Source organism: Indicator indicator, chromosome 6 (assembly GCF_027791375.1).
Source record: "Indicator indicator isolate 239-I01 chromosome 6, UM_Iind_1.1, whole genome shotgun sequence".
Lineage (NCBI taxonomy): Eukaryota > Metazoa > Chordata > Aves > Piciformes > Indicatoridae > Indicator > Indicator indicator.
The window spans coordinates 8,264,475-8,405,769 of NC_072015.1; the positions used below are offsets into that span (position 1 = coordinate 8,264,475).

Sequence of the window (141,295 nt, forward strand, 5' to 3'; positions counted from 1 at the left end):
GCCCAAGGAATGAAGTTAATTTGGATAAAAATCACTTGGGGGGGAAGGGAGGTCAAAACTTGGAATATATTTTCTGTAGTTACTAAATCTGATGCCAAAAGGATTTTGGCAATAATGCACTCAAGTTCAGTTTGGGTGTCAAGGTTATAACCTGATGGAGGCTGAGAAATAGCCAAGAAGTCTACTTTACTTGTATGTGCAAGACATTGCAATTAATATTGCTATTAATGCTAACATTTGCTTGCTAGTATTGGTGCACGCTGAAGTCTGGCATGCTGAAGTCTGGCATGCTGCAGTCCAAGTTGCTTTTCTGTGTGACCTTTTCATATTCTTTGTGCAGGGAGAGAGCTGTCATATCTTTGTGCAAAAAAAATTCAGCTCAAGAGATTTTTGTGTGAAGTATTAGATAAATTCAGTTGGTTTTGTTTGTGTGTATTTTCTTGTAACAGTACTATTTTTGTAAGTTCCAAGAAGTGTTTTTTTTTTTTTAACTTTTCCACAGTCTCTTTGTCCCACTTTTTGAATGGCAGGGTTACTTGAGCAGTGTCCAAGGTGGGTACCTATGCAGAACAATGCCCCTGATACCTGGGCTAGGTTAAGGATGTTCAGAAAGCTTTTTCCTTTCTGGAAAGAGGGGAAATCCTCACTCATTGAAACAATTTGTCTTCCAGATTGGACAAAAAACTTTTGGGTCTTTGTGGTGGGCTAAAATCCTGCAAAATTTCACCACTATATTTTTTTCCAGTAATCCCAAGATTGTTTGTTCAGCTGCTTTTATTCAGTGTAGCACTTAATGTCAGTGTTTGAAAAAAAGAGAAATGATTCAAGCATGGAACTAACTTACTTAAAGTTCTTTGATATATATGTCTTGATTTCAGCTCCATTCCTGTTCACATTGCTGATTTCATGTGCGTGAGGGACATCCCAGGCGGGATGTCAGCAATGTGTGCTCCTGAGTCAGCAGAAGTTGCTGGAAAATGGACAGGAGTGTGGTAACTACTGCACTGAATGCCGCGGTTCGCGTCGTGCTGTCTGATGCCGATTATGGCCTTTAAGCCCCTACTGACAGCCACAATCCCCTTGTTTAGGAATCTGTTTCTAAATGCTTTCTTTCGGAGAGTCACACAGCTATGACTGCACCCTGGTTGGTTTCAACATTCGCTCATTAACCTTAAAGGATTTTAAAACCTGCTACCCCACGCTGCTTCCATCGTCAGCAGGAAAGGGAACAGCTTAACAGAGCTGGGCAAGGATGGATTTGGGAGCAGACAGGACAGGTGCTCCATGGTGGTTGTAAAACCACTTCAGCAAATATTATAGAACCGTAGAACCATAGAATTAAGTTGGAAGAGACCTTTTAAAGGTTCAACACCTGCCCCCTCTTTACCCCACAGTAAAAAGGGATCAGGTTGCCCTTTCCAAAGTGACCTGGAATGTTTCCAGGAATGGGGCATCTACCACCTCTCCATCCAACCTGTGCCAGTGTTTCACCACCCTCCCTGTAAAAAAATTCATTCTTGTTGCAAGAGTGGTGAAAAGCTGGAACAGGTTGCCCAGAGAGGTGGTGGAAGCCCCATCCCTGCAATAGTATCAACATATTTATAATGTCTGACCCAACTATTAACTGGGCCAAGAACTGGGTTGAAATCATAGAGTGATCTTTGGGGATTTTATTTCTTCACTGGTCTTTCACTTTGGGCTATTTTGAACCAAAATTTTAAGAACTGAATAGAAATAATGTTGTTTAATTGACCATACTTTTTCTACTTGTGCTATGGTCTGGGCTAGAGGTTTTGGATTGGTCTTCTGTTTTTTGTTTGTTTGGGGGTTTTTTGGTGTTTGTTGTTGTTTTGTTGTTTTTTTTTAAGAAACTATCTGAATTCTGAATCCAGAAAATATTACACTAAGTAACCCTACAGTGCTTCTGTCCTTGAATGTGTGCTCTGCTGTGAAGGGATGACCAGCTGTAGAACTGACCCATGCTTCATCTTTCAAGGCCTACACATCAGTGACTACCTGATTTGTTGTTTAGCATGTTCTGTGATCAGTGCTAAAATCCGAGTTTGCAGAATTGCTGAGTAACTGCTGCTTCCCTCTTATTTTGTTTTAAATAATTCAAAAAGATGCTCATACAAAGCTGTGGGCGCCCTGCTGCATAATTAATGCTACAACAAAACCACAGCAGCGTTAAAATAATTAGTCATAAAGGAGCTCAACCCGTCTGCTACCTACAGAGAAAATTCCATCCTACCTTTTCATTGCTTTGGAATTGTAGATCCAGGTCTCCCCATGAGCATTAGAATTGGAGATTAGAATAGGTAGTTCTTCCTGAAGTCCCTCTGTTGAGATTTGAGGGGTAAAAACAGCAGGAGCAAAGAGGAGGAGACCACTCTGAAGGGACTAGTGGATGCGAGAGGAAATCAGGTCTTTGCTCTGAGGATGGTGGGATCTATATCTTGTAAGATTTAATGAAGGTGCAGTGGGGATTTAGCTGCACATGGATCAAGGTGTTGCTGTCACCACGGTGAGTTACAGAGCCCCCATCTTTTCTTGAATTGCTTGTAAAGAACCCAATGTGATCTCCTGATTGTGGCTGAATTGTGAACTTTTTTGATTGGTACACTAAGACCAGGTTGGATGAGGCCTTGTGCAACCCGGTCAAGGATGTGTCCCTGCCCAGGACAGGGGGGTTGGAATTAGATGGTCTTCAAGGTCCCTTCCAATCTAAACTATTCAATGATTCTATGAATACATTTGATGCAGAAGCTGGAAGTTAACAATGATTCCTTTGTGTAGCAGTCCTTTTTGAAGAGCCTTGTATCTACAAGAAAACATTATGCAGAGGGGTAAATTCTGCTTTTAAGTCTGTATTTTATGTATAAATGTCTTCTGAATCTTTTCAGCACAATATATGTTAACATAAATATTTACATATGAAAAGGAAATAGGAGTTTGAACTATTTACTTGAATATTTAAGTATCCCTGGCCTTGTTTGATGTAAATTCCACTCCCCCACCCCTCCCCCCAAAGAATCAACAGAGGACTTCAAGGATTTGGCATTTCACTCCCTTCTCACAGTAATTTCAGTCCTTGAGTGCAGATACTTGGTTCTGTCTTTGCTGTTTGACATTGAAGGTTCTCAGAAAGTTTTTACATCTGTAGCCACTGGTCAGACACTGTTTGGCTGCTTGTTTAAAGTCCTTGTTTTATTTTTTATCACAACGCTCATTAAACCATTTTACATCTTAGTTTTTGGGATAGAAGATGAGTGGTGTTTTCAGCTCTAGCTTGGTGCTGTAGCCAGCAGCCCCATGGCAGTGTTGTGACCTGGTGAGAAGCTCTTCCCCAAGCTGGTCTGAGGACAGCAGTAATGGTGATATTCCCTCACCTGAACCCAGCTTGGTACTGAGCACGAGGGAACCACCCAGGCCATGCAACCGCAGCCATCTCCAGCCCTTTGCGAGCTGTGTTGTCTCACGTCAGGCAACACTGTTGTTGGTTATTAAAGGCAATCTCTCATGTTGGCAGCCTGCTGGACTGTCTTCTGAGCCTCAAGGCTTATTCCGCCAAAGCTCTAGAGAGATGTGCCTGCCTTAGCTGTATGCTGATGCTGTCAGATAGGGGTGATGTGAAGTAACAGGCCACTCTTGATCACAGTGTTATGTTACTGATTTAAGGGTCCCAGCAGATCATAGTTCAGGAGAGCAATGCATTAGATGATGCGTTTGCAACCTTAGCCTGGTCACAGTGAGCAGAGGCACTGTTTTCTGGTTGCCCACAGTTGGACCTGCAACAGTGATACACCACAAACTTGTAATGAATCCTATGAATCATGTCATTACTTTCTAATGTATCAGTTTCCTATTAACTTCGTGCTCAGCAGGAGCCAAAACACAGCCTACAATCCTAGAATGGTTTAGGTTGGAAGGGACCTGAGAGATCATTTACTCCAACCTCCCTGCCATTTGCAGGGGCACCTCTCAACTAGACTCAGCTGCTTAAGGCCTCATCCAGCCTGGCCTTGAACACCCCCAGGGAGGAGGGGTCCACAACCTCCCTGGGCAGCCTTTTCCAGAGTCTCACCACCCTTGTACTGAAGAACTTCTTCCTAAGATCCAGTTTAACCCTGCTCTCCCTCAACTTCAAACCGTTCCCCCTTGGCCTGTGTCTAGACACCCTCATGAAGAGTCCCTCTGCAGCCTACCTGTAGAATCCCTTCAGGTATTGCAAGGCCACTCTGAGGTCTCTGTAGAGCCTTCTCCATGCTGAACAACCCCAGCTCCCTCAGCCTGTCCTTACAGCAGAGGTGCTCCAGCCATTGGATCATCTTTGTGGCCTCCTCTGGCCTCACTCCTACAGTCTCAGAAACTCCTCTCTTTTTCACTTTCACATATTAAGACCTGTGTGGCCTGGGCAGGCAGGGCACTTACTGCAGGAAAGAACTTGGAGTTGGTCCACCTAAGGAGCAGATGGTATAGAAACTCATCCTGCAGAACCAGCAGTAGTGCAGGGTGAACATCCGTCCTGTTGTCATCTTCCCTGGAGCATCTGGAAAGTTGTGCCATGAATACTCTTGTCTCTGATCGTCTCTTCAGGATATGCTGTGTGACAGACAGCTTTGCTTAGGGGTCTGTGTCTGAGGGATTGTGTTGAGTTCTACGCTTGATTATTTAAATGTAAATAACTGTTGATGCATGTTAAGATTTGGATGTCATTAGATGGAGGGTTTTAGACTTAGGCAAATGATTTTTTTTTTAATATATATAACACTGTAACATGCTTGCTAGCTTTGGCAGAGAGGGTTTTTTTTGCCCAAGACAGAGATAGCAGATGATAATAATAAGCAAACAGAGAAGATTATGGAACAGGGAGATATTTTAATCATCTTTGTTTTGGAGAAGTCAGGCAAGAGTGAGGTACCTCTTAGAAACAATCTACTTCACTGATACTTTTCTTCAACTGATTGACAGCATCTCAAAAAACCCAACAACAATGCTTGCTATTCCTGGTGGAGTCTTCTTTCAGTCACTGCAACAGATGTTCCAAGCATGTTGTTACTCTGTTAGGCTTCTTTTGTAGTAAAAATACTGCAGTCCAAATATAGTTTAAATTGGCTGAGGTAGGTACCTTGTTTGCTTCAAAATCGCATTATACCTGATTTACATTGTAGTGCAACAGGACAAAACCATTAGAAAGGCTGTTTAAGATTATTTTAAACCCAGGTAGGAATTTTTATTGAATAGTGTTTAAAGTGGTTCTAAAGAAGTGCTGTCTTTTTCTAACATATCATAGAATCACAGCATGGTGGGGGTTGGAGGTGACCTGTGGAGATCACCCAGAGCAGGTTGCCCAGGATCGTGTCCAGGCAGGTTTGGAATAACCCCAGAGAAGGAGACTCCACAACCTCTCTGGGCAGTCTGTTCCAGTGCTTTGTTATCCCTCATAGTAAAGAAGTTTTTCCTCATGTTGCAGTCTGAATTAGAAGGAACACTGTATAGCTTAGTGAACTCTTCTTTCCCTATTCATTATTTGGAATTATCTTTAGATAAAAATGAAAAAAAAAAAACAAAACTGAAATAGTTCTTTTTTCCTGTACCTGCAGTGTTGTCTCTTGTGACTGCTGTATATGGCACATCAGGAATACACAGATCTTGTTTTCCTTGTTTGTTTCAATTGAAAGAATTTAGCAAATGAAAACAGTTGAATTGGCTGAGATGAGAAAGGGAAAAGGCACAGTGCAGATACACAATATACATGTTTGTCCTTTGGAGAATTTAGGAGGTGACAAGGCTGTGACCCTTAGGACCCCCAATCCTTCTGCCAGTGAGTTCCACTTAAAAGTTCTTCTCTGTTATGTTTCCTGCTCACCTGCTCTTGGAGACAGTCACTGAGTGAGCTAGCAGGATGATGCAGGCGGAGCTCTGCTGAATGTGTTGGTAGCAAATAGCTCCTCCTTTTTATTCCCCCCTGCAATTTGTATCTAGATGTCTGGTTTCTGTTCATGAGACTCATTTTCAGAGAGCACCGAGTTGGGAGCACAGCTGCCTGCCTGGAGCCAGGTCACAGTGGTATGGCAAAGCCTTCACAGGAGAGATCTCAGTTCATGTACACTTTGTCTTGAAGTCTCACATGAGGAGACATTTTCTTCTAGATTTGTTTCACAGATTTTGTTGGGGTTATTCATACTGACATGATACTAGTGTGATGTTACTAGTGATGAGTAAGTTTCCAACTAAAAGTCTGAGAATGTTCACAGCCAGGTTAAATGAGGCTTGGAGCAACCTGTTCTAATGGAGGATGTCCTTGCCCATGATAGGAGGGTTGAAATTGGATGATTTTTAAGGTCCATTCCAACCCAAACCATTCTATGATTCTAAGACCCTGATTGCACTGGCATGCGTCCCATACGATTACAGTTGTGATTCTGGTGAGTCACGCTGATCAGAGGAGCCCTGTCTTTATCTTTAAATGCTGTCTGGCTGAAGCTTTCTGCACCCTTTTTTTGCTATCTGACATCAGCACATGTACACAGATGAAGCTGATAAATTGCAGTGTCTGGGACGAGGTGCTCTTTCATTTCCAAAAATGGTGAGTAGAGCAACCCTAGGACACAGTTCAAGGTTTATTTCGTCACTTGGACTTTCACTCCAGTAGAAGAAATTGTGATTTCAGCTTTAGAGAATCTCAGTTTTCACATCCCTCATTGCTTTGTAGTCTAGTTTTGTTTCATTACTAGTTAATTTTTTTAGTGGACTGTTAAAATGTCCTCCAAGAAAGCATTCTAGGGAAGTACAGGTGCTGTGATCTCCAGTCACTAATGACTGAAACCTGAAGTCACTAATGACCTCATTTTGTGTCCCATTCTGGAGGAGGGGACAGAAGCTCTTGTGGTATGCACACGCTGCCAGGTCATTGCTGTGAATCAGGTGGCAGTAGAAACAGCCTCTTGAAGGTCCTCCTTCTGCAGGAAGACTCACTGGTAGTTGACTTGAGCATCCAATGTTGAGCCTTCACAGGAGAGAACAGTTCACTTACGGCTTGCCTTGAAGCCGTTTGCACCCTGCTATGATCTCACGTAAGGAGACGTTTTCTTCTAGATTTGTCTCACAAATTTAGAGTTAGGATCATTCATGCTGATCTGTCTGTCTCTGTTTCAAGCTTTTCTGTGCAGCAGTGGTGATTGTTGTTATTTAATTATTCATGTCTTCATGTTAATTCAGTGCCCATAGGTATTTAAGCTGTGCAAACAGTGGGAGAGGCTTTGAACATCTAATTTCTCCCCCCTTTCTGCAGCACAAACAGAAGTCCTGTGGCATTCATCTCAGGAAGTGCTTTGTAAAGTTCATAGGTCATTTTACTATCTGTGGACAGCTAACTGCACTCTGATTTATGTGCAGCACGATTGTGGCCTTCTCTTAACCATTTTTATGAACTATACTTTTTTAAATGAAAGAAAATCATTAGCCTACTTCTTGAGTTTGCTTTCCTGTTTGAAGAGCTGTGCAGGGCACATCAGGACACTTATGACACTGAGGTTCATCTCTTTTGTCCAGTTCCCATGCCAAGATACAGGAGCATGGGGAGTCATTTATTTCCCGAAATGTAAATTGGTCATTTAGGGACAGACATCTGAGAGTCTTCTTTATAGCTTTGTCCCTACCCATTTATAACAACAAGGTTTCCAGGAAGTTGATGATGCTTTTAGCTCAGAATTTACCAGGGCAAATTACTGCAAGTGAGAAGAGGTAAAGTTTCTTGGAGATGATATAGTAGAGATACTCCTGCCTGTCCATAGCTTTGGATAGAGAATCACAGAATCGTTTTGCTTGGGAGACCTTTAACATTATCAAGTCCGAACATTAATCCAGCACTGTCATATGGTTAATAAGAATGGGAAACACCTTGACCTTAACATAGCCTTCTGCCCTGGTATTTTGCCATCTGTCTTAAGACCTGCAGTGAGAGGTTTAAATGCCTCTCACAAGCCCTTCTACCAAGACTGTCTCCCAAAAAGGAAAACAGAATAATTATGGAAAAGCGTTTTACTTCAAAACTGTATATTATAAAATTCAACCAAGATCTTGGTTTTAGCTTCAGCAGGAGTCTAAAACTGGCCCAAACCACTTTCCAAGGTTTATTTTTCTACATTTATAAAGCAAATGAACCAATACTTTCATGTGTGGGGCAGAATATTTCTAGAAGGCATCAAGGAGGAAGGTTTTGGGAAAGAGCCACAATCACCAGTTCAGTAGTTAGCAAGCTTTCTTCCTCCAATAAGGGATGCAACTTCTTTGTGAGAAATGGCCACTGGATTGCTCTGTGGAGAGGTGCTTGGGGTGCTGTGAAACAGTAGCCTGAAGCCACTGCAGACATGATAGCTCCCAGTAGCACATTAATGAACTGTAGCATTTATATGTGAGGCTTGTGGCTGGTTATGTATGCTTAGCTGGTCAAAAGTTTCTTGGAGCATTAAGGGCAGGCAGTGTCATTTGTGGAACAGGCAAAGCCCTCTGCCCATGGCTATAACAGTGACCTCATTTGAACTGATAAATAACTGTCTTAGCCATGACCTTTAACAGCTGAAATATGTTCACCATCTACAGTGTTGTAAGGTTTACTTCAAAAGAGATAGTGGAGAAAGCATATGTACATATGCGTTGCTCTGTGTGATTCTTTCTGCCTTTTAACAGCACTTCAAGGGAATTCCAGAGTTTAGGAGTAGTGGGGCAATCACTCTTCTGTGTGCTCACTTTCTTCCTCGTGAAAGGTGCACATCCAGAGGGAGGCACAGTATTGTGCAGCCTGTTAAAGAAAAAAGAAAACTGTGACAGAATGTGAAGTTGTTTTATCCTCTTAATGTATAATAATTTAATATAATTTTCTGTTTGCATTCTTTGGTTTCGTTTGAAATGTGACAGATGATATTAAAATATAACGAGGGCAATTAATTTTCTTGGTTCACAGTGGCTCAGATTTAGAAGGGGGGAAAAAACCCACCTTAATAAGCACAGTGCTTAAGGGCTCCTGTGTAAGAATGTTATTCTTAACCTTCAGCAAACGCTTATGGGCTGCCCTGAATAGTAATGGGTTTAAGCACATGCTTAAGTATTGTCCTGAAGGAAGACCTGAGTATCTTGGCAAGGGTTATGTTACAGCTTCGTTTACCTTTGTCATAAATCCCAGCACCAGGCACAAACTTTCCTTTCATCTCTGGGCAGATAGCTGGGTGTACAGATTTTTTTCCACCTCCGTTCGGGTTGCTTTCTATGCCTCTCTTGCTGCAATCTGATCAGCCAGGGCTGACCTTCAGTGGTGCTCCACATGGGCTGGAGGCCCAGCCAGCATGGATCCAATTGCATGATCAAAGTCCACACCTTGCCTTTCATCTGCCACTCCTCTGCCTTTCTAGGGTTATTAATTTGAAGAAGATGAAATGTACAACAGTTTGCTGCTGCAGCCGTTAACAGGCATTAGGAAAGGGAATTGTGTGTCGTCATTTTTCCATGATGGGAGATGGGATTGGAGCAGGTTAAATCTGCACCAGGCAGCTGTTGGTTGGCTGTGGGAAATGCAGGAAAAAAAGGAAAAATGCCATAAGCAAACAAACAAAGAAAAGCCCCAAACAAACAAAAAAACCCCAAATTTGCCCCAAACAAAAAAACCCTCAGCCTGCAGGCTTCCTCAAAGGGGCTTAAACTAGAACACAGGAGGTTCCATCTGAACATAAGCAAAAGCTTCTTTCCATTGATGGTGACAGAGCACTAGAACAGGCTGTCCAGAGAGGTCGTGGAGTCTCTTCTGGAGAGATTCCAAACCTGCCTGGACGTGATCCTAGGCACTGTGCACTGGGTGACCCTGCTTTAGCAGGGGGTTTGGACTAGATTATCTTCAGAGGTCTACCATTCTTTGATAAAGTCTGCCCTTAAGCCTTTTTTTCTCAAGGCTGAACAAACCCAATCCTCTCAGCTTTTTCTCATATGGCAATTTCCTGGTTAGATCATCTTTATGGCTCTTGCCTGAACCTCTTCAGGCTGTCTACATCTTTTTTTGTACAGCAGGGATCAAAACTGAATTCAGTATTCCAGGTATGGCCTGATCAGTACTGAATGAAGTGGGACAGTGCCTTCTTTATCTCTGCCCCTGTTGGTGCAGCCCAGCTTTCCTTACTTCAGCAGCACACTGTTCACTTCTATTGAGCGTTTTGTCTGTCCAGCAAGATCTTTGGGTCTCTTTCCACAGTGCTGCAATTCACTTAGAAAATAATACTGTATGGTTTTGAATATGAGGAAAACCTTCCTTCCTGTGAGGGTGCCAGAGCCCAGGAGCAGGCTGCCCACAGAGTTTGTGGAGTCTCGTTCTCTGGAGACATTCCAAACTCGTCTGGACAGGATCCTGGGCAACCTGCTCTGGGGGACCCTGCTTTAGCAGCAGCACTGGACTAGGTGATCTCCAGAGGTCCTTTCCAACCCCTACCGTGCTGGGATGTTGTGATTCTCAGAATGGGGGCTGCAGAGCAGTGCTGAAATGTGGTGAGATCCAGGGTGGGATCTGCAGGGGCCCCCAGCCCATTTGGCAGGTCTTGGCGCGCTCCTCTTGCGTAAGAGGCTGCCCGTGTTGCCCGTCGCTGCCGTTGCCATGGCGAGCTAGCGGGGGAGGATTCCTGGGATCCATTCGTAAGCCGGGCAGGGAGATTATTACGTCTTAAGCAGGCACTCCGCTGTGCCTAACATGATGTGGCAGGGTCGTGCAGGTGTCCCAGAGGGGGTGACCTGGGAGCCAGCCAGCAGCCCCGAACTGAACTGTTGCAGGCATCGTTTTGAATAAAATAAAGCTGTGCAGGGCTTGAGGGTGGCTCCTGGGGTAAGAGGATTTGGTGCGTTTGCATGGGGAGAAATGCTGAGAAAAATACCTGAGAAAAATAGTGTAGGACTTTAGGGGAGGTTGGCTTCAGGTACTGGGTGGTTTGAAGGGAAAGGGGAGGTGATCGTGGGTATTTCTGGTGTCTGCCGAGAAGAACTGGCTGTCACGTGCTAGAAGAAGATCCTTCTAATTGTTATCTGCATATTTTATTATCACAATTAGTTATTAGCATTTTAATCGTAAGCTGTGCATATAAACATATCCTGAAAATTTATAAGCAGTAAGCAAGCAGCAAGTCTAAATATTAGCCCAAAATATATTAGTTGCTAGCTAGCTTAGATCAAAGCATTGACAGATGTCTTTAACATGAATGGAAGGAATGACAGAAGGAGGCATCAGTGTCTGGTTTGGTAAGTGTTTCTCTCTGTTGTCTTTAATTATTAGTGTTTTAGTCCATTTCTTGGTGTCACAATGGGATCGGTTGCTACTGGTGGGGTCTCTGTGCACTTTTGACCTTTGTGCTACCCATTGCCTGCTTGAATTCCTAGAAGCAGGTGAGAATTTATGGCACCCTGTCACTGGCTCCCTTCTTTTTTGGTACCATTAGTGCAGGCAAAAACTTCATGAATTATGATGTTTGGTTTTAGTTTTTTAAGGTGATGAATTGCCCGGAAGAAAATATGAAAAATACTGTATTGTAAAAGTGTTTCTTAAGAGAACCAACCCTGTCTGGGTTAATAATAATATCAACTGCCAGAAAACAAATGCTGAGGGGGAAGAATCTGAGTAAACTTAATATTCTTGAACAGTTTTACAGCAATGGGGTAAGAAATGTGTTAGGGTATAAGAGTACAGTGCTGGGAAATGAGCTTGCATTACACCCACAGTGCATCTACTGTGCGTTAGTTATAACCCTGTTGTTTTTGTTGTCTGCAATTAATTGAGTAATTTCTTCCAGATCTGAAACTGCAGGTTAACCACGTTTGCTTTGAAAGCCAGTCCTCTGAATTGAGACAGCTTTTGCTCTTGCCCTATTAACAAGTACTCACAAAGTACATTCTGTGCACTATGGTTAGGAATCCCTGAAAGGTATCGGTGGGGGTTAATTCAGTGTTACATAAACAGCCAGTAACAGCATTTCACTATACTGGAATTGCTCTAAAATAGTTATTAGCTTCCAGGCTATTACCAGGGAAAAGGCTCTGTTTAGTCTCTGTCAACTTTTGCATGTTTTATTTGTATGAAAAAAGACAGATATTGACCACAAGAATATTTTTACTTTAATGCTTTAAAGTTATTGCACAAGTAGGCAAAGCCAACCTTGGGCTGTAGCTTTAGCATTGATTTTTTTTTTTTTTTTTTTTTAATAGCTGGGACAAGATCTTTATCTCTCAAGTTGTACTGGGCGTCAGGGGAGAGCCTAACAAAATCACAAGCAAACCAGTTTGCCAGAAGCTGAGGGTTTATTGCATGAAGATATTTGAGAAGAGCATTGCTGCTTTGTCAAGCAAAGCCTACCTGAGCAAAGCTGTGTGTGTGCAGATCTTCTAAAAATGAAGAAATGAGAGCTGACAACACGTGAAGCTGAAAGAATACAGCTATACCAAACCGTGTGAATGCAGGGAGCCAGAAGGTGGGATTTAGCGCAGCAGGGTTATGCAATAGTTCAGCACACTCCAGGAAGGGAGCTAAAGAGAAGTTTCTGAGCAACTGAGTGCAGAGGTGCCAGCCTGTCACTGGCGGGTGGCAGATGTGCCTGCAGCCATTATTAGTTGCTTCTGGTTTTGAAAGGGCCCATCAGGAGCTGGCTAGATGCTTTTGTTGTTGGAGTGTTTATTTAGTAAAGCAGGCCTGGTACCTGTTGAAGGAGCCTGGCAAAACTGGTACTGTCCTAAAGAGCAACTGTTGTTTGCTCAGAGAGCTTGGAAGTGTTTGGATATGAGAACTTTGCTTACATTTAGGCACCCTCAGCTGCCCCAGACTAGCTTATAGCTGTTCTCTTTGGGAAGTGGAAATATTGCTTCTGCTGCTTTTCTATAAGTAGAGAGTATGGTGAGGACTTTTCGTCTGTGTGCTATTCAGCTGTCTTTGCATATGCTTGATGTTCATTAATTATTGAAAACTAGTTTCCAAGAGATAAAGTAACTTATACTTTGATCGTTTCAGCTGTAGGGATTTGACTCTAATTTGATAATGCAGTGTTGTTCTGCATCACCAGCAGTTATTTGCTTAGGCTTGTAAGATACATGGCTTTGCAGCAGTGTTTCTTTCCCTCCAGTTTCCCTTGACCCTAAAGTAGTTCAGGCTGAAACTTGGTAAGTTAATTGCAGTTACCTTGGCAAAATTAAAAACAAAGGAATATGAATGAAGCTTGACCTTAACATGATTTTGGATAGGCTGCATCTGAAAGCATTAATTGCTGCTGTTTCAGCAGCTGCCTTTGACAGGGTAGGGTTTTAGTTGATGTTTCTCCCTTGAAGGAAGTGAGACATGCCCAGCTTTGCTTCTGGAGCCTTTCTGAAGCTCACTGGATTTATGAGTGGTCTTAATTGGTGCTGTGCTGATCTGCCTTTCAGACATTTTCGCTTCCCTGATGTGGAACTAATGTCAGCTTATCTCTGTATCTTTATTTTGCTGTATGTGTGCTTGTCATAGGGAATTAAATGTTTTTGTGCAGCTTAAAAATGGCAGACCTGTACTACAGTTAATATAATTACAATGGAATTAATGACAAATTAAGAAGAGTTTTTGCTCATTTGTCTGTTATGAACCATGATTTGATTATAAATCCCAGCAGATCCAGTGACCCTAGAGATGATAGATGACAGGATACACAGTACATACTGGAAGATCAGCTATTAGTTTTGATTAATCCAGTCCTGACTCATGTTGTGAAAAGGTATTGAGAAGGCACCTATAACTCAACTGTGCAATTTATTTAGGGGGAGACTCCAGAAGGAAAACCAAGCACAAAACTTCACGTTAATGTATTTGGAAATCCTTTTGTGCCTTTAAACCCTGTAAGTTTGTGTGACATGTTTTACCAAAAGTGATCTTAAACCTTTGCAGATTGTCTTTCATCTAGGAAGTGGGTGGTACAGGGAGAGTGAAAATCAGGGATAAGGCTTTTGAATCTTAAAGAACATTCTACCTGGCTAGCCAGAGGGGAAATGGCAAGTGGGAGGCTGAGCTGGTTTGAAAGTTAACACGAGTTACATTTGGTGTGATCTTAAGTGTCCATTTCACAGGATCACAGGATGTTAAGGACTGGAAGAGACCTCTGGAGATTTTCAGGTCCAGCCCCCCTACCAGAGAAGGACCATAGAATCTAGCACAAGTTGCACAGGAACACATCCAGATGGGTCATGAAAGTCTCCAGATGAGGAGACTCCACAACCTCTCTGGGGGTCCTGTTTCAGTGCTCCATGAGCCTTACAGTAAAGAGGTGGAACTTCCTGTGCTGTAGTTTACATCCATTGCCCCCTGTCCTATCACAGGGTACCAGTGAGAAGAGGTTGTCCCTTCCTTCTTGGCACCCAGCCATCATGTATTTATATATATTTATTAGATCCCCTCTCAGTCTTCTCTTATCCAGACTAAAACACCCCAGGTCTCTCAGCCTTTCCTCATAAGGCCCATGCTCCATTTGAGACACTGTACCATACTTTACTCTTTGGGGTTTGTGTGGAGCAAAGTGTATGGTCTCAAGCTAGTTCATACTGAGCATAGTAAGATTTTATTCTGGTTGAATATCTATGCTTTATTACAGGTCTTTATTCCCATTGCAAGATAAATATCAGGGGTTTATTGCTTAATAATAAGTTTTATCTTTAAAGATCATTTTCCAAAAGATTAGGATGGGTTGTTATTTCACCTAGGAGTTATGAATATGATTGTCAAGAGCACTTGGAAGTTGAATTAAATGAACACTGGTTTAATTGGCAGGAGTTTTGCCATCAGCTTCCGTGGGAAAATCAGAATCATAGAATCACAGAATGGTTTGGGTTAGAAGGGAACTTTAAAGGTCGTTTAGTCCAACCCCCTGCAAAAAAGTAGAGATCTTCAACTAGATCAGGTTCCTCACAGCCCGGTCCAGCCATACCTCCGTTCTGTGTAAGTGGTTGCAAGTAAACTGTCTAAGTATCTCTGTAAGACTTCATGTGTGCACCAGCTATGTTCCTTAGGAATATAAATTATCTTCCTAATAAATCCTTGGAGCATGGAAATACTGTTTTGCTGACTGGTTGCAAGGCAGGGAGGAAGGTTGTTCTGGGCACCAGTACTGAACTGGCATATCCCACAGCAAGCTTAACCCTGAAACCGAACTTTTCTGTCCTGTAACTAATTCCCTGTCACGTTTCACCCTCACCTATCCAGCATTATCCCACATATTCTCTTCTGCCTTTCCATCACTGAGCCATGCAGTTGAGAACAAATATCCCCTTTTCCCACTCACCATGGAAGAAGGAATTTTGTGCTGCTGGTAGGCATCTTATTACCTGCCTTTTTTTTTATTGCTCCATGCCTGGCTGCTTTCCAACACAGTCAGTCCTCACTTTCATCTACGCCCTGGGATTCCAGAGGAACGATGAAGAAGCAAACCTTTGTGTGAGATTTGGCTGGTTTGCAGAGTCCTTTGCCACAGGGGAGTGGAAGTCATAACAAGGGAGTTCCCACAGATAGGTGGATGTTGTGGGGTTGTGCCAGGAAGTTTTGAGTTCCTAGTAAATTGTAAGATGAAATTCTGGTTCTCTTAAAATCCTTGGGAGCTTCATAGTCAGCTGGAGCACAGCCTGAATTTTGATGAAGAAGTATGAGCTTTTCTGGGTTAACCACTTAAAAAAAAATACATATTTAGGCTTTCCAAACCTTTGCAGATGTTCAGTTCAGAGGTAGGACACTTTACCTGATGTCCTCTGTTGGTAGCATATTGATGGGGAGTCAAATTCTCATCCCAGTTTGGAGCATGGGGTTAGCAAAGGTATTTCAATTTTTGTCAAATTTATTCCATGCAACAGAGATTTGAGGGCTGGAGCACCTCTGCTATGAGCAAATGCTGAAAGTTGAGCTTGTTCAGCTTGGAGAATAGGAGTCTTAGTGCAGCCTCTCAATATTTAAAGGGCCTGGAAGAAAGATGGGGACAGACTTCATCAGGGCCTGTTGTGACAGAACAAGGAGTGATGGTTTTAAAGTAAGAGGGCAGATTTAGACTGGATAAATGAATAATTTGTTCATAGCAAGGGTGGTGAAACACTGACACAGGTTGCCCAGAGAGCTGGCAGGAGTCCCATCCTGGAGACATTTCAGATCAGGTTGGACCGAGCTCTGAGGAACCAGATCTAGTTGAAGATGTCCCTGCTCACAACAGGAGAGTTGAACTAAATGACCTTTAAAAGTCCCTTCTAGCCAAAACCATTCTATTATTCATCTGTGTGTGCCTGTGTAGCATTTTAAGGGACAAGTGTATATACAATAAAGAAAATGTCTAGCATTTTGAAGTCCATAATCATGTTTGTAGCCTTACCATGGATTCAGTATTGTTTGTGCAAAAAGCAAAACCTATCTCTTGAAATTACCTAAACCGGGAGTATTTTCAGAATGAGTCTTCTGAACAGCAATAAATTGGTTCAAAGCTTTGAGTGGATGCTAAATCCACACTTAATAAATGTGTGCCCAGCCATTCCTTGTGGGTAACTCAGATGATCTTCAGAGTAGATTTGCACTCTGTTCAAATATCTGCAATTAAAGCATATTGAAATTAGATTCATAGATCACTGCTGATAGTTATTTTTAGAAGTGTGCTTTTGTTTTCCTTTATAATTTGTATTTAATCTGGAAAAGGAATAAAACCTAAAATCAGGAAACTCAAAACTTGTAACATTTCTCTACATTTTCTAAAATGAAAATGTATGTTGAATCAGAGCTTTGTTGTTAGAAATTTTTAATACTTTGGTTTTAATTTGATTTTTCAAAGTCTGCAGGGCTTCTCTTTGTGTAAATTAATAATTAAAAAAAATTGAAACAAACCTTTGAGTAAAATGTTTTGGAGTACTTTTTGAGAAAAGATGAAACTGATCATTATGGAAAGCATTTTGCAATGTAAAACTTGGAATCATAGAACCAGTTTGATTGAAAAAGATCAATAGTCCAGCCATTATCTAACTCTACCACATCTGATGCTAAACCATGCTGCTCAGCATATCTCTGGGTCTTCTAAATATTTCCAGGAACAGTGATTCAACCACCTTCTTGGGGAGCCTGTTCCAGTGTTTGAGAAACTTTCTGGTGAAGAAGTTTCTTCTAATATCCAATTTAAACCTCCCCTGGTGCAACCTGAGGCCATTTCCTCTCATCCCAAACTTGATGAAACTCATCTTTTCCACAAATGCCTTAGATTTTGGTAATGAATTTCTGACAGAAAATTGTTTTTTTGGCAGATTTCCTCTGGCAGCATCCTCTTGTCACCAGCATGGGAGCCTACAAGTTTCCAGGAGAAGGGAGGCCCAACACAGGCTGTTTTAAGTTAAAAAAATGAATTGACTGCTACAGCCAAGCAATGCTCGCTGTGCTATTCGGTAACATTTGAATTGGGAAAACTGCCCAAAGATCATTACTGTTGTGTGCCCAGTGGGCCAGTAGGACCAATGACATCCTCACTTGTGTCAGGAACAGTGTGACCAGCAGGACAAGGGAAATGCTTGTTCCCCAGTACTGCAGACTGCACTGTGAGTATTCTGTTCAGTTTTGGGGCCCATACTACAAGAACGACATTTAGGTCCTGGAGCGTGTCCAGAGAAGGACAATGAAGCTGGTGAAGAGTCTGGAGAACAGGTCTTATGAAGAGTGGCTGAGGGAAATGGGGTTATTTAGTCTGGAGAAAAGAAAAGGAAGCTGAAGGGAGACCTTCTCACTCTCTACAACTACCTGAAAAGAGGTCATAGTGAGGTGGCAGTCAGCCTCTTCTCCCAAGTAATGAGTGATAGGACAAGAAAAAACGGCCTCACGATGTACCAGGAGACTTTTAAATGGGATATTCAAAGAAACTTTTACACTGAAAGGTTTCTCAAATACTGGAATGGGCTTCCCATGGAGGTGATTGAATCCCCATCTCTGGATGTGTTTGAAAAACACAGAGATGTGGTCCTAAGGTACATAGTTTAGTACCAGCCTTGGTAGAGTTAGATAGTGGTTGCATTTTGATGATCTTGAAGATCTTTTCCAACTAAAATGATTCTATGATTAAAGCAAAATTAATTTAGAGTTTCAAAACACCAAAATATCTTAGTGAGAGTCCCCTTATTAACACTGATGTTAGTAAGACTCTGTGTACCTTCACAGTACATATCCCAACTATGATGTGTTCATTTTGCTCTGATTCGATGGACATACGTTACTTGTTTTGGGGGTGTGAGGATGACATGCCATATAATGCGTTTTCCTGTCCAGTACTGACATATATCAACTCCATTTCTTAAGGCCTAGTGGAATTTTAAAGGCCACTATATGTTTTGATGTGCTTCATCCACTTCTTGTTATGCAGGATTTGCAGTGTGATGCTAAAGCCCTTTGATAATACAGCACAGAGATTCTTAATGGTCTGTACAAGATATTGTCAAAATGTGTTCACTGGCATGGCTTACTTCTGGTTTTCTTTGGCAGTATGCCTTAAGGAAGCTTTACTGTCTCACTCTTTGGTTTCACGTTTTACTTCTTAAATATAAAACAGATCTGATATATTTAGAAAGAAAGAAATTGTACATAAAAACACCCAGCCATTTTAATTCCCAACTAGAACTGAAATATTACAAATAGAATTTTGATTTGCTTTGCCTGAGCCTCATTGAATTGTGTGAGATGGGAGGTGTCACATCCTACTGCATATCGTCAGCAATCAGCAGTGTAACAACAGTCTGGTTGGTTATTTACTTTTTATTTTCTCTCCCATAGATCTTATGTCAACAGCATTAGGGCAGAGCGTAGCCTGCTTTTTTATATGTATCTTTCTTGGTTGTACAGCTCAAAACATAAAGAGTTTTATGAAGGTTGCATTTTAAATCCTGACAACATCATATTCATTCTTGTTCCTATTAAAATGTATAATATTCCACAGACAGCTTAACCTCTTTCTTCCACTTGCAATAATGATGAGGACAAATATTTGTCAACATCTCTTCAGCCTCAGCACAAGGAAGATGTGGACTTGTTAGAGGGGGTCCAGAGAAGGCCACAAAAATGATCATAGGACTGGAGCAACTCTACTATGAAGAAAGGATTAGAGAGTTGGGGTTCTTCAGCCCAGAGAAGGCTCTGGGGAAACCTTATTGCATCCATTCAGTACTTAAAGAAGGCCTAGAAGAAAGATGGGGAAAGACCTTTTAGGAGAACCTGCTGCAGCAGAACAAGGGTTGATAGTTTTAAACTAAAAGAGGGGAGATTCAGACTAATTACAAGGAAGAAATTTTTTACAATGAAGGTGATGAAACACTGGCACAGGTTGCTCAGGTGGTAGAATTCCCATCCTGAAAACCTTCCAAGTCAAGTTGGCTGGGACTGTGAGCAGCCTGATCTAGTTGAAGTTGTTCCTGCTGACAACCAGGGAGTTGGACTAGATGACCTTAAAAAGTCCTTCCAACCCAAACCATTCTGTGATTTGGTGGTTCTAATGGTTTCACTGTGCCTTCCATGTCTTTAAGGTTGAAGGAATTATTTCCACCTCTTCCTGCAGTGGTGAGGTAGCTAGGATTGGGAAAGTCTCTGTTTCCTCTTTCTCTGCAGCAGCCCCAGTGGTAATGTGCCACCGTGGAGGTGTCACGGCCAGCTTGGGGGGCCACCTTGAGAGCTTGCCAGACCCACTGCCACTTACCACTGTAAAATGAGTTGAAGTGTTTAGTTTAGGAAGAATACAGTCAAGTATTATGTGCTGTGAAACGGCAGAAAGGATATTTATTTTTGGTGGGGGGGCTTGCTGACCTGAGTAGCTGTCTTGTATGGGTCTGGGAGGTACTTGAGAAAAACACACAGGTTAAAATGGAGGAGGTTCTTATGAATGTTGAAGTCTCTTGTGTCTCTTGAGGTCTCTGAAGCTCAGCCTATGTTCTTATACATAAAGAGAGAGAGAGAGAGGCTCCCAAGAAATGAATGTCTGCTTTATTGGGATACTGATGGTCGTGGCACACCACATTCAGCTAATTTCTGTGGCTATGCTTACAGATCTTAGTCTGGGAGGGGAAAAAAAGTTCCAGCTGCAATAAACCTTATTTTTCTTAATAAAAAAAAAAGCTTGGAGTGCCTTGGGTGTGTTGAGTAATTGTGTACTCAAGAAATGAAGTTACATAAGTGAGGACACTCCTGTAACCCTAGCCTGCCAGGAAGACAGGCGCTGCAGAAAATCCACTCATTGCAGAAGAACTTCAGTAGGTGCAAAAGGGAAGAAGCTTTATCCGTTGCTCTGTATTTATTCACAAAAAGAAGTTGTCTTTGGCACATCTGTTTGGCACTGGAGGAGTCCCAGTATTTTATCCTGTGGAGCTGCTTTTTTCTCGTTGGTGTTGTAGGTAGAAGTTTCTTTTTCCATCGTGGAAGGGGAGAGGTTGGCATTTTTCATAGTTCATCCCAAGGATTCACCAGTGCCAGTTTGAAGAGTCCAGGTAAGCTCCTTCTGGAGGCAGGATGGGAGTGAGAAGCAAAGTCCTAGGCAGCAGCTCTGGTGGCTTCCATCTCAGCACTGTTTGATGAGAGAGAAGAAAGATGTAGAGGCAGAGGGAGCAGCAGAGCATGGCATGTAGGACATTGGGTTGGGTTTCCCAGTTCAGTAAGAAAGACCCAAGCAAATCCTGAACAGTGGAGAATGATGTCCGGATCTACCTTTCACACTTGCCACTGTAGTTTTAGGGGAGTTACAAAAGAAGGCCTCTTACTGGACAAAATTAGGCAATACTGCATTTACTAAGTGTGCACATTCTCAGTTAGCTTAGTTTATGGAATGTATGGACAGGCCTTGCTGTTTGCTTACATGTCCAATTTAAATGCATGCAAAACTTTATTTCACATACTCGTTTGAAATGTAATTTGATTTTACTGCACAAGTTAATTTGGGGCTGCGCAGCAGATCAGCAAAGATATTTTATACTTTGCTTAATTTAGAAAAATGACCTTTCAGAGCAAAATACTGTGCTTGTCAAAAACATACTGATGAATTAATTTCTTGTGATGCCAATGTGTTAGCAGACTTTTGAGAGCAACCTTGTAGTTAATGAGTTTTATTTTTATCTTAGATCTGTTTGATTGTAGTGTCTCTACACATCAAGTCACTTTACTAGCTTTTATGGTTATAAATATATAGCAAAATTTGGAAGGGGAAAAAAGAAAAGAAGAAGAAAGAAAAATAAATAAACCACACCAAAAAACCCCAACCCATAGCTGTGGGGTATCTGGAATTTTAAACAATAATTGTGGTTGTAAGATCAGTGCCCTCTTTAACCCCCTACTCCAGCCCTCAACCCCCCCAACCCACCCTTGCAAATACACCATCATTTTATTCTGATTTTAATACAAGCTCTGTTGCATGTGACAGCAAGGTTGTCTTGAATTAGAAAGTAATAACTTTATTTCCACAGGCTAAGTCAATGACTTTCAACTTGTCAGAATCAACAAGGATTTTGAATACAGCTTCAGTATTTCTTGTAGGCTCCTGACTGCTTAGAGTGATTTATGTTTAGAAGCTGTTCTTGCTCACTTTGACAAAGCTGGCAACTTCAGTGGGTTATTTGTGCTGATAGAGTGAGAAAGATCCAGCTTCTGATATAAATACTTTAGCTTTCTGCGTTCTGAGAACTATTTCTTCCAGTTATTTATGCATCCTTAAAAATGTGTACATTCATACACATATGTAGCAGGAGGGGTGGCAGTTTAGTTTGCAAACTACTGAGCTTCGTTTTGCCTGTCAGTGTTTTTAATTTTAATTTGAGTCAGAACAATCTCCAGAATGTTAAGAAAGAGTCAGTTCAAGAGACTTACAGTCAGGCCACATCCATTGTCACATGGAGCTTTATATACTGTGTCTAGGCAGCTGTTACTGGAACATCAGTATGTTTGAATCTATTGCTTTAGAAGTTATGGCTGCTTTGGGTCAAAGTGGTCCCTTGAGGTTCATCTGGGCAAGGAAAGATGCCAAAACAGGATATTTGTGTTCTTGTGAGCCATCAGCTGTTGAGACTCAGGGCAGATAATGGGGAGGGTGCTTGAGATGGCTCAGCCATGGATGGGCTTGGGAATGGGTCTATGGAAGCTAAAACGTTTCAAACCAAAAATCCCTTTCTCTATTTCTGATAGTTCAGATGGGTTTAGATGGAGTGGTGCCAACTTCAAAGCAAATAGCTTACAAACTGAGAAGTTTGTGCTGGCTAAAAGAAATGCTGAAGGGTCTGTTCCAGGTTTTCTTGTGACTCTCAGCAAATGAGACTGTGAGTCCAGCAGCCTAAAAGGTTGCAATTTGGGTGAAATGCAAGAGCAAAGCTAAAAGGCAGAACAAACCCACATGATTTTAGCTCCATCGTTAAATTTGAGCAGGGGTTTATTGTTCCTGTGATAGAAATGTCATCTTGATTTTGGGTTGAGTATTGCATTTGGTGAAAATACGGTTAGCTTCAAGTTGCTGTCAAAAGCAGAAGAGCCACTTTTGCTGTTTGGATTGCTGTGTTTTCTGTGGGGGTGGGCAGCTAGTTACTGTCATGTTTTGGTGGTTGTAGTCAGGTCACTCAGAACTAGGCTCAGCTGAGCCTTTTTGGTAATATCACAAGTATACTCAACTTCGCACTGGAAAACTTACTGTAAATCTGCGTTGATCTCTTTTTGGGTGGTGGTTTCTTAGAATAGCTTTAGTTATTGTTGGAATAGTGGCAAGTTTGAAGGGTATTGCATGCATGTAATGGTATTTCATCTCAACCAAAACAAAGGATGTCAGTTTCTAAAGCAACCAGAATTATTTTTAACTCTTTCCTCATTTCGTTAAAACAAACCCAGAGTGATTCATCAGTGTCCTGTCTCGAAGCAGCCCCCGCAAAGAGGGAGGATAGCAAGTGGTTCAGTGGGACGTTTTGCAAGAACCAGCTATGGAGTACAGTGTTTTGTTTTGTGGGATTTTTTTAAACTTCCATGCAATGCAATTAGTAGCTGGCTGATATTCTGAAAATCACGTTTGATCTCCATTGGGAACGTTACCTGTTTGCCCTTACCGCCAGGGTGTGTTCTAATTAATAATGTGGGTGTTGAATTTCCCTGGTACACATATTCAGTATTTCATGACAACAGCCCAAGAGCTAATATCTCATTGTGTTTCAGAGGGTTTCTCTTTAATATTTCCAAACAGGATTGATCAATGAATTCATTTGCAGTGGGAAAGCTGAGTCTCAAACACGTGTATTTTAAATAACTGCCTGCAAGCAGGGAGGAAATGAGAGCTGAGATAAACTGCTAAAACAAAACTGGTGAGAAGTTCATCTCCCAAGACTTACATCTTGATATTAGAAGTAAGAGTCACGAGGTTTCAGTTTGTTGGTTGTTTGGTTTTTTTCTTAGTAGTCCTCAGTTTGACCTTCCTTATAACATTTATTATTTAATATACCCCTATTATGTCAAATATTTTCCACCTCTTTGTCAATTACACGGCTCTAAACTTTTAGACTCTTCTCTGATTAAAACATTTGCAGACTCTTACGTATTTGTACTGCTCTTTGAACTCCCTGTTTCTGAAATATATTATGTATTATATATAATATATATGTAATATATTATAACATAATATAATGTATTATTATCAACCATATTTTTCCTGAAGCAACCCAACATTTTATCTGTAAATATCACCTCTTCCCACAAAGAATTAATAAAATAAATCAGCAAAGTGCCCAGGAATGAACCTTGGACAGCATGTGGTTATTTTCAGAGAAACATCAAGACCTGCAGGTCAATTTCTGGGCGCCACACACCAGCAGGTCATAAACTGGATGTATGAGTAGTTTAAATGGATGCAAGGATTTGATCTCTTTGTTTCTTTCTCTGTTTCCATGCTGTGATCATGACTTTTTGCCTAAGCAGTTTGTTGCAACACAGCATTCCAGGTACAAACACTTTTCCATAGTCCACAGTTCAGGCTACTAATATCTGGGTTGTCTTGCTCTAGCCATCCTATGAGGAGGTGATGCCTAAGGTGTCATAAGGTGGACTCCAGTTAAAACTGTGAATGAAACCAGGAACTTATAAACTATTTGCATGCTCAGAACTATATATCCTTGTAATAATTAAATAATGATACCTGGTTTTCCATACTTCAGTGCCAGTTTTACAAGGTTTCTCACTGAACGCCACTGGGTTTGTCTCAGCTTTTGTGCTAAATTTGGAGTTAGATTTTCCAAATCCTTTGTTTACTGTAGCATGTGAGGCAATGAAACTGCAGCCACTGAAATCTTTAAAATGATCTAGTGGGAGTGTGAATGTGTAAATTTTATCCATCTGATAATTGGTAATTAAGGTCAGATTATGTTGCCGAATCCTGGAGGGAGTTGTTGATGAATACCTGTTGAGTATTCTGTTTGAACGAAGCTTAATTTCTGAAAGTTTTTAATAAATAATCTGTCACAGTTTAATGCAGTCAGAATTACTAAATTACTAAATGGGATAAAACAAATTAAAGATATTTAAATTTTAAATTTTTGCCATTGGAATGGGACTTGAAATTTTTGCCATTGGGAGGTGGTGGAGTCACCATCCCTGGAGATGTTTGAGAGAAGACTGGATGAGGCACTTAGTGCCATGGTCTAGCTGATTGGATAGGGCTGGGTGATAGGTTGGGCTGGATAATCTTGGAGGTCTCTTCCAACCTGGTTGGTTCTATGATTCTATGAAATAATACAAAGCATAATCTTAACCTCAGTGGGAGTGTTGTTGACTTTTGGGGTGAAGTGTCTTTGGGGTTTTGTTTTGTTTTGATTTTTAATTTTTTTTAAAGTATTATATGCTTAAAATTTATTCTAAATTATGAAGGCAAAAGCCAAATACCTTACTGCCTATAAAAGAAATTGGTTAATGCTGCCTCAGGATGAACCTGAGGTTATTTGGTTTGTAATTATGAATTGTAATCACAGAAAATGAGAAGCTGGACAGAAAGTGCCAAAGATATGAAAGCATCAGGTCATCTTCTCTATGAGTATATCTTTTAATAAATTTAGTCAGCATTAAAAATTTGTCCAATGTTTATTTACAAGGGAGAAGAAATGGGAAATACTGTATTTACTATTTTCCTGCTTGCTGTGATTTTGCTACTCTTTGAATTGAGTCCTTAAAGTATAAACTGATCTATCATATTCTCAGGAAAGAGAAAGAAAAAGGAGGGGGGAAAAAAAATTCAGTTCATCATTTCTACAACATAGACACTTTATTTGCTTTGTATTTTACTACTTCTGTTTTCTTTTTTTCCCCCTCCATACAACTTTTATCTTGCTTTTGTTCTCCTGCCTTTTTCTTTTCCCTCACCTATTTCAACATTGAGCGAAATATTTGCCAATGTTTTTGAGAGCCATAATGAAAGAGAGAGAAATGCTATCTGAGCTCTGCCTTCCACAAGCTGGAGGCATTGCAAGCCTTTGGCCTGCTGCAATTCGTGTGGGAAATAGCAGATAAGTACCTTTGGTTGGTGGATGCCCGCCTTGTCCTACCACTCACAGCCTTAAAGATGAGCACTGGGTGAATCTGGTGACAGTGGAGATGAGCAGGGAGGCCTTGCTGGTGTGATTTTTTGAACAGGAGGGAATGGCAAGAGAGGAAACCTGAGAAGAGATTGAGGAGCAGTGAGCCCAGCCTTGCTCTCAGCCTGCATTGCAGGATGCCATCAGGAGAAGGTATCAGATTGACAGCTGTAGGTTTCTTTTTCCCTCCTCCACCTTTTCACTTCCCTCACGTGATGCCCCTTTGTATATATTAGGCATGGTTGGAACAGTCCCTGTGTTCGGTAGGGCTCTCATAAGCTTTAGTGAGAAGTTGGTGAAGCCTTTTCCTTCAGTACAGCTTCAGGTGCCTAGGTCATAGACATTCAGAGTGTGGACCTCCTCACAGAAGAGAAGTTAAAGAGCAGGAGAGGTTGTCCAGTCAGGCTTGTTCTTCCCTCATTCCCTTCTTTGTGCATGTAAAATTTCCCATGTTATTTTTCTTCTATTAACCATACACAGTTTTTGTCTCAGTTACTCTTTCTTTGGCTGGAAACGTGGAAACTTTGAGCAGGAATTCAGTTTAGCTGAGCTGTTGAAAAAATAATTGCGAAAAAATATTTCTGTAGATAGGTAAGGCACATTTAAACCAGAAATAAACAGATTAAAAATATATGGGGAAAATGCCATTTAAAGGCTGAAAAAGTTATAGAGATTTGGGGCTGATTCTGCAGTCATTAATTTTAGTGCTACTGAGAAAATGTCCAAGCAGACATGTTAAAAACAAACCCCCAAAAGTCTACTTGGTTTGCATTTTCATTGTTTTAGTTAAGTAGCACATTCTAATAATTTCTTCTCCCATTCACCATATTTTTGCAGAAGTCATTGTTCCAACAAACCAACCCCCCCAAATATCTTACTGTGAATGAGTTAATAAAGTTGGATGCAAGTCTTTCTATTCTGTTGTGGCACAGGGGTTAATTTGTGTAAAATCTTTTTGTTAAAGGCCAAAAAACCCAAACAAACAACACTCCCGTCTGAGGACAGAACCTGTCTGAGGACTTTAAGTCCCTGAATGCTCACTTTGCTTGGCACAGATACTGAAGCCGGCAAGCTCAGGGCTGAATTGTTCCCTTCGAGAGGCAGGATGGGAGGATGGTGTTTGCAGCAGCTTGCTGTGGCTTTCTCCCACACGTTCCTCACCACCTCCTCATCTTCAATCAGACAGTGCAAAATTGAGTGTGAACTCTCAATAAAAAAGGAAAAAACAGCTGGGTGATGTTCAGATTGCAGTGTGACGGCAGTTTGTAGGTGTATAAGAAGCAGTCACTTATCTTCCTAAGCTTGCAAGTAGAGAAAATCTCATTGGGAAAGCTAGAAAAAACGGGGAAGAAGGATAGATTTTGGGTTTGGTTTAGATTTAACTTTTGTGGTTGTTTTTGGCGTGGGTTTGGGGTTTTTTTTTTTTTCTTTTGGTTTGTGTTGTGTTGTGTTTTGTTTTTAAATAAATCACAACAGTTTGTTGTTCCATGGCAGCAGAAACTGTACTTGGGGGGTGAAACAAATTTGAGTGGATCTCACTGTTCAGCATATAATAATGTATTTGCCTGTTTGCTATCTTATTTGTTTTCCTATTCCTTATTTACTAAACACAACCACCTCAGCTTCTTGTAGTAACTCTGGGGTTTTGTATAAAAATTAATGAACTAAACTTACAGTATCAACATTCCAGAATTTTTTTCTCCAAATCTTACATGTTGTCCTAGGGTATCTTAGAGATAGTCAAAGAAGAGGAATGCCAATAAGATGCTTCAGCCTCCTTTCATTTCTTTATGAGGAATTCGTTATATTTCAAAGGGGAGGGGGAGAGAGAGCATTTGATTTTTTTCAGATTTGCAGCTGATTACCATTCAGGGGACACAGCAAATGTTTTAACAACACCCAGACAAAGAAAGAAAAAGAAACGGATTTTTTTTTACTCTCCTTTGGAGGAGTCATTGAATATTTCACTGTTTTATTCTAGTTCTTTATAAACTCAGCCCCACAGCAGACCTCCTGGGGCTCTATTGCAACATGGTTTTGTTTGTCAACAGTGGTTATAAATTATGCTGACTTCTTTGTCTCTGCTCCCTTTTACCAGATTGGTATAATTTGAGCAATTTTGACTTCTTGAACCAGTCAGAGACAGGGCAATGCTGTCCATAGCAGATGAGTTGGAGTGGGCAGGATGCCTGTCTTCTGTGGGACTGGGAGCAAGGTGGCCACAGAAGCGGTGTCCCCTGGGGCCAGTCTCTGTTCCTGGGACCAGCCAGAGCAGGCATGGAGGAGGAGAGGTACAAGATGTGATCTGGCTGCACAGGAGACAGGTTTTAACAAGTGCCTTGGGACCAGCCCAACCCCACTCTGAGTGGAAATCTTTCATTTAATGGGACCTGGGGACAAGAAGCAGGGGAGATGGAAAATGGCTTGTGTGGTTTGCAGGTTGACTCAGCTTAAAGCTGAGCACAACCTTAGCAGGCTGGTGTGTGATTGTGAGCAGAAAATAATCCATCATAATGTGGTCATTTGTGACTCAGCCTGCTATGACAGAATACTTCAAGTCTTTTTTTTTTTCCTGATGAAATAGGTACCTGTTCATATGAGAGGTTACTAGCTGATTCTGGGCCCCAGGATATTTTTCTCCTCTCCATCTCCTCTCCCTGGGGAAAAAAATAGCAGTTGTTTTGTACAGCTTTGTCTTACAAAGCTTACCTGCTAGTCAGCTCCTGAATAAGCAACTGAAGCAGTAGGACATTGAGGTTTTTACAATGCTGACAGGTTATGGTGTAGGGCCTGTTACTGGGTGCAGGGTCAGTTGGCAATTTCTTCTTTAATTAATGATTAGTGATGTAGTAGCTCCCTTCTAGTAGTTCTGTAAAGCAGTCAAATACCAAAGCTGCGGCATTGGAGACCTTATTGCAGCCTTTCAGTACTTAAAAGGGGGCCTAGAAGGAAGATGGGGACCTGTTGTGGCAGCATAAGGAGTGATGATTTAAAACTAAAAGAGAGGAGGTTAAGAGTAGATACAAGGAAGACATTATTTACAATGAGGGTGGTGTGGTGAAACACTGGCCCAGATTGCTCAGAGAGGAGGTAGATGCCTCATCCCTGAAAACGTTCCAGGTCAGGTTGGACAGGACTCTAAGCAGCCTGGTCTGGTTGTGATCTCCCTGCTCACTGCAAGGGGGTTGGGCTAGCTGACCCTTAAAGGGCCCTCCCAGTCCAAACCACTCTCTGCAATGTAGCTTCACCTCATCCCAATGTGCTGGGAGCACATTGGTGAATGGGTGATCCATTTTTCACAGAATCACAGAACGCCAGGCTGGAAGGGACCCAAGGATCATCAGGGCAAATCTTTCTAGGTAATAGTATAATTTAAATAGGATGGCCCAGCACCCTGTCAAATTGAGTCTTGAAACTGACCAGTGTAGGAGAATCCACTGCTTTTCTTGGGAGATGTTTCCAATGTCTACATGTTCTCGTGGTGAACAATTTTCTTCTGGAGTTCAGTCAGAAATCTCCCTAACAGTAATTTGTTATTCATCACCCCTTGTCTTTTCCATGTGACTCCTTATAAAAAGGGAGTCTCCATTCTCCTGGTAGCCACCCTTTCTATACTGGTACATGGTAATAAGGTCTTTCCTAAGCCTTCTTACCTTCTCAAACCCAGTTCTCTCAGTCTTTCCTCATGTGGCAGGTCTTCCAGTGCTCTGGTCATTCTCATGGCCCTTCTCTGGACACATTTTTTAATCTTCTTTTGGTACAGAACATCTCCCTTACATACCTGATTTCCTCTCACTGTGCTGTCAAATGCCCCTTTCCTTTCCAACACTGTTCCTTGAGAAGCGTCTGGCAAGTTGGGCTGATTTAGAGCAATCAGCCCAAAACTTCCTTGCTTTGCATAGGGTCCACCTAACCCTGTGTAGAGTGTGTGCACTCTCTGGAGAGGTAGTTTATCCTTGTTCCTCCAACCATCTTTGATGGGAATGGAACATGGATAACATCCAAGGGCTTAGTGTGATTAGGCTTAGTTCTTGATCTTGAGGTAGAGGAGACCAGCAACATAAATCACTGAAATGAAGCATTGGCTTAATACTTATATTTGCACCCTCACTTTGTGTTTGCCCTGAGATATATTTGTAAGCCCCTGAGTGGCTGAGCTCCAGTACATGGTTGGGGCATGCTGCTAACAAGGAAATATCATATCTTTGTGCCTTTGCTTAAGTTGTGTGTTTCAAGTAAACCTAGTCCTACATCAGCTTGTGTCAACTAGTTTCTCAAAGGCATTTTTCTTTTTGTCAGTTCAATTTCTGTTGTTGTTTTTCACTTTAAAGCTGAAGCTAGCAGCATTTCACTCAGCATATAACAACATTGAGGCAAAGAAAAAAAATAGAAGATTACTATGGAAAAATAAACTTGCAAAGTCCACAAAGCAAGGTTTAGCATAACAAGTTCATTTGGATTTTTTTAAGTTTTGGATTTTTAGTGCTAAGACCCAGTGATGTCATTATGACTTTTTGGTGCACTATATTGACAAATGTTGGGTTGTAATATTAAGACTTACGAAGTTCTTGGGGAAAAAAATGCAAGCAAAAAAAAGTGAAATTAATGAAAAGCATTAACTTTGCATTTAATGTTTAGTTTACAAAAGAAGGGTTTGAGTTTGAAGTACAGAATATTAGGAGCTGGAAAGGACCTTGAAAGATCAGCCAGTCCAACCCCCCTGCCCAAGCAGGTCACACAGAAATGCATCTAGGCAGGTCTTGAATCTCCAAAGAGGAAAACTCCACAGTCCCACTGGGCAGCCTGTTCCAGTGTTCTGTCACCCTCACAATGAAAATTGTTTTCCTCTTGTTTCCACTGAACTTCCCATGCCTCAACTTCCACCCATTGCCCCTTGTTCTGTCATTGGGCATCACTGTGCAGAGCCTGACTCCACCCTCTTGGCACTCACCCTTTACGTTATTCATAAACACAAATGAGGTCACCTCTCAGTCTCCACTTCTCCAAACTAAAGAGCCCCAGCTCCCTCAGTCTCTCCTCATAAGGAAGATGTTCCACTCCCTTAATCGTTTTTGTGGCTCTGCACTGGACTCTTTCAAGCAGTTCCCTGAGGTCCTTCTTGAACTGAGGGGCTCAGAACTGGACACGGTATTTCAGATGCAGTCTCACCAGGGCAGAGTAGAGGGGGAGGAGAACCTCTCTCGACCTACTGATGACACCCCTTCTAATCCACCACAGAATGGTGTTGGCCTTCTTGGCCACAAGAGCACATTGCTGCCTCATGGTCACCCTTCCATCCGCTAGGACCCCCAGGTCCTTTTCCCCTTCACTGCTCTCCAGCAGGTCAGTCCCCAACCTATGCTGATACATGAGGTTGTTCTTTCCCAGCTGCAAAATTCTACTCTTGCCCTTGTTGCACTTCATTAAGTTTCTCCCTGCCCAGCTCTCCAGCCTAAGTTTTGCTGAATGGCAGCACAACCTGAGGTGAGAGTGATTTTTGCAGCCCTGTTCAAAGTGGATTTGCCAAATAATGTGACATGGCAGTTGACCTTTGGTCTGGAATAAGTCCTAAGATGTGTGTTAGAGTATGTCCAGTTCTACAGATGATGCATAAAGATGCTTCAGCACTGGTAGGAGCTGGTGAGGAAGAAGTGGGCAGGGTGGCTGGAGGTACTCAGAGGCACATTCTGCTCTACACTGACAAAGGGACAATGCTGTTTAAGGAGGCTGTGTTTTAAAGACAGGTTGGAAATAAGGACAAGGTTTTAAAGGAGAAAGACAGGATATCAGGAGGACTTTCCCCAGCACACCTTAGAAGTCGTCTCTGGTGTGCAAGCTTTATTGAGAGGCTGATATTTACACATTTTGCAGACAATACCTTTCCTTAGCAGACAAACACTGCTGGCCGGTTTACAGTTAATAAAAATGTGCCTCTGTCAGTTTCCATTCTTTTGAGTAATCTGGGAAAGAGCCTGCATCGTGAAGTGGCAGTATAGCTGATTTGATGGAGTTAGCCACAGAGGTGAAGATGAAGATGCAAATGAAAATGCAGAGGATTTCAATGGCATTAGGTTGCTGTGCAAGCACATTATAAATGACAAATGAAATTCAGTGCATTTAAATGCAAAGTGATGTCCACAGGAAAAATACTCCAACTTTTCATTTAAATTGAGTTGCTTGTTAACACTTGGGCATGTGTTCTGAGGGTCATATATTTGTCTGAGAAGTCAACTGTATGCTCACTAGATGTCAAAAAGTAAACAAAACATTAGGATTGTTTATGGCAGCAGTAGAGAAAAACATCTCTGTCACAGAAGTGTCTGAGGTGTGTGTTTATCTTGAACAGCAGGCTCAATTCTGATGTCTTTCTCCCAATTCTCTTTCCTCCCTTCACTTCCACCTCCAAAGAGGATAAAACACTACTGCAAAAGCTGCAGAAGTCTCAAGACTGTGGAACAGTTTTTGTGTAAGGAATAAACCTAAAGTGGTTTGGAGCCCTGCAGTTTGAAGGAGAGACGTGTGCAGGTCAAAGCACACTTGGGGAAACTGGTGTAGGAATAATCCATAGGACCTGTGAGGCTCAAATACAGTTTTAGGGGGTTGCTTCAAGAGATGCATCATTGTACAATCTGGAACGTACCACGTATGCCACTCTTCCAGTTTCCCCTCAATTTCTAGTCTTGGTTGCTGCCTGGAAGCACAGTGTTGGGGTATACATTTGGGTTGACTTGTAGGCTTTTGGTTTCTTTTTTTTTTTTTCTTTTTTCCTTCTTAATTTTTTTTTTCTTACCCAGCACTGCTATTTATTGTTCATCTTTATATCAGGGTAATTAAAAGAACATCAGTATCTGAAGTCCTGCTAAGGATCTAATTATTTAAATAATTTCCATCATGATTTCTCAGTAGAGAGGTACTTGTGAAGGTGTGCTAAGCTTAAGAGAATTAAGCTGTGTTCCAGCAGGGTGGTTGTTACTTCAGGTTCCTTGCTGTTGAATTTATCTCATTACATGATTTGTGCCTTGTAAACTCTGTAGCATTTGAGAAACAGAGGAAGAAATTACATAGCAGCTTGACCCCTAGGAGAACTTTAAGAAAGCCTCCCCTGTTGTCTCAGATGATGAAACATCAACTCTTGATGTTGTTCTACCTGCTGAACCAGTTTTGTTCCTTTCTGTGTTGGGCAAGCCCTCCCTCAGCAGCTTCGAAGTTGAGGACAAGTGCTTTCAGAGTACCAGAAAGATGGCTGGAAATTTTTTCCCTTGTTTGGCTGGGGAGTGGCTGGCTCCACTGTTTGCTGCTTTGGTATGGGATCTCTGGTTGAGAGAATACAGACATTAAGGACACCTTTTTTTGAAGGGGGCATGTGTTGTTATTTTTACATATGTTTCTGGTGAGTGGAAAAGTTGTCTGATTCTGTTGTTTAATGGTTTGTTGGTTTTGGGTTTTTTTTAAATGCTTGCAGGTGTTTCACTGGCATTTATTTGGTATCTATGACAGTGTTTCAAAACAAATTGAATACATGAGAACCATACTTTTTTTCCAGTCTGGGGACATCTGATCAAAGGCCCCAGGGGAGGAAAGCTGTCTCAGTGTGGAAGGTATGAATAAGCCCTTAACAGCAGCTTGGAGAAGGTGGTGAACAAAAGCAACTTGTGGCTTTAATATTTTGTTATAAATTTAAACCCCAATATTGGGATCAGTGTAGAAAAAAAAAGCCTGAAAGCTGAATTTAACCCTGGACCAGTGAATACCTTAGAGGCTGTTAAGTAATTATTAAGCAGATTTCAGTGATAATAATCAACCTGTCCTAGGTATACAACTAGCATTTGGCAGCCAGTGCTGTAGCCATCAGCAAAGCAGTGGAGTAATTATTGTGCTAGGGGGCTGATTAGGAGCTATGCAAATGAGACTGCAATCAGTGCCTGTGTTTGTGCTTTGGTACAGGAGGGAGAGAAGGTGTGAATGAGTTATCTCTGGTGGCACAGCTTATGCCTCTCAGGAGGACACATAGGGTGTAGGACTGGGGCAGGTACAAAAGAGGGACAAGTTGTGAAAAGGGCCACCCTTGGATGGTGGATTACACAGGGGGAGAAGGTGCCAAGCAGAAGATACTTGTGAAGATACTTTACCTGCTCTTCTGAATTTTTGTTCTTCGCAGCTGCTGTGCCTGTCCCCACAGGTGCCTCACTGTTTGCTATATCCTTCTATAAGGGACAGCCGTCCACAAATCTTCTGCTGTGCCCTGTCCTGTTCTGTTTTGAATGAGTTTAAAAGCCTCACAATAAAAATTCAAATCATGTAAATATAAAACCAGTCAGAAGTCCCCTAGTCATAACTTGGTGACACAGGGCCTGAATTTGGGTTCCTATGCAGTGTGCTCATGTATTTTATGTGTATACACCTTGTCAGCTTCATTGGGAGCTCTTGCAGTGCTTGAATATTTCATGTGATGGCAAGGATAAAACTATTGTATGTTTAGTTTATGTACAGTCTCTCCACCAGCTGTTTTATTGTATATGCAGGATAGCTGTTCAGTTCATTGCTGATGCCAATTTAATCTGCAGATTACAGATTGCATTTCAAACACTCGAGACTCTTTTTTTCTTTTTTATTCTTTTTTTTGCCTTAGAATGAAGAATAATCAGAGGAGGATTTTTATCTTCTATTTTCAACAGGGTTATGTAAAGTATCTGTCATGGGTTCTTCAGCTTTAAATGCAAATAATTATATATGGCAGGGAGCATGATGAGCATTCAAAGTTGACAGTAAAATGAAAATGCATAAAATTTTCCTGAAAAACTTATCAAACAGGTCATTAGTCAAGGTTATAATGACTAGTAGAACATTTTAAGATGTTTTAAATCTCATTTAAGCTGCTTTAAAAAGTAGTTGATAGTTTTTAAAACGACAGCTGCTCCTGCATCATCCTACTAGTTGCTGAGAGTTTTGAATTCTCGTAATTTATGAGGGGTCTTCCCCGCCCCCCCCCCCACTCTGTATGAGCAATCTTCAAGCCTGGTAGCATCTGACAAGCTGAGAGTTAATCTGTTTTACCTTGCCTGTTTGGTAGACTGGGGGCATCCATGCTGTCAGTTATCAGGCTCAGTGTTTGGCAACCCACTAAGGTGTGGTGCTGTGATTTGCTGAGCCCCAAACTGGAAAGAAGAAACCACAACACGAACCATTTGTCAAAAAGAGTCACGTTCCCACACTGCAAAATTGCAGAGAAGATGCAGGGACTCTGCTTCCTCATCCAATCTCTTCATTTTAATATTCTGAGTTCCTCATTAAACTGGAAAAGGGAAATCTACAGGGACAGAATCGTGGAGTCATTTCAGTTGGAAAAGACCTTTAAGATCATTGAGTCCAACCATTATCTAGCTTTGCCAAGTCTGCTCCTAAACCCTATCCTGTACACCACATCTCTGCATCTTTCAAATACCTCCAGGGATGGAGATTACACCACCTCCCTAGGGAGCCTGTTCTGGCATTTGATGATAACACTTGCAGTGAAGAAGTTTATTTTAATATCCAGCCTAAACCTCCCTTAGTGCAACTTGAGGCGATTTCCTCTTGTCCTATCACTTGTTACTAGGGAGAAGAGACCAAGAAGAGTGGTTTCTAATTAAAAATAGATTTTAATTTGAGTGAGATTACTGCCTCATCCTATGGGTTTTGTGAAATGTGTTTTTCCTGCTGTTTGCCAACTTTGAAGGTGTTCATTTTGTGGCAGGAAAGCCGTGGTGGGAACTCTGGACCATCCAAGGCATAGAATCGTAGCATGGTCTGGATTGGAAGGAACCTCCAGAGGTCGTCTAGTCCAACTGCCTCAGCAGTAAGGAGGGACATCCTCAACTAGATTGGCTTGCCCAGAGCCCTGTCAAGCCTCACCTCAAATATCCTCAGGTCTTCTAGCCCTTGTACCTCCTGGCTGCAGGGTCCCCTTCTTCTGCAGTGGGCGGCAGTGCATTCAGCCTAGGTTGCAGCTGGGACCCACTGCCTGAGCTCTGCTGCCTGGATGTCAGGTTTGCAGGGCAGAGGATGCTTGCAGGCAGAGCATGCTTACATGCAGGGGCTTGCCAGGGGATGGGCAAGAGGCAGCAGCATCCTGCCAACTGCCCCCTCAAGCTGCACCATGCTCTCAAGTTCACCTAATGAGCTCCTGGTACAGACAAGACTTTATAGTTTGGGTTTTTTCTTTTTTTTTTCTTCTGGTGTTTTTTTTTTTGTTTGTTTGTTTGGTTTTTTTAATAGCTGTTTAAAGGAAGTCTTGGGATTCATCTCAGTTAACTGAAAGACATTAGGGCTATGGTGTTTGTGCTTTAGCAGGTTGTAAAGAGCCTTTCGTCCTAGCAAGAGGGGAAAGCCAAGCATTTCATCTTCCTCACCATGTGGCACAGGCATTTCTGCAGCCTATAAGACCAACAGCATCCTGGCATATATTAGAAACAGAGTCACCAGCAGGACTAGGAAAGTGTTTGTTCCCCTGTCCTTGGCACTGTTGAAGCCATGCATTGAATTTTGGGTTCAGTTTTGGGCCCCTCACTACAAGAAGAACGTTGGAGCATGTCCAAAGAAGGGCAACAAAACTGTTCTAGAGCACAAGACTTACAAGGAGCAGCTGAGGGAACTGGTGGTGTTTAGCCAGGAGAAAAGGAGTTTCAGGAGAAGTCTCACTCTCTTCAGGTAGAAGAAAGGAGGTTGTGGCAAGGTGGGGGGTGTCTCTTTGCACAAGTAACAAGTCATAAGACAAGAAGAAGTAACCAGAAGTTGCACCAAGGGAGATTTAGTTTGGACTTAGGAAAAATGTCTTCCCCAGAAGGGTTGTCAAGCCCCAGAACAGGCTGCCTAGGGCAGTGATGGATTCCCTATCCCTGGAAGTCTTTAAAAGGTGTGTAGGAGTGGTTCTGAGGGACATAGTTTAGTTGTGACCTGGCACTGTTGACCTAACGATTGGATGTGATGGTGTTAAGGATATCTTCCAACCAAATTGATTCTATGATTCTATTCAGCCACCCTAGGAAGTGCTCCAAGCTTGCACTGTCTGGCCACAGTGCCTTGGCTTCATGTGGCTGCTCTTCCTAGTATGGGCACCAATGCTCAAAATACGAGGCTTCTTCCCTCTGGAGAAGCTGTGAAATGGCTCTGGTGGGATGTGGGGGTGGGCTGTGGTCTCTCCATGTGAAATCTGAGCCCTTCTTTATATGTCCTGCCACTCTGTACCACCAGTCTTTTGCTCAGGGTATTTTTATTTATTTGTTTGTATTTTTATTTTTTATTTAATAAGTGCTTTCAGGCACACATCTCATCCAGTGGAATGCAAAGCACATTGTTACTGGCACCTTAGTCTGGTGGCTTTCAATAGAAGATAGAAATTTCCATTCAGGCTTTCAGCCTCCTCACTTAGTCTCTGAATTTAAGCAGCGATGGAAAATGGCAGTGTTTTGAAATTGCATCAATGTTTTTCTCAAGCTGTGCATCCCTCCCCACCCCCAAACAAGAAAATCCACCTACAATTCTGTTTTCAATAATACTACCCAATTTCAGTGGTCTGAAGGCATGAGTGCGTTTCAGCTGAGGAATATTGTTGCTGCAGTTCTCTGATCAGTGATCAATGCAAGAAAAAATAGAGTGATATCTGGTTTTGTGTCCAATGGGGAAAAAAAAAATCCCATGTGATTTTTAAGACTACTTTTCAAATGTCTTCTGATACACTGAGATAGGAAAGAGTGTTTTTTGAGAAAGCAGGAAGAAAAACTGTTCCATCTGAAGCTGTTTTGCAGTAGGTATTTTTAGAATGACTCAGGCCTGAGAGTTGTTCTTGTCTTTAATTGAAGGGGGAAAAAAAATGCTGACATTTTCCCTCCAGTTGTTTTGGTTAAATATTTGAACATGTAATCGTAGCCTTTTGGGCAAGATACAAGCTTGCATTTTTTGAAGTGTTGATGATGTAGCCTTTTCTTATCATCCAGCGTGGTTGAAATCTGCTAATTTTCTACTTATCCATAAACAGAGTATGTGAGATTTAAAAAAACCACCACCAAAAACCAAAACTAAACAAAAAAAATTTTTATTGTTTTAGAGCATAATTTTTTTTGTCTTCAACAAGAAGCCAAAACCTCTCCTTTTTTTACAGTGGTAGCACTTTTTACAGTGGTACAGACACATGGAAATTTACATCATGAAACATATTCCTGTTTGGGTGCTTTGCATAAGCTTAATGAACACTTCACATCTGCCACCCCTATGTCAGCTTTCCTAGTGGCTTAAAAGTCATCCTGCTCAGTGACTGCTCCTTCATTCCTGTGTGAGTTGTTGCTGGGCAGCATGGATCATTCAGCAGCACAAGTCATCCCATTCCACTGGCATCAGGAATCAGCTGAGTAAAAAAAAAAAAAAAAAATCCCAAACAGATGAGAAAACCAAAACAAAACCCACAAACAAACCCACAAATGGAAGATTCCTTTTGCTCCAGCTTAAACCACTGTCAGAAGTTACTGGTGTCATATTCTGCAAACCTCACACTTTCCAGCATTTCTGCTTTTCTTGCTGAAATTCCTAAATCTTGGTTTTTCTTCCTTAACTGGCTATATAAATAAAGACTTTCAGGGTTGTCTTGAAAATTGCCAATGCATTTCTAAGTTAATGGCTGGACTTGGAGATCTTGGAGGTGTTTTCCAATCATGGAATCATAGAACAGTTTGGGTTGGAAGGGACCTTAAGGATCATCCAGTTCCAACCCCCCTGCCATGGGCAGGGACACTCTCCACTAGACCAGGTTGCTCAAGGTCTTATCCAAGCTGGCCTTGAACACCTCCAGGGAGGGGGCATCCACAAACTCCCTCCGCAACCTCTTCCAGTGTCTCACCACTCTGTTACTTCCTAATATCCAGCTGAAATTTCCCCTCTTCCAGCTTAAAGCCATTTCCCTTCCTCTTATCATTACAAGCCCTTGTAAAAAAGTCTTCCCACAGCTTTCTTGTAGGCACCTTTCAGAAACTGGAATGCTCCTATAAGGTCTCCCCAGAGGCTTCTTTTCACCAGGCTGAACAGCCCCAGCTCTCTCAACCTGTCCTCATAGGTGAGGTGCTCCAGCCTTCTGATCATCTTTGTGGCCCTCTGGACCCACTCCCAACAGTTCGATGTCCTTCTTGTGCTGGGGGCCCCAGGACTGGACACAGCCCTCCAGGTGAGGTTTCACAAGAGCTGAGCAGAGGGGAAGAATCACCTCACTCATCCTGTTCATCACTTTATGATTCTATCTTCAAGTGTGTATACGTTGATATACTGATATCTTTAAAAAAAAACAAACATAAAGCTCTTTATAAACTACATTTTGTTGATGATGTAATTAAAATCTGTGAGGTTATAGCTCTCATTGAAGATCAAAAAGAATGTAAAGCTGTTGAAAAATTTGGCTTCTCTTTTCATTTATAAACCCCATCACAGCACCACCCTATCTAGCTCAGACTGTTGGTATCCATTTAATGATCTCTCACAGCAGGAGGTGTGTAAAACAAGAAGCATATTTTGCTGTGTGCCAATCTCCTTCCTTGCATTCCTGAAAAGCACAGTTACATTATATATTTAAAACCCCAAGGAATTTGATGATCTTTTCACACAGCAGATGCCTGCTGGGAGAGCTGTGTTGGACAACAACATGAAAGGGTTTAGTCTTGCTGTAAAAAAAGCCGTTGCACCCATATTGTTTCATTTTATTTTACACACCTGCACAAAATATATATTATAGTATTTATTATTAATTTATTGCATATAGTATCTACCTAAAAAACCTTGTTTGTGCAGTCAGTTAAGGAAGAAAAATAAAAGCTTAGGAACTTCAGCAAGGAAAGCAGAAATACTGAAGAGTGTGGTTTGCAAAATATGAAACTAGTAACTTCTAACAGCCATTTAAGAGGGAACAAGAGTGATCACAGACTGTCTTGGGCTGGAAGGGACCCTCAAAGGTCTTCTTGCCCATCCCCCCCTGCAGTCAGCAAGGACACCTCCAACTGCAGCAGGCTGCCCAGGACCACATCAAGTCTGATATTGAATATCCCTAGGGACAGGGCCTTAACCACATCCCTGGGCAACCCGTTCCAGTATTTTACCACTCTCACTGTAAAGAACTTCTTCCTTATGTCCAACTTACACCTACCCTGCTCCAGTTAAAAACCGTTGCCCTCATCCTGTCACTACAAGCCCTTTTAAACAGTCCTTCCCCAGCCTTCCTGTAGGTCCCATTCAGGTACTGAAATGTAGCTATGAGGTCTCCTTGGAGCCTTCTCCAGGCTGAACAGCCCCAATTCTTTCAGCCTGTCTTCATTTGTGGGTTTGGTTGTGGGGTTTGTTTTGTTCTTTTAGTTTTTTTGCTCACTGGAGTCCCCATGCCGGTGTCATGAGATGACTTTGTCCTGCTGAGCACATTGCCCTGTGTGCGTATTAAAAAAACCCCAAACCCCAAACACTACTGTATGATGTTTACCTGTACTTTGCTTTTGTTGAGCTATGCATCTGACTGGAGTGACCAAAAGCTGGCTCTGTGGCTTGTGACACTACTGTCATAGGGAATCTCCTCTCTATACAGCAGCACATATGGTAATTGTCACTTCTTCCCCTTTAGTAAGCACTTGGTGAGAAGCATCTCATCTTGAATGAGGGTGTGCTTGTCGCTGTCATCATTTGCTTCTAGATGTGTGTTACTCCACAAGGCTTTCTGCTGCAAGGCTGGAGATGTCAGAATAGGTCTTCCAGTAAAGTAATCAAGATATCACAGAATCACAGAGTGGTTTAGGTTGGAAGGGACCTTAAAAATCATCTAGTTTCAACCTCCGGCTCCCTGCAGTGCCCACCACAAAATGGCGGCCAAGCCCCTGCCAGCCCCTCACAAAATGTCTGCTCCTTTTTCATTTTATGTGTTAGAAGTTTCCGTTAGATAATGTTACTTTTTCTTACCCTACAGTAATATTACTAAGTTACTGCTTACTAATATAATAACTAAGTTTGTAACATTCCAGTGATAAAGAGTTGTTTCCTTTGTTAAGTTTCCAGATGAGGCAGTTATCTTTGGTATCACAGGTTTAAAACAGAAATGATGCTAAATCAGGTGAATATTTGGTCTGATAATATTGTTTGCAATTAACAGAGGACTCAGCATTTTTCAGTTCCTCCTGGGCTTTGCACATGGGTTTTGTGTCATGTGTTTTTGCTTATAAAGTTTTTGAGGGTGTGTACCGTTAGGGAATCTGTAACATAATTATGAAAGAATATGCTATAGAAAATAATATACCCCAAGTAATGAAATAATTTGCTTTAGAATGTTTCATACATGGATAATTTAATGGGACACAAGAGAAGGAAATGGCTGGATAATATAAATTTTATGTTAGTTGGAAATGATGGTTGGAGTACATGGGGGTTGTCAGAAGAGCCAGGGAGGCTGTGTTTTGGTTTCTCTGGGGTTAGCAGTTCACAACCTGTACTTCTCACCTGCTCCAGGCTGGTTCAGGATAACTAACACAGCTCTTCTTCCCAGCCTGAAACATGGTGATATAGCATAACCCAGCTCTTCCTTCCAGCCTGAAATGCAGCCGTCTGTAAGACAAGTTGTCCATATAGGATCTATATAGCTGTAAAACGCAGCAGGCTGGACATTTTGTACAATGATGTTGAACACGCTTTGGTGTGATAACGAGCAGGTAGCTGTGTCAAAGGGGTCATTACAAGGATGTAGACCTCATTGACACATTTAGCATGACATTTAGTACCCCTGCCTCATTTACAGTCGAAATTGGTACTCTTGGTTTCCAGAACCAACACTGTATTTTTTCAGTGTTCATGGTGCTTGAAACTGTTCTGCACGGAGACACATCCATAGGTATGAAGACAACAAATGTGGTGAAACATTGGACCAGGTCACCCAGAGAAGTAGTAGATGCCCCGTCCCTGGAAACGTTCCAGGTCAGGCTGGTTGGGAAGCTCTGAGCAACCTGATCTAGTTGGAGAAGCCCCTGCTCACTGCAGGGGGCTTGAACTAGATGATCTTTAAGGTCCCTTTCAACCCCAAGCATTCTGAAACTGTAACTCACCGGAGAAAACTTATCAGGAGATTCATGAGATGTAGGAAAGTTTCTGGCTGTGTACCAAGCATGAGTTTACCTAGTTATTATTTCTGTTATCTGTGGGTTTTGTTTGGGATTACAGTCTGACAAAGAAGTGGTTGGAAGTTTCTGATAGAGACTCATGACTTTTCTAATTAAGAGCGAGAGAATTCAGCTAAGGAGATCGAAGCATTTAATCTTTCTAGCAATTTAATGCAGCATACTTCCAAAATGCCTCAGTAATTTTTCTCTGTAAAATAGGATGATTGTGAAATCAAATGCATCCATTTCTTGTAGCATTTGTGTGAAGTATGCAGATAATTCTTTTAATAGTGAAAGCACAGTTGTCTGTCTGCTTAAGTATAAATTTTGGTGACAGATCTCTTATGTCCTCTCGAGATAAATACAATATGATGTGCATCAGATGTGTGGCTAAACAGAGAGGAAGTTAATTTGATAGCCAGCCTATGGTTTTGATTGCATGCTGGTAAATCTTTCAGCTCCATTTACAGGGTTAATTTGTTCCTGTTTATTTTTTTCCTGTAAGTTCATGTATTTCAAAACTGTCATGGAGCTTTGTGGTTGCTTATTCCATTGCCTTTCTGTAAAGACATAGTCTGTGGAAAACCAGTGTGAGGTTATTAGATCCGTTTTTCTATAATTGCATTAGTGGCACATGTGTGTAGAAGGTACTTTGTTTATGTTTCCTCTTATTTTTGTTAGAAATTGTTATTATAATTGTTATTATAGCCCTTTCTATACAAAAATTTATACATACAGACAATATTTCAATTGTAGCTGAAATCCAGGAAGATATTAGCTATCAAGTCTTAGGCCTGCATAACTGAGCTGATGAGGGGTTGATTGTTTTTTTGAGTTGTTTGTGTTTGTCTTTGGTAGTACTAAAGAAACCAGGTATAAGATGTCTCTTTAAATATGCCTGAAGGTCTCATTAACCTTAGAGGAAGAAGTTTCTTCATTTGCTTAGACACTTGGGGTCTGTCCAGTTAGCATCCTTATGGGGTGATTTTGATGCATTCTCTGGGACAATATGCCAGAGAGAAATTATTGTACTTTAGTGAACAAGGAAACCTGGTGCTAGTTTGGAAAGGCAGGAATGCAGAACTGGAGCAAGCTGAACAAAACTTGGTGTTAAAACCTGTGAAAAAGGCTTCTTTCAGTTACAATTTTTTGGTCCTGCTAAGACTTCAACTGTGAACAAATGGTTCCAACATATCTGAGTGGTTCAGCTCATAAATACTAGAGAAGTCATTTAAGCCCACCGATTTAGCAGTCTGTTGAAGAAAGGACCATTTCCTAGAAACCTTGTGTCGTATAGGATCAGTGAATAAAAGACTAAGTAACAGCCTTGACACTCCTGAAGAGATGAGAACTTTGCAGAACTATCCTCCTCTTTCTAGGTATGGTAGCCATGAAGTCTGGTATTTCGTGAGTTGGAGTAGTAGAACTGGAAAAGTTTAGGATGAATCCAGTTATGTTCTATTCTTTCAAAGTAATTTTAACTAAAACCTGACCCCTTCCCAAGAAGAAATGCTGCTTTCACAAGTAGTTTAGAAAATGGTAACTTATATCTGAAAACCATGTTCCAAGCTCAGATCTTGGTTGGTCAGGTCATAGTTTGATGTGGAGTTCAGCCTCTCCCGGTGCTCAATATTTTATTCATTCCAGTAGCCCCTTTTCTTCTTTTCATGCTTCTTGCTCTGCACATGCAGAAAAAGGTACCCCCTCTCCATCACAGAATGGCCTAGGTTGGAAGGGACCTTAGAGATCATAGAATCATGGAATTGTTTCAATTGGAAAAGATCTTGAAGATCAAGTCCAACCATTATCTAACTACCAAGGCTGGTGCTAAACCATGTCTGTCAGCACCACATCTATATCTTTTAAACACCTCCCGAGAAGGAGACTCAACCACCTCCCTGGGGAGCCTGTGCCAGTGTTTGAGAACCCTTTCAGTGAAGAAGTTTCTTCTAACATCCAACCTAAACCTCCCCTGGTGCAACCTGAGGCCGTTTCCTCTTGTCCTCTCACTTGTTACTAGGGAGAAGAGATCAACACCCACCTGGCTCCAACCTCCTTTCAGGGAGTTTTAGAGAGCAATGAGGTCTCACCTCAGCCTCCTTTTCTCCAACCTCCCAGCCATGGGCAGGGACACCTCCCAACTAGACTCAGCTGCTCAAGGCCTCATCCAGCCTGGCCTTGAACACCCCATGGGTGCAGCAGCAGCAGCGGCAGAAACAAGATTCCCTTCCTGACACTGATGTGTTAGGGGAGCAGCAGGTGGTGATCTCTGAAGAACAGGGTGAGAGTGATGACTCAAGGCCTCTTTTTTCTCCTGCTCTGTGTGTGTGTGAATCCCACTGTACTGTGGGATTAGCTGCTGGCTGCAGATCCAATGTCAGTGCTTTTGTTTCTGCGGTTCTGTGTAATTTAACATGTCAATAGCTTTGCTGGTAAAAAAAATGATAGCATTTTATGTGGCTGTTTTACTCATAATGTATCACATATTTATAGCTGAATGGTATCACTGCTAAATATAAACAAAGAGTTCAAAACTGATTTCAGGAAATTTCTTCCTAAAATCTTGCCTTTTTTTAATATATGAATTTTAATAATGACTTCTCCTTCTTGCAGACAAAATTGAAGAAGCACAAAAACAACTTAATGGAACAGAAGACCAACAGAGAGGTAATAAATAAACCCCAAAAAATGAATCACAGAATGATTTTGGTTAGAAGAGGTTTAAGATCATTGAGTCCACCCCCTATGCCAGCACTGCCAGGTTTAAGTCACCACTAAACCTTGTCCCTCAGCACCACACCTACACATCTTCTAAGTACCTCCAGGGATGGGGACTCCATCACTGCTCTGGGCTTGACAACCCTTTTGGAGAAGAGATTTTTTCCTAATGTCCAACCTAAACCTACCCTGGAACAACTTGAGGTCATTTTCTCTTGTCCTGTCACTTGTTACTTGGGAGAAGAGACGCAATCCCACTTTGCTCCAAGCTCCTTTCAGGTAGTTGTAGAGAGCAATGAGGTCTTCCCTGAGCTTCCTCTTCTTTAGGCTAAACAACCCCAGTTCCCTTAGCCAGTCCTCACAAGACATGTTCTCAAGACCCTTCACCAGCCTTGTGCCCTTCTTTGGACATGATGCAGTATCTCAATTTCCTTCTTGTAGTGAGGGGGCCCAAAACTGAACCCAGTATTCAAGGTGCACCTCTCCATTGCCAAGTACAGGGGTCACACCATTGTTGATCCAGGCTCCAGATGCTGTTGGCCTTTTTTGCCACCTGGGCACACTGGCTCATATTCAGCTGGCTGTCAACCAGCACCCCCAGGTCCTTTTTCACTGGGCAGCTTTCCAGCCACTCTGCCCCAGGCCTGTAGCATTGCATGGGGTTGCTGTGACCCAACAATCCTATGAAGTAGGAAAAAAACACATTAAGATTCTAGAGTCCTTCCTGCATCACTGAAAAGACTCTGCTGGGCTTGGCACTAGATGAGACCACAGATATATCTCTGTGCAAGATCAGAGCCTGTGTCTGTGACGCCCTGATTTTGCTGTGGCACAAAGGCTTTGTTTTAACTGCTTCTGTATTTGCCTTGACCTCGGTGAGACTGCTGAAGCTGTAGCATTAGGAATGTGCACAAGTTACTGACTACAGCCTCTGCTAACCATTGGTTTACTTAATCATTATTAACCATCACTGGTTCATGGCAAGCAATATGTGATGATTTCTACCAGGTGCTGAAGAGAGATTGATCATCACAGGTTATTTCAAGAAGCAGATGACCTGTGACAAACTAAATGTGTGTGTTGGAGCTTAGGAAGCTGATGGAAAGTTATTGCCTTTCAAGGTTGACTGACTGGCTGGCTGGCTGGCTGGAGTGGTACCTGTTTGGTTGTGTGCTAAAACTCATCTGCCCGCCCGTGGAGATGCCTGGAGAGACATTGTGGGATACTTTGCTGTACTATTACTAGACCTATCACAGGAGAGCTTTGAAAGATCGATCAGCACAAATCCAGAGGAGCACAGGGGAAAGTAGAAACCCAAAATAAGGACTCAAGCATAAAGGGGACCCTGTCCAGCCCCCTCCTATTGCTGTCGCCACAAAGCCTCAGTCCCAGTGTCCAGGTGTGAAAATCGTCATGAGTCATGGGCAGCAACTCTACAGGTCACTTTTTGGACTAACAGCATTGCTCCCTAGGAGTGTGGGACACATTGGGGGATTCAGGGGTAAAACCTTTGGGGATTGCATAGAACTTATTATGGAACGTCTAGGAGATGAACCAAAGGTGGAAAAATTAAGGGATTTAGGTAATACAGGAAGGAGCGAATGTGGGAAGTAGGGGGATAACTGAATACAAGGGTCTGTATGCATGTGAGCAGGGGTGGGCCAGGATGCTTGTCTTGCCATCTTCTGCTTCTGACCAGCACAGTCTGTCCTGTCTTCTCATTAAACTCCACCTTCAGTTGTTTTCCAGTAAGTGTAGAGAGAAGATCTGTGGTGTAGTGACTGTGGATGTGATTGCTAGGAAAGGTCAAGCCAGATGAGCCAGTGAGTAGATGGAGTAGGCTAAGGGTTGCATTTGAATGGGTTTGAAGGTCTCTGAGTCTGAGGGTAACTGTTGGCCTGTAGGTTTAAGAGCACCCAAGGATGGCTGTAGGGACCAGAGACCTGGGCAGAGACCAGGGACCCTGGGCAACCTGGTCTAATTGGGGATGTCCCTGCTGACTGCGGGGAGGTCAGACTACATGACCTTTGGAGGTCCCTTCTGGCCTGGACCATTCTGTGAAGTCCTGGACATCTCTGACTGCATGTGCAGTGGTCTGTACCAACAACTGGAGTGGGGCTGCAGCCTTGGGCAGTCATATGTCCAGGTACGGCAACTGGGGAGACTGGGATCCGTGAGTGGCTACTGGGCATACTGAGTTTCTAAGCCCAGCTGCTGCTGGGGTCCAGCTTGGACATGTTGATATATTCCCACTAATGGACCTCTGTCCTGCTCAGCTGCATCAGGGAGCAGGATGTGGTGGGTAGTGTTTGTGTGAAAGCTCAGAGTGTTTGTCTGGGATCTGTGTATCCAGCCATATGTGTGTGTACATACCTGTGTGTGTATGTGGTGTATATCATGTGTGTGGTCTGTCTGCATGTCCCTGTTGGAAAAATGTTTTCAGCCTTGCTAAGTAGTTGGACCTGGGAGCACAGAGCAGCTGCAGCCTCACTTCTCTTAGGTGACTGGAGTTGGCTTGAAATACTTTCTTCCACCAGTACTCTGTCAGTGCTTTGTCTTGTTCTGGGTAGACATTCACTTTTCATTGTAGTGAGCTTTCCTCCTGGGCTGTGACACATCTGGAAACAGTGTTGTAAATTGTCAATGTTCTGTCCTGGAATCAAAGTTTATTATCTTCTGGAGCAAGGAACATAAAAACTTTTTGAAGTTTAGAGGACAGAAGAAATACCCGAGCAGATCTCAGCAAGGTCCATTTGGCCCGACATTCAGCTTCCAACAGAGGCAGCAGGATGTACTGTTTAAGGAGAGCACATAAACCTGGCTACTTTCTTTAGTACATTCCCCTCATATTGTCCACAGACATTGGATTAGGGGTATCTACCTCATCCCTTTAGGTATTTATGGAGCTCTTATCCATGTATCCTTTTGATTAAATGCAGTCTCCATCCAGTATTCTCTGGCAGCAAACTGCAGAAGTTCACTACCAATCACATACAAAGTACATTATTTTAGCTTTTTTTCTCAACATCCCATTTTTCTTCAGTTCTCAGCAGGTGTTCCCTGCTTCAAGCATTGGGTGATTTAAGTAGCACATCTGCAGTCACCTTATCCACTGCCTGCATGATGTTATAATTCTCAGCTGTATCTTGCTCAGCTTTCTTTTCTGCAAGCTCATGCCTGGTTTAGTTTGTCAGGGGAAGGTTTGATAGAAATTGTCTCTTACACACACCAGGACTGTGATGTTGCCTTACATATTTCTATAAGGTGGAAGATATTTAAATAGGTGTCTAGATGGTAATGGCAGTCCTTCAGACATTTTCAGAGACTTTGCAATAAAGTAGGCCTTCTACTTCATGGTTTTGACATATTTTTGTTTAGTTGATCATAGATGAGTGGTGTGTCTTCCAAACATAAAAAACTGGGCATGTGAAGTACACCTGTCTGCTCTTGTTTCCATTGGTCTTTCAGAGTCACAGAATGGTAGGGGTTGGAAGGGGATCATCTAGTCCAATCACCCTGCTAAAGCAGCCGTCTGGATCACATTCCACATGGGTTTTGAACTTCTCCAAATAAAGAGACTCCACTCTCTCTGGGCAGCCTGTCATCCTTTCAGGAAAGAATATTCTCCTCGTGTTTGGATGGAACTTAGTGTGTTCTAGTTTGTGCCTGTTGCCCTTTGTCCTATCACTGGGCACCACTGAAAAGAGTCTGGCCCCATCTTCTTGACTCCTGACCTTTAGGCCTTGAGACATTGATAAGATTCCCTCGCTTTTCTCCAGGCTAAACAGCCCCAGGTCTCTCAGCCTTTCCTCATGAGAGAGATGCTCCAGTCCCCTCATCTTCGTATCTCTCCACTGGACTCTCTCCAGTAGTTCCTTGTATCAAACTGGGGAGCCTAGAACTGGACACAAGAATCCAGTTGTGACCCCTCTAGGGCAGAGCCGAGTGGGAGAAGAACCTCTCCCAGTCTGCTGGTCACACTCCTCTTAATGCACCCCAGGATACCATTGGCCTTCTTGTCCACAATGCCACATTTCTGGCTCATGGTGAACTTATTGTCCACCAGGATTAGTCCTTGTCTGCAGAGCTTCTTCCCAGCAGGTCAGCCACTAACCTGTACTGGCTCATGGGGGCACCAGTAGTGTAAGAATATTGAAATAATACTGCTCTGGACTATTGTGATGTACATGAAGATGATCTAACTTCTGCTTTCAGGTGTTTTTTCTCATATGTCACCCAGTAATTTCACTGCACAAAGGATCAGGAATTCTCTAGTGTAAGCTCAATGATCTACCCTAAAAGGGATGGGTTTCTAATGATGTAAGTGGTGGTGGCACTCAGCTTTCAGCATCTCAGAATCAGAGAGATCATTGCTTAACTTCGGGTTGCTAACATAAGTTCGTGTGTGGCAAATGAAAAATACATTTTTATGTACAAAATTGATACAAAAATTTTAAAAAATGAATAAAAGTAATTGAGAAATACATTTTTATGTAGAAAATTGATATAAAGATAATTGAGATAAGGTTAGTCTTTTAATTTTTAATGAAAAATCTCCTCTGCCATCTTTTTCAGTTTCTTAAATGTCTGTACAGATAAATTTTTTTGGCAATATAAAGCAAGCAAAATTATTTATTTGAAGCTTTGAGAGTCTGAAGATCACTGGAAAAAAATACATGGTTTGAGCTAACCATGTAAACAAAAATGTGCATATATTCACATAAATTAAATCACAATTAGATACACATGAAGTATGGTTCTGTATTTTTCCTCTTTGCTCATTTATTTTGCCTTTCAGTTCATCTAGATCAGTTCAGATTTGTTTATTTCCTCCCTCAAATGAATAGGGAACATAATTTTGTGGAGTTCATCACAAGTTAACACTGCTCTGTCAGTAGTGGAGCTGTCAGTGGCAGAGTGTATTAGCAGGGAGAATATTTTCCTTGGTTAATGGTGCCTGGGTGTCTGCTGACTGGCATTGTGCACTGCTCAGTCATAAGTTTATACATGTGTGGGATTTAAGTTAAATTTAATTGACTACAAAACAATATGTATTTAACACCTTGTTTTGCCATTAGCTGCAGTAATCCAATTAGAGCAGATTGGAATAGGACTCGATTAAACACAGAGGAGACAATAAATGAGCAGGCATAACAAGTTTGCAAACTTTGGTTATTTAGTTTAAAGTTGCAACTGGAAAACCTTTTTTTTTTTTTTTTTTTGAGTGATAGTCCACAAGTGCATTTAGTTTCTGATCAGTACTGTGGATCCTCTCCAGTTTGCCAGTTCTGATAGAGCACTGGAACAGGTTGCCCAGTGTGGTGGTAGAAGCCTCATCCCTCGAGGTTTTTAAGGCCAGGTTGGATGTGGCTCTGATCAATTTTATCTAGTACGAGGTGTCCCTGCCCACGGCAGGGGGGTTGGAACTAGATGATCCTTCAAGTCCCTTCCAACCCTGACAACTGTATGATTCTGTGATTCTAAGTGGCATCAGGCTGTCAGTATTTACTGAGAAACCACCAAGACAGAACCATTCAAAGCCCAAGGTCCAAACAACTTCTTTATAAAAATAAAAATCTTTATTTCCAGCCTCTGTCATGGGGCTACTTAAAGCATCCATCTGCACTTCTGTGGGTGCTGATGGGTCTCTGAAGCCTTAAGGTTGACCCAGCATTGGGTGGAGTGTCTCTATAGTCACTGTTTGCACCCAGGACTGTAAGACTCTCTGTTCACTCGCTTAGGTCCATGTACAGCTATCAGAACCACCACATTAGAGCTGTCGTGGAAAGAAAGAGTAAAGAAAGGAGAGACTACATTCCAGCAGCAGCTACTTCTCTGAGATGCACAATCCACAGGCACATATGTTCCCCTCCCACATTTGCAGTCCCTTCAAAGCGGCGTGTTGGCGTGGAGGAGAGGCAGCCGAAATTAAAACGCCCTTCACCTTGTTTGCCCATCTGCTGTTTTTTTAACTGGGAGATTATTTTTCTAGTAAATGGAATGGTGCTGAGATGTAGGTGAGGGAGTTTGCCGTTATTAAGTGGAAGCATGAGGTTTTAGTTCAGAGGTGTAGGTTCTGCTGCAGATTCATTGTAGGCTTGTTTTGTCTGTTCCTGGAGCGTCTTAGAAGGGGAATGGTTAGCAGGTCAAGAGAGGTTCTCTTCCCCCTCTACTCTGCCCTGGTGAGGCCACATCTGGAATATTGTGTCCAGTTCTGGGCCTCTCAGTTCAAGAAGGACAGGGAACTGCTTGAAAGAGTCCAGTGCAGAGCTACAAAGATGATTAAGGGAGTGGAACACCTCCCTTATGAAGAGAGGCAGAGAGAGCAGGGTCTCTTTCTCTTGGAGAGGAGGAGACTGAGCAGTGACCTCATTAATATTTATAAATATGTGAAGGGTGAGTGTCAGGAGGGCAGAACCAGGCTATTCTGAGAGATGCCCAGTGATAGGACAAGGTGCAATGAATGCAGGCTGGAGCATAAAAGGTTCCATGTGGGTGACAAAACACTGGAATGGGCTGCCCAGAGAGGTTGTAGAGTCTCCTTTTCTGGAGACATTCAAAACCCACCTGGATGCGTTCCTATGTGACCTACTCTAGATGATCCTGCCCTGGTGGAGGAGTTGGACTAGATGATCTTTCGAGGTCCATTCCAACCCCTAATGTTTTGTGATTCTGTGGGTTCTCTTTCTTCAGAGTTCTTCAAAACCTTCCCTTCCTTATCATCCCTCTTGTTAAATGGGTGCATGCTGTTGACAGTTATTGAGGGAGTTTCAAATTACCTTGCTATAAATACACCAGCCTTCTCCCAAGATAACCTAAATGTTGCATGTGTCTTATCTTAAAGAGTGATGCTTTTTATGTTGCCATGGCCCAGCTTACAGCTGACTCTCATTAGCCCACCATCTGGCCTCAAAGGAATGGCCAAGTACCTTCCTCCTCCCCTCTGTTATTCCCTATCCCACTTCCTGCCATGGCACCTCTTCCTGCCAAAAAGCAGGTGGGAGCCCTAGATGCTGGTGATGTACCCTGCTCCCCAGGTCATCAGCTGTATTCCTTCATTCAAGGGAAATGGAACGAGAATGGAACGAGAAGGGGAGAGATTAAACAAAGATCTGGAAGTGTGGTGATAAACAGTTCATGCATTTTGGTTTACTGTCCCAGAGTGACTTCAAGCTCCACAGATGTTTCCTTGAGTTTTTCCTGTAGGTTTACAAGGATGTGAGCTTTCTGGATCTGTGCTGCTGTGGGACCCACATACTCTCACTAGTCCAAAACATTTTCTTTCCATGTTGTATTTGTAAAGATCTGTGCCTTACTTTTTGGGCAAGGCATGTCACCAAGATCCAAAGTTTCATTTGATTCTTTTCATCTTTCCATCCTTATCTTCAGCAACCATATGGGCTAGAAATACAGTTGCTCTAAATGGAAGTGTATAATCTTCAAAAGTTGCAAGTAACAGTAGTGTCCTGTTTGCCACTTAAGGCTGGTAAGAGGATTAGCTTGCCTTTTTATTTTGCTGTTAACATACACCAGAGCTACCTGCCTTTTATTTCCCAAACGTTCCAAACTACAAGCCAGCAGTGATAACTCATGCAGTCAGTTGTGCATTTTCCTGATGTCTGATTTCATAAACTGTTTGTATCTATGTTAAAATATGTCAATACATGTGGCTGAGAGGTAATTTATTTAAATTGTTCTGTGCACATCAAGCTGTAAGGCTTTAAATCAAGAGTGAGTTATCCTCATAAAATATTTGCAGCAGCTCAGACAGCTGCAAATGCAGGAACTGTTTTAGTCTGTAGCTTATACAAGATCTCACATTTTCATAAAGTCCCATCTATTCTTAAAATCTCTGATGTTTTTGCATTGAGGGATGTTTTGTGCTGCTCTTAATGATGACTTGAAAGGCCCTTTCTGACTTCAGGCACATTCAGTGCAGGGGTTTGTGCCCATGAAGGATAGTGAGAAAATGCTCCTGACTTCTGTGGGAGCAGGAAGAGTCTCTGATATCACTTAACCTCAGTTTTCATTACTTTTGTCTAAAATAATTAAGTCCATTTTAATGTCTCATTTTACCAATGGGGACAAAACTGATAAAAATTAGATGTTTACGTGTTCTTTGCTGTGAGAAACAGCGTCAGAATATGGGCTTACCTGGGGAAGTTTTCAGGCTCCTGTAAACCTCCTGGGTTATGAGTCAAACTCTGTATCTGATATTGCTATTTTAATTGTCTTTGGTTGGTACATTTAGTTTAGACTACTAGCAGCTGAAATCTGCTCAGTAAATCCACTGCTGGTGCTAGACACAGCAAGAGCTGGTATTGTTTTGACAGGCAGACAAACAGATTTACAGTTTTAAATTGAACATTTCATCCTTTGGAGCTATTATGAGAACTCGTTTAAAGCATTAATGGGATGTTAAAGTAATAGTATTTTGACTCTTCCTGACAAGTATAGAAGATTTTTTGAGTGACAGTTCAGCAGAAGAGATCCCAGCCTGCAAGTATGATTTTCAAAGGGACATAATACAAACTAACTTTGTAAAGATGTTGAAGCAACATTTTCCTGATTTCAAATGGAAGGTAGCTGTTTTAAATCACAATACATCACTTTGTTAAATCAATGGCTGTGTTTGCAGATGCAGTAACAATTTGAGCTTCACCTCCTTATAGTGAAAAGAAGGATTTCTTGCACTGTTCTGAAATCGGAGGCCAGAACAAGCTTGGTTTTAGAATCATGGAATTGTTAGGGTTGGAAGGGACCTCAGAGATCATCTAGTTCCAACTCCCATGCCATGGGCAGGGACACCTCACACTAGATCAGGTTGCGCAGAGCCCCATCCAGCCTGGCCTTAAAAACTTCCAGGGTTGGGGCTTCTACCACCTCCCTGTGCTGGGAGGATGCTGTGCTGATTCTAGAAGCTTACCTGCACATATGTAGTAAATGCAATGGGTTGCTAATTTTAGCTGATTTGAGCTGGGAGCAAGCCAGCTGTGGAAATGTGAGATTTTTCTCTCATTAGCTTCCTTGTAGCCTGAATAAAGAGTGGGGTTTTTTTATAGTTTTTTTATATTTTCCAGATACTCCTTTAGCTCAGGGAGTTGTTAATTTCCTTTGTCCTCTTTCTAGAGGGAAAGTATAACGTACAAATGGATGGTGAGTTTGATGCAAGGTGCTACTTTCTGCTAGTTAGATGCTGTAGGCTGACCTGGATGAAGTCTTGCACAGGAATCTCCTAAAAAGATGGACATATGTCTGTGGGAGGGGGGGAAAAGAGAGACTGTGGACAGTTGTGGAAAAGGGCAGGGAAGGATGGGGAAAGGAAAGCCCTGTGAGGACCTCAGTGGGACCTCCAACTGATGTCAAATCAAACCCACCTCTAGCACACCAGACTGAGCTTTCATGATTAGGACATTCCCAGAATCTGCATTTCCGTCACATCAACTTCTCCAGCTTTTGTCATGTTCACAGCGCTACTTAGTCCTAAAAGAAATGCCTATTGAGTAGGACTTCGCCTGTTCACTTTGCCAGATCTCCTGTTCTGATGAGACCTTACTTGGAGTAGTGCATCCAGCTTTGGAGTCCTCAGCACAACAGGGACAGAGGAGGCCTATGATCCAAGGGCTGGATCACCTCTGCTATGAAAAAAGGCTGAGAGAGTTGGGGTTGTTCAGCCTGGAGAAGAGAAGGCTGTGGACAGACCTTATTGCAGCCTTTCAGTACTTAAAGGGGACATATAAGAAGGACAAGGACAACCTTTTTAGTGGTGCCTGTTGGGACAGGACAAGGTTTTATGGTTTTAAGCTAAAAGAGGGAAGATCTAGACTAAGTATAAAGATGATTGTTTGTTTGTTTGTTTGTTTGTTTTTTACACTGAAGATGGTGAAACACTGACACAGGTCACCCAGAGAGGTGGTAGATACCCAATTCTTTTAAACATTCCAGCTCAAGTTGGATGGGGCTCTGAGCTATCTGTTCTACTTGAAGATATCCCTGCTTACTGCAGGGGTGTTGTACTAAATGATCTTTACATGTCCCTTCCAACCCCAACCATTCTATGATTCTATTCCTTTCCATGTTTTAAATAGCACAGTTGTTAAGTCTGAGCTCTTTGCTGTTCTTTGTTTCTCCAGTTGCTACAGGCAGTGTGGAAATCATTTCACTTGATTCCTGCTTTTCAAATGGAAGATTATGTTAAAGAAATGCAGAGGGTACAACTAAGGAGCTTGTTCTGTCATTATGTGCAAAGATAGTTTAGTTAACATCTTGTTCCTTTCATTTTTGTGGGTTTTTTTTCCCTCTCAGACTCATGTTTGGGACTTTTTTATTCAGTATCTCATTTGACCAGATACCAATTGCTGTTCTTTGCTGGTAACCCTGAAAGGTGGTGGCTGTTTCATGAGCTGTTCCAGAATTCTGTTTTAATGGCCTTTCTTTTTCTGTGTGTTAGGGGTAGCAGTTCTTCTAATGACTTGCTACTCAAATCCTAACTTTCCAGTGACAACTGATAATCCTTAAATTGCAAACAGATAATTTAATTATGAAACTACTCACAACATTCCCAACATTCGAGGAGGATTTCCAGGTGTCCTTGAGGTATTTCTGTTAATTTCTGGCAACATATTCTCACTAACTGGTTATGTTTAAACAGCTTTATTCTTACATGGAAAACTGGATGGAACTCGTTTCTGATTAGGTGTTGACTACCTGCTCTTTAATTTGCCTTTGAGGAGATACCTTGACTGTTTTCATGGCCTTGGAGTGCCTAGTGAGGAAGGTTCTCCTCCCCCTCTACTCTGCCCTAGTGAGGCCCCACCTGGAGTATTGCATCCAGTTCTGGACTCCCCAGTTCAAGAGGGACAAGAATCTACTTGAGAGAGTCCAACAGAGGGCTGTAACGATGATTAAGGGAGTGGAGTACTGCCTTATGAGGAAAGGCTGAGAGAGCTGGGGCCCTTCAGTCTAGAGAGGAGAACAGACAGAGAGGGGATTTAATAAATGTTTATAAATATCTGAGGGCCGGGTGACAAGAAGGAGGGGACAGCCTCTTCTCACTTGCACCCTGTGATAGGACAAGGGGCAATGGATGTAAACTACAGCACAGGAAGGTCCACCTCAACATGAGGAAGAACTTCTTTACTGTAAGGGTCACAGACTTCCCAGAGAGGTTGTGGAGCCTCCTTCTCTGGAGAATTTCAAGACCTGTTTGGAGGCATTCCTGTGTGACCTATGCTAGATTCTATGGTTGTACTCCAGCAGAGGGGTTGGACTTGAAGATCTCCAGACGTCCCTTCCAACCCATAACATCCTGTGATGCCGTGAACATCTCAGGCTGGGATTGCTGGTGGTGTTTGCTATCACAACCTTATCTCTTCACCTGCTCATATCATAACAGCACTTGATGGTGATTAGTTCTTTTAGTTTAGTACTAATGCTTCTGTGTAGATTAAGAATATCATAGAATCACAGAATATCAGGTTGGAAGGGACCTCAAGTATCATCTGGGCCAATCTTTTTTGGGAAAAAGCATGGTCTAGGTAATATGCCCCGCACACTATCCAGCCAAAAAACCAGAGTTGGTAAATGGTTGTAATGCAGACACAGCATATAAACTCCATAGGACTACTTAATACAGTAAATATTTGTAGGTTGTTTGCTGTTCTTGTGTTGATTTTCCTCTGCCTTTCCATGAGGTGCTCAAGTCCTGCAAAAGTTTACAGTGGTTCAGGCTGTGCTGCTTTCTTACATACATAATTCTGGGCAGGAAATTAACTCTTTTTGGAGGAAAAAAAAATCCATTTTACTTTGGTCAGAGATTTTCAGATGTGCTGAAATGTTGCATTTGGTTCCTGTTCACATATGGATGTTGGCATTTTGTAGCTGAGGCTCGAGTGTTACCTCAGTGGTCATTTGGTTATTGCTGTTTGATCTTCATGGTCTTCCTCATTGAACATGCTGTTTTCATGACTAAAAATCTGCTGGTTGTTACATTCTTCACTGAAGCCAAGAAGCTAAATGCACAAAACAGGGCCAAGCTCTTAGAAAGCTTTTTCTTGATCTTGCTAGCTCAGGGTTAGTTATGCCCTTACAGCCCATTAGAAGTCTCACCATCATGGCTGTCTTGACGTGAGTAGCCAGGATTTGAAAAGAAGCTGTCAGAGAGACAGCCCCAGACTGCAGCTTGTCATTTCCTCTTTACCTATCCCAAGGCCAAACAAGAGCTGGCAGGCTCTTGAGTCTGAGCTGAAACTGTATCACAAGGGAGCTCCCTGCTAAGTCCAAGGTGTATGCCTCTGGGCGAAGGTGTCTCCCTTACCTGATGCTAAAATGGTATTGCACAAATCAGAGAGCTAATCCACTCTGCCCCCGCTTAAGGATGTCACAGTATTTCATTGGCTGCATGAAGAGCAGCCCAGAGCACACCTTTGTGGCTGCACCTTTACACCTATCATTTGACGTGTGTCACTTGCTAAGTTCTGGGTGTTCCTGGGGAAGAACCTTCTGTGGTTTGAATTAACAAGAGGATCATTTCTGTTTCTCTTTACCCGTGGTCAATCCAGAAATTTATTCTCCTCTTTCAGCTTTACCATATCTTTGTGGCTCAAACACTGGTGAGAGATATGGTAAGATGTGGGGTCTGAGGTACCTCTTGCTCATTCCCACATCATCTTTTGTTTAAAATATAAACAGGCCAGTTATTTCAAGAAGATATTAGTCGAAGGCAAGAAATACTTTTTCCTTTCCCCAGCTTTACCTTCAAAGCAACAGTTCACTCCTATTAATACAGAATGAGTGGAATCGGTAGATTTAAACTTTAACATTTGTACTAAACATAATTAAATAACATTTTCATGTACTTAACTCTTGCATTCTTTTGGTAGCCAGTAATGTGGATGTTTCCTGGAAGGTACTTAACTGAAAACCAGTAAATTGCATACAAATAGATTAGATATAACGCAGTGGCAGCCACATCTGTAGTGACGCTGAATAACCATTTGTGGAACAAACGGAAGATTTTTGGATTGCTTTGGCTTTTTTGAGGTGAGCTGAAGTGTTCACAGAATTTACTGATGTCATTTGTTTGATGGTAGAAGTTGTGAATGGGAAAAGGAGTTAATTAACAAGAAAACCAGAAAAGCAGGATTGCTGGGGATCCTATTCCTTGTGCAGCCAGAAAGTGTTTCTGGTATGTGTTCTGATCCAGGTAATACAATAAGATGAAGACCTGCGGAAGCTTGTAAACAGTGAACAAAAGTACTTTGCAGACCTTCAACTTCATGTATTCCAACCTGAAAACAGTGGAAATTGATAAAAACGGTGATAAAGTGACTATGATAAAATAGCTTCTGTTAGAAAGTGACTGGCTTTGGGGACAAGGGGAAAGCACCTTGAGTTTAACAAGGCCACTATATTCATGTATCCAGATTGAGTGTTGAGGGGGTTTGGAACTAGATGATCCTTGTGGTCCCTTCCAACCCTGACTGATTCTATGATTCTGTGATTAGGTGGACAATCAGAGGAGTAATAAATCTGATTGCAACATGTACAAATCTAAAGCCTTGCATCTGGGTGGGAGGAGCCTCTGCAGGGACACCAGCTGGGCACTGACTGGGGAGTAGCTCTGTGGAAAGGCTCTGGGGCTGTGGGTGGACAGCAAGCTGGGCATGAGTCAGAAGCACACCTAGCAGCAAGGAAGGACACATCCTGGGCTGTGTGAAGTAAAGCATGTCCAGGAGATTAACAGAAGGGATTATGTTCCTATCATGGCTTGGCATGGGTGCCTTTAAAAACCATGAAGTTACAGACCTCCAGAGGCTAGATGGGTCCAGGAGGTGGACCAGAAAGTGTAGTTTTTTGCCTGTATCTTTATAAAACTGACTGCAGAGTCAGTTTCTGCCCCCTTCTTCTCGCGCTCTCACTTCCCAGCTGGCTCCCTTATCTTTACTAATGCATGGGAGCTGGGTCTGGAGCAGCCTGGCTGGCGTTTGGTAATAGCAGGAGTTAGTAGCAGAGAGATATATAAGGCCTGGAGTTTTAGCCTGGTTCGGTGGAGGTTGAGGAAAGCTTTAGCTTAATGGTCTTCTGCATTAAGCCCAGACTACGGATTTTGTGTATTTTATGTGCTTTGCACTGTAGCATGTAGTTTATGAATGGCACTTCCGTTTAAACTTCTAATAATACTATTTCTATCCAGTCCTGCATGGAGTTTTTCTTTAACTACTTTGAGAAGAGTTAGAGAGCCTGTCTTGTTCCTAAAACTGAGACAGTTCTTGTACGCAGTAATCCTTAGACCGTGTTTAGATACTGTGTCCAGTTTTGGGCCTCTCCAATGCAGGAAGAACATCAAAAACCTGGAGTGAGTTCAGCATTGGGACACCACAACCCTCAGGGCTGGACCACTTGTCCTGTGAGGAGAGGCTGAGGGACTTGGAGTCAGTCAGCCTTGAGAAGAGGTGGTTTTTAGAGGGAGTTACTGTGTAGAGTCAGGCTCTTCACAGTGGAGCATGGTGAGAAGATGAGAGGCAATAGGAAGAAGTGGAAGCAAGAGTGGCATGGACTGGCTTGTCCCCCACAAGGACAGTCAGCGGTCTAAGATGTTACTCTCAGAGGCTGTGTAGGACTTCCTGGAGGTTTCCAAGACCCTACTGGCCAGAGCCCTAAGAACCCTGGTCTAATCCTGTAGCTGGCCCTGATTTGAGAAGGAGGTTGGACTAGAGACTTGCCCAGGTTCCATCCCACCTTCAGTACCTTGTTATGAAATACCAATTTTTCAATTTGGGAAACTTTCTCAGCAGTAGATCTGATGGGTGTGATGTCTTGGTGTGTATATCAATATACATTTTCTCTACAATTACTTTTAATAATATGTGAACTTGAGATACACTGTTTTTATGGCCTTACCAGGGTGTGATGGTAGAGAGTATTAAAATTTAATTTGACTTTATGAAAATGTGGGCTGTAATTGAGGTTAATGGCACTACTCAAATGAGTGCTGGTACCACATATTAACACAGGTGCACCTTTCCTGGAGCTTGTGTTAGTAGAACTTTTGCTATTTTGGTTAATAATAAGAATTTATGCTAATGAAATAGTCACTCCAGTATGAAAACCTGATGTGAAATGACCCTTAAGCAGGATTGGGAAACGTCTGTCTGGCTCCCAGCCAGTACCACACCTTTGATGGGTCACATAGCAACCTAGAGCTTAATGTTGTCTGCTAAAAAAACCCAAGAAAAATAATTGTGTGTTTGCAGGTAGTCTTAAATCATAGAATCATAAAATCATTATGGTTGGAAGAGATTTTTAACATCCTCAAGTTTCATGGTCAATCCAGCACTGTCAGAACACCACTAAACCCTCAGCACCACATACGCATGTCCCTTCAGTCCCTCAAGGGATGGAGACTCCACCTCTGCCCTGAGCAGCCTGTTCCAGGACTTGACAACCCTTTTGAGGGAGGAGTTTTTTCTAATGTCCAACCTAAACCTCCCCTGACACAATTCAGGGCCATTTGCTCTTGTCCTACCAATTGTCACCTGGGAAAAGACTCTGTCCCTCATCTCACTACAGCCTGCTAAATTTGCAGAGAACAAGAAGGTCTCCCCTGAGCCTCGTTTTCTCCAGGCTAAATAATTCTGGTTCCCTTAGCTGCTTCTCATGAGGCTTGTGCTCCAGACCCTTCACCAGCTTTGTTGTCCTTCATTGGATACACTCCAGCACCTCAATGTCCTTCTTGTAGTGAGGGACCCAAGTATGAGTAAGGTAAGTATAAAACCATGCTTACCTTAGAATCATAGAATCACAGAATCATACAATGGTCTGGGTTGGAAGGGACCTCCAAAGGTCATCTAGTCCAACCCCCCTTGCAATCAGCAGGGACATCCTCAACTAGATCAGGTTTCCCAGAGCCTTGTCGAGCCTCACCTTGAATATCTCCACCACCTCCCTGGGCAACCTGTTCCAGTGTTCCACCACCCTCATAGTAAAGAACCTGTTCCTAACATCCAATCTAAATCTGCTCCTCTCTAGTTTGAAGCCATTGCCCCTTGTCCTATCACCACAGACCTTATCCACCTCTTCTGCATTGCTTGTGTATTTGCTGATACAAACAAAAGGATGTTGGTGTAGAGGAACACTTGACCCAATCTCTATCAGACTGCTTTAGCCTTTGAATGTCAAAGCTTCCTCTTTTTTTTTTTTTAAGTAATTAATGTCAAGCTGTGCTTTATGTACAGATCAAGTATTTTTTAAGGGTCTGCTCTGTCTATGTTAGGACTGATGAAGAGGGCTGGGGCTCTTCAACTTGGAGAAGAGGAGACTAAGGGGTGTCCTCATTAATGTTTATAAATACGTAAAGGGTGAGTGCCAAGAGGATGGAGCCAGGCTCCTCTCAGCGATGCCCAATGACAGGACAAGGGGCAATGGGTGGAAGTTGAGGCATAGGAAGTTCCATGGAAACAGGAAAGAATTATTTCACTGTAAGGATAATGGAACACTGGAAAAGGCTATCCAGGGGGGTTTTGGAGTCTCCCTCTCTGGAGATATTCAAGACCTGTCTGGATGTGTTCTGTGTGATCTGGTATAAGTGATCCTTGGCTGACAGTGGGGTTGAACTAGATGATCTCTTGAGGTCCCTTCCAACCCCTAACATTCTGTGATTCTGTGATTCTCTAAAATGTTCTCCTAACCATAGATTAAGCCTACTGAAAGAGGTTTTTCAAACATCACTGCTAAATTGTTTGACTTGCGTCCTGACCTCTGAAACAGGGAGCAACCACCCTGTGGCCATCTCAAGAAGTCCGAAGTTAGGAATCTGAAATACGACTTTGGAATTGTTGATGATTGACTTTCAAATCCTCTCAATTTGTGCTTAAACTTAAGCATGGCACTTGGATTAATATCAGATTTTTCTATGGACTCATTGACTGTAAGCATTTCCATAGTTGTGTGTGTGGTTCATGTAATCAAAGGTCTTTGGAGAGGTTTTTGTGCTTTGGTAAAACTGTAATTTTTAGGAAAAGTATTTACAGCTGTTAAGACATATATAAGGCAGTATGAAGCTAAAGAGGTAATATAATACAAAATGAAAGTTTAGTTATTCCCTGCTGTGTTGAATGTAAGTTCTGGTGGCCTTACATTTGCCAGCAAGACTTATTTCTTTATCTCATAATGATGTTCTTTACTTATTCATGGGTACAAACCCAGTGGAGTGACTCTTGAGTGCTTTTGATAGTTTTGGGGAAATGAAAAATAAGTAAGTATTGGATGTCAGGAATTAAAGAGTATTTTGAATACGTAAAGACACTAGGAAGCTGAGCTTTAATCAGAATAAGGTCCTCAATAATATTCTCTCTCTTTTGAAAACCTTCCATCTTTGGATTGCTACCATTGTTAAGTGCCAGGGTAATCTTTTAGTTATATGTTTGAGATCTAAATTAGTATTGGAATGCTTTCAGAATAGGCTTGATCTTATTTGCCATGTCCTGGGAGCCACATTTAGGAGCTAAAGTTTAGGTGTTTGACTTTGAAAATCTCTCTGTATGTAAGCCCACGGTGATGATTTTAATATTGCAAGATAAAGTGAGGACGCGTAGTGAAAATTGAATCATTGCACGGTTTGTGTTGGAAGAGACCTTTAGAGGTCATCTAGTCCTACTTCCCTCCAGTGGTCAGGAGGGAATCTTCAACAAGGTCAGACTGCTTAGTGCCCTGTCCAACCTGACTAGGAATGTTTGCAGGGATGAAGCTTCTACCGCCTCTTTCTGGGCAGCCTGTGCCAGTGTTTCACCACCCTCAGTGTAAAAAAAAAAAAAAAAAAAAAAAAGTCTATCTAGTCTAAATCTCCCCTCTTTTAGTTTGAAACTGTACCCCCATTACCTTCTCACAATAGGCCCTGCTAAAAAGTCTGTCCTCTTCTTTCATATAGGCCCTTTAAGTACTGAAAGACCACAGTAAGGTGTCCTTGGAGTCTTCTCGAGGCTAAACCCCAACTCTCTCAGCTTGCCCTCATAGCAGAAATGTTCCAACCCTCTGATCATTTTTGTGGCCTCCTCTGGACCTGCTCCAGCTAGTCCATGTCTGTCCTGTGCGGAGGACTCCAGAGCTAGACCCAGCACTGCAGGTGGGATCTTGCCCCAGCACAGAGCAGAGGGGCAGAATCCCCTCCCTCAACCTGCTGGCCACACTGCTTGGGATGCAGCCCTGGATATGGTTGGCTTCTGGGCTGTGAGCACACATTACCACCTCGTGTCCAGCTTTTAATCCACCAGTCCTTCTCTGCAGGGCTGCTCTCAATCACATTATCTCCTGGCCTGTATACTGGAGATTGCCTCGATCCAGGTGCAGGGCCTTGGACTGTAGGGACCAGGAGTGGTTGCTTTCACCATGTTTCACAGGGTAGCACTGAGAGAAGAGAGCTCACTGCCTGGCTTTGGTTCCCTCTTATTCTCTTTTCTTTCATTTCTAAGTGCAAACACGTAGGTCTATTAGAAGGGAAAGAGAGTGGGTGTTGTAATAACATGTAGGCTTGGAGACAGGCAGTTCTGGAAGTTACTTAAACAAAATCACTGAGATCATTTTGTCAAGACTCTGTCTAGTGCACCAGTAAATACTTTGGAAGAGAAAATCAGATCGCTTATACCTTTCCTTTATTTGCTGCATGAGTTACTCTGCCTGATTGCTATCTACACCATCACACTTGTGTTCTGCTGCTCTGTTTCCTGAGCACAGAGCAGAGTGCAGCAGAGAAATTACAGGTGAACAAAATCATGTTTAGAAACATCAGTTTTTCTTGTCATGTTTTGAGTGCAGAATTCATACTTGAAGCAAAAGAATTAAACAGAGAATCTTGATAGCAAAATAGAACAAAGCCAGGAAGGCAAAGCGTGGAAGATATGCTCTGGTGTCCCTTATGAGAAAGATACTTTTTACACATCTGATTGAGATGATAGCTCTGCTCAACACCACCACTTCACTACTTGAGAAAAAAGAGTTACCACCCAGCAATGAGAAGGGCTTTCTGATTACAGAGGGAGAGGAGTGCATGGAGAGGTGGGGAGAGAAAGAAAAGCAGATCAACTTCTTCTTGTTTTTAAAATTTTTCTTTTCTTTTTTTGTTTTGTTTTGTTTTTACGTTCTCTTTGTTCAGTAGCAGCTCACTAATGTGGTTACACAGCCCTGGCAAGTTACCATGCTCCTGCAAGTTTTTAGCTCCAAAAGGCAGAGGAGTGTTTAGCATTCTGGAATTGATGCTTTCTGCCAGTTCTGTTGTTGCTGCTGGAATTATTGATGGAATTGATCTTTGTGCAGGCATGTAGCTGTAGATTAACAAACGTGTCATGGAATATCTTCAGCGTAAACTGTGAATACAAAACCAAGGTTTATACACAAGGAACAAAAAGCTAAAAGGAAATGAAATGAAGTTGTCAGGGATTCCTTTCTCCCTAGATAAATTTGTTTGCTAGCAAACACGGGGTAAGGATTTCCATTAATTATAAGGATTTCTAAATTGTTCAGGAGTAGAGTAGAATACAGGACTTAAACTAGTATTAAAAAATTTGCAAATTCATTGTCAATAAAAGGTTTTACAGGATTTCCTAACTGAGCACAGTGAATTCCACTCAGAAATCTATCTCTGGAATAAAAAAAAAGATGTAGAGTGAGAAACTCTAGTTGTCATATTTGTAGACTGGAATTTTGTTGGTATGGAACAGCACAATTAGTAGTTGTGAAGACTAAAGCAAATGACTATTTGTCTACATAAAGCCACGCTTAACTTGCCTTTGTCTCTCTTTTTCTCTTCCTTTTTCAGTTTACTGAACATTTGTTTATGGTTTGCTGTGTGTTGAACCACATTTTTTTTTAAAGTAAAGCAGTAAATAGTTTATGGAAAATTCTGCTCTTGTATTCATAATGGATCCATATTTGTGGTTACTTGATTGGTAGATTAGATACATTTTTACTTTCTTCAAGGTTCCTTACAAGGAGAGACTGAGGGAACTGGATCTCTTTAGTTAGGAGAGGAGGAGGCTGAGGGGTGACCTCATTAACATGTATAAATATGTAAAGGGTGAGTGCCAAGAGGATGGAGCCAGGCTCTTCTCGGTGATGCCCAACGACAGGACAAGAGGCAGTGGATTGACGCTGAGGCATAGGAAGTTCCATGGAAACAGAAGGATTTTTTTTCCCTGTGAGGGTGACAGAACACTGTAAGAGGCTGCCCAGGGGGTTGTGGAGTCTCCCTCTGTGGAGATATTCGAGACCCTGGATATATTCCTGTGTGGTCTGGCAGGGGCAGTTGGACTAGTTGATCTTTTGAGGTCCCTTCTCACCCCTAACATTCTGTGATTCTGTGATATGCTGCCATGCATCTCTCAGCTGTGTGGATTTTCAGGTTACTAGCATTGTGCAGCTTGAGTGTGCTTGTTTCTCTGCACTATATGGTCGAAACCCAGGAATAGTAGCAATTTCATATTCTGAGGCATCAGGAAGCAGCATGTCATTTGATTGTTCAATTCCTGCAGTAGGAAACACCTTAGTCTGTTTTGTGTATGTCTGTCTGCTCGGATGTTCACAATTCCTGGCACTCATTCCTTCGCAGCCATGTGTAATCTGCTCAGCTCTTCCTCTAGTGCTCTGCTACAGACAGTGGCAGTGTGATTGGTGTGGAGGCATGATTGTGATGGGATGAAAGCTGCAGTGTGTGCATAAAGGAACCGAATTACTTACACCCAATTAAGGTGGCTGTGCTGCAGAGAGATCACCAAACCATGGCTAAAAGCAGCCTTTAATATAATTACCTTGTTCTGTTCTCTTTGATTCGTGTGAAATTGTTTTTTGTTGTTACTGAAGAAAAAAGATTTGCAGTAGAATATGAATTTTAAAGAAATTAATATTGATGATAACTTACTAGTGTAAGTTTGACATAAGATAACTTACAAGATAATTTATAAGTGTAAGTTTAATTGTGAAACAATGGAAAGTCCAAAACATCATGATGGAAGACTGCTCGACTTTGACTTTCTTCAGTCCAGTCTAATATGAATAGGTTCATTTGAAGGTTAATAGAAAAATTCTTTCTGGATGCACAAGAGAAGCACAAAGTACCCATAACTGGGATTTGGAGCCAGTAGTTCTGGCAAGGGATTTGAACATTACTTTCATGGGAGTATTGAATATGACAAGAGTCTGTCACTCTTAACCATTAAACTTCCTTTAGTAGGGCTGAGAAAGGAGTAAGTCAGGTTCTGCAGAACTTCTACATTTACAATGCGTGTGATGTGTGGCTTTCAATCTTTCTGTTTGCCAGGAAATCTGAATATTCATTCACCCTAAATAAATATGTCTACATTGAATTGACATCGAGTTGAAAACAGGATTCTGAGCTTCCAAGTACCTGTCATTAGCACACATCTCAGTTGAGTTATGCTCAGGCACAGAGGAAACATAGCATCTTCTTGCCTTTCTTTTCCTACTGGTCACTTTGCGTTCTTTTCTGCTAGACAAGCTTTAGGCATTGCCTGGATTTCCTTTTCATGTAGCAGGAATTTCACCCTGGACTCATCAGCTCTTGTCAGATGCGTTGGCTTTCCTCCCACCACAGTATAGAAGCCAGCTGGTGTTTGTGCAAGAAGATAAGTCTTCATCCCACTCAAAAGGGGGCCATAGGGTTGATGCGTACTGGGAAGTCTGAGCTTTTTCCACTCACCTCCTCATGAAGTGGACCATAAGAATTTTGTCTCTTTATTGCATTGTCTTAAGGCTGTTCTTTGGTGAGGGCACACCTCAAATAGTGGGTTCCGTTTTGGGCCACCCACTACAAGAGGGACAGTGAGGTGTTTGAGCATGTTCAGAAAGGGCAATGAAGCTGCTGAAGAGTCTAGAGCACAAGTCTTATGAGGAGCAGCTAAGGGAACTGGGGTGGTTTAGCCTGGAGAAAAAGAGGCTCAGGGGAGACCTTCTTGCTCTCTCCAACTACCTGAAAGGAGATTGTTATGAGGTGCTCAGTCTCTTCTCCCAAGTAGCAAGCAATAGGACAAGATGAAGCAGCGTCAAGTTGCACCAGGGGAGGCTTAGGTTGGATATTAAGAAAAATTTTCTTCCCCTAAAGGGTTGTCAAGCCCTGCAGCAGGCTGCCCAGGGCAGTGGTGGATGTAAAACCTATGTAGATGTGGTGTTGAGGGACAAGGTTTAGTGGTGAACTTGATTGTGGTAGATTAATGGTTAGACTTGATCTTTCTTTTTCAACCTTAGTAATTCTATGATTCTATAAATCTCTTCATGGGTAACTCTATGTGCAGGTAAACATACTACATGGAATTACTCAATACTACTTCCCAAAATGTGTGGGCAGCTGAACCTTTTCACAGACATCATCCCTTTAGTCATATCAGACTCTTCCTTTGCTTTGAGTATTGGCAATCAGATATGGTTTTGGCTAACAGCCCTATGAATGAGTTGTGAACGCTTGAGAAATTTGATTTGTATCCATTTAATATTTGGCTTCCTCTGCATACTAATGATGATAGCTGAGGCGGTGGCTGTGACTGAGTGTGTATTACAGAAGAAGTAAAGCAAGTTTAATAATTAGCTAACAGATGAAATATCACACTGTAGAGGTAAACTACAGTGTGTTAGTAAATATCAGGTATCTAATAAAAAATCCAACTTGTAAGTATCAACACTGAATTTCAGTCTATGTGGGATTTTTTTGTTACAGAGGAAATTGGATTCTGCACAGACATACTTGCTATAAATTTATTCTGCTGAATAATCTCCCAATTCTTTTGCTCTTCACTACACTGCTGAAACTCTGCCTGCATACCTGCTTAAAATCAGCATCAAGTGTAGCTAGTAATGAAGTAATTCAAATTTACTTGATTTTGTTTCATGATGCACAAATAGAAAGTCATTTAAGTGTGACCGATTTTATTCATCCACAGTAGTTGCTCATCTGAAATGCTATTGAAGTTCAGTAATTGGAACTCTGAAATACAGCATTTGACAGATGGTGTGGGTGGTTGTGCCGTTTCCATGATAAATCTACTTACAAATATAACCATGAGGAAGTTGTCTTCATTCCTTGACTACAGCAACACGGAGATGGGAAAAGTGAGAAACAGGACATGAAAATGGATTTGTGTCTTGGTTCCTCATTTTCCTGCCATAATGATTTGAATTTTTAAACAAGTGGAAGAAAGAGATTTCTTCTTACTTTATCTGAAAAGGAGCTGCTATAAATACTAAAATATTCCTTCAGTAGCCTTTCTTTTCTTACATTTCTTTTGAAGCTTTTTGTTTCGTGAATTACTTTGGTAATGTCTTACAGCATTAGTTAAAAAGCCTTGCTCTTCTAGAGGAAAACAAAATAGATCTTTGCTAAGATACATTTACTGTTGAAAAAAATATTGGAGGCTGGAGAGATGGACAGTTCTGTTGCCGCAGGGCATGCTACTGAAACTTAAGAGGTGATAAAATAGTATGACTAAAAATACACTGCATTATCCAGTTTTAATATTCTTTTTTATTCTCTTTGTGTTTTAACAGAAATCACTGATGCTGGCACTAGAGGAACCCAAGATACAATTAAAGGTGTAAAAAGAAAAAAGATTGTGACTGAAAACCATTTAAAAAAAATACCAAAATCGCCTTTGAGAAGCCCTGCTGAAACCAAGGTTAAGCAAAGTGTAGACCCTTCACCGCTAAAAGCTCTTCCAGATGCCTCCAAACACACCACGGCACAGGATCACCTACCCTTGCAAAATGGAAATCAATGTACCAAGCAAAATGGGGGAGTTCTTAGTAGTGAGATAAGTGTTGAAACAACCAAATCTGAGACATCGATGCAGACAAAGCTTTCTATGACACATCAGTCCTTAGATTTGGGTAAACAGGCAGTGGAGGACACTGATGCAAACCGTCTGAACTCACCAGAGAAGAAGTCTCTCTCAAACTCCACATCAAGTAAAACAAAGACTGACAGTAATGAATGTATGAATTTTGTTGATTGCAGTACATCATCCCCATGTACACGTACTGCGTTCGATGTCTTACTAAAAGCTATGGAGCCTGAACTGAACACCTTAACACAAGAGTGCCCCCCTTATGGGATGCAGATAGAGAAACTGAGACCAAATAAAACTGTAAGCACCTCTTCTAGTCTCACGTCCAATACGATGAGTGTCCAGAATCAGTCCACGTTGTCACAGCATGAGTTTGCAAGTGGAGCTCACTACTACCCATGTTCATTAAACAATGTGCATGTAGCAGCAACAGCCAAGACTGGACAAGCACAAGGCCAGTCAGTTTCTCATTCACAGGACCTTATTACTAAACCCAGTCAGCAAAATCCTCAGGTTGTTATGTGTCCAAGCTTCACTAGATCGCTGGTGCAACAGCAGAGTCAAGAAAACCCCAAGCTCCAACAGATATACAGCATAGCAGTAACTTCTTCTGTTGTTCACACCTCATCTTCCACTGCAACTCAGGTTTTCCCTCAGAACCAGTTAGTAGCTAGCTCTTCGCCATTGTCAATTAGCACATCGAGTTCAACACACTTGTCTATAGGTCCTGTGTATAATTCAGCCCAGATAACATCAGTTGTAAACCATGGTGTAGAACAGATATGTAACCTCTTGAAAGACCAGAAGCCTAAAAAGCTAGGGAAATACGTCTGTGAGTATTGCAATCGGGCCTGCGCCAAGCCCAGCGTTCTCCAAAAGCACATCCGATCCCATACTGGAGAGCGGCCGTATCCTTGTGTGACGTGTGGGTTCTCTTTTAAAACCAAAAGCAATCTGTACAAGCACAAAAAGTCTCATGCACATGCTATCAAACTTGGACTTGTCCTACAACCAGATTCAGGTGGTCTCTTCTTATCCCATGACTCAGACAAAGCACTTAGCATTCATTCAGATGCGGAAGAAAGTGGTGAAAGTGAAGATGAAGGCACTGCTGATGAAAGACAAGATGATCAGGAGCTGGAACCTGCACAAATAGTGAAAGTTATTTCGAATACAGAAACACTGCAGAAGGGAAGCCCTGTTCCATTAAGCAACCCAGATTGTATAGCAGGGGATTCTTCATTACATGATGCAGAACCTCAAGTTAGGGCAGCTTTACCAAAAGTAGTAGTTCATCCTGTAAATGCTTCTCCATTAAGGGCTGATAGCCCAAAAGTAACAGAACCAGTTCCAGAGCTTGCTGCAGCACAGAGAAAAGGAGATTTTAAAGTGGCAGCTCTTCAGTCAAATTTAACACATACAGTGTCAGTCAAGGAGAATGACATAAAGCAACATCAGAAACCAGAAACTGGCCTATTAGAGGACCAGCTGGGATCTGCAGTAGGAGCAATGCACGCTCAGCTCCAGAGACAACAGGCAACTGATGGTTCCCAAGATCAGCAGGGAAAATGTCTTTTGAGCCCTAGAAGTTTAGGCAGTACTGATTCTGGGTATTTCTCTCGTTCTGAAAGTGCCGATCAAACAATGAGCCCACCAGCTCCTTTGGTAAGAGGATTGTTGACCTCTGAGAAAGATTCAAATAAAAACCTGCCCTGTGTGCCACGAGCAAGTGGTGTGGTAGCATCAGTGGTACAGACTGTTTGTGCTGAAAAAAATCTCATCCTCTCTGGCCAAATGCGACCTCCTATGGCAACAAAAACTCTTGAGGAGCGTATCTCAAAGTTAATTTCTGATAATGAAGCTGTTGTGGATGACAAACAGTTAGATAGTGTGAAACCAAGGAGAACTTCTCTTTCAAGAAGAGGAAGCATAGATTCACCAAAATCCTACATATTTAAGGATTCTTTCCAGTTTGATTTAAAGCCTATGGGAAGAAGAACTAGCTCGAGCTCTGATATACCAAAGTCTCCTTTCACACCCACTGAGAAATCAAAGCAAGTTTTTCTACTTTCTGTACCATCCCTTGACTGTTTACCTATAACACGAAGTAATTCCATGCCCACTACCAGCTACTCAGCAGTACCTCCAAATGTAATACCTCCCTCTCATCCCCTTCGAGGAAGTCAGTCATTTGACGATAAAATTGGCTCTTTGTACGATGATGTTTTTGTATCAGGACCTGCTACTCCACTGAACCAAGGTGGGCATCCTCGGACCCTTGTTAGACAGGCAGCAATAGAAGATTCTTCTACTGGTGAAAGCCAAGTTCTTGGACCGATGCGATCTGTAGAAGAGAATTATCTGGGGTGTAATTTATCAAATGAATCTTTGTTACAAAGAAGTAAGTCCCTGGCACAAGGTACAAATTTAGAAAAAACAAAGAAGTCCACTCAGGTGCGCGGAACAATGTTTGAGTGTGAAACCTGCAGAAACAGATACAGAAAACTGGAAAATTTTGAAAACCACAAGAAATTTTATTGTTCAGAGTTGCACGGACCTAAAACTAAAGCAGCCATCCGAGAGCCTGAGCATAAAACTGTTCCAAACAGTACGCAGCCTCAAATTCTACACTACAGAGTCACTACTTCAACAGGGGTTTGGGAGCAAACACCCCAGATAAGGAAAAGAAGGAAAATGAAAAGTGTTGGCGATGATGATGACCCCCAGCAAAATGATACAAGCATACCATCAAAGAACACAGACAGCCAAAGCAAGCCAGCAAACTCTTCCAGTCTGTCAAAACACAGTGCAACAGCAGTGCTAGGGTCACAGCAGCCAGGCAATCTTCTACTTCAGAGTTCCCAAATTCAGCTTGTGGCTCGGGGCACAGATCAGTCTACTGAGACAAAGACAACTCCGCTCATTGAGAAGCAAGCAAGTTCAGCTGTGCAAGAAAAGGTGGAGTTGAAAAGACAAGGGACTGGCATTTCAGTGATACAGCACACCAATTCCCTGAGCAGAAATAGCTCATTTGAGAAATCGGAGTCATTTGAAAGAGTATCACCGTCATCTTCTCAGGAGCCCAACAAGGTTGTAAAACACCATTCTTTGAATACAATTGTAATCCAAGAGGATAGACATTCTCATCTGAACACCCCACAGCATCATCAACCCCTGTCATCAGAAGCGCCTAGAGCGGAAGTTCAGGGAAGCCAAATTGTTTCTAATGAGAGAAGTGCACCACTGCAGCCGTCAAGACTTGTTCGCCAGCATCACATCCAGGTTCCTGAAATACTGGTCACAGAAGAGCCAGACAGGGATCAAGAAAACCAGTGCAGTGATCAGGAAAAGACAGAAAGGTTTAATTGGCCACAGCGCAGTGAAACACTGTCAAAATTGCCAACAGAAAAGCTTCCACCAAAGAAGAAACGAATTCGCTTGGCTGAAATGGAGCATTCTTCTGCCGAATCAAGTGTTGACTCTACGCTGTCCAGAAGCCTAAGTCGGGAGAGTAGCTTGTCTCATGCTTCCAGTTTCTCGACTTCACTTGATAAAGATGAAACTTTGAAGGCTGAGAACCTTTCCAAAGCAGAGCCTGTTGCTAAGTCATCAGAATTCCTCATGATTCCTGCTGGCTCGCACACACTGACTCTACCTGGACCTCATTACCGGGAAATGAGACGTGCTGCCTCAGAGCAAATCAGCTGCACACAGCCATCTATGGAGGTTGTGGACTACAGGAGTAAGTCTTTTGACTGTGGAAGCATGTCTCCATCAAAACCTATCCCAGTTGTGGAGGTAGCTGCTCCAAAAGTGTCATCTGCAAATGGAGTTACTGGACATGTGCCTTTGCTAGAAAGAAGGAGGGGGCCATTTGTAAGACAAATATCTTTAAATATTGCTCCAGAAAATCATCAGCCTCAAGTTAAGTCCACTTCTTCATTTCAGCCAGCTCATGTGACAGATGTGCCCACAGGGCCACTGCACAGGCTGTCCACCTCTGGCAAGTCTTCAGTGGAGTTTCCTTCAAGTACTCAGCATTCACAGCCTCACTCCAGGCCTCACTCAGCAATTCAGAATTGTAATCCTGTTAGCCTGTCTTCGGTTCAGCAGCCTCTAGATCATGTGTTGAGTAATCAAGGACAGCTGTCCTCGACTCATCAGGCTTCCCAGACATCAACTAAAACATCAGCCCAAGGGGAACAAGGGAACACGTCCTCACTTTCTTGTCGTCCCAATGAAAAAAAGGATTGTTTTGCTCCAAAGTATCAACTTCATGTTAAAACATTACATATAGGTCAGCCATACTCTTCTAAATTGCTCAAAAATACTTCAACTCAGGCTGTTCCAAGTCAAGTTGGAGGGGACCAGAATGCACCCTCCTTTGAATTGCAGACTAAACTTTCTGACATGTCTAATCCATACTCTGTGCCTCCTCTAAAGCAGATTGTCCCTAATAACTGCAGCAGTCAAATCCACCAGATTTCTCCCTTTGTGGTTCCCGTCCGGATTCACAGCAGTATGCCATCTTATGGCTTTGCAACTGTTACACCCCTTCCTCACATTTTGGTGACTCAGGATCAGGTAAATCAGTCTGTTTGCAAAACAAATGTTGTCACAGTGCCAACGCTCGAAGGCAAAACTCAGCTGCCAAATTCTCACAAAGATCATCAGAAGACTTTGCCAAATTCATTTGAATTTGAAAGTTCACAACCAGAAAGTGGAACCAGAAATTCACCTTTGTCAAACTCTTTGAATATTATTCAGAAAGTGCCAGTTAGTGGACTATTCCCTCAACCAGAAGCTACAGCATCAAGTAAACGAATGCTTTCCCCAGCCAACAGTTTAGATATTGCCATGGAAAAACAGCAAAAACGTGTTAAAGATGAGAGTGGAGCTGCCTGCATGACAGATGCTAGACCACTGCATTCGCTGAATATTAGATCTAATGATGCTACTGGTAAGCAAAAGAAACCAGTTTTGGTAAGACAGGTTTGCACCACAGAGCCTCTTGAAAATCACCTCTTAGATCCTGATGGTGTTCTACAGCATGAAAAAAGCAGCAAAGCCGGTACTTCAGATCTGCTGTTGCCAGACCATCATTCATCTGATGCTGGGGTTTCAGAAACCCTAAAGGAGTCACCAGAGTCTGAAGACCTTAAGTCTTCAGCATCACCAGTATTTGTAGTTAGAAAACCATCTGAGTTGTCTCCAGTGAATAATCAAAGTTCTCTTCTCAAGGCTGCAAGTTGCAGTCAAGAAAGAAGGTCACCAAGTAATAGTAGTGAGAGCAACCACATCAACAGCCAAGGCCAAGCAAAGCCTGTAACTACTCTGACTGCCATGAATGCAGGAGAAATGCAGAGGTTGTCATTTCCAAGCCTCAAGACCACAACAAGTTTTACCTGGTGTTATCTCCTGAAGAGAAAACCATTGCATCTGCTGCAAAATGATCAGAAAATCTCAGCCTATTCTACATGGACCATCAATCCCAACAATCCTAACCCACTTGGTTTGTCAACAAAGGTAGCTCTCTCCCTCCTCAATTCCAAACAAAAATTTGAAAAACCGCTGTACACTCAAGCAAGAACTACTCATCCCAGGTCTGATGTGTTGGTCTATTCAAGCAAGTGGAAGAACAGCTTAACCAAGGTACTTGAGCTATGCTTGATGTGCACTGATGGTTTACAGAGGATTTGCTTTGGGTTGATGCTTGTTCATATTTTAGAGTACAATACTCCTGACCTATATAATAATGTGTGTTTATTTATTTTAGTTAGATCAAGCTGCTAAAAAGATCTTAATTCGATTAAGAAACCTGTTCATAAGGATTTAGGTCTTCACATGGAAATTAGTTCCTGGTTTTAAATCTGAATGTGAAGCTTTCATTGTGGCAGGAATCTGTTTGGCTATTTTTTCAATGCAAAGGTTAGGACAAAAATAGTTGGGATAGAAATATTTGTTGAGAACTTTTAACTTAAACCAGGTTTATTTAAGATCATAATTGTGCATTTTGCCTTAAAAGTCAGGGGGTATTTTCTGTTATAAGAGTGCTCAGCCCAAACAGGTGACCATGGATACACCATGAAAATATTTCTTACCATCACTGATCATCTAACTGTGAGAGGAGCAGTGTACTGCTTCCCTTCTCCCACCTAGGTTAATCAGTGGTGTGAAATACTGACAAAAATAGCAAAGTTTAAAATAAAATTACAATTGTCATAAAACCCCTGACAACTTCTTGGACCGACATGGCTCCTAAGATGACGTTAAATCTTGTGCAGTGGAACATACTCTGGGCGATGTTTATGACCCACACAAACCACTACATTGTTCCAGAGTCAGATGTGGCAGAGCAAAGCAGTCACTTGGCACTTCCTCATCTGTCTTAGGGCTGGACATGTGATCAGAAGCTCATTCACTGGACAGGTTTGGTATTCCTTAGTGATCAAACTGCTTCCATGAATGGTGGTTCTCTGTCCTGTAGTATGGTAAGAGGTGTCCACGTCTATTTAATGGACCCAGGACTAGCTTTTATTGTCCCATCTCGTGAAGCCATAAAGCTTTCTGAAGCATACTGTTCTTTCTTTGCTCTGTACACTGTGGCTTTTATGAAAAACCTCTTTTTGAAGCTGACACAAATGGGGTGTTAGCCATGGACCTCCCTCTCCACAGAATCCATCAGGACATAGAAATGTTTTGGGGCAAGGGAGTAAAAACAGTTTGTCCTAATCCTGCAGTCTTCCATTAACAGAAGTTCCCAGGCATCTGGCTGGGAATTGGGGTCTGTAGGGCCAGCAGTTTTTCTGGAGAACGTACCACAGCCTTGGGAAAACCCACGTATTTGTGTTGATGCTGAGTGACAGAGATGGTTGCTGTCGAAGGTCATGCTGGTATGCTCTCTGTGTGCTAAATGTTTTGCTAAGATATAAAATCATCAGTGGGGAAAAGAGCAATAGGATGAGAAACTGTGAGGGGGAGAAAGAGTTTCAGAATTATGGCAGGAGTTGAGAAGGTGGAGTAAAACCCATCAGGCCAAAACAGCCTTAGAGTTAAACCTGGTCATACTGAAATTAGTGGGAGACTTTGCTAACACAGTTGTAAGGAAAATTGGTCCATTGCTAGAGGTTAATGTTCACAATGGGGACAGGGGAGTCCTGTAAAACTTTATTCGAATAAAGGGAGAGTCCATGGGACAAAAATCCCTATGGGACCTCTCAAATTGCTGGAAGGCACAGCTTCCCTTTTATCCTAAATTCCTGGACGCAAATTTCCCTTCCCCCATTGGCTGAGGTACTCAGAATTTACAGTCTCCCTGGTCTGCCTACTACATGTCCTCCTTTACATGTACCCACAACACCCCCTCACTCCCCCACCCCCACAGCATATATTCAGTGGTGCGCACTAATAAGACAAGGAACCACGGATACAAGCTTGAACATAGAAGGTTTCACCTCACCATGAGGAGAAACTTCTTTACAGTGAGGGTGACAGAGCACTGGAACAGGCTGCCCAGGGGGGTTGTGGAGTCTCCTTCTATGGAGACTTTCAAAACCCACCTGGATGCATTCCTCTGTGTACTACCCTAAGTGATCCTGCTCTGGCAGAGGGGTTGGACCCAATGATCTCTGGAGGTCCCTTCCAACTGCTAATGTTCTATGAGTCTATGTTCATCTAAATTAGGTTCTTCACTTCTCTGGGTGGAGAAGTTAATATTCAGTTGCCTGTTAAGCCTGGTCTGTCTCTTAGAAGTTCAGGCTGTGTTCAGTTTGTTATCTAGGGAGGACAGTCTCTTGCTGATTTACAGCAAGACCCCTGGTGAGACAGCAGCAGAGGCTCTCTGTGTAAGGCTGGACTGCTGAGATTCCTAGTTTGGTCCTTTCTGTGTTATCTCGATTTCCTCTAGCCACCTCTTCATTTGTAAAGACACTTTCCACCCCAATCCTATTATATTGGAGGTCAAACCTTATCTGCAATGTTTTGTGCAGAAAATACTACAGGGTGCTGAGTTTGTGTTAGTGCTGTACCTGAATTGAATGACTAGTTCCATATTTTCTTTAAACTTTAATTACTTTTTCTAGCCCCTCCCTCATACGCTTCCTGAGATGTTGTACTTAAATAGTGCTAAATTTAAAAAAAAAAATCAGAAAAAGATTTGAAGTAGCTTTTTTTATTGTACATAGTCAAGTGATTCTATTCAAGGCAAGTATCACTTCAGTTGTGTCATTGACTCATGTTTGGTTTATTTTTAACTAACAGTATATCAGAAGAAATTCTCTGATAACAAAGCTACTGCGTGCCTCTTGAAGAGCAAATTTTGTCTACAAACATTCTGTTTAGAATATAAATAATGGTTAATAATATTTTGAAAAATATTTTGACAGCACCCTTTCAAACACTCTAGGAGTACTTAAATGGTTGTAATAGGCAGCTGTCAGGTACGTTTACAGTGCTTCTGCCACAAAAGAATCAGTTACTAATCTTTCTTCAGTCTTTCTTGCTTCTGTTGTGAATGAAGTACAGGAGCATGGTGAGAATGAAGAGTTCTTAAGCTCTGCTTGCAGCTGATTTACAAGCTTTGCTCAGAGCCATTATGAAGGAAGAAAGTGCAGTGAGAAAGCACCAATTAAAGTTTAATTGACATCACAGATTGAATGAGCAAGGTACAGGATGGCAGAAATTAAACATTTCAAAGACCTGCTATGACCTAATACCTCCAGAGTTTGTCTGCCTTCCCTTTTAATGATTCAGGCAGTGGGATTTCAGCCATTTTCCAGGATGCTGAGGCTGCTGTTACAATATACCTTTGTATTACCAGTCTCCAGTTAAACCTGCTAATGGCATAGTCAATGCCGATGTGGAAACTTCCTCACAGAAGCCATTTGTAAAGGAAGCAAAAGCTGGAGTTTCTCATTCTGTTCAGGCCCAGTAATCCTACCATGCTTTTCTGTTGTGAGACTGAGGCTAGGAAAAGTTGGAGGTCCTTTTGAACATTAATATTCCATTTAAAAAAATGAAAATAGCCAAACAAAGGTAACAAACAGATTAACAAATAATTAACAAAAATAATGATCTATTTCCTTCCTAAAAGCTTGGTGAGTTCCTCAGTTCCTTCAGGAACCACAGTTCATATTGCAGGTCTCTGAGCATTGTGCTTGCTCAAGCAGTTTGCACTTTTTAACCCTGACCTGACACAGAACTTTTAAATGCTGTTATAATCCAATTTATAAATAATAATGAAAATGTAGCACTGTTGTGCCTCACTTCCTCTCTTGGAGTCCCTTTCCAGAGTGATAGGGTGTACTCTGCTCATGGGGCTTTAACTGCTGGTGATCTCACCAAGATAAAGTGACTTCTGAACAGTTGCTGGATTTCCCCCCAGAACTAAGTTGTGTTTACAGAGCTCTCATGCTGCTGCATAACTGCTACTAATCACCGTCACAAAAAAGGCAATTCTTTCAACAATAGATGCCATGGGAAATGAAGAGACATGTGAATGAAATGCAAACAATAAGGAACCCTGGGACATTGTTTGCTCTTCACAATTCACTGCTCAAAGGCAATAGGTGAAGTTGCCACGTTCCAGTGATTCAGAGGACAAACTGCAAGATGTTATTGTGAAAGAAGCTCCTGGAATGGGAACAGCACATTAAAATCACAGAATCACAGAATGTTAGGGGCCAGAAGGGACCTCGAAAGACCATCTAGTCCAACCCCCCTGCCAGAGCAGGATCACCTATACCAGACCATGCATCCAGGCAAGTCTCTCTCAGAGAGAGACTCCACAACCCCACTGGGCAGCCTATTCCAGTGTTCTGTTACCCTCACAGTGAAAAAAGTTTTCTTCCTGTTTCCATGGAACTTCCTATGCCTCAACTTCCACCCATTGCCCCTTGTCTTGTCATTGGGCATCACTGTGCAGAGCCTGGCTCCATCCACTTGGCACTCACCCTTTAAATATTTATAAACACAAATGAGGTCACCTCTCAGTCTCCTGTTCTCCAAACTAAAGAGCCCCAGCTCCCTCAGTCTCTCCTCGTAAGGAAGATGTTCCACTCCCTTAATAATAATTTTTGTGGCTCTGCACTGGATTCTTTCAAGCAGTTCCCTGTATTCTTGAACTGAGGGGCCCAGAACTGAACACAATATTCCAGATGTGTCCTCACAAGGCCAGAGTAGAGCAGCAGGAGAACCTCTCTCCACCTACTAACCACACTCCTTCTAATACATTCCAGAATGGCATTGGCCTTTTTGGCCACGATGGCCACAAGAGCACACTACCGGCTCATGAAATGTAACAGGAGGTTTACCTACATGGAAGAAGCTTCCTTTCTCTCCCTGCTCTTTTATTTTATTTTTCTATTCATTATTATCTTTCCCCAGATTTCCTTACCTGAAGTCAATGGCATTGTATCAGGAGCCCTTCAGAGAATCACAGACTGGTAGGGGTTGGAAGGGATCTGTGGTGATCATCTGGTCTAATCTCCTTGCTAAAAGCGGGGTCACCCAGAATCACATCCAGGTGGATTTCAAATCTCTTCAAATAAGGAGACACCACAACCTCTCTGGGCAGCCTATTCCAGTTCTCTGACACCCTCGCAAGGAAGCTTTTCTTTACATTTAGGTAGAACTTACTGTATTCTGGTTTCAGATAATCACAGAATGTGAGGTTGGATGGGATCCCAAGTAAGATCTGGATCAATCTTTCCAGGTGATTGTGTAGTTTGAATGATATGGCCCAGCACCCTGTCAAGCTGAGTCTTAAAACTGACCAAAGTAGGGGAATCCACTGCTTCTCTTGGATGATTGTTACAATGTCTAAGTGTTCTCATTATGAAAAACTTTCTTCTGGAGTTCAATCAAAATCTCCCTGGGAGTAACTTGTACCCATTCCCCCTTGTCTTTTCCATGTGACTTGTTCTAAAAATGGAGTCTCCGTCTTCCTGGTAGCCACTCTTTATGTACTGGTACATGGTAATAAGATCCCCTCTCCCCTCTCTTTGCCAGGCTAAAGAGCCCCAGGTCTCTCAACCTTTCCTCATCAGACAGAGGTTCCAATTCCCTCATTCCCTTTGTAGCCTCCACAGGACTCTGCAGTAGTTCCGTCTTTCTTTTGAACTGGGGAACCCAGAACTGGACACAGGATTCCAGATGTGGCCCCACTAGGGCAGAGTGGAGGGGGAGCAGAACCTCTCTCAACCTGTTGGTTACACTCTTCTTAATGCATCCCAGAATACCGTTGGCTTTCTTGGCCACAAGAACACATCGCTAGCTCATGGGGAACTTGTCCACCTGGACTCCCAGGTCTTTCTCCAAAGAGCCTCCTCAAAGCCACCACATTGATACTGGCTCTCCTCTCTAAAGCAAATCAGTAATGTGTGCAGTACTGCAGGGTGAAGGTTTTCGGGCAAGAACAGACTGAAGAATGGAAAATTTCTCCTCATTAGAAAGCTTTCCTTTCTTGGATGATGTGCCACAACAGTCCACTTTACCACTGGAAAGTAGTTAAATGAAGAAGATTTTTATGTGTAAACTAGTAAAAAAATTGAAGATATTAAAAATATTTTGCTCAAGTGGCTATGTGCCATTGGGAAAAAAGTTTAATATTCTAATCTAAAATTCATTACTTTGATGATTCTGGCTGTGAGCATTTTTTTTTTCCATGGGGGGGTTGTTAAGTACCAGAAGCATCTATTGAACTCTGGTCTCTGGGCAGCCTTTAAAACAGGAGTTTTTTCCCAGTTTTATACCAGTAATTTAAGACAGTGGAGTTAAATGTGAGTGAAGTGAGTAAAGCAGAAATGAATCATGGTCCTTGTCTCTGTGAGAGAAAAGAGAGAAAGCTCTGTTAGAAATAGAAGACGTAGGTAATTGTGGAGAGGAACATTTTACAGCACTGCAGGTTTTCTGCCATTTGCACCAGTCCAAGTGGGGCCTAGGGGGATTTTAGGTAAGGTGCTGTTGTGGGTTTAAGACTGGATGTCTTAACCAGAGAGTACAGTCTTCCAAAGCGACTAGAGAATCCAGGGGGGGATACTGAAAAGTGTAATCTTTTGTTATTTCATCCCATAATACTTGCGTCCCTCCTATATATACAGACAGCACAGGCTGTTCTGCCCTTTTCCCTCTCTTCTCCCACCAGCCCAAGCTGGTATCTCTGTGGTGTTTTGAGGGAACTGAGGCTTTTAGCCTTGAGCAGCCTGGCTAATTTGTTTTTTTTACTGCATCATTTGGGCCTGGGTAGAGAGGTGTGGGGAGGGGCGGGCATTGAGAACTGGCTGGGGAGGTTTTGGACAATGTTGCCCTACTGAGGTCTTTTGTATGTTTTTTATTGTTGTATATAGTTCGGAATAGTACTTCCATTTAAATTTCCAGCTCTTTCCAATCCTGTGCGGAGCGTTTTCTTTTACTCCTTTGGGGAGAGGTAAAAGAATTTCTGTCCACTCTAAACCAAGACAGGTGCATTAAAGGATTTCCACACCAGAAATCAGTGCTCCTTAGTGACTGGCTGCTCTTTGAATGTTTACTGAGTGGCCAAGCTTTCTTTGGCATCATTTTGGAATTTTTCATAAAAACTAAAGTGACTGCTGTTTCATTGTCTGTGGATGTGATTTCTGTGACACAAACTTGGGGGTTCAGTTAGAGGATTTCAGTGATAACAGCAGTTTGCACGTTTAAGACACTGAAGGAACTGCTAAAATCGCATGTAGGCAGTGAATTGAAGTGTATCATTGGGTAAATATTTATTTGAACACCTGTCTTATTTCTGTTCATAAAACTGTGTAAAAAGAAAGAAGAGGCATGAGAAAATCCAGAGGTATTTGGCCTTATGTTCGTTTTTGCATGTGATGCTTTTCTGAATATACAATTTATTATAATGCTGCTTCACTATGGGCTAAACACTTTGGAATAATTTTTTCCTTTGTTTTTTCATTCTTGAAAATTAAACCTGGAAAAAGCACTTAATATTCAAGATCGATTATTCCAGCTGCTGGAGGTATATGTGTGGCATTGGATTTATTGTACACATTCCGTGTTTTCCACTACTCGTTTCTTGCTAAATTACAAATGTCACCATGTTACTCATTTGCAGTGGAAACAAAAGCAATTCATGTGCCAGGTGGTGTGTAGGAATTAAGCCGTGGCTGAGTTGCAGTAGGCCCCACTTCTGGTATTTCTCATCCACAACATCATCTCTTTTAACCTTGTATGAAGTGGGTAGATTGAGTTTGGATGTTAGGAAGTTCTTCACCATGAGGGTGGTGAGACACTGGAACAGCTTGCCAAGAGAGGTGGTAGAAGCCCCATCCCTGGATGTTTTTAAGGCCAGGCTAATGGGGCTCTGGGCAACCTGATCTAGTGTGAGGTGTCCCTGCCCATGGTAGGGGGATTGAAACTAGATGATCCTTGAGGTCCCTTCCAACCCTGAGAATTCTGTGATTCTGAGATTCTATGAATACAGTTAAAACACGCAAGGTGGAATTTTCTTTCATCCTAAACACAGGCAGAGTTGTCATGTGTGCTTTGGTAGAGCTGCTCAGATATTTGAAAATCCAGCCCAAATCAATCAGACTCTGCAGGAAGGCAAATACGGATTGGAGTAGGACTTGCAGCCTGTGTGAGTTCCTGGGGCTTTGAATTGAATAGGAAGATGCCACCTCCCTGGAGGTGTTCAAGGCCAGGTCAGATGAGGCCTTGAGCAACCTGGTCTAGTGAAAGGAATCCCTGCCCATGGCACGGGGTTGGAACTAGATGATCTGTAAGGTCCTTTCCAACCTAAACCATTCTATGAATGAATGAATAAATGCTTTTCCTCTGATCTGTGTTCATTCCCTATCAGCCACATTCCTCATTAGGTGGAACTTAAAGGCAGTGGCTGAGACTCCTTGGAGGGCTATGGACAAAGACTAGGTGCCAGAATGATGTCACTCTCCAATATATGTAATGACCAGTGTAATCATCAGTCAGCCAGTGAAGTGCTGCCTCTTGCCAAGAATTTATAGACTCATAGAATATTTTGGCTAGAAGAGAGTTTTCAGATCATCAAGTCCAACCATTAACCCAGCACTGCTAGATCACTACTAAACCATTCTTCTCAGCACCACATATACCACCTCCTTTAAAATCCTCCAGGGATGGTGACTCCACCACTTCCCTGGGCAGTCTCTTCCAGAGCTTCTCCTTTTTGGAAGGAATTTTTGTTAATACCCAATTCACAGGCTTACAGCATTGAATTTTACAAATAGAAAACATAAGGCCAGACTTTTTTTCCCTCTCATCATTTTATTCACTTATAAATATGATCAAATGTGGTAAGTGTGCCAGCTATGTGGGTAGAGCAGTTTATAAATACAAAAGCAATAATTGCTGGCTAATTGGGTCATTCTTTCATTGTTGCCCATTTTATGAATATTCTACACTTGGAAGGAGTAGATTTTAATTGGCAAATATTGTAAGAACTCATCCTCCTTTAAAAACAAAAAAAAAATCATGGGAAATGGGAAAATGTCATTTGGTTCTGCTAGACAACTGGTATGCTTTTTATTGTAATTTGGGAATTAAGTGTGGAGTCCTTATTTTGAAGTGTTCCAGAGCCCCTGTTAATAACCTCACCAAATATGGAACAGGCAATTTCCACATCACAACAGGGATACTGTTTGAAAAATATTAGCAATCAAAAACATTACCTGTTAGTACCTTCCCTTGGTACACCCCTCCTTGCCACCATCCTCCTCTTTGCTGTGCCACAGAGCAGCAGCTTCTGCCAGCCATGTGGCACTTCTGGGGTCAGTGGGTAAGACCTGAGGTCTGCAGTGGTGGAATGAAGAGCTGTGGTAGATACTGGGCAGTGAGAGGTGGGGGTGTGCTATGGCAATGTCGAGACAGGAGCAGTGAGGGGGAAGCATGGATAGCTGGTTGTGCACTAAGATTGTCCCCTTTTTGTCAAACGGGGGCATGGGGGCAGCATACCACGTGGCTGCAGAGCCCTGTCCCTATGGTCCAGTTGCTGCATCAGAGGAGTAAAGCTCTGGCCATTCAGGAAGCACCTGAGTTTGATTGTGACCACCTTTTCTCTGCAGAAGGCTCTGAGCTAATAACCATCAACTTCATCTTCTCAGAAGAAAAAGACATCTACTGCAGATTCAAAGCCTCCCTAGTTTCTTGCAGTGCCATAATCTCCATATAGATTTTGCACTTGACAGATAGCCAATACATAGTAGAGGTTTATTATAAAGATATCTTTTGTTTCATGTAACTTAACTGTTTGGGTTTTTTCTTAATCTGTTATAATTGTGCCTTTTTCATGCTTTTATTCATCATAACTTGCAGGTTTGAACGGCATATGAAAGACACTAATTTTAATGACATACATATCTTATTTTCTTTCAGCGAGCATTAAATAGGAAAAAAATGGCTGCAACTGAATTCAGCAATAAAGAAAACTCTGAATCAAGCACTGAGCACGATAAAGAAAATTCCTTTATCAAAACTGAACCAAGAAGAGTTAAAATATTTGATGGAGGGCAAGTGTTGTACTTTGTATACTAGATATTGTTGGAAATACATTTTTTTCCTTGATTCTAGACTTTGCAGAGATGTTGGTTCCTGTTTGATTTATTTTAAATTGCAGTTCCCATACTGTGGTCTGTGAATCTTGGTTTCTGTTTCCAAGACAAATGGAAAGTCATCAGAAGTATGGAGACATGAGGGTTACAAGGGGGGGGGTTATGGAATAAAGAACAGTAGGCAGTGCCATTCTTTTTTTTCTTTTTTGTTTTTCCCAAAGAATGAGCTTCCATCAGCATTAAAGGCTGCTAGATACAGCCATAGATGTAAATTCTTTTCCTATATTTCTTATGTGATAAATAATACCTATAAAGTTGTATAGCTGCAAACAAAGAGCAACTACTCCAGGGACTAAGCAGCAGACTGCAGTACAGTCTCTGGCAGTTCACTGTGGCATACACAGGCTGGAGAATTCCTGATTTGCAGAGTGCCATGGAAATATGTACTGAGAGCCATTGTCCATGCACTGCAATACTTCAAATAATTTTCTTGGGATGAATAACAGCTGCTTTAGCCGAAGTGTTGTGCCATGTACAACATCTTCTAAACCTGATTTTTCAGTAGAGAAGTGCCAGTGACACTTAAAAAACTTTTCAGCACAAATGGTGCATATTTTATTGTTCTCACAATTGGTGGCAAGCTCTGAGGCTTTCCATTTTATTTCCCAGTTTGAATCTGGTCTAGGCAGACATTTAAGCTATTACTAGCTGCCCAGGTAAAACATTGCTACGTGTCTCCACTCAGATCCAAAAGCTGCAGGGACCAGGTCACCAAAGCTAAGCTAAGCTTTAGCTTTGTCCTTGAGCGGAGAGAGGGGGGTGTCATTGAATCTGAATGACTGTTTCCATCAAGAGACAGTCCCAGCAGGTTGAGTCCAGAGCACATTGATAGGGAATTTCAAAGACCATTGTAACTAATGTTCCTTTTCTGCATCCAAGATGCTCAGAGAGGCTCTTGTAAAGCTCCTTCATGATGCCCAAACTTGCTTCTGGGAACTGATGCTTTTAAAAAGTATGTTCCTGTGTTATGAGGAGGAAATTTGAAATTTTTAAATGCTTAATGTCAAAGACTGCCTTTAGTAAAAAAGATCTGCCATTACTCCTAAACAAATCCACAACTGCCTAGTGAAAAGTCTAGGTATGACTTTAGCAAATGCACACAAAAGTGGAGCAGAAAAAGAGCGTGATTGGTTTTGTCAGTTACTCATTTTCATCTATTGTAGTATCTTTCATGTTTCTGGTAGATTAGGATTTCTAACCCGAATCATTTTCCCATGACAACTTTTCTTACGGTACTCTTACTAGGTACAAGTCAAATGAAGACTACGTGTACGTTCGGGGGAGAGGGAGAGGGAAGTATATCTGTGAAGAATGTGGGATACGTTGCAAGAAACCCAGCATGCTGAAGAAGCATATCCGCACACATACTGATGTTCGTCCTTACCACTGCAATTACTGCAACTTCTCCTTCAAAACTAAAGGTAGGGCTACTTCTCTGGGTACCTTTCCTCCCTTTTTTCTTTCTACTTTAAAGTATGATTCTGTTCCTCTCACATTTGCCTGTTCCTAAGCTAAAGAAGTTGCCTCTCACTGACTTCTGTTGTCTAATGCTTCCAATATTTGTAGTTTCTGATTTCCTGCTTTTCCCTTGTCTTCTGTATGTTTATTCAGATAATCACATCCTTATATGAATGAACTGTGTGGCATACCATGGTGGGTAAGAAATTGGAGCATAAAAGGGAAATCATGTGGGAGTATGATGAAAGTAAGGTTAAGACAAGTGAGCTGGTTAGCTTATCCTAGGTAGGGATGGGAATACAGAATTTCAAGTCCTTAGTGGTGATCTTTTGGAGGCATGACATTGACATATATTGTACTCCTGCTGGCACTCAAATAATTGCTCTGGGAAAGAAGTTGGCATTTACTAAATTACTATATTAAAATGTTTTTTATACTCTTGAAGGACCAAGTTCACTTTGCACTTGACCTTCTATAAGACCCAAAGATGGACTACTTTTTAAAGTCTGTTTATACTAAATACATAGAATTGTTGGAAGAGACTTTTAAAATCATCAAGTCCCTGCAAGTATTTAAAAGCATCCCAGTTTAAGCAGGCAGCACATTAAACATTGGTACATCCAGGATTCAAAATAACTGGAACAGATGAGAAGTTCATAGCCATAGTACTCCCAGGAAAAAAAAGTGCCAAGTAGTAAAATTTTTCTTGGCTTTGAACATCATTTAGCAGTAATTCCCCTCAGCTGCAACCTCAGAAACGTTCCCGATTTTAGTGGGTTTGAGATTACTCAGCAGTTGGGTGGAAAACTTCCAAGAAATAACCCAATGCTGTGGAAAACGGGGTGGATAGGCTTTAGATGGGTCAAAACTTAGCACCACATCCTGACAAACTGGGCCATCGTGTTGCCTTTCAGGTGAAATGCTGGACTGTAAACCAAATGAATTCTGATTATGGTCTTTGCAGAGTAAACATACTGACCATTAAGTAATTAAGTTCTACCTCTTTAAAATTCTCCCTGGTTTCAGTTGTAGCAGATACCTGTACTCACTCCCTCTTCGTAGTTGCTATGCCTGGCTGTTGCCTTTACTGCTATCACAGTCAGTCACTTGATGGTGTGCTTGATGGTTTGCAAACCACCCTTCATGGCAGGATGGCATAGCCAATAACTTGATGCAGCATGCAAAGTTGGTAAATTTGCTCTTTTCTGAGTCAATACAGTTAATATTGCTTCATAACAACGGATTCAAAATTTAGGTTGTATCAAAGCAGGAATAAATTTCTCCATAACCGTAGCAGAGTTGCCATTTCACCCATGGTAATTTCTCCCACTGAAATACCTCAGCTGAGAGACAACAGGAAGTTTAGGTATAAAGTAATAATAGACATTTCACAAAGGAGCATAATATACAGATCTCTGATATGCTCTTAACCATTTGCCATATTTTGTTTTCAAAGGCAGAGATCAGCCTGCGAGGCCTCTCAGCAGTTACACATTCACTTTGGAGATTCAGATCAAATATGGTCATGCTCTGATTTTGAATAAAGTGAATCTGTTTGTTTAGGTTGGCAGTGAAAATGATTACACTAAAAATAGAATCCATGAAATGCTAAAAGAGCTGCAAGATGTGAACTTTCTCTTCACGCGATAGTTTTCTGTCAGTGCAACTTTGAAGGCCGAATCAGCCTTTTTTCTATTTTGCCATAAACAAATGAAGTCTCTTTTACACCAACACAAAATACATCACAATCATGATCTAAAATTTCCATCCTATTCTATTTTATCTCAATAAACAACTTCATGAAATGTAGTCAGAGAGCTCATAGCATTCAGGGTGGTGAATCTGCCACAGGCCTTTGCAGCCAGCATCAAGGGGCCAGGATCTGACAAGTGTGAAATCAAATTACATAAGGGGTAATAAATGTAGCTGAATAAGATTTAGACATGTTGGACATACAATTGTATAGTCACAGAGCAGTTAATTTTTTTCACTTTTTCTCAAGGAAATTTAACAAAACATATGAAGTCAAAGGCACATAGCAAGAAATGCATGGATTTGGGAGTCTCGGTAGGCATAATAGATGACCAGGATGGAGAAGAAGAATTTGGTAAGAAATTAAAATCTTCTTTCTTTACTGCATTTTTGTATTTATTTTGTCATCCCAGTTTCTTTTCTTTTGCAAAGCTTTTAAATTCTTGTACAGAGAAAAGATACAGAGAGAAAAAAACTTAGAAGCTAGTTCAAGGGAGCAAGAAATACTGGCAAGGCTCACCCAAAGAATTGACAAGCATATGCTAAAGATAAATTGCTGCTAATTTTTTTACACGGTGTTACGCAGCTTGACTTTATCAGTTTCACAGATAAATATGGCAAGACTGAAAATACCAAAAAAGCAGCTGTTTACATAGAAGAAAAGGTAGTCAGATGCAGTGTTTCTTTGAAAAGAGCTGTGCATGAAATTATCACGTTTCTGTGATGCACACATCATAAAAATTATATCACTGATGTGCCACTCTAATCACAGATATGGTGCTGAGTGCTTTGCAAGGAGGGTAAGGAAAAATAGGGAAAAGAATAGAATTATAAATAGAATCATAGAATGGTTTGGGTCAGAAGGGACCTATAAAGGTCATCTAGTCCAGTCCCTTACAATGTGCACGGACATCTTCAACTAGATAGGTTGCTTAGAGTCCCATCCAGCCTGACCTGGAATTTTACCATGGATGAGGCATCCACCACCTCTCTAGACAACATGGGCCCCAGTATTTCACCAGCCTCAGAATTTAAAATTTCTTCCTTCTATCTAGTCTAAATCTCCCCTCTTTTAGTTTAAAGCCATCACCCCTTGTTTTGTCACAACAGGCTAAAAAGACTCTCTCCATCTTTTCTTATAGGTACACTTTAAGTTCTGAAAGACCACAATAAGGTCTTTCAGGAGCCTTCTAGTATAGAGGTCTGTCCTCCTTCACAAATATTTGGGCATAAATCAGCACATGGAGATAATTTAGAGATTACAAACATCTGTCCTCCTTCACAAATATTTGGGCATAAATCAGCACATGGAGATAATTTAGAGATTACAAACATTATTCATCTTGACCTGTTCTACTACTCCATTAGTGATGATAATGTTACCAAAATTAATGTATTTGCTAATAATTGGCATTCTGCACTTTCCACATCCCAAGACAGCTCTGCTGAATAAAAGATAAAATGCAGTACAGTCAAAGAGGGCTAAATGGGTTCATGTGGGTTTTGCTCAGTGTGGTAAGATGTAGCTGCACAAGATGCAGAGAGATGGAGAACAGGATCATATGTTAGATCTTGGCATGTCTCAGTGCAGTGGCAGCATTTCCTCTTTCCCCAGCAGGGAGATGAGTCGTGTTGCCTTGCCTTGTTGAATTTTTCTTCTGTCAGTGGAGCAGTTTATTAAATTGTGGATGAAGTTTTAAGAAAAGAAAGCGGTGGGGATCTTTATTTAAACAAGAAAGGGCAGGAAAGATGAATGCACTTGCTCCCGTATGAGAGCCGCTAGCAGAATAAGCGAATCAGCTTGGATCTAATTCTAAATAATGCTGGGAATGTGACTCAGCCGCTGTGATTCACTCGTGCACTAACTACAAAGAAACCTGCATTTTCCCTTTTTTGGCATCCTTCAATGTATTTCTTTTGGGCAAGCTAAAACCACATTCCCCTTTTCTATTTGACATCCCAAATAGATAACAAAGATAAGCAACAGTACAAATCAGTGTCCTTTGCCCACAGAGCAAGTTTCCATTAACGTTTTCAGCCTTCACGTGACAGAAAACTCATCGTGACTTTTTAAAGCAATGTTCTGTAGCTTTTGACCTTTTATTTAGTTTCATCAATCACAGAATCACAGAACCATTCAGGTTGGAAAAGACCCTCAGGATCACCAAGTCCAACTGATAACCCTACTCTACAAGGTTCACCTCTAAACCATATCGCCAAGCACCGCATCCAAATGACCTTTAAACACATCCACAGTTGGTGACTCAACCACCTCCCTGGGCAGCACATTCCAATGCTCTTCCGTGAAAAATTTTTGCTAAACCTACCCAGTTGCAGCTTGAGGCTGTTTCCTCTTGTTCTATCTCTAATCACCTGTGAGAAGTGACCAGCACCAGCCTTTCTACAACATCCTTTCAGGTAGTTGTAGAGAGCAATGAGGTCTCCCCTCAGCCTCCTCTTTTTCAAACTAAACAGCCCCAGCTCCTTCAGTTACTTTTCATAAGATTTATTCTCCAGGCCCTTCACCAGCTTTGTTGTCCTCCTCTGCACTTGCTCCAGCACCTCGACATCTCTCTTGTACTGAGGTGCCCAAAACTGAACACAATACTCAAGGTGTGGCCTCACTAGAGGTGAGTACAAGGGGACGATTTCTCTACTCCTGCTGGACACAGCATTTCTGACACAAGCCAGGATGCCATTGGCTTTCTTGGCCACCTGTGCACACTGCTTGCTCATATCCACAGCTGAGGAGGTTATTTCCATTTCCTAGGAACTGAAAACATTCTGTTGATTGACAAATCAGTATTCCCAATGGCACACATTAAAAACCGCATTTGTGATTACAACGTAATGGGAAATGTTTCAAATGTTAACTGAGTTATCAGTAACACCTGGTAGAAAAAAGCCATTTCAAACACTGGCTGAAAAACTATTTTTCTATGGCTCTAAGACTATTTAATTGAGAGTGAGTTTCTCCTTTTACATAGCATGTATAGGTATGTGTAACTGCAGTATAAATATATTCTGTATTCCCTGAAATGCATCCTTTGTTTCAGCATAGTAATTACTCAATAAATTAAATACTCTCCTTTGGAAAAAAAAAAGGCAAGACAAACATTCAACAGGATTTGCTATGTAATCCATTCAGTTCTTCCAGAAATTGAACTTTAAAACCATAATGTTTTTGTTTATTGTGTTTGGTTATTCAGAATAGAGCAGGTAGCACTTAGGTAAGAACCCTAAAACAACAAACAACTTGGTGATAATAATCTCAGCCTTTTCTAAAAGATCTGGCTCAGGTAGCAGTATGAAGAAACAGCTGTGCACCACAAAGCTCAGCACAAAAGTCCCATCCAAGAAGCAGGGTAATTAAGCTTATGATAAACACCCGTTTGCTGCAGCCACAACCAGTTTAGCCTCTCCAGCTGCTACATTACCCAGGGCATTTACAATTATCCATGTAAATTCAGTAAGTAACTGTATGCTTTAAAAGTGTGATTTCATCTCTCACCTAGCCATACTGGAAAGTACTTCTCATGATAATTCAGAAACTTGCTTGTTGGCCCATTAAGGCAAAGAGTCGGAGTGGGGGGAAAGGTGGGAAGTATTTGCATACCTGCTGTCTTAAGGTAGGTAGTTCTGTTAGCTTCTCCAAAATCCTGTCCATGCTGATTTTTTGGCTACATTTGAATGTGGTTGAATATATTTAATTTTTTTGAGGTGACTAGACAGTCTCAGTTAACAAAGGGACTTCAGCCACTATTTCAGCCACCATCAGAGGATGAGATCAAGCTGTGTGGTCTGGTTGACATGCTAGAGGGGAGGGATGCCATCCAGAGAGACTTGGATAGGCTTGAGAGGTGAGCTCATGCCAACCTCATGAAGTTCAACAGGGCTGAGTACAAGATCTTGCACCTGGCTCGGGGCAATCCAAAGCACAAATATAGGCTGGGTGATGAGTGGCTTGAGAGTGGTCTTGAGGAGAAGGACTTGGGGGTGTCAGTTGATGAAAAGCTCAACGTGAGCCAGCCATATGCACTTCAGCCCAGAAGGCCAACCATATCCTGGGCTGCATCAAAAGAAGTGTGACCATCAGGACAAGGGAGGTGATTTTTCCCCTCTACTCAGCTCTTGTGAAACCCTACCTGGAGTGCTATGTCCAGTCCTGGGGCCCCCAATACAAGAATGATATCAGACTGTTGGAGTGAGTCCAGAGGAGGGCCACAAAGATGATCAGACTGCTGGAGCACCTCCGCAGTGGGGACAGGGTGAGAGAGTTGGGGCTGTTCAGCCTGGAAAAGAGAAGGCTCTGGGGAGACCGTAGAGCAGTTTTCCAGTATCTAAAGAGCCCCTACAAGAAAGCTGGGAAGGGACTTTTTACAAGGGCTTGCAGTGACAGGATGAGAGTAGACTTAGACTGGATATTAGGAAAAAAATTTTTACAGTGAAGGTAGTGAGAGACTGCAACAGGTTGCCCTGGGAGATTGTGGATGCCCTCTCCCTGGAGGTGTTTAAGGCCAGGTTGGACAAAGCCTTCAGCAGCTTGGTCTAATGAAAGGTGTCCCTGCCCGTGGCAGGGGCCTAGGAACAAGATGATCTTTAAGGTCCCTTCCAACGCAAACCACTCTGATTCTTTGAATTTGGCTGTCCTTTCCTCAGGGCAACACAGCAGAGCTTTGCATCTGGGACAAGCACCCCTCTGGCCTCCAGGGACAGCCAACAGAGTCCTAGAGTCCTTCTGGTTGGAAGAGACCTTTAAAATCATCATGTCCAACAATTAACTCAGCACTGCCAGGTCACCACTGAACCACGTCCTTCTTCACCATATCTACACATCTTTTAAATCCCTCCAGAGATGGGAACTCCATCACTTCCCTGGGCAGCCTGTTCCCAGGCTTGACAACCCTTTCAGGGAAGACATTTTTCCTAATGTCCAATATAAGGCTCCCCTGGAATAACTTCAGGCCATTTCCTCTTGTCCTAATGCTTATTATGTGTGAGAAGAGACTGACCCCCACCTTGCTAAAACCTCCTCTCAGGTAGTTGTAGAGAGCAACAAGATTTCTCCAGGCTAAACAACCCCAGTTCCCTCAACCACTCCTCACATAATTGCTGTGCTCTAGGCCCTTCACCAGCTTCATTGCTCTTCTTTGGACGTACTCCAGTACCTCAACGCCCTTCTTGTAGTGAGGGCCCCAAACCTGAACCCAGGATTCGAGGTGCAGTCTCACTAGCGCTGCGTACAGGGAGACACTCACTTCCCTCGTCCCACTGGCCACATCACTTCTGACATGAGCCAGACTTTGTTGTTCTAAGAAATGATGTCTTTAAACACAGATGCTTTTTACTTCAGGAGTTGCGTGGTTGTGAAAAATGATCTCTCTCTTGGAGACTGGTCTGCCCAGTCCCACCTCTTTCCTCAGCTGGAAGGCAATGTGAGATTCTCTAGAGGAAGGTGCTGAAAATCTGATAGAAAATAATTAGGACCTCAGAAAAAAAAAAAAGTCTTCTTCCCACAGGCCGTGTGAGATTGGTCTGTTTCCTGAACCATACAATGTCTGTCTGTCTCTAACTAATTTGTTATCTGAATATTTGGAATAGTGATTATTCCTATGGCAATTAAAATGTCTGCACTTTTGCTTGAAGTTACTGAGCTGTGTGTCTTCCACCAGACTTTGAATTAGAGGATTAGCCAGAAATCTAACAGAGACATCAGCCTTTTATTTTCTAAGGGATTTGCTGGGTGTATTTTTATGTAGTGTTTTTAAAGCACAGGCAGTCACAGTTATTTGAATATATTATTTTGAATTTTGACATGAGGAATCAGCTTTGACCTCACAGCAATAGATATGGATTGAGTAAGGAAGGCAAAATTGAGCATGATCCTGAACACAGGCACACATATATCCACATCCCCCACACAGAGAGGCTGTTTTTTCAGTAATCTGAGAAGCTGAAATTTTGTTGTGCTGTAGCATCTAGGGAAAAAAGAAAGATGCTCTCTAACTGTCACAGACTACATATGATCAGAGCTTTTAACATAGCATTCTTTGTATTTGGACTTGTCATCATTTGGGTATTAGTAAATACTTTCTGGCCTGGCTTTTTGTATTCAAAACCATTCCCTCATCCATTTATCTTTCATCTTCTGCTCTGTGGAATGTTCTTATCGCCGAAATACAGGGTTACAATGTAAGGAATGTTAATATCTGAATTAAATTGTCAGATGAGGTGAACTGTTTAGGGTGACAGACTGCAACTGGGGATATCCTCTTTGGCCATGTTGACTTGGTATGTTACTGGGCGGTCTTAAAAACAACAAAGATTTGTCTTCAAGTTAAAAGAGTTATGAAATTAAAACCTGCAGTAGTTCATATGTAAGCTAATTAATGAGTGGTATTGTATATTGTGTGCCTCAGCAAACTTGCACAAGATAGTTATTCAATACTGAACTCAGTAGATGAGCAGAATTTATTTAAATGGTCTTACAGATAAATTTTATCCCAAAATATTCATTACTTTCCTGGGGAAAAGACCTAATTGTAAGGTTGAGATATCTATTTATACACACACACACACACATAAAAAACACTTGCATTTTCTGCAGTATTAAATAAACCGTTCTGAAGATACAATGGTTCTAAGTTAATTAGCTATATATTGCTTAAAGGAGATTCTAAGTGAGTTTCCACAGCTCTTCATTAGCTTAATCATGACTCAGTCTGTGTTTTCAGTGCACCTGCATTCCAGAAGTGAAAACAAAGGAAAATCTTTGCCATGATATCCTCCTTTTGCAAACAGAATGGAAGGCTGGTCCTATAGCGCTTACAAGAAATATTTCTCTAACTATTTTTTTTTTACATTACTGTCTAGTCTTCAACTAGATGGATGCACATTAAACATGCTGGAGCCCTACACCTACTGCCTGGGAGCAGACTACCTAATGCTAGGGTCGATTTACAAATATCCAGGTTACTCAGGGAGGCTTTGGTGTAAATAATTTCATTAACCAGAGGTTACTCTTACTTTTTGGTTAGTTTCCATGCTCTTAAGAATGTAAGTCCAAAACCTGCAGGTTTTTTTCTCATTTCTGAGGAGCACTGGCTATTACCAGTCTGAATTTAACCCAGTAGATGTCACTGTGAGTCCTGTTTCAAGGTGATAAGCAGTGGACAGTAGCTGAAGTAAGACTGAAATTGGTCCAGTAAAGATCTAGAACAGACTTAGACAAGGAAGGAGCAAGTTTGGGTATAGATGCTAGCATTGGTTCACAGGACTTTGTTTTATCCTTTTATAGAGTTGTTTCAATGGTTGTGGAACAGTCTCTTATAAGAGTAACACAACAGGTGGAAAGCAAGTCTAAGTGTGTAGTTGTTAAGAAAAACACGGATGATACAGAGACCTTACTTTCAAGTTGATGATAATATGATGGCATACTAAAAAATAGTTCTGCCTTTATTGGCATAGTGTATGTTTGATGGAGAATATATAATACAGAATGGGTAATTTAATTTTAAATGCTTTTATGTAGTACTAATCCATAACTGAAGCTACTTAGCAATTTGAGGCAATAAACACTGCTTTGTATTACTTGGGTGCTAAAAGCCAATACATTTAGTAAATTTAAATTTAGATGGAAATAGATAGCAAACAGATACTTAGTAAACCATGTATTTAATCTGTATGAGTAGAACTAGTAGCAGTCTTCTAGTTAACTATGTAACTGCCCATTTGTTGTAGGACCATTAACGCTTCAGCAGTCAGGACTTAGATTTTCAGGTTTTTCTTTTCTTCCTGACAGTGAAAGAACAAAACCAAACATTTTTTACTCTTTATGTGAAAACTTACCTAAGTATGATTGAGTTATAACCACATATGACAAGAGTTACAAGCCATTGAACTTTTATCTTTGGATTTCACATAGAAATTGCTAAGTCTTTAGCAGGGCCTGATAAGTCATAGAATCATAGAATGTTAGAGGTTGGAAGGGACTTCCAGAGATCATCAAGTCCAACATCCTTGCCAAAGCAGGATCACCTAGGGCAGGAACACATCCAGGTGGGTTTTGACAGTCTCCAGATAAGGAGACTCCACAACCTCTCTGGGCAGTCTGTTCCAGTGCTCTGTCACCTCGTTGTGAAGAAGTTTCTCCTCATGTTGAGGTGAAACCTTCTCTGTTCAAGTCAGGTGATGTGACAGACTAATTGGTGATATTATCATAATTCAATGCTTTGATATTCTGAAGAACCAATAGTTTGCAGTTTGATGATAATGAGATGGCCATTGTCAAAACCAAACACAGTAAGGATCCCTGCAGGAATAAAACAAAGAACTTAGAGAACATAAGTATTTCAGTTACCTAAGTCATGCCATCCCAACTGGAAAAAGCAGTTCATGGACTTAGCAGCCGCAGGCATTTCACTAATGGACATGCTAGGATGTTGTTAAGTCCAGCTAATGCTATTGTGTTAAAGAACTTGAAGCTTTTTCTTTCCTCTTAACGGCAAAATGTCAATACCACAGAGCTTTAGCCAACAAGCTCATTAATGCTACAAATACAATAGAGAGCTGATTAACTTACTGAGGGCTGACTGACAGCAAAATAAATGAAGGACTGAGATGATTTTTGCCCATTGTTTGTATACACTTAGTTAGGATTTAAAACTAATTTTTATGAAATATATCTGGCATGTGACCAAAAGTTATGTTCATGTTTCTATTAAATCTTTACTTCTAGCTATTCCTACTTTTTGTGGAGTTCATGTCTGTAGCCAACAGCTCTCCTTTCTCCTGTGAAGTCCAGGAAGAAGATTCTCGCTAAAGGTTTAAAAGAAAAGATTGCAGCAGTTGACAGAGGATGAGAAACATTCTCTACCCTTCTAAAAACACTCCTTATAAAAGACTGAGGAAATCCTGAACAGTCTTTCTGTTAAAATGGGGAGGCTTACAAATTTGAAAAAGAAGTGGTTTTCATAAAGGCTTCACTTAATGGTGGGAAACTTTTTTCCTGTTTTCTTTTTTTTTCTTTTTTTTTTTTTTAATCCTGTGAACTTTCATGCCAAAAGCCATTTCTCCATGTGCTAGTAGTGGCCTTTAAATTTATGACACATCCTTCATCCTAAAATATCCAATGCTGCTTTGCAACCTCATACAAAGTTGAACACAGAAGTCATTTTGTTCCGTTTGGAAATGGAGTCAGTTGTAGTTATATATATCAGCTACTCAAACATATGGTTATAATTGTGCTTACTTTAAGATAGGAAGTGAAGAATTAATTTTTGCCCAATTAAACCTGCAAAGGAACTTTAGTAGGCTGCGTACAATTACCAAATGGATCAAGGCCAATATTACTTGGTTAACAAGACAGTGCTTGGAAAGAAATCTTTCACCCTGAGGCCTCAATTTGATGCCTCGTTCACAGAAAGACCCACAGCCTGCCTGGGTCTTCCACCACTTAAAACTCCCAGCATTGGATCCCCTCACAACTCCACTGATTTACAGTGATGCTTAATGGGATGACTAATTATGAAGGCTTGGGCACCTCTTATTTGGCCAAACATGCACACAGGTATAAAAGCCAGAGCAGAGCGTTCCTTTGTGCATCACCAAAGCAAAGCAAGTCAGAAATGGGCTTTTCTCATCTGATGTTTTGCAGCAGTGTGTGGGAGTAAGGGAAGCGTTTATCGCTGTCACCTCGCCCACACCACAGGCTCTGGCTCCAGGTAACCACGCTTAAATAGAGGCTGGCAAATGCACAAAGGGTGGAGGTAAACAGGGAAACAATAGAGGGAAATGATATCCCACAGTGTCCTGCATGTAAGGAATTTGTGCCCCACACACGGTTCCCCTTCCTCTTTGCATGGTTTTATTCTAGAAATCTGAGAGGTATGCAGAAAATTTCTGCAGAAGTAGCATTTGCTAGTGAATCCTGCAGCATTTTTAAATGTTGGTTTTGATGAAAGATAGTTTATTCTAAATCAGGGCATTGTTTGAGCATGTATTTGCTTTGCTTTACAAGTGTGACAAGTCTAATCACTTAAGGTAGTTTCTCTTGCAGTAGAGACAGTCGCCTGTGATTGACATCAACTGTCACAGAAAATTAGATTCATGTGGAGGGAGGGAGAAAAGAAAAAGAACAGAAACAGTAGGATTTCTCAGAGAATAGTCATGCAGTGTTGGTAAGTAGATCAAAATTAAGGAGTCCAGACTGAAACCTGAGGCTTTGCAGTGTCCTATGCATTATTTAAAGAGTTGCATGGGGGTCACGCTTTGGATGCAACAGATGGAGAAGTCTTTGAGATCTGTTACAGAGACATTGAGGGAAACTATTTCCCTTCATAAATGTTAACATATGTAGAAGTCCTAATATTGTAAATTTGTTTGCTTTGCAAATTAATGATGGAGAAACACTGTGAAGAAGAGAAATGACAGAAGTACAGGAGAAAAAAAATTAAGTTTAGCATGTGGTATTTAACAGTATTTGTAACAATCCTACTTGCCCCACTTTTGGAATGGGCCTTACTGAATTCATTGTTCCACTAAAATATCTTTTCTTCTGTGAACAGCTTTGTCTGTAGATGAGAATTACAAAGGAACACTGTTTAAAATTCTAAAAAATATTTTTATTAGCATCATTCCAATGACCTGGAGGATTTAGGGGTATTTTTAATTCACGTCTGCTGTAGTAAGTGTGGGAAATCTTTATTTTCCATATTTAGCTAATGTACAAATTACTGTGTAGGCAAAGAGGGGCAAAGTCATTATAGAGGGATTTTTTTCAAAGCAGCTATTAGTCTCATTCCTAATTGCCCTGCTCATTTGAAACCAGAAAGGCTTCTTGGTGGGTAACTTATTGAGAGGTAACTCAATTAAACCCATTTATTTTACCTGAAATTCAAGATGTTTATTTTGGTTTTTGTAACATCACAGCCTGAAGCATTGGTAGTACATTCAAATTCTTTTAATGGTTTGCTTTTTCTTTAGAATCATTTATTTTGATGGTAAATTACCATGTAGATTTCCTTAGAACAGGATCTCTGAGATTTTAACTAACCAGCAGTTTTGCAGAGCCAAGTTTGGTTTTTTTATGCTGGCTTTTTTTGGAGAGCTCAGCAGACAGACCTTTAATCAAAGATAAAATATTAGTGCATCCAAAGCATTTTGTCTTTTCTAAAATATGATCCCAGTCTGGCTTGGAATCACATACAGCAGATGGGATTTTCTGTCTCTTTACTGGAGACGATTCTTTCCTTCCAAGTTACGATATAAAAGAAGGAGAAAAGCTTCAGCAGAGCTGTAGTTTGTAGAGACATTTACCACTGAGCAGCAGTTTGATTTTAAGGTTGGAAGTCAGGAGGCCTTCTTCATGTGAGCAAAGTTTCATGAATAAGTTTTGATAGGATTAGGGCTGTCTTGCCTCCTAAAGACATCTTGGGTGATTTTGCTCATAAACCTTTCAAAACATCAGCAAAGAAATCTGGTAAGGTCTAATTTTGGTCTCTTTTGCCTGTTAACGAGACAGATTCCTGACTAACAGCCCCCAGTCTTTCTGTTTGCATCCTACAAAAATCTTTGCAGTAGTGATTCATATTAAGTACAAGGACACCCACTTATGAGTCAGAACCAGCTAGAGAATATCCCACCACTAAGGCTGGCAGAGCAGCTCTGTATGTCGTCATTGAGAACTTAATGAACCAGGAATCTGCTCGCTTCTCTCCAAGCAAAAGAGTGAAGGGTGACTTGGAGCAAATGATTGTAACAGGCTTAAAAGAAAATAACCAAATGCAGAAGGTTAAAAACAACATGGAAGCAGAAGATGAAAGATTATGTAGCTGTCAAACACGTAGGCTGGAAAATAAAAACAAAAATGGAAATCGTCCCTGTTGCTTTGATGGACTGGGACGTGGCTGAAAAATGCACGTGCCGTGTGGTTTTTTTTTTGTGTTTCTAATTACTACCTCTCACATCCTTCCCAATCAGTCAGGGACTTTCATTGACTTATCTTCTAATTCCCACTTTTGCAGGTGAGAAGCAAAGATTTGGCTACGACCGGTCAGGATATGACGTGGAGGAGTCTGATGGGGCAGATGAGGATGACAATGACAATGAAGATGATGATGAAGACAGCCAGGCTGAGTCAGTCCTATCCACAACCCCCTCAGTGACAGCCAGCCCCCAGCATCACCCCTCTCGACAGGGCCTGCAGGACACTGCCAGCACTGATGAAGACATCAGACTTCCAGACTGTTTCGCTGGGGTTCACACAGACTCTATGGATGGTCTCCCAAAAGCGCTGCTGACAAAGATGACAGTCCTTAGCACAGTGCAGTCAGTTAGCACGACCTCCAGGTCACCAGCAGAATTCACCCATCGGGAAGCACATGAAGATAAAGCCCAGGGGAGAGGAGTAGGTCCCTGCAGTGCTGGTGTGGCACTAGTGGGTGTTGTTCCTACGTCTCCAGGTCACCAGATGTCTGTGGATTACCCTGATCCAGAAACAGCCTTGGGCCACCCCTTGATATCAACTGCAGCTGTTACAAAGGTAGGAGTGTATGGCCCTGGGGGAGAGAATGGGATTTTACATCCTTTTTGTAAGTTCTTTTGAAGATCAAAGATCAAATTTTCACCTTTCCCTTTGTGCTTAGAGTGCTTGGCTGATGAGTCTAAAGAAAAGTTGAAAGTAATCAAAGCACAGATGTGTGGGACTTGTAAAAACAGTGATGTTGTAGGAGCACTGCTTTCAGATTCTTAGTTTTGATTGTATTCTCCCTGAAAGGTTGAATTGTAACATGGTGATTTCAGCTGAAGTTGGGAGCTGATAGATCGTATTTCAAATAAAAAGGGATGTAACTGATGTGTAGAATGAATGTATGGTGGTGGGTTTGTAGTTTTCAGAGGAAAGTGATAGAATTCAGAAGCCATTTCACTCTGAAATACAATGACAGAATCATTTTCCCAAGGGAAATTAATCTAGTCGCAAATGGTTTTTGCCTTATTGCTGTTAAAAAAAAATTGTGCAATTGCTTATCTGTCCTCCAGACTTGCTTACTAGTAGAATTAGAAAGAGCACCAGATGTTCAAAGAAGCTAGAAGATTGCTCTTGCACAATAACAAAAGGAGAGGCAAGCACAGAACTGAGACCTGAGTTCCCAGTGCTCTTGATTTTTTCAAGCTGAAAGAACATTTTGATCAGAAAAGGGTCAGTTTTGCCCATGCCTGTTCTAGACACAAGACTCTTCCAAGCAGTATGCAGAAAAATGTGGTCAGCCTGTGTGTGAAGCTGCAGGAGAATTCAGTAATTTTGGTGACTGTTGTCTTTAAAAACTCTGTTGAAGAAATCTCAGAAGGGAACTGGCAGGTGTTAAGCCTTTGCAGTTCAGCAATGTTTTAACAGACTGCATTGGGGACAGTACAAGTCCCTTACCTGACAGACCCTAATGCTGGCTCCTGAGAGTTTTGAATTCTTACTGCAGGCTATGAAGGTGTTAAGAGCTATCCAGAATAATGTAGTTTAACCAGAATGACAGAATGGTTGGAAGGAACCTTAAGATCATCTACTACAAGCTCCCTGGCATGTGCAGGGATGTCTCTCAGCTAGATTTGGCTGTGCAAGGCTTCATCCAACCTGGCCTTGAACACCCCCAGGGAGGAGGCATACACAGCATCCCTGGGCAACCTATTCCAGAGTCTCACCACCCTCATACTGAAGCACTTCTTCCTAAGATCCAGTCTAAACTTACTCTCCCTCAGCTTCAAACCATTCCACCTTGTCATATTGCTAGACACCCTTATGAAAAGTCCCTCTCCAGCCTTCCTGTAGGATCCCTTCAGGTATTGGAAGGCAGCTGTAAGGTCCCCCCAGAGTAATCACTGCCTTCCCTGTGATGAGTCAACATGTACAAATAGCATATGTATGTTTGCAGTTAGAGAAAAAAGAATCATCAGGAAATTTTCAAAAGCAGCCACTAAGTAAAAATTTAATCTTGATTTAAGTACTTAGTGGGTTGGTTTTTTTCTTTGAAAATCTACACTATTTATTTTTTACTGAAGTTAAAATAGTGAGATTGTTGGCAAGGAGAAACAGTGAAAATTTTTGCTGCATGTGTGGCCAGCAGGTTGAGGGAGGTGATTCTTTCCCTACTACTTTCCCTACTCCTTTCTCATGAGACCCCACATGTAGTACTGTGTCCAGATCTCAAGCCTCCAACACAAGGACATGGAATTGTTATAGTGGATCCCAAAGACACCACAATGATGATCAGAGAGCTGCAACACCTCTTCTGTAAAGGTAGACTAAGAGAGTTGGGGTTGTTCAACCTGGAGAAAAGAAAGGTCTAAGGAGACCTTATGGCATCTTTCCAGTATTTGAAGGGAGCCTGAAGGAGAGCTGGAGAGGGACTTTGTACAAAGGCATGTAGAGACAGTATGAGGAGCAATGGCTTCAAACTGGAAGAAGCTAGATTTAGATTAGACATTAGGAGGAAATTCGTCCCCATGAAGATGGTAAGGCACTAAAACAGGTTGCTCAGAGAAGCTGTGGAGGCTCCAAGCCTGGAAATGCTCAAAGCCAGATTGATGAGCCTTGAGCAACTTGATCTAGTAGGAGATGTCCCTGCCCATGGCAGGGTGGTTGGAACTGGATGATCGTTAAGGTCCCTTCCAACCCAAACCATTATTGTGATTCTGTGATTTTATTGTTTGACACAGGTTTATTTCTGTTTCTAAGAACTGTGAGTCCATGCAGCAAATGTAAATTGGAGTGATTTTGTAGTATGACAGAGAACAAAATCTCTGTTCACTGTATCTGCCTGCCACAAAAAGGGTAGGACCTTAATATTTGGATTTTGAGTTTCAGTTGTTTCTGATGGAAAAGACATTTGATTCTACTCCTTCATCAAATAGAACCACTGACGCTTCAAGAAAATACACAAATAAAAATGTGGAGAGGTCTTCATTAATTTAGTTATCATCCATCTCTTGTCACTGCTTATCACCCGTCTTCCATATTAGAAGCACCTACTGGCAAATGTGTTGTGATGTAGCCTCTGCCTGCTGGAGGCTGTAATGGCTCCAGGAGAGGAACTCAGTGCATCAAAAATGCCAGTTTATGCTTATTTAACCTTCTTGCCTGAGATGGCAGAAAAAACTTCTCCAAAGCCTTCTCGCTCCTTAAAAAACACATACAAAGGATATTCAGCAATGTTTTCAAGTGGCAGTGTTCAAGAGAAATTAGCCAGGGTAATTAGGGGAGGAAAATTCAATTAGTGTGTGAGGAAGGAGCTGGGAAAAGAAAGGAAGGAAATTAGTTCATTGTTCAAGCTGGGCAGAGTATACTGTGAACCAATTTGTTGTTGGTTTTGCTTAAAAGGGAGTGTAGGAAGCCCTTCCAGCTACCTTGTGTTTTCATTTCATTCAGGGATAGTGGTGGTCACCACGTTAACACGTTTATGTTGTTTTCTTCCAGGGCACGCCATCCGTCAGCTCTCCCTCCTCACCTGTGGACCACAGCATGCAGATGACAGAAGTGACGCCCTGCACTGAAATCCCAGAGGAGAAGCAAGTCACTGAGCCAAGGGCTCCTCAGACTCACCTCTTCAGCCACCTCCCCTTGCACTCACAGCGGCAAGCCAAGGCACCCTATGGCACAGTGCCAGTTGGGGGGATTCAGGTGGTCCCCGCTGGCCTGGCCACCTACTCAACCTTTGTTCCCATCCAGGCAGGGCCGGTGCAGCTCACCATCCCCACTGTTAGCGTGATTCACAGAACTACCAGCACCCTTGGTGAGGTGGGTGGAGTGGCGCCCGGCACCACCACAACTCCCATGGGAGTCGCCGAGGTGAACAGCGTCATGCCGTGCATTCCCATCGGCCAGGTGAGCGTGCCAGGCATTCAAGGTCTTGGCACACCCAGCCTGCAGCCTCTGCCACCACTGGGCATGGAGACAGTGAACATCTTGGGCCTGGCGAACACGAACATCACTCCACAGATGCGCCCATCGGGAATTACCCTCAACGCTGTGGGTCTCCAGGTTTTGACTGCCGGCACGGCCTCGCAGGGCAACCCCAGCCCACAGGCCCACATTCCTGGGTTGCAGATACTGAACATCGCCCTGCCCACCCTCATCCCCTCCGTCGGCCCTGTCAGTGCTGAGGGGCGGGGAGCCTCCGAGGTGCCTGCCTCAGGCAGCAGCAAAACCTGTGAAGCCCAGCTGGAGCCAGCTCCTGTCGGCTTCCCCACCACAGAGGTCAGCCAGGTCAGCAGGGCTGCTTCTCCTCAGGCAGGCGGCCAGCAGTACAGTGGGAAGATCCACGCCGAGCCTGCCCTGCTGACCGACTACGTGCGACTCAACGGCCCAGGGAAAGCAGATCCTGAAAAGACTGCCCTTGTGAAGTCCACCAAGCCAAAGCACGATGTCCCTTCCCTCCAGGTGAAGAGGGCTACCCCAGCAGAGCCTCGCTCCAAGGTGAAACCAGACGCGTTGCCCAAGTCCCCGCTCCACCGAACTGTCTCCCCGGACAGACAGGTACACAGGCCAGCCGCCCTGCCCCGGCGGCAAAACACGGTGCAGCTTAGCGATGGCAGCAGTGACGATGAGGATAGACTTGTAATAGCAACTTAGTCTTGGGGTTTTTTTCATTGTGTTTTTATTTGGGGGGGGGGGGGGGGTTTGTTTGTTTTTGGGGTTTTTTTATAACACTTCCAGGTTTCTTTGCAAACCTTCCTTTCCTTAAAGCACGTTTTTTTTTCTGACACAAACCCATTACTAATCTTCGTGCAATCATGAACTCTTGACCAATAATTGTTGTTTCTTGTCAGCTCCAGCCATTTTTGTACATGTTGTATAGACAATTGTGCCTTTTCGGAGTTTTATGTTTAGAAACCTGTACAGATTGTTGAATATATATATATAAAATATATATATATAAAATATGTATATTAAAACCAGGTAGTTGCTTGTGTTTAGTAAGTAAACATCCTATGTCAGATAAATAAAGGATTAAATTATATGTTGCACTGTTAAATGTAAATTTTTATGGCTGTGGGACAAAGTTTCTGTGTACAGATCTAGTATGTAAAACTCCATATTTATTGTATCCATATTAGTCTTGAAAAAGGGTCTGTCCATCTTTCTTGTGTAAGACGGTAGCTTTACACTTTAAAGAGAAATACAGTATCTGTGTTATGAAATATTACAGTAAAATTTTGTTTACTGACTTTACCATCGCTTATGTTGTGCCTTCTTGATGCAGCCCAGTAGAGGGAGAGGCGCTTGACTCGTTCCGTTTACTGTACCCTTCCAGCTGTGGTCAGCTTGAAAGGATCTGGTGGTGGTGTTTCCCCCCATGGTTCCACCTGCCACAAGAGAGAGAATACAGTCTTCAAACTCACTTAGAGCAAAACCTTCCATTTTAAAACATCCGGTGATGGCAAAGTGGGGAGGGAGTCCTCCAGCCTTTTGCAGACTGAGCATCCATCCACCTTGTGTTTTTAACACTTCCTAACTAAAATTTGAAGGCTTCCCTGAGGGAAAATAGCCTAAGGGTCAAGATGAAATATTTTTTAATTTGTAATCGTGAACTATAAAATCACTTTTATTGACATTAAAATGTTGTTACACAAGCAAGGAATAATTCTTTGTGTGTTCTTAATTGCAAAATCTGCCGTTCAGTTGGTGAAAGCGCCACTGCTGTAATGAAGGGTTGGCATTACCATCAACTTCTTACGAGACTGCGTTTCAGGTGATTGCTGTTTACAGGCAGACAAAGCTGATTTCTCCCTGAGTATGACTTTGCCTTATCCATGCAGGGATAAAAAAGGCACTAGAGGCCCTACACATAATGTGCCCTTATATCAACAGATCGGTCATTATGGGCATTCAAGACATGGATGGATCCCAGAATAATGACATGTAATAAAATTGTCTTTGCATGTAATGAAAACAAAAAAATATTAACAAAAAGATCAACTACTGCAGGAGACAAGTTTTCACATAGAATCATAGAATTGGCAAAGATCATCTAGTTCCAACCCCCCTGCCACCTCACACTAGATCAGGTTGCCCAGAGCTCCATCCAGCCTGGTCTTAAAAACTTCCAAGGCTCCACATTCCTAAGAGTTTCGAAATTACCTGGGAATCATGCTGTAATTTTTAAATAGGCAGTTTTTTGCTGTGTCCTTACATCACATTCTTACAGAAGTTTATAAATCCGTTTTAACAAGCAAATTCTAGTAGAAAATTGGAAGCATGATCATCTTTATGGAAATAATCAAGGATAAGCACATATAAAACAACTGGAAGGGTGGAAAGCAAATAGAAAAAAAATCAGGAGTGAACCTGAATGTGAGCTGGGCTGTGTTGTTCAGAAATTAACTCCTGTACCCAGCTCAAAGGTGTAATTCAGACGTTGTACTGCTCGTATTCAAGAGCAGCAGTACCCTAGATCCGTTGTTAACTTTACAGTGGCTTTTGTACTGTACTCACATTGTACTCATTATATGATTCCATTACGGTGTGTTGCAGAACTGTAGGCGATGTCGAGTGAGCTTTATTAACTTTCAGGAGGAGCACTTCAGTGCCAGAAAACCATTTCTATTACTGTGATTATCAGCCAGGTGTACTAATCCAGCAATTAGAAACGCACGTCCTAGAAAGGAGAAATTACTCTCAGCTCAGACATGACTTGGTATAATTCCTTACTGTGCAGAGCCTCACTGAGGGCCTGAGCACCTGAACCACAAAGCACACTCAAATCACACTGAACTTAATGAGAGTTAAGAGTCCTCAGCACCCCACAACATCAAACTTCAAATCTGTGAGTGTCTTATGTGCAACCACTGTGTGAAATGTCACTGTGCATCTGTGTGTTCTTTTTATGAACATGTAGTGATGTCAACGTGTCTTATATCATTATCATTTATACCAAATGTGTGAAATTACCTGAATCAGCCAGAGAAAAAAAATGCTGCACTCTATATGCTTTGAGAGCCTAAAACTTTGGCTAGTGGAATCAAGTGAAGGTTTATTATTAATGAACTCAAGAAACTTTGCATTAGTTTTAGCTTCTTTAAAATGGACACTTAAGTAAACTAGAACTATGTTAATTTCATTTCAGCATATATGTCCCCAGCATGACAAAAAAAAAAAGAGATGACTGGATCAAATAGGCTTACACCAATGTAAAAGTAGCTAAAATTTTGAATGCTATCACAAGTATTACTGTTGCTTTGAATATCATAAGGAAGCAGTAAAAAATTGCTGTTCTCCATGCCCCGAAGCCCTCATTTTGCTAACCAAGTAGCAACCCCAGAGATTTTCTATATACACATCTGAAATATTTACTTGACTAGTAATTTCTGGTGTGCTCATGTTCAATGATTAATTCCAGGAAGTCACTAATTTAACAGGAAATTGAACCTTGTGAATCAGGTGATCTACATGTGTCTCTTTTCTGTTCCAGGTGTTCTGAAGACATCAGGGTCAAAATATAGAAGCGTTACCTTGAAGAATGAGAATGACAAGGCAACAGATATGTCATTAAAAGGAATGTTAAGGTGTGTGTCATTTGGTAAGTTAACAGCAGGACAACAGAGGGAAGGGACCAAGAGACTGGGTACTGATGGATAGGGAGCCCTCACCACATTTAGCCAGGCAGAGCAGATGAGCTGTATTTGAAGCAAGATTGCCACTAACAATTAAAAGATTAGTGGCTAGTGCAGATACAGCTAACCTTGTTCAAATGTTTCCCTTCCCTCTAGCATGGTCCACATTGATATTCCTTGAGGTACCTCTACAACTTGTGCAACAGAAATTTAAAAAACAACAACAAAAACCAACCCCAAACAACAAAGTAGGAGTGTGACCTGAGAGAAGGTTAAACTCTGTATCTGTCCTCTGTTAGTGTCTAACAGGTTTATTTTAATCACGTATGTAACCAACATCTATACTGTACACCAGCGTTCATGGTATCCTGCATCAGCACAAGCCTGTGACAATTGCAGTTTCATTCTGTATGGTTTCCTTTTACTTTAAATTGTGCTGTATCTTTACTCTCTTGTCCTGAGTGGGGAAATTGCACTTTTTTCCCCCACAAGGTTCCTCCTGTTCCAGTCAGTAGCAAACATCTCAAAGATCTGCCAGAGCAGGATTAGGCTGCTCTTCAGATGGTGTAAATTACTGCAGCTGAATTGGAGTAAATAGCACCGGGGCTGTTTACTCAGGGATCAACTTTTAACGCCTCTGTCAGACACCCTCTGGTAAATCCAGCACAGCTGTTTAAACAATAAAAGGCCAGGGCAAACGTTGCTCTGCAGTGCACCCGGGCACAGTCTGCCAGCTTCACACAATCTCATCAAGAGGGTGCAAGCGGGTGCTAGCTAAAGGCTGGGCACAAACACAGCTACAGTAAGGACATGGGCAGCTTCTGTGAGATCCATGCAGATGTGTCCCTGTTATCTGTCTAAAGTCCCCTCTAAAGAGGAATTGAATGTTAGCCTGTAGCTCTTTCAACTCAGACCTCAACTGATTTCTCCTTTCAGTGTGGTGTTTGCTGGTGATGTGGGGATCTGGTTTTGAGGATAGCATGGGCCCCTGCTGTCCATGTAACAACACTGGGGACTCTACTAAACGTGTCTACATTCCCTGTTTAATAAGCTACAGCATGACCTACCTGTGACTTCTTAGGACAAGACCTAAGCCAGAGACAGACATGTTTGCTGTAACTAGCCTTAAATCTCTTGAGCTGTAGCATTACATCCCTAAATCCACCTCCCAGCTGGGCCAGAGCTGAAACCAAACAAATGTAGTAGCTTCAGGGATGCCCACCACTGCATTGAATACTGCTGCTGTTCACACTTTTGTGCCTTTCACTTCTCAAGCAACTTGCTGTAGACTTACGCTTAATGTTTCCACAAATCATGCCCTGAGACTTGTGGCCCACAGATGGTCTGTATCAGTCAGTCCCCTGCCAGAAAGTGTTTGTATGCAGTGTTTTGCATGCAAACAAATTCAAATGTGTATTGTGTGTGTTTCACCTCAGACAACACACTTAGGCTGAACACAGTCTGTCCTGCTCCAAACCCAAAGATATACCATAAAACAAAGACATAACATGCTCTACACTTAAACATGCTGCATAGATTTGTCTTGCCTTGCATTTACTGACGTATGTTAAGCAGAGTATCAAATTAATTTCTTGCTATACAGCTTATTCCAGAAGTTCTCAGTTTTTTTGCAATATAATCATCACTAGCTTTTATAAACACTGTAGTTTCAACCTCTAAACTGCCTTTCCAATGTGTTTAACATGGGCATGGTTTCATCAAAACAGAATAAAAAATGTTCAGTTTCAGTGTGAGTGACTTTCCAAAAGCCAGAGAAACCAGAAAGTTTACAAGACGTGGTTGCTCAAAATAGCCTTCAGTTGACTTCTCTTGACAGCCCACTGCTTCAGTTGCTTTTGAAAGATCCTTTGAGACCAGTTACATCTCATAGCAGGGAATCCTTACCTTGCTTTCATGATTTATAACACAACAGGTATCATCCATCTTCGGTGGCTGTTGTGGTCAGTCTCTAGTTGTGAATGTTAAATTATGAATGGCTTAAACCTGACTAGAATTGTCTTTCCACATCTTAAGGAATTTTCCTTTGCTTGGAGTCTCAGCACCTAAGGATGGCCATTTTTAATGCTACATAAAATACCAGAGACTTACACCACACAGAAACCATTTATAGCTTCTGTTTTTGAGGATGAGACCACTGGCTTAGGTCTAGACACTGGGTTGCTAACTCTATTGCTGGCTTAGGACAAAAACAAGATACTTTAAAATACTTCACATTATTAGGTAATTTTGTGAGGAATGTCCGTGGGTGGATGAGCAGACAGCAAAAAGGATGTAGCAGCATGTAATTAAATGATTTGATGTTCAAGTTATGTTCCAAAAATGCTGAATTAAAAAAAAAGGGAAAAAAAACCCTTAGAGTAAAGATGTTACTGGTGTTATGTTTGTCCACTTCTCTATACTGGCCAGACTAGTCAAAATGTTAGGAGGTGGCTGGTGATTTTCAGGACTCCATGTGAGATCTAAGGAAACCACACTGGCTGGGAGATGGCAAGACTTTACATTCCTACAGTTCAGTCATGGAAACAAAACTTGTCTAAGATAAGTCAATTAGCCAGGCATGCTTAGTTTTCATTGGTAATAGCAGGCTTGTTTTCCCCAGTAAGGTCAAATGTTAAGGCCTGTTTGGTTTTGGGCTGTACTCTTCAGTGTATTTAAAAGCCATTACCATGCATAAGGCATTTGTGCTAGAAGCAGGCTAACTAAAGGCTGTTTATAAAGTCAAATACTCCTAGAAGTTCCCTTTTTTTGTTAAGTCAGTGTGGTTACAACAGCCCTCTGGGCTTCAGAAGTCCCAGTTGCAGGCCACTCGTGTATAAGGTGCTTTAATGATGACACATAACTAACTTACGGTTGGATTCCTCTTCCTGAGAAGCAAAATACTTGACATAGGTGACAGCTGCATTTCATATACAGCAGCTCTGAAAGACAGAGTAGAGGCTGAGTAGCCTGGAGAAGAGAAGGCACAGGAGAGACCTTATTGAAGCCTTTCAGTATTTAAAGGCCTAGGGGCCTGGAAGACGGATGTGGACATTCTTTTTAGCAGGGCCTGTTGCAACAGGACAAGGAGCAATAGTTTTAAACTAAAGGAGGGGAGATTCAGGCTAGATATAAGGAAGACATTTTCCATGATGAGGGTGGTGAAGCACTGTCCCAGGTTGCCCAGAGAAGTGGTAGATGCCCCATCCCTGGAAACATTCCAGGTCAGGTAGGCTGTGGCTCTGAGCAGCCTGATCTAGCCTGAAGATATCCCTGCTGACTGCAGGGAAGTTGGACTAGATGACTTTTAAAGGTCTCCTCCAACCCAAACCAATCTATGAAAATCATTTGCCATCAAGAGTCATTCAGAACCCCATCAACTCACTGCTCCAGATGCAGCCAGGAGTTCACACCCCACTGCTCTGCACAGTGCTCATCCCCTTCCCAGCAGCAGCAGTTCCACTTTTGTGGGGACTTTGCCCGGCGTGCCTGGGTGAGACAGGAATGGCTTTTCAATGTGCATGTGCAGTGAGGGACCAGCTCCGAGGGAGCATCACCACGAACACCAAATGGCATCCCAGGAGGAGAGGACCATGGCAGTGATTTTACTCTGCACCAGGCCTTGTGCAGGTGTAGATTTTAAAAAACAGGAGGTAGGCACCATCAACACGAACTACCCAGACCTGAAGCAGCTAAAGTGGAAACCACTTGAAACTTCCCCTTCCCATCTTTTATGACAAAAGCATATCAAGTCAAAACGAAAGATTAAAAGGCACCTTTTGACAGAAATTTTTGACAAATCAGAAGGAATTTTGACGAGGCCAAAATTCTCCACTTGAATGGAAAATTGCTACAGCTCTTTTCCTGCTAATACTCAGAATCTCCCAAGCCTGAGCTGCTACCATTCTGGCACCTGGCTCTCCTCCACAGGACCTAGCAACAAGGCAGTTTGTTTCTGTGAAGCTCTTCATGCCTCAGGCACACTGTGTAGAGAGATCATACCCTTTATACAATGCAATCAAAAGGCCTTCATTCATGGAATAGTTTTGGTTGGAAGGATCCTTTAAAAGTCATCTAGTCCAACTCTCATGCAGTGAGCTGGGACATCTTCAACTGGATCAGGCTGCTTAGAGCTCTGTCCAACCTGAGCTGGAATATTTGCAGAGATGGGGCATCTCCCACCTCTCTGGGCAACATGGTGCAGTGTTTTGCCATCCTCGTTTTCTCCTTTTATCTAGTCTAAATCTCCCTTTAGTTTAAAACCATCACCCCTTGCCCTGTCACAACAGGCCCTGCATAAAAAGTGCATCCCCATCTTTCTTATTAGTCCCCCTTTAAGTACTGAAAGGCTGTAATAAGGTCTCCCTTGACCCTTCTCCAGGCTGAAGAACACCAGCTTTCTCAGCACAACCTCAAGGCAGAGGTGTTCCAGACCTCTCATCATTTTTGTGGTCCTCCTCTGGACCTGATCCAACAGGTTTGTGTCCTTCTCATGCTGAGGACTCCAAAGCTGTACTCCAAGTGGGGTCTTACCAGAGCAGAGTAAAAGGGCAGAATCCCTTCCCTTGACCTGCTGGCCATGCTGCTTTGAATGCGGCCTGGAATTCAGTTGGTCCTCTGGGTTGTAAGTGCACGTGTCCAGCTTTTCATCCACCAGTACCCCCAAGTCCTTCTCCACAGGGCTGCTCTCAATCTCACCATCTCCTAGCCAGTACTGGTACCAAAAATCGGTCCAACCCAGATGCAGAACTTTGTTTGAAAAATCTGACAGTGAGAAAAAGGAGATGGTGATGTCCACTTCTGATACCATAGCAGAGGTACCCTCTGCCGCTCAGCCCAAGGGGTGCGGTCATCGTTCTCTCATGGGAGGCTGAAGCACATTAGGGCTCTTTCCTCATCAGTCAGGCACCATGTAGCAAGGGAAGGGATGCCCCCTCAGCTCCACAATTGATCAGACACCTTCATTAGTTACAGCTGTTTTCCTGGGAGTGAGATCTAAGCCTGAGATAGACCCAATGCTCTGGCCTAGGCCAGCTGCAGGCAGAAACAAAACCTAGACAGAGAGCAAGAAACCAGGCTGCAAGACAGTGCAAGCCAAGGAGAATACCATCCTGTGACCAGGCTGTTGAGATGCCCAAGCACAGATAATGCATCATCCTCGTTCCCCATTCCCCAGTGTTAGGTGTGTCCCTGGTTTGCAAACACAGTTTTCATCTGGACACCAGACAGTTTTGCTCTACCAAGTGGGTGGTTCAGAAACCATTTTTGATACTTAGAAGTTTAAGCTGTGTTTCTCTGTTTATTCCCATACCTATAATAATTTGCAACTCTTTCTTACAGCATTTCAGAGCAAGAGGTCACACACCTAATGCTGACTGATTCTGCTGGACTGGCGCCCCTGTGGATATCCTGTTTTCCTGTGAATGGTTGTTCCTCCTTAAAACATCCTCAAACTCTGATCAAAGATCCAGAATGTATTAGATACGAAGACATCAGACAGTTCAAGCATATTCGAAAAGATGCACAAAAAGAAATGCATCCCAGTTTCTTCCTCCTGGCATGGGGAACAGAATCCTAAGCACTTGTTATAAAAGAACCATTAGAAAGGCAAAGAGACAAAAAAATGATAGAGAATTTGGAAATTCAGTTTACCCAGAATCTTCTACAAATTATCCTTTCTAAGTATTTGCACTTTTGTACTTACTTAGTTCTCTCTTGCAGTTGGAAACTCTTCAGGTTTGATCCTCATCTGATGGGGCAATGACATCTGTAAGCTTTGTCGAGAGCTGCACTGGCTCTGTCAGCGGAGGACTTGGCACAATCCAGTTAAGCCTTGCACACAAATTAAAGGCAGACAAAAACGTGTGGTCTGGTTTTGGGTTCTTTTTTTTTCAAGTTTATGCTTCTGCTGCATTCTTGATGGGTTTATTCAGTTTTCCATTTAGCTAAATGAACAACTGAAAAGATTCTGCACCAGTGAAATACCAAAAGCTAAGGTCGGGAGGTCAGACTAGATTATTTTAACAGTGTCTTCTCCCCTTGCAATCTGTGAACACAGGTTTTGTCTGATAAAGCAGTTGAAGTATTTCAGCAGCATTTTGATCTTGAAGATTGCACAAATAATTAGTCTTTTAAAATTCTAAATGTTTTTTTAACTCTCCTTTTAATGGATGCCTTTTAATCCTTATGTTTAAGAATAATAGCCATGTTTGATCTAAGACAGTGGGCAACATGTTTGGATAGTCTGAGAAATCATTTTTTCTGGGAGTGGTTGAACAATATATTCAAGAAGTTGTTCTTCCAGTCAATGGAAATAGCTGAATGAAGGGCCAAAGGACTGTCTCCATCTAAAAGGGAGATAAAATGTGCTGATCTTGCAACTTAGAGTAGACCGTATCAGGCTTTTGGTCCTAGACTTCTAACTATTAACCTTCTGTGCTTGGAGGGGAAAAGAAGCATGTTTGACTTTATGTAGTGAGAGTGATGATTTGAAGGCAATGGAGGGAAGAATACCCAGCAGGAATATACTCATCAAAATCATTAGATCTTCATATTCTTGAGCAATGAAGTTCTGGTGGAATTAAGGGTGGGGTTTTTTTAATCCAGACTGTAGTTTGTCCAAATCTCTGGGTGGGATTCAGCTGTTGATGTTTTCCTTGAGGAAAAATGTCAGCAAGTTGTTCTGAGCTGTTCTCTGCCTTCAAAAAAACCTGATATGGGAATATCAGCATGTGGCCCAGTTGTGAGAGGCATGTGAACTGAGCCCAAAATTTGTCCCTTGCTGCAGCTTTCGTGGCTGGGGCAATTTGTAGACATTGATAAGATTCCCTTAGGCTGTTGGTCTGTCCTATCTGGAAAGCAGTCTGCAGGTGCCAGGCAGGCATGCCAGAGCATATGCTTCAAACACCACTGGGCATGTAGGATATTGTAGCTGGTGCTTTGCCTCCTCCCTGGCAGCGGTGAGGGGCCACTCGATTTTTAACCAGGTGCTAGTTAGTGCCTCAAAAGAGTTCAAACTCTTCCTTTATCCTCTTAGGCACCATTTATTGAGCACATTTTGTTCATTTTATGTGTGTACAATAATGCAGTTGTCAGCCTCACCCTGGAGCACTGACCAGAAAATAAAGCTGCATAATAATGGTGCCACATCTGGGGGGAATCAAGCTTGAGCTAGGTTTGCACATGTCCCTCTAGGAATTATCTTGTGAGTTTCTGGCACTGACATAGAAAACGGAGCCATCTGAAAAGGTGTTGGACTTTCATGCTTTGGAAGATGAAGGAAAAACACAGAATCATGGAATGGTGGGGGTTGGAAGGGACCTCTGGAGACCATCCAGTCCAATCCCCTGCTAAAGTAGGATCACCCAGAGCAGGCTGCCCAAAGTTGCAGTGTCCGGGTGGGTTGGAATCTCTTCAGAGAAAGACACTCCATAACGTCTCTTGGCAGCCTGTTCCAGTGCTCTGTCCACCTCACAGGAAAGAAATTTTACCTCATGTTCAGATGCAACCTCCTGTGTTCCAGTTTGTTGCCACTGCCCCTTGTCCTGTCACTGGGCACCACTGGAAAGAGACTGGCTCCATCCTCTTGACACTCATCCTTCAGGTATCTCTACGTATTGATAAGATCTCCTCTCAGTCTTCTGCAGGCTAAAGAACCCCAGGTGTCTCAGTCTTTCCTTGTCAGAGAGATGCTCCTGTCAACTCATCATCTTTGTAGCTCTCTGCTGGACTTTCTCCAGTAGTTCCTTGTGTCTCCTGAACTGGGGAGCTCAACACTGGACACAGGACTCACTAGGGTGGAGTGGAGAGGGAGGAAAATCTCCCTTGACCTCCCTTGACTCTTCTTAATGCAAGAAAAGAATACTTCCCAAATAATTGGGCCAGAAAATGAAGACAAAACCTGGCCTCAGTGTTGTCACAAGTGGTCTGCTACTGTCTTCAAGAGGGCCAGGATTTCATTCATGGATTTTTCAGGCTAGAGCATTGTGAGTATCTTACAACCGAGTGTGGGTATTTATGGCACATGGGGACTGCTGTTAATGACACCAGAAAGTGATTTTTTTTCCTTCTTTTTTTTATTAAATCTGGCATTGCTCCTTCAAGCAAATTAAAGTCTGATCCATTTGCATTTCTACGTATCATTAACCCAGACACCTACTGAAAGGCCTAAAGCTTGTGTCTGCTAGCAAGACTAAATCCTACTAATGCGCTCCTCCTAATGCACGGAGAGAATCTGGAGTCTCTCCTTTTGAAGCTGATTCGCTATTTTGACTAATTGCTTCTGGTAACAGTTAATAGCATTTTGCAAAGGCACTTCATCTGCTGACAGCAGATTGATGTAAGGAAGGGACACAGTTTGCTTTTGCAAAGGGAGCAACGAGAAACCCATTACCAGCTTCATTAATCTGTTAATAATAAAATTAAAGTACAAATAAAATGTGACACATAGGGTTCTGTTGTGAAAGTCACTCTAACAGGAGGCTGTGAATAAAGGTCAAAACAGCCCCTGATTTCTACTGTGTTTTAATAGTAGAATCAGAGGAGAGCATTGTAGAAACACTGTAATTAATCTGGCAATATTGTAATTGTCCCCAAACGACACAGAAGAGTTTATCAAGAGATTAATTTTTTTTTCTTTGAGAGCATTTATAAAACCTGGAACATAAAGCTTTGTCACACAACATTTAAGTGCTAATCCAATTTCCCAGGAAGCATTCAACAGTGTAGCTACAGTAGATGAGTTTATTTCCACTGCCTGCATACTTGCAGCTGCTACCTCAGTCAAAACTCTAGTTTATCCCACAATACAGAGGAAAAAGAAGAAGAGTCCTGCAGGTGCAGATCTTTTAGCAGCAGTCACATAAAGGGAAGTGGTGGAGTCACCATGCCTGGAGGAATTTCAAAAATATGTAGATGTGGTGCTGAGGGTTGTGGTTTAGTGCTGACCTGGCAGTGTTGGGTTAACGGTTGGACTTGATGATCTTAAAGGCCTCTTCCATCCAAAACAATTCTATGACATTGGAAACAAGCTTCATTGAAGAGTCAAGCCAGACCAAACAGCCTCTTTCTGGCAAGGACAGGGCTGGCTTGCCAGCAGCCCTTGTTTAAAATGAAAACTCTACAACATCAGCTTACCACCCACTCCTTCTTTTAGGGCTATTCCCCAAACCTTTCAGTGTCCTCTGCATCTCTTACCTCAGCCTTCCTAGCCCCATCCTAAATCAGCAGAATATCTTAGTCTAACCTCTACACTTAAATAATCCTCCTGCTGGGATCTTCAGTTATTACCACAGAAACAAAACTGCTAAGAATGAGACTGACTCCAGCCTCTCCAAGGCATGGAGAGAGAAAAATGTCCAATTTATCTAAGTTCCTGCTTATTACAGTTGAGCAATTGCCCCAAAAGCAATCAGTCGAGGAGGATAATTTGAGGACGCAGCTGCAATGAATGGAAGGCTCCCTGCAGCCTGGCAGAGCAGCCATCTGCTGGGAGCACCTGAACCAAAGGCACACTTTTTAAAGAGCCCAGCCAGGCAAACAAATAGATAAACATGTTAATGTGAAGTATTTGAAGAGAATGGCTCATTAAGTCAGGCAGGATGAGTATACCAAAACCAGATAGCTCTATTTTAAAATTCAGCTGGAGGAAAAGGAGAAGGCTGTTCTTCGGGTTCAAGCAAGCCAAAAGGAATCTGTACAATCTTCTCCTCCTCCAGTCATTTCAGGGATAATCTCAGACCCCTAAGAGACCAGATTTTCATTTTGAGAAGCACCACATGGAATTAGTTCTGTTGGGAAACCAAGCAAGGGGTGGGAGAAGATAAAGAGGAGGGGTAGGAGGACACGCTTGGAATTTGCAGTTATTTGTAGGAGCTGTGAACAGCATGATGAAGAATTACCCCCATGATGATGGGCTGGGGTCCTGGGAAAGGCAAGAAGTCTGGTGCAGATGCCCATCAGTGTGAAAACACCAACAGACTGGAAATTGGATTTAACCTGGGCTTAAAGGCCAGGATCCATTTGAGTTGCTAGATGAGCTATTAAGCAGAGAGGCAGAGTATGGGAGGAAGAAAGAGGAACTACAAGAGCTTATTGCCATCCATCACAGCACTCCAGTCATGAGAGTCATCCCACCATGTTTCTGTGATGGGAGATGAAGTCATAGCTATCCTGCTGCACAATGGCTTGAAGTTCCTCCTGTTTGTTGCCCATGCTGCATGCGCTGGTGTAGAAGCACTTGAGCTAGGCTATCAATTTCACCCCCAACACTGGCATGCCACTCCTAGGCTCATCTCTAGTGAGGATATTCTTATCTCCTTCCTCCATCAAACCTAGTTTAAAGCCCTCAATGAGCCCTGCCAATTCATGGGCAAGAATCCTATTTCCTGTTTGAGGTAGCTGGACTCTATCTGTTGCCAGCAGGCCTGGTGCTGTGTACACCTCCCCGTGATCAAAGAAACCAAATGTCCAACAGCCCCAACCTCTGAGCCATGTGTCTTTTCCTGTTCCTTTCAGTATTCCTCCGTGCCACTGAAGGGATTGAGGAAAACACTGCCTGTGCTCCTGATCATCCAGGCAATTGCTCCAGTGCCCTGAAGTCCCTTTTGACCCCTTTGGAACTTCTCTCCACAACCTCAAGGCTGCCAACCTGCCTAACCAAGTCAGAGGACCCTACCAGACCAGGAGTTTCCTCACAACCAACCCAGGCCCCAGGGAGGTAGCAGGCTTCCCTGTGGAAGGCATCTGGTTAGCACACTGAGCCCTCACTGCCATTCAGAAGGGAATCACCTACAACAATTACTCTCCTTTTTTTTTTTTTTTCTTAACTGAGGCAGTCATAATGCATGAGGCTGGCTGATTCACCCTAAGCAACTCCCTGGAGGGATCTCCTTCTAGATCCCCTTTTGCCTGGCCCTCAAGTTCCAGAGCCCCATATCGTTGCATAAGGGCAACTGGGAAAGTGAGGGAGGCTGGGGAGGATTCCCTTGCTGCCCTGCGCAGGGACCTGCTTCTATTCTCCCCTCCCCAGTTCTTGCGTCCCCCTTCTGTCCGGTGGCAAGAGGGGAAGGAGAGGCTGCTTGTGGAGCCATCTGCTGCCTTTGCCCTAAGTTGTGGCTCCACCAATCTCTCTCCCTCTTATACTCCCTAACGCTCCTCGCCCTTTCCATTTCCTCTTTCAGCTTTGCCACCAGGCAGATCACTCTCCTTGATCACACGAGCTGAAATGACAGCTACCCCGGGATTTTACCTGCCGCCACCACTCTTGTCCCCGCCTGCGCTGAGCCAGAGCTGCCGCTTGTCAGGGCTCACTCTTCCCTGTGCCTTCACCTTCGCTCCGCGGCCGCGCGTTCGCCGCTTTAGGAAGGTTCCCCCGGCGCAGTCCGCCGCTCAGGAGTCCTTGCCCTGGGCGACTTCCGGTGACTTTAGAATCACGGAATCAACCAGGTGGGAAGAGACCTCCAAGATCGTCCAGTCCAACCCATTACCTAACCCTAACTAATCAACCAGACCATGGCACCAAATGCTTCATCCAGGCTCTTAAACACCTCCAGGGACATCGCCCCCACCACCTCCCTGGGCAGCCCATTCTGTGAAGCCCCTTCTTGATCTTTCTAAGATCAAGCCTGAACTTGCCCCTGCGCAGCTCGAGACTGTGTCCTCTTGTTCTGTTGCTGGTTGCCCAGGAGAAGAGACCAACCCCCACCTGGGGGATATTAGGGGAGGGAGCAAGGGGATACTAGGTTGGGTATTAGGAGAAATTTCTTCACTGAAAAGGTTGCCAAGCCCTGGAATATGCTGCCCAGGGAAGTGGTGAAGTCACGACCCCTGGAGGGATTTAAATAACGTGCAATTATGGCGCTGAGGGGCGCAGTTTAGTGATGTCCTGGAAGGGCTGGGTTAACGACTGGAGTCAATGTTCTTAAGGGTCTCTTCCAAGCAAAATGCTTCTGTGATTCCATGAGTCTATGATCTGCAGCATCACAAGAAAGGGAGCTTCATACTGCTGTTGCCTATGTACAGTACCCTGCAGCTGCCTGGTGTAGAAGCAATCATGCCTCAGGCTTCTCTTCTTTTTTTATAGTATATGTCTGTCTTATAATTGCTTTCTCTTTCTCCTTTCCAAAGAGTTCTGCATTGTAAAATATTAGAGAGAAAAATCCCATGTAGAGAATTAATATCAAAGAGGGATGACCTCAGGCCTAAACGTCCAAGCACAGCTCCTATAGCCCAGTCTCTACGGTGTAACTCTGGAATGAGCATTTACTCTAATTCCAGCTCTATTTTAATTCTTCAAAAGTAGCAATTGTAATAGCAACAGGCCTTGCTTTTTGGGGTGCCTCTACTCTTTTAAACAGATCCGTCAGAATGTCAAGAACACACAGGATGAGCTGTAACCAACCCAAGATAAATTGGCATCTATTGCTTTAACTGTTTCATTGCCACCTTCTTTCTCTTCCTCTTTAGACTGCAAAATCTTGACTAAAAGGCATTTTTAACCACAGTTTATGTATCCTGTCACTCTCTAAAATACATTTCTCCATAAAGATAAAAGAAGATGCCAGAGAAAAACTCTGCCTTTGTGTTCCAGTCCTCATTGCTCATGGCCCACAGCACTGAACTTCATTTTTTATTGTCTCTTCAGACATTGGATAAGCACATTCTACATAAAGGATTTGGGTTAGTATAAACAAAGCAAATAACCATTTGCTTCATGTTGAAAAATTAGAGATCAGAGGGTATATTTAGAAAGTTAATTGCTTTTTTTTGCCTTTTTTCTTCTTCCTTTTTTTTTTCTCCTGTTTTTTCTTTTTTTTTTTTTTTTAGTGATGGCAGGGTTTCAGTACTGTGCCCATAATGGAGTTAGAGCTTTTCGCTATTGCTCCATACATACACTCTACACAAAACCAGGTGCTTGCTGCTCTACAGGTTTTTCTTTCAACTATGCCACAGCAAGGCAAGAATGACATCACAACAGTAGGGTTGGGGCTTCATGGGTGGACAAGAGATGGGTCCCATGGCTCCAAGCGCAGAGAGCAGGGCAGCATCAGGGGAACAGCCCAGAGTCCACATCACTGGACAGGTAGGTCCACCACAGCCAGAGAGTTCCAAGCTCAAACCAAGATATCAGCCTGTGCTTTAGGATCAGGGTCAAAATGGTCCATGGCCAGACAGCTGCAACCAGTGCAGGTGGGGCTGAGCACCAGAGCCTCAGCTGAAGATCAGTGTTCAAGTTAAGCATCTACATGCTTATCTATTGTGCCAGGCTCATCTATTGGAACAGCTATCACAAACAGTTCCATACAATCTTAATGGCAGCTCTCTCTCACTTGAGAGGTTCTTTTTCAGCTCTCCAGGGCTTCCCACATTAAAACTAAATAGTATGAAATAAAAAATAAATCTTGTTGCTTTTCACAACAAAAGCAGTCTGCTTGAGTAAAAGTCGAGAGAAGTATAGCTGCTGGTAGTTTGGAAAACTAAGCTATGAAAGAAATAGCCCAAATGAGGGATTTTGTGGGTGCAGGATAGGGGGAGGAAAGGGCTAATTAATCTGACAGAGAATAAAGAAGCAGCAAATAGCAAAAGCTGGAAGATTAAGTGTTAAGTGTAAGATATGTGTTGTTACAAGGATGGAAGGGAAATTAGGGTCCATAGCCAGTATGGGAATTGTTTAATATGGGATGTTCTCCATTCCTTTCAGTCTTATGTCAATATTTGGATAACTTTCTCCATGGTTCAGTCAAAACTGCTGAGCTTGATGAAGAATTTATTGAATGAGACTCTTTGGCTTGTATTAAACAAAAGATAGAGGAAAGAGTCCTAATGCTCCTTGTGGCTGTAAAATTTATGAGCATATGAATTTATGGGACTGGACTTTACTTTTAAGATCCCAGTCTCTGGCTGGTTGCCTGGCAGGGGGGAAGGATGTATCACTTGAAGGTATATGTTTTGGTCTGTGAGCCACTACTGCTCTCAAAGCTCTCTGTCACCACTGTCCTCAGCTGAGAGCTGGACCCAGCTGATTATTTTTAACAGATTTCTATGGGAGAATTTCTCTGCTAAAGTTGAAGCCTGAAACCTGCCATGGTTTATGTGCTTGACACACTACAAGTAGTGCCACTGAGATATCAGGGAAATGGTCACCGAGTCAAACACAAACCATAAAATTAGGAGTATATCAGGTCAAAGGGACAACTCATGCGGCTGAGACTGAAGTTCAGCAGTATGAGTCTTTGAAGTTTCAGGACCCAGAAGTATCCAGACAAGTATAGGTGACAAAATGACTGAGCTCTGTTTTGCAGTTGGGAGCACTGTGGGCTCTTAACCAGTTTAAAAATATAGATTGTACCTTGATGCTGGAGGCATAAGGGAAGCTCTTTTGTGAGAAAAGATACTAATAACCACCAGATGGTTTTCCTCTTCACCAGCAGAAGGTAGCATCTCGAAGGCTTGGCAGGAGCCCCAGTCAGCTTCCCCCAGACAGTAACATAAAGCTGGTAGTAGGGGCATGGGAACAGGTCTGTGAGAAAAGACCACTGGTGGCAGGCAGAAGCCTAAAATATCAGCATCCTTGTGCCTGAAAGATGGAAGGTGTCATCAGAGCCAGGAGTGTGTCTGTCCAGGGAGGCTGAGGAGTTTCCTTCTCTGGAGAAAGATTCAAAATTCACCCGGACATGATCCTGTGCAACCTGTGCAACTTGTGCATCTAGATCCTAGATCCTGTGCTCTAGGTGAACCTGCTTTAGAAGGTGAGTTGGACTGGATGATCTCCAGAGGTCCCTTCCAGCCACCACCATTCTGTGGTTCTGTTACTCTGTGGTGAGAGGATAGGAAGAAAGGTGGGACCACTTGGGTCAAGAGCTCAGGGGTCAGCATGCCTGGACATTTCAGAGTGAAGGAAATAAAGCCCTCACATGTTCAGGCAAGTGGGACTTTATAACCTTGTCTCCTCACTGCAAGCAAGGTCACACCAGGGACATCTGTGTTTTTGCATATAAAGATCTCTGCCTTAAATGTCTCCCTCTAAGGAGGAAGAGAATCAGTCAGGCCCCCAGATTAGCAAGTGCTTTGGCAGCCCAGCATATGCAAGAAACATATGGCTGGGATCCAACTATTAAGTCTTTGTTAGGACTGTGAGACCATCCGTGATGGGATTCTCTTTCCCCTTCTCCCTCCTCTCTCCTCTTAGGACTTGCCAGTCTTAATTTCATTTTAGCTGTAAGAGTCTCTTTGCTCCTGACATTTCCTCATGTCTTCCCTAAGTAAACCTATGTTTATGACATTCAATACAATCACTGTGCGTCAGTATCAAGCAGCTGCTTTTAAAAGATAATCTTCCCCTTTCTGTTATTACCCCTTTATTTCTTCTGCTGTTTTTCTTGGTGAGTTATATGGGGAAGAAATTACAGCTATTTTCTCGAGGTTTCCCTGAGGAACCTTGTCAAAATGAACAGTCCTTTTACTAAGATTTCCTATACAGATTGAGCAGAAATAAAACAAAATAATTAAATGGCTCCTGAAAGAATTCAGTGACTAAAACCCTGGGGAAAAAATATAGTAGTTCCATCTATGCCATTGTGAAAGCCTTTATTGCTGCATAGCGTTTCTGTTCTGCAGAGGGTCTTACGGTGTCATCCCCATCCCCATCAGCTCTGAGTGCTTTCCAGGCGTGCAGCTAAGTGACGTGATGAGCGAGTGTCATCTGTTTGTTCTCAGAGCCTCTCCCCACTGGGAGAAACCTGTGTGGTTGAGAGCCTTGTTCAGGAAGTATATTGCTTCTGTTTGAGGCATGTTTTTATTCTTGTTTTTAGTATACTTGTTATCATCTGTTTCTATTAAAGACATTTAGTGGCAGTTGGGGAATGAGCGTGCCTCCTAGCTGCTCACTCTCCTGAGTGCTTTGTTCTTCAATAGGAGATGAGGAAAAAAGGAGTATTTAGAAAGATTTTCTCAAGTTAGGAATCAGAGGCTGAATTTCACACTAGTGATACACATAATCTGTGCCTACAAACTGGCACAATGAATAGCTTCTTGCCTTACTCTGTTATGAAAAAATATCCTGCAACCATGCAAAGTTATGGTTACCACAGCCTCAAGCACAGCTGCAGCATGGAAAACTTGAACTTCATTTGTCTTTTTTTTTTTTGTCCTTATGAAAGACTGTGAGGGTTCCTCAACTTTGGAATTTGCCCTTCTCATTGTATCAGACAGTCCAAAGCTGTTTAGTTTTCTGGCTTGTCTGTTCCTCCCTCACTTCTCAGAGAGTGAGAACTACTGGGCTCAGTCCTGTATGACACTGATCTTTCTGGCATGGGTTCAGTAAACCACTTATGCAAGTGTTTAAATTTTAACCACGCATAGGAGCTGAGTCACTGAGGTTAATGGGACTGGAGCAGGGACTCTGGTGGAATCATCTTCCCTGACCCTATGGCCTGACCTGCCAACATCCCTCTGACTCCTGTGCTGCCATAACTTGGGGATGACCTCAGCACACGTTTGTTTATCCTGGCGTTAAGGGAGTATCTGAGGACTTTGCTGGATTTGCCTCAGGCTGCCTGGTCCTAAAGTTCAGGTCTCTGCAGAGTAGTCATGAGGGACAAGCAGATGGGTGGAATTGGCTCCATGACTTGTTCAGTGGCAGCCAATCACCTTGGCCATGAATCCCATCAGGAACCTATGTCATGGACAACCTCCTGGGACAGCACTCTCTTTTTCACTGACCCACTATTTTATTTATTTATTTACCTTCTGAAGGGGTTTTGTAGCACAGGGAGGGGAGGCTGGCATCATGGTGTGGGTACACAGGCTTATGGAGACCTGGACCTCAGTGGTTTCCTCCATGTCATAATGGTGAAAGGAGAGGTCACTGTCCTGAGCAACACCTGTGGCATGAACAGGAGGTCTCGTGAGTTCTTTGTTCTGTACAGAAACAACAACAAAACTCATCTTAGACATGATCACTCAGAAAACACATAAACTGTTAGAGGCAGCCAAAACTGACCCATCCTTTTTTCTTGAGGGGGGTGGGAGAAACAAGCTCCAGTGGTCCCAATTACTCCGTTTGCTAGAAAAAAATATTTTCTTGTAATGACCTCAGCAGGGAGCGAGCGGCTCCTTTTGTGTATTAAATTAAAATCTCAGGGGCAGCATTAGGCCCTGTAATTTGAATTTCTCAGATACAATTTAAGTCTTTCATCAAAAAAAAAATTCATAACTGAGCACTCTGATACCCAGTAGATTCATTTTCGTATGAAGGATGAAAATAGCCAGCAACATGTTAACAAATTCCACAGGGAGACCAATTGTAATGATAAAAATAATCTGACATGGATATGAATTTGCAGATACGATGCTTTATGGATCACTGAAAAGAAAAAGGCTGTGTTAAACACTTCCTTTATATTAAGATAGAGGTGGGGAAAAGCTCCCTAGCCTGCTCATTAAGAATGGAGTACATGAGCAATTTCCAAAGAACAGAGGCCCAAAATGATGTCTCTTCATATCTTATTTAGAAAAGAAAAAATCCCATGTACCAGGAAGGCTGCTTGCCTAAGTTGTCATCACTTCCTATGCATTAAATTGACTGAGGAAAGGAGAGTAGTCTGCATGAGTAACAATGAACTGCAGAGAAGAACATAGTTTCCTTTGCAAATAGCGGATGCTGGATCAAGCCTCATGTTTTGAGGAGCACATGTATCATTTCCAAGGTTTTGGGGCTTTTCCAAGAACTGCCTGTGAGTGTAGGAGAACCCCAAGCCTCAAGAAGCTTCCTCTGCCTGTGTCCTGGGAGAGCATTGGTATGTTAGAAAATGTCAGCAGAAATGGACCTTAGACACTGCTTAGTCCCTAGGGTGGGTAGACACTTTTTGATGGGAAAAGCAGCATTCCTCCCCCTCCAGCTGGAAATATTATCTCATACCGTTGCTTACTAAAGGACACTGATGGATCCATGTCTCTGCAGAAGTTCACATCTTAAGGAGAAGCAGAGCCTTTGGTAGGACTCTCAGCAATACCTCTCAAAGGTGCAGGTGTTTCTGTGCAGCCGTGATCTGGATGTAAAGCCACAAGCTGATAGCCCAGGTCAAGGAGAGGGAAGACATGGCTGGATGTAAAGATGGGAGAACAGAAGAAAATACAGCAAATTATTTATCCAAAGAATAGATACAGTCTTCACACTACATTGCAGTTCAAGTGACAGTAAAACATCTGGCAGTCTCAGAGGACAGTGGCTTTGCCAGTATATTAGCAGCTTTGCCTAGAATAATTTGAATTATGATTTTAAGCACAAAAACTGTTTTAGCAGGATTCATCATCTGTTGTTGAAACATTTTCCACTGGAACTCTTGGTTTTTGCAGTCCTGAGATATTTACTGCTATTAACACATGAAAATATGCTTATCAGTCCCATCCAAAACATATTTTGCTACATCCAAATGTGCCAATTGATTTTTGTACTTAATCATCTCTAAATAAGCAAACTAAGACCCAGGCCCATAGCATACACATAAGCCATGTGTACATCAGGTACAAAATTTCAGCACACTTTATGTGTCAAAAAAACCTGAGCAGAATAAGCTTCCTAAGCCCTGTTTGGGCTTAGGCTGGTAGGAAATTGAACTGAGGCAGAGTATAATTTAAAAGCAGAACAGGAGATCAGGCCTATATTATATATTTTTCTACATGGAGTTTTGAAGGATGGAGTTTGCAAGAAGACATGGCTAGTGGGTGATGCAGCTACACGAGAAAAATTACCTGGAGTAGACATAGCTGTAGGGTGTGGGCTCTGGGTACAGGCTATCCTGCTGAGATAAGTTGTACTGGGAAAAAATAACTATGCCTCTGGTAGAAGTCTTTTCCAGAGATAGCACAGACTGAGAAGACCTAACACATGGAGATATGGGCTCAACTATCCAGTAAACTCTTCAAAGAGGGCCCATGACTCACCATCATTCACTCCTAATCTTTTGCAAAGCAGTGAGTGAAAAGCTTTGTACCAAAATTATGGAATTATTTTTACCAAACCCTGTCGTATCACTTTATCCCCAGAAAGCTGCCTGGAAAACAACAGAGGAAGTGTTGCCTTCCAGTACTGAAGGGGGCCTCCAGGAAGGATGGAGAGAGACTGTTCACCTGCAGTGGCAGGACAAGGGGCAATGGCTTCCAGCTAGAGAAGGGCAGATTTAGATTGGATAGATTCTTCATGATGAGGGTGGTGGAACGCTGGCACAGGTTGCCCAGGGAGGTGGTTGAGGCTCCTTCCCTGGAGATATTCAAGGTGAGGCTCGTGGAGGCCCTGGGCAGCCTGATCTAGTTGGGGACATCCCTGCTGACTGCGGGGAGGTCGGACAGGATGAGCTTTGGAGGTCACTTCTGGCCTGGACCATTCTATGATTCTATGTCCACGAACGGGAGAGGCTAGCTCCAGTTTTTCAGGCCAAAACAGCTGAAGCCACCAGAGGAAGGAGGAGCAGATTGTTGTCACACTGATAGGGCTGATACCAAGTGCTTATTTTCGTGGTTACATGGTATATTTGCCCTTTCCTTCTGCTTTCTTTTCCTACCTGTGGATACCTTAATGTGGAGTTTTGCCTTGGAGTGGGACAGGTGCTCTTTGACCTCTTCCAAAAGGGGTAAACCAAAAATGCTCACACAAAAGGATTGCATTGAATTGGAAAGTTTAAATGGAATTGCTATTCATAACTACATAAACCAGCACAAAGCATATAAAATACACAAAATCCATAGTCTGGGCTTAACACAGGACCCCATTAAGCCAAAGCTTCTCACAAACCTCCCTTTAAACCAGGCCAACAAACCCAGCCCGTCAGGGCCCAACCCTGTCATGCCTCTCTATCCCCATAGCAAACCATTGTGACCCAGCTAAAATTCAGCTTGGCACCTCCAGGCCCAATTAGGCTGTGCCAGGACTAATTGGCAGCATTGCCAAGGCTGAAATGAGGCCTCCCCTGCAAGAGATAACAGCCTGTGCATCCTCCTGGGAGGAGAGAGGGAGGGGAAAAGGGAAGCAAACTGACTCTGCAGCCAGTTTCATAGGGATGTAGGAGTTATGGGAATGAAATACACTTTCTGGTCTACCTCCTGGACACTCCAGAGCTCCTGGAGGTCTGTAACTTTGTGGTTCTTAAAGGCACCTAGCTCCTGAACCATCACAAGTTTATACAGCAGAGTTTATGCAGATCTGATCAACAGGCTGTTCTTGCTGTAATTTTCTCCATGAACCTGCACTAGGAGAGCACCAAGGAACAACTCCGAGGACCAAGAAGGAGGTGAACTGGCAGAGAAAAGGGCCAGTGTGTTATATAGGAATTTCTTTGTAAGCAAGAATATTAAAAGGATGAAAATCAATTCATAACGAATTCAGGAGAGTCTCTCTATGTATTTTAACTGCTTGGTACTATCTCAGTGAAGAGGTACTCTAGGCTCAGTGATGCACATTGTTATACAAGCAAAGCACTCCAGCATTGATTTTTCTCCTGCAGAGAATTACGAATCAACGTGATTCAAGCAACTACAAGGCTGAGAGTAATGACCAGCCCCTGAAAGTTTAGCCAAGCTCAGGAACTTTCTGGACAGAAACAGTTTTGTACCAGTGTTCTTAATTACATTTGACGATATGGATTGTCCATTAATATTTAACCTCCAATTATGTTTTTAAGAGGTGAAATTACTGAAAACCAATTACATCATAATGATGTGTGCAGAAGCTTAAACCAAAAAAAAAAAATGGTTTTATTCTCCTGCAGCCTTTCAGGAGCATTTCCTTGAATGAGCATGGTGAAACACTAGCACAAGTTGCTCCCAGAGGGTGTGGTGCCCCATCCCTAGAAACATTCCAGGTGGTCAGATTGGATGGGGCTCTGACCAACCTGATCTAGTTGAAGAGGTTGTTGCTGATTGCAGGGGCGTTGGACAACATGACCTTTAAAGGTCCTTTTCAACCCAAACCATTCTATGATTCTATAAATGAGCAGATCTTCCAGAAGGCCAGAGGGGCTAACACATGCACCATCACTCAGGTCCCAGAGACTTGTGAACCTGATAAGGATGTTGCATTTATGTGCTACAAGGGTCTAAACTAAAAGGCAAGTAGCTGCTGCTCTGGCTTGCAGCTGGAGGCGCTCAAAGGATGCAATTGCAAAGGGGCAGTTTTGAGGTGCAAGAGCTGCAGCAGGCACCGTGCTGTGCCTGCATGCTGCATCACTTGGCCTTCCTGTCAGCAGGACTGAGCAAAAGTTGCTCCAAGACATCCAGCACCTGCCTGTTGTGCAATACTTCTGACTTAGGCAAGAGGAGGAACAAACCCTCCCTCCACATATCCCTGAGAGCATAAATACTAACCGTAGCTATGGAGCAAGCATTTAGTGCTGGAATCATGGATGAATTTTCCTGGCCTTGTACTTCCCACTGTGGCAATCAGCAGCTATTTGCTCTCTGTGATGGCTGCCAAATTCAGTGACCTTTGAAACAGCAGAAAGCCATGCAAGGCCCTCCTGGGGCTGGCAGAGTTTGTTGTTCTCTCTCCAGGATCCCACTACCTGCCCCAAGCTGAGAAAACTTGTGAGTTTCTTTTCTGTCTCCTCTTTCCTCAAAGCTCCCTAGAGCTGTCCAGATGTGCTGATATCATCCAGCAGGCCTTGCATAACTTCCCTCCTGAAAAAAAAATATTAAAAATAAAAGTGCTGCAGTAGCAGTTCCTAAGGAAATTTATTATTTTAATAAGATCCTCTGAAGCACTAAAACCCAAACTAACAGCTGTTCAGAGACCAGTCGTTTTCCCTGAATTCATTGAATTTCTGGGTGAGCATGGACATTTGGGATATAAATTTGGAAACTTCTAAAACTGAAGCCCCAGAAAACATCCAAACAAGTTACAGTATCTTGATGAAGTTGAAAATTGAATTTTGCATTCAGGTTCCTGTTTTCTTTTCCCTCTGGACAGGAAAGAAAAGATCACTGGGTTATTACTCTCTTACTAATGGCACCAAATAGCTTCAGATATAACATAAGGAAATCTCTTGTGTTAGATTTAGGGCCAAGTTGCAGGGGTATACCAAGAAACCACATAGCCATATTCTCCTCTCTGCTTCCTGTGCAGCCTCTGTAGACTTGCTGTGGTACTTCTGACTTAAACCAGCACAAAAGAAAGGGAAACCAGTCCCAGTACAGTGGGGCTATGGCAGGATTCAATAAAGCCCTGTGTGTCAGGAAGGAGGTGTGAAGGGATGCTTCAGGATAGTCACAAAGCAGTGACTAGGCAGCAGATATGAAATGAACTAAGGGATTTATTTTCTTCACATCAGATACAAGTGAGCCATAGAAAATTGCTTGGAGATCTTTTATCACTAAAATTCATCTGTTTTCAGTAATCTGGGTAACCAGTAGAATAGGGATCCCCAGATAGCTGCTATATTCCAAAGCACCATGTCTGGCTCAGGAAGCCTTTGAGTCATGCACTCACAGGGGTGTCTCAATCTATTACTTTCTCTGTTCTTACACTCTTTCCTAGGAATCTGCCTTGGGATAATGTTGGAGGCTTTTGATTTGACCCATTATAGCTGTCCCTGCATGCTCATGTGGCAGCATGACACCTTTCCCATAACAAAAAAGCCAGACCAGAAGGGGATACCTAAGGGATATGAATGGATGCACATGGGATTTGAAGAGCTGCAGTGTAGCACCTGGACCCTGGAAGACAATGAGCAAGGTAAGACAACCCTTTGGGGCAGGATTTGACCCCAAACCTCATGTGCCTTTTTGGTTTCCTGATTGCTGGTTGATGCAAACTCTCCATGACCCCACTGAGGACCCCCAAGACAGCTCAGCCCTTCCTGGGTTTTGACTTCAAGGTACAAGCTCAAAGGCTTGCCAAATTTTCAGTTATAATTTTTAAATACAAAAAGTGCTCAGGATGACATTTACCATGCTTAATTTAACTGTATCACATGTCATTAAAGCCTGACCTTTTATACAGCAGGTCTGCAGTGTAACTGCCATAGGTCTGTGCCATCATCCTTTACAGGTATGCAAATGAGCATGAGAACTAGCTGCTGCCTTTGCTCACACAGAAAACAACTGTGTGAGACATAATCTCCTCAGAAACTGTGACCCTCAAAGAGTTTTATTTGTAGAAGGAAAATAGACAAACTTTCTGTGTTGTTTAGGGAAATAGCCATGCCTGTTCAAGTACAGCAGTTATGTCCTTGTGCAGAGCTGTGGGATGAGCTGCTCAGATAACTCTGCTCCTCTCTGTTCCCTTGGGTGAATGTCCCTCTTTTGAGCTGGATTGGATATTGCCTTTCTCCACCTTCATGTTTGGCTTTTGCACCATCACACAGTGAATACAGAGCCGTGCAGCTGCTCTCCTCAACTTTTCAACTTCCTTTCTATGCATTCCTTCACCAACAAACTTTCCCTGGAAGAGAACAGAAGAAAGCTGACAGTCCCAGTAATGCTGCCCAAGTGCCACTCTGTTCTTATCTAAAGCCAGGAGAACACCTCAGTATATTCTGTCATCTGGTACTCAGCCTACCACAAAGTCACTCGGTTTTGTATACTGCAATTGTGAGTGATGGGGGGGGAAGGCTTTCTCAATTCCAATATGCCTAAGCCATCTTTCTGCAGAAAAAAGAAAGGAATATAAATTAAATTTGAAAGCAATGTTCATTCCCAAGGAGTTCAGGTAACTATAAACCTTGCCTGAATATAACAAGCAAGGCACTGCACAATGTTCTGAGCAGTGTCTGCATTTCTTCCATGCGTGAGTTTGAAGATGAACTGCAGAAGGAAGCATATTGATCCATCTGTGTAAAGAGCTAAGCCCAGAAAAATAAATATGGACTAATTATTCCTCTCCTGCACCAGTGTGAAATGTTTTTAAAGAGCCACTTCAAATCCTCTTATTTCAGCCACTTGTGACAGAGGAAGCCAAAGAGACAGCAGGGCCTGGCTGGAGACAAAGCATGTTACCCATCTTGAGGAGAAAACCCAGCATGTGCTCATGGCTCTGGATGAAGCCAGCTGAGCCTCCCCATGGATGTGCCATTAGCTAGGTTGCTTCCTTCAGGGACTCAAAATTATGTGTGCTGATTCAGGGCCTGCAAAAGGCATCCTTGCACAGCTTTTAGTGACCATACTGCAGCAGCTCTAGGAGCTGCACAACTACATCTGACCTCAGTTCCAAGTTGTAATTCTCTTTTTTGTCAGGTTTCTTTTCTTCTTCTTCTAGAACTGCACAATCCTTTGGGTCTGCCAGCTGCAGTGAGGGATGACGACCTTAAAATAAGGGAAAACAAGTCAGGGATATTCCTTATTATTTACCATAAAAGCCTAAGTTTGGATTTAGCCCTGAAAAAACTTTTAAATTGCAAGTCTAATATGCTTGTCAAGCAGCACCCTGAAGAAAGCATAGCTCCAGGTACAGCCCAGTGGGAAGAAGGAGCCAGGGCTGCCAGCTTATTACCCAGCCCACCAGAAAAGCTGCTACAAGCTCTCAAAGCATGTCCAAGGACAAAAACAACAAAAGGTGACCTGGTGGGATTGGGATATGAAGGAGGAAAGGGGAATAGATTATTTTAGAAGGATTAAAAGGTCAGAGGACTCGATGTGGAGAAGTCAGCTCAAATACACCCAAAGCAGTCAGCATGGGATCATCTGAAAAACAAATCCAAGGGCTAATCCTGTTCAGGAGAGTAGTGTATGTCAGAGATGTTCCCCCTCCTCCCAATGGGCATGTCCTGCATCAGGGATAACTTGTGTGATGACCCTCCTCAGATGTCTCTCCAGCTGTGACATCACCTCCTCTTTTGTCACAGGTTTGCTCACTCCTTAAATATAAATATGTGGAAACATGTAGAGGCAAGGAGGAAGCCCAAGGGCAAATTCTTCCTCCCCATACCAAATACAGGACACTGTCATTCTTCTCAAGAGGAAGGCACAGCAGGAAAGAAAATAGCAAGACTTCCCAGACAGCTCCTATCTTCCAAGGCAGGAGACAGAGAGCTGTGCTATTCCAGCGTGAAGATGGGAGTTGGGGTGTCTCAGCTGTGTTAAGGGCTGATATGGACAATGCATGGCTATGAGTAGCAAATAAGTTGCTTCAAAACAGAGAATGCATTCTGTTTCCTAGTAGCATAGTGGGAAAGGAAGAGACATGATGAAGAGTTGTGCTGCGAGCATCCTAAGGCCATGAACTTCCTTGGTGGATGACCCTCACCTTAAGATGTAAAGAGAAATACCACAAACTGCTTTCTTGACACCTGACAAAGTGTACTCAATTCCAACCCCTAATATTGCCCTTCCTTACAGGTAGGCACAGGGAACAGCTCTATATTGTCTACAGGCATCCATTGCTCCAAATGTCTTTCCAAAAGTTGCTCCTGCCCCCCCTGCAATTTCCATGCACCTCAGGTTAGCAAAATAGTCTGCAGAGCAGGAAAGAATTAGGCAGCTGCTCCCACTGGTGACCCATGAGCCTGCTCATTTCATTTTTCTCTTCTAACACTCTGGTCTGAATGGTATAGACATAGTTACATCTCCTTGCAGACATCAGTTCTTCAAATTCCAGGGCTTTCCATCATCCTCAAAGCAAAGCAACTTGTGGTTTTCTTTGGGACTAGGAGCTTGACCCACAACATCTTTAAATGAAGGTGTTTTAGCTCTGGATAGAGTCAATGTGGCATCTGGATGAACTGTAGATGTGTCTACCGCTGTGGGAGATCCCTCTAATTCTAGCAGTGGCTCCTGTACCTAAAGCAAATACACTTTTCTTGCAATACTTTGATGAAAAGGGCTCAGCAGGACTGCTTTGCCCCCTCTGCCACCCTGGGAAAGGCATGGTGGGGGATGTGGCTGCTGGCACCACTTACTGGAAAAACCCAACCTAAGGCAACTGCTCCTCAGCTCCAGGCATTAAAATTTGAAGTGAGGCACCACCTAGAGGCATGTGGGGCTGTAGTAAAGCTGGAGAATATGAACAGGGCAAGTTCCAATTCCTTTTTGGAGGCAGTAACAATGTAGTATGACACCTACCGGAGCCTGACAGTTCTCATGTTCCTGTTCATTATTTTATCAAAAGAAGTTGATTAGTTTGAACAATAAATACAAACCTGGAAGCCCTCTGAGAGACCAGGCTATGGCCATATGGTCTGGGAATGGGAAAGTGAGCCAAGAGCAAAAATGGGTGAGATGCTTTAGTTGGGATATCTTCATCCAGACAAGATGTGCTCAGTTCATTGGTAACTTGTTCTAGGCTCCTCTTTGGTGAAAGTCTGAGCCTTCATTTCTGGCTATTAAACAAAAGCATTTTTTTCTGTAATTGCTTTTTGTCATCATTGGATCACAGAATCACAGAATGGTGGGGCCTGAAAGAGACCTCTGAAGATCATCTAGTCCGATCACCCTCCTAAAGTGGGGCAACCCAGAGCAAGTTTCCCCAATTGCATCCAGGTGTTTTTTTTTAATTTCTCCAGAGAAGGAGAGTCCATAATCTCTATGGGCAGCCTGTTTCTGTGTTCTGTCACCCTCAACGAAAAAATATTTTTCCTTATGTTCAGAGGAACTTCCTGTGTTCCAGTTTGTGCCTGTTGCCCCATGTCCTGTCTCTGGACACCACTGGAAAGAGTTTGCCTCCATCCTCTTGACATCCACCTTTTAGATGATCATCACTGATAAGATCCCCTCTCAGTCTTCTCTCCAGGCTAAGCAACAGCAGGTTATCACCCACAGTATCACAGCTTTTTAGTCTTAAGTAGCTGAGCAGCCTCTCCAGGACAGAATGGACCAGGATTATAGCACTACTAAGATACTGGTCTAGTTGGGGCTGTCCCTCCTGACTGCGGGGAGGTCAGGCTAGATGAGATCCCTTCTGGCTTGGACCATTCTATGATTCTATGAAAAAAGCTATTTCTCTCTTCTCTTCCAATGTAATTTCCTTTGGGACCTTGATGTCGACTTGAGTGATATGTTCCCTGCACTGAACCACCTGGGCTCCTGTTCTTGCACTCAGATTCACTGTCCAGAACCTGGAGAACAAGTTCCCTCAAAAACCATATCCATAAGCCTTAACTTTCTGCCACCTTCTCATTTTCTCCTTTCCAGGTTGTTCTTTTCCATTTTGAAACTCCTTTTTTCCACTATAAACCTGTTACAGCTTTCTCCCAAGCGAGAACTTAAAACATAATTGCTAGGTCTATGAAGGTAGAGGTGGTTTTGTCACAGGGTATGCATCACAAAGTTTATTGCACCACTGAAGTCTGATACTATATACATCTCTCCATAATATTAACTATCACAACTGGAAACTATCCCTGGATCCATCTGTGCCTCCAAGCTGATAGTCTTCTACACCTGGTCTCCCTAAAGCTTTTGAAGAAATGTCAGTAGTTGCTTTACAGACCCAGAAAAGAGAAATTACCTCGACTCACTGAAGTTCTTGAGCTTTGAAGTTTATATGCTGGGGACATACTCACAAGGTGGGTGACCACAGCAGGGTGACTACATGCACATCTGAGCCCAGGAACATTAACTTCTATTCTTAGTATCCATGAAGATGCAATACCTCTTTTTGTTTTGGGCAGGGCTCAAGAGGATGGGGCCAGACGCTTTTCAGTGGTGCCCAGTGACAGGACAAGGAACAGCAGACACAAACTTGAACATGGTAGGTTCCACCTAATATAAGGAAAACCTTTTTTCCTTTGAGGGTAACAGAGAACTGGAACAGGCTGCCCAGAGAATTTGTGGATTCTCCTTCTCTGGAGAGGTTCAAAATTCATCTGGATGTGATCCTGGGCACCCTACTCTGGGTGAGCAGGAGGGTTGGACTAGATGATCTCCAGAGATCCTTTCCAACCCCCATCATTCTGTGACTCTGTTTGAAATACTTCTGTCATGTACTGGCACCTGACAAAAGGAGACACGTCTGACCCTTGTTGAGCAAACACTTGAGCATGTGCTTGAGGGTATTCTCAAAGTCAGTGGAATTGGTCACACAGTTAACACCTCTGGGCACAGGTTACCTGTTCAAATGAGCCCAGCAATTGGACCTGCAATTTCAGCTGCCATATGGGTCTTCTGTTGCAACTGACTCTCTTTTAAGGCCCTTGAATGCATATTTCTTCCTCATGCCCTCTTATAGGCTTGACCCCCTGAGGTTTTCATGTTTCCTGCTTCTTTCATTGTTCACACTGCTCTGGGACTAAGTTAAATGTCAATGTTCCATCGCCTAGAGGATGCAGGACTCTGTGGTTCCTTCATTGCTCAGCTGTATTTGTCATGCAGTGGACCCACATGCCTGATTCAAGACTCCAGGCTGTCAAATAACCTCTGAGAAAACCATGCCCTTGGTGATAAAGCCAAAGAAAGGGGGAGGGAAGGCTTTTTCATGTTAAGGAACAGCAGTTTAGATCACACGCAACTACTCAGCACCTGCTTTTGCTACACTGTACTTTGCTACAAGGCAGCGTACGGCAGGTTCCCTATCTCCGAGCGGCAGTTTACCGTAACTGTTCTCCAGGAGCTGGAGGAGGACCAGCAGACTCCAAGGTCTCCTTCACCAAACGCCTCGCACCGCTGCCCTCTTTTGGGGAGGCCTCGCATTGCGGCCCTCGGTTGGAAAGGGTTCTGCGTGCTCCCAGCAGAGCTCTTGGAGATGGGGAATGCTGGCAGCCTTTGCTTATTTCCCAGAATTTCTTGCAGCTCAGTGCCATTTGCATGGTCCGACAAGCCAGGGGATTTATTCCACATGAGCACCCCCCGATGGGAGCTGGACATGAGCAGGCAGTGTGAGCTTGCAGCCCAGAAGGCAAATCCCATCCTGGGCTGCATCAAGAGATGTGTTGCCAGCAGATCCAGAGAGGTGATTCTGCCACTTTACTCTGCTCTGGTGAGACCTCACCTGGGGTACTGTGTACAGGTCTGGAGCCCTCAATATAGGAAGGACATGGACCTGATGGAGGGAGTCCAGAGGAGGGCCATGAAAATAATCAAGGGGTTGGAGTACCTCTGCTACAAGGATAGGCTGAGGGAGCTGGGGTTGTTCAGCCTGGAGAAGAGGAGACTCCAGGGAGACCTAATAGCAGCCTTCCAGTACCTGAAAGGGGCCTACAGGAAGGATGGAGAGAGACTGCCTGCAGTGACAGGACAAGGGGCAATGGCTTCCAACTGGAGAAGGGCAGATTTAGATTGAATGTTAGGAACAAGTTCTTTACTATGAGGGTAGTGAAACACTGGAACAGGTTGCCCAGGGAGGTGGTTGAGGTCCCTTTCCTGGAGATATTCAAGGTAAGGCTCAATGAGGCCCTGGGCAGCCTGATCTAGTTGAGGCTGTCCCTGCTGACTGTGGGGAGGTCAAACTAGATGACCTTTGGAGGTCCCTTCCAGCCCAGACCATTCTATGCTTCTACAATTCCATGATTTTCTGTCAAGCACATGCATAGCATGTGAGCTCGTAGCTGGAGAGGGTTGTTTCCTTCAGTAAAAAGCTCAATTTCCTACCAGTGTTAGAAATCTCACCTCATTGTAAGAAACATTTTACACAATCCCAAACAAAATGCAAGGAACTGCTCTTTACAAGAAGTGACAGAATCAGACATAAACAGGAACGTGGGAGGTTCCATCTGAACATAGAGAAGAACTTCTTTCCTGTGAGGGTGACAGAGCACTGAACAGGTTGCCCAGAAAAGTTGTGGAGTCTTCTTCTCAGGAGAAATTCCAAATCCACCTGGGTGAAATCCTGAGCAACCTGCTCTGGATGATCCTGCTTTAGCAGGGGGGGATTGGATTAGATGATGTCCAGAGGTCCCTTCTAACCACAACCATGCTGTGGTCTGTAATAGGAAACCTGTGAATAGTAACTGCAGCAAAAGGTAGGTGCCATGAGGTGCCCTGACCCCTCCCTTCAAAGGCTGTGGAAGAAAATGAAACAGGCATCAGCTAATTAGCAGGCAGTATAATTTCTCTAGAAAAAGGAAGTAGGAATTTCTCGTTTGACTAATCCCAAACCAGTTTCCTGTGAAGATAAGTGGATTTTGAGAGGGTCACTTTGTCCTGTTGCTTTTGACTTCCACTTTGCCAGCAAAGCAAGCTGCAATTAAATAGGCAAAGCTTTAGGCTGTGTCACATGGCCATGTATGTTGTATGGCCCCAAGCACCAGCAAAGGAAGCAAGGCAGTTTAGTTCTTTTTCCCATTATGCAAAAGAAATAATTTTCAAATTTAGTATCAGATCTTTTGGGAAAAGATGCCATTCTGGTCACTGGTGAAGGAGAAAAGCTCTTCAGAAATGAGGCCTTTGAATCATATGTTTGGTGTTTCTTGTGCTGAGCCTGGACTTTCTTGTAATTAAGTTTCATTGTTCTAGAGAAAAGTGTGATTTTAATGTCATTTTACAAACTATGAACAAAACTATGCAGATAATTCATTGCTGAAAGGTACTGAAAACACAATGTTAAACTTTGTTTCAGGCAGGTTTGGACCCTCTTTACTATTCTGCCCTCCTGAAGTAAAACTGAACCACTTTCACTCCATTTCAGCTGGCATGAAGCTAGCTCAGATTTTCAGAGAGAGTCTTTTTGCTAGAAGAAAACAAGTAAATCTGCAAGAATTTGAGGAATCCTGGGCTGCATCAAAAGAAGCATGGCCAGCAGGTTGAGAGAGGAGATTCTACCTCCTCTACTCCACTCTGGTGAGCCCTAGCCTGCAGTAGTATGTCCAGCTCTGGAGTCCTCAGTTCAAGAAAGACATGGGCCTGTTGGAGCAGGTCAGAGGAGAGCTATGGAGATGATCAGAGGGCTGGAACACCTCCCGTATGAAAACAGGCTGAGAGAATTGGAGTTGTTCAGAAGAGAAGGGTTGGGGAGATCTTGTCAGAGCTTTTCAGTACTTAGAGGAGGCTTATAAGAAAGATGAGGAGGGACTTCATCAAGGAGTATGAAGTGATAGGATGAGGAGTAATGGTTTCAAATTGAAAGAAGGTAGATTTAGATTAGATATTAGGAAGAAATTCTTTACTGTGAAAGTGATGAGGCATTGGAACAGGTTTTCCAGAGCAAGGATGGATGTCGTATCCCTGGAAGAGTTCAAGGCCGGGTTGGATGGGGTTTTGAGCAATGCCCATGGCAAGGGGGTCGCATTGAGATAATCTATAAGGTCCCTTCCAACCCAAAGCATTCTATGATTCTATGCTCTATCAGTTGATGGCTTGAACTCTACAGTGTGATACATACAGTTCCTGTTCTCATAAGACTATCCTAAACCCAGTAAGAAACAGCTGTGCCTGCCTGCGTCTGTTGAAACTGAAATACTACAGTTTTACAGCATAACCCTGTGAGGAAGGGTGAAATATGTTTGTCTTTAAGTAATGATAAGATGTCATTAAAAATTGTGAAGAGATGACAAATGTTGAGAAAAAATGATAGTATGAAGTAATTCTTAAGGCAAGAGCTGCTCACACACATTTGCATCAATGGTAACAGGGAAACTACTACTCAGAGTTAGCTAATCCAAACAGGATTAGTCAAAGGACAACAAGTGGCATATACAGTACTGGTAGCAATAATGGGAAAAGTCTTCATTCACAAATTATTTTGTCAAAGCCCTGCATGTGCCCTACCAGCCCATCAGACCAGAGGTCCCATGTGATAGCTTTCTTACTGAGGCTTCCACCACTCCAGCTGTATGCTTAAAACTATAATGCTGAACACGTACAGGAAAGTGAGGAATTTACATTGCCTTTTTTTTTTTTTTCCCCACAGCAAGTAAATCTGCTTGGAAGGGTAAGAACAGAAAATTCTGTCTGGAGGCATCAAGGCTGCAAAGGGATTCCCAGTGGTACCAGCTTAGGTTCTGCTGAGTGGCCAAAATGGAAACGTCTGGGGAAAATTTGTAACAAAGACATGCCTCAAGCATGCTTAGTGAAAGCAGCCAGAAAAGCTGGCCTCATCCCTGTATGTCATATATGGCACATATCAACATACAGCCCTGCTAGGCATCTTGGGCTATTAGCTGCTCACAGGAACATGGAACCACCCCTTCCCTTCCAGTGGTTTCTCACCCCCTCCTCTTCCCAGGTAGTATGTTGTGTGCTGGTGGCAGTGGCAATGCTGCCGTGTGCACTTGAGAACAGGCTCATTCTTACAACTGAAGGCAGAGGCTGGCAAATGTAAGGTGATCTTACCTTAGTGCTGTTCCTGTTTTCCTAGCCCTTACAAGTAATGAAATCTCTTTCTTGTTAGTGTCACCAGTGAGTAACTGCCATAACAACCCCTGGCTCTGTGTGCTCCATATTTTACCTCAGACACAAAGTAGATATTTTAACACGTACATGTCCCCTTGGAAAATAAGAAAGTGTCCATCTGTTTGTCCCTCTAAAAATAAGAAGGAGAGCTTCTGAATGTTATTTCTTTTGTTTGTTTGTTTATTGTAGTTCATCTACAGCTTCTCATTCTCTGACAGCTCTTGGTGCAGCTTTTCCAAGCTAAGTCTGAGGGCAAGAAAGAGGGAGCATATTTAATGCAGCATTTCCTCCCAAAGCTGAGTTCTACAGGGGCAGATAAAGACTAGGAGAGAGGTGGAGAGAGACAGTCAGCATTTCTTTCACAGGCAGGCTATGCCTGGATCAAAAACCAGGCACAAGTATCTGCCCAGCTGGACAACAAGTAGGTCTTCAGTGCTAGAAGCACTGGTTCTTATGAGATGCTTTCCTATCCACCTTCCAGGCAATAACGCTAATGGATTTGGGAGCAAAGCAAGTATCTGGAACAAGTAACAAAAGGAAAGCAAACCCTTACCTATGGCTTAGGCCACATCTAAACCTATTGTTTCCTAGCACATACTCATTTCTCTCACAAATTAAACAGTGGACCCAGCAAGCCCACTCATCTAACCACAGGCTCAAAACAGAAGTGGCAAAACAGTCACGGGGAAGAGGGTGGTCAATATGGTAGCAAAAGGGCTGTGCTGTGAAAAAAGTTCAACACAATTCTTGGAACAATGTGTTTGCTAATTACCTTCATTTCAGCAAGGCTGTTATACACTCAGGAAAGGGTAGAGCCAGCTAGGTCCCAGAAATCTACTGAGTCTTTGGAGACAGACAAATTCAAAGGTGGAGTGAGCCATGTGATAGGTGAAGAAACTGGGCATGAAAAGTCAAACTCATTAAGTCAAAGAAGTGTCTCGGAGCAAGGTGCATGAAATTAGTATCTCACAAGTAGTGTTTCTGAGAAAAGCAGCATAAAATCCAAGAGGTGGACAAATTGAAAGAGAGAAAAAGTCAGTTTTGGCAAGCGAACCTCTGTGTATTAAGAGGGCTGATAATGTAGTAGGCAGGATGCAGGATCCAGGATTGACTGACTCCCCTCATTTTTCCACCCCACCTGTGATCTCACATGGCACTGTGGGCAAGCCACTGACTTAGATTCATCCTCAGCTAACTCCAGACGTTAAGAGGGGGATGATGCCTAAAGTTAGCATTGTCAGGATCATAGGCCCTTTTCCATAGTCCAGAGGGCAATTCAGGCACCAGTGATCCGAGATGTTAATTTACACACTGTAGCAGAGTATCTACTGTTAGACAGGATGACTGTTGGCCTCCTTGCTTCAGTTCCCAACTCTGGACATCAAGATGGCATCACTGATCCTCTGCCAAGACTATGGAAAAGTAGCATTTCTTAAGGAACAAGGAACTCTGCAATGCACTGTTGATAGGAGCAAGATGATCAGTCAGAGAGCTGTGCACTGCTTTCAGTGATTTTCTTTAGAAGATTCTCTGATTGGATGCCTTGGGTTTGACTTCCTCACAAACCAGACTTGCCAAGAAGAAAGTAAACAAACCTGATAGAGCACATTTCCCACTAACTGTTATTTGCAAATAAGTATTCTGTCATATGCTGCTGTACTCATAGAAGAGGTTGTATACAGAACCAGAGCTGGTTTTCTCCAAGTGACAGTTTTTGTTCTGTATTTTCCTTTTCTTCACTTAAATCCTTCTGTTGCAGTCTTTGCACTAACCCATTGTATTTATTGATGAGAATCTTTATTACAGCTATATATAAGCAACTTTTACTTGAACAACCCATTCTTAAGAGGCTGATGGTCAACACATGTAACCTTTTACCACCTATCTGCATTTAGACCATATCCAGGGTTAAAATATATCAGTTGCTCTATTACCTGATGACCCTTCCCAAGCACAGAAGGGGAATCAGGAAAAGGATTCCTGCAGGTTGAAATTAAAATGGATTTAATGAAACAACCAAACTAATAGGAATATAAAGAATACAAAGTTAGACGGAGCCCACTGAATGCACAGCAGTCACAGTAAACAGGAAGACAGTCTTCAGGAGAAGGAAGAGAAGTAGGGTCATGAGGAACCTGTACAAGACCAGGACCCCAAGAAGAAGGTCCCTTCCTCAGCAAACTTCCTCCTTTGTACTGCATGTGACATTTCTGGTCTGGGAAACACCTGTAACCAGCTCAGGTCAGCTGCCTTGGCTGCCTCTAAACTGATTATGGCTTGCAGACCATGGCTGGCTGAGGATTCTGTCCCAGCA

General features: G+C 42.5%; 1 protein-coding gene across 1 annotated transcript; it reads left to right on the forward strand.

Moving 5' to 3' along the window:
* Positions 1-43,134: 43,134 nt before the first annotated feature.
* HIVEP1 (HIVEP zinc finger 1) lies at positions 43,135-103,756 on the forward strand. The gene is made up of 8 exons (XM_054381956.1): positions 43,135-43,144; positions 44,358-44,411; positions 68,007-73,954; positions 83,693-83,826; positions 85,174-85,349; positions 87,389-87,493; positions 99,162-99,679; positions 102,602-103,756. The coding sequence occupies exons 1-8, from the start codon at positions 43,135-43,137 to the stop codon at positions 103,754-103,756; spliced, it is 8,100 nt and encodes a 2,699-aa protein (XP_054237931.1).
* The last annotated feature ends 37,539 nt before the right edge of the window (positions 103,757-141,295 follow it).

What these genes read in the sequence shown, in the direction of transcription:
- HIVEP1 (XM_054381956.1), top strand. An exon ending in CTTCTCCTTCAAAACTAAAG is followed by an intron (nt 85,350 to 87,388) that starts GTAGGGCTACTT and finishes CTTTTTCTCAAG; the next exon opens with GAAATTTAACAAAACATATG. An exon ending in CAACTGCAGCTGTTACAAAG is followed by an intron (nt 99,680 to 102,601) that starts GTAGGAGTGTAT and finishes GTTTTCTTCCAG; the next exon opens with GGCACGCCATCCGTCAGCTC.